Source organism: Lycium barbarum, chromosome 4, assembly GCF_019175385.1.
Source record: "Lycium barbarum isolate Lr01 chromosome 4, ASM1917538v2, whole genome shotgun sequence".
NCBI classification, from domain to species: Eukaryota; Viridiplantae; Streptophyta; class Magnoliopsida; order Solanales; family Solanaceae; genus Lycium; species Lycium barbarum.
Genome location: NC_083340.1, coordinates 22,925,200 through 23,069,378, shown reverse-complemented (window position 1 = coordinate 23,069,378; position 144,179 = coordinate 22,925,200). Strand labels below are relative to the sequence as shown.

Here is a 144,179-nt window from a genome sequence, read left to right as displayed (position 1 = left end):
TATTTATCAAGGCAAGTACCAAAAACCAACATTTTAAAGAACAACAAAATTGCAAGATCAAAACGACCCATTATTGTATACCCTATAATCAACCAATTCCAAGGGGAAGCATAACACAATTTAAACTGAAAAAATAATTCCTTGGCATCAATAAACTTGTTACACAAAACATACATTCCCAAGATTCTTGTACCAAGAAATCAAGAATACCCAAGTTGTCAATTCCATTTATCGTTACTTGGGCGTGAACCTATTTCCCTATTCGAAGAACAGAACTAAGATTATCTGTATGATTGCAAGATTGCAAAATTGGAGCTAATTTAGATGCTAAAACCTCTTCTGTATAGTGAAATGAGTGAAAAAATGAGATGGTCTTGTATATTGAATAGATATTCTTGCTTTTAAACAACATTTACGACTCCTTACGAGGTTTAATGCTTTTCTTTGTCCATTTTTCTATTAATACCCTCTCTAAATTCTAACTCTATGCACAGACTCCTAATTGTTTAACTCTAACATGGACACATTTTAACACTTGAAGTGAGGGGAGAAATGAAAAATGAAAATTCAGAGCGTTAATTTAGATCTGAGGCATCTTGCGATTACAAATCAAGAACGAGGGAATCTTTTGAGCTATCAGCCATATCTAAAAACAATTTAAAATGTGTTAATAATTAAACTAAGTAAAAAAAATATAAAAATAAAATACAAAAACTAAAAAACATACCAAATTCAAGTTTCATAAGATCATTAAAATCTTCTTCAACATTTATGGGATAAGGCTCATTTCGACGCCAATCTTGAAGACAAATAACAGCTTGCACCAATTTCGGAGTCAAAGAGCTCCTAAATGAATCAAGAATACAGCCCCCGGTGCTAAAGGCACATTCCGATGCCACACTAGAAATTGGAATTGCCAACAGATCACGAGACATCTCGGAAAGAATTTTATATCTAGGAGAATGAGCTTTCCACAATGACAAGATATCAAAACTGTCCTCATCATCATTCGGCTCTAGTTCTTCACTAAGATACTTTTCCAACTCCGACTTACCACCCAAACCTGTACCATCTTGTTTGTTCCTCTTCATTTGGATCCTATTTCTCACTTTTGTTGATTTTGTGCTAGTGTTAGAGCTAGATGAATCCGATGTCTGACCCGATAAATCAGAGAGAGAAGATGAGCGTCGAGATGCATTAGACAATTTTACTACATACTCTTCAAACATAGATTTCATGTAAGTCACCACTTCAGCTTTTATTTCACTCCCCTTTTCATCTCCAAACATATCCTCAAGTGCGTCGCCAACATACTCAAGTTTGTTACGAGGATCTAAGATAGAGGCAATAAAAAGCACTTTATTCATTTTTTTCAGGAGCACCCCAATACTTGACAAAATTTTCTTTCATTTTTTCTCCCATTTTTACCAAAGAAGGATCATCGTCTTCTCAGTTAGATCATAAAACCTTTTAAGAAATATTACCATATTTCTCACATTTTGCCAATCATCACTTTCAAGTACACCTGCAACACTTCCATCTTCACAAACATGAGTAGCAAGATAAGTTGACAATCCACCATCTTCAAGATCAAACCTATCAAATGCACTCTCAAAATGTTGTGCGGCATCCAACATCAAGTAGGTTGAATTCCACTGGGTTGAAACATCTAAACATAATGACTTTTTACTGTCTATGTTTTCTAGTTCACAACATTCCGCAAATTTTCTAATCCTTGCGGCAGATTGTCTAACATATTTCACCATTTGCCTAACACGTTTGATAGATGGACCAACTTCTTTCATGCCATCTTGCACAATAAGATTTAAAATGTGAGCCATACATCTCACGTGAAGATGGTTACCACATTTCATGTTAGATCCCCAATTAATCATTTGTTTGTGTAACTCTTTCACCATGACATCGTTAGAAGAAGCATTATCTACAGTTATAGTGATTATTTTCTCCAATTTCCAATCAAGCAAACACTTACTAATACAACGGGCCATTTCGTCACCCTTATGACTAGTAAAAACCTGAAAGTTTAAAATTCTTTTATGCAAGAGCCAATCACTATCAATAAAGTGTACTGTCAAACACATATAATTTGTTCTCTGTATAGAAGTGCATGTGTCTGTGGTTAGACAAACTCTCGGTGATGTTTCTTTCAAATACTTCATAAACTTTTGTCTCTCTTCACCAAAAACTACATAACGATCCCTAGTCACTGTTCTACGGGAGGGAACTCGGAATAAAGGTTGGGTTTTTTTCATAAACTTCTTAAAACCTTCCTTTTCAACAAAACGAAAAGCAAGCTCATCAAGGATTAACATCTCAACTAAAGCCCTGCGAGATACCTCTTGATCAAAAGTCCAAGTTGCCCCATCACCCATTTCACCTTCTAATGGAAAGTTTAAATTTGATTGCTTGTACTTAGAATTGGAAGTGTTAAACTTATTTGGATTTTTAGGACAAGTTTTCAAATGTTTATTCAATCCACTTGTTCCATTTTTAGTTGCATCAGCTAAGAGAACTTTACCACAATGCTTGCACTTTGCTTTATTAATTCCATCTTCTATGAGCTTATCATAATGCGGCCAAGCAGCAGATCTTGGTTCTATAGCTTTCCTCTTCACAATCACTGGATGTTGTTCAACTTCCGGTGTTGAATCAAGAGACTCAGTAAGAGGTGCGCTTCCACTGACAGGTGCGCTTCCACTGTCATTGGTTGTTCGACTTGTTTCATCTTCCATCTAAACATAGAAGAGATTACAAATGTTATAAGACATAAATTGCAAGGGATTAAGTATCATTTCTACTTAACATAACATGGTCACTTTATCATTTCTTCTTTCTCTCTCCCAAATGCTACTGCTATGGATACTATCCATTCATATCTTTCTCTCCCAAAAACAACAACAACGAAGCATTGGAAGTGTAAAACAAAATCAAAAAATACAATACGGAAGCTATTAAAGAAGCTTAAATTAGTGAATCTCACCATTGTTTTCTCACACAGATCTTCTTCTTCACTTCATCATCTCTCTCAAATCTCACTAAATACACCTTTGTATAATGTACGTTTAGCTCTTCGGATTGTACTTTTTTTTTTCTTCCGGTGATTCAAAATTCGATATTCACTATAGGTGATTGATTACCTATTTAAATGGCTCGATATGGACATCATCTACCTTCAGTATTTCTCTTGATCTTCACTTTATCCTTGATCAAATACGGCGTCGTTCACTGTAAAACTCTCAAGCGTGACGTTACTCTACTTTTTCCCTATTTTCTTAGATTTTTAGGTGACAAAATGAGTTCATTTGAGTGAAAATAGTTGGATTTGGTAGATTGTGTGAAGTAGAACTGATGGGTGAAGACGTGAAGTGTTAGGGATGAAGGTGAAGTGTTAGGGTCTTAGGGAATAGGGATTACAGTGAACTGAAGGTGAAGGTGAAGTATTGGGATTTTTACGAATTTGGGCTGGACTTAAATGTTTTTACAATGGACCTTTAGCCCTTTACAGCTTTACTCCTTCAGGTTTAGGGTGTACATTGTACAGTATGTATTGGTATTAATTTCGGTATTCGGTATTTCCCGAAGTACCGAACGGTATAAGTGTAAATACCGAATACCGAAATCGAAATTTTAAAATTTATATTTCAGTATCGAATACCGAACCGAATACCTAATTACCGAATACCGAAATACCGAAATAGCCGGTTCGGTTCGGTAATTCGGTTTTCGGTATTTTTTGCCCAGTCCTACTTTTGGGTGAGATTAGGAGAGCTCCACATGCTAAGAAAGTAATGACATAAATTATTTGAATTGTATAATGGTCTCTTGTTAAGTTTGGAAGTCAAACGAGTTGTAATGCGAAAGTCGACAAAGGGCGTCGTAAGTTAAGTTTGTAAATTTTACTGAAACTTGGGTCATATGTCTCAGAGCTTTTCTCTCAATATACTTGGAGTTACGGGGTGATCCACCTACCAAATCGAAGGTCTACGAGTCTAGTTTCCATATCATCTTACTGTTCGTCGATACGGCATCGGAGTAGAGAGAAATTCGCATTTCCGTCCAGGGACATAAACTGTCGCGGGAACAGTGCTCTAGGTCGGTGGCAGCTTATTCCTTTTTAAATAAAAGACCCACAAATCAGATTGGAACCTCATTTCTCTTCAAAGAACAAACCCTCAACACTCCCTATACTCTCTCAAACATTTCTCCATCAATCATAAGCAAATCCAAAGGCTAATCAAGTAACTTTAAAGTAAGGAATCATGTGGTAATCGTAGAATCGTCGTTTCTTCGTTGTATCGCTTTTCAGAAGAAATCTTCAACTTGAAGAAATCTCTGTTTTGGATTGATTCTGGGAATCTAAGGTATGTTTTATCCTCTTAATCATCTCCTTATGATTCTCCAAGTATTTAATCTAAGAAATTTGGAGGAAATCCCATGTATATGAACCATATGAACTAGTATGGATGAAACTGATTGGTTGAGCTGATTTATGTGGTTTAAATGTATTTTCTTGGAGCTGTGAAGGTATGGATGGATTGATAAGTAAGAGTGAGTAAAGGAGAATAAAAATGGTAGTCTTAAAACAAGAAATTGATCTACAAATGACCCTACGAACTTACGCCCGCAAGTTGTTCGACGAAATGTCTCATTGAGTATTTCCATAAGCTATGAACTTGGAATTGATCCCATATTGGTCGTATGATGTAGCTGATCGTTCGTAAGGCATTCTAGGGCTCGGGAAACATATATAACTCCATCGGCGAGGTATGTAGGGACTTCTCTTCTCTTTTGTGGCATGACTAGAACTCGACGAACATTTCATTGATACATTCATTTCGTGAAGACATAAGTCGATCATATTCTTTTACTTGAGCAGCCCTCTACTTCATACATGACTTATATTAAAGTGCTGTCCATATTTCCATGTTTCTTTGGTTATCGATTGAAACGTTTTCGTAAAACTTGAGTCGGGCGTATCCCGAATTGGTTAAGCTTACCTCTTCTCCGAAATAGCTTGTATTAAAGTGTATTCCCGCATCCTTATCTTTCTTGTCCATCACTTAAAGATGACAGACCTTCCATAGATATAAGTTGCCACTAAACATGAGATGAATACGCTTCCTTGTGATGGACTAATCTTTATTTCATATATGATTGCATCAAATGCCTTTCATGCTTACATATCTCTTTTGGCCACCGAATTGGAATGTTCCGCTAAACTTGGATTGATCATATACCATCCGAATGAGTTGAACTCTATTTCATATGTAACTCATACCAAGTATCTTACATGTTCTCCATGTGGTTGTCTCTTGAATTAAAAGGTAAAGAACGTAGCGACAATAACGATAGTTGGAGGCTAATGACGATAGGTCACTCTGACTCTTTTTATTATACTCTTCTAAGGTCAGTCTTACATTGCAATTATATATATATGTATTTATTTTCATTACTGAGCCGCGCTATAGTCGGCCGGGTAGGCACTTATATGTGAACCTAGACATGTTTCTTTCTTTACCGAGTCGTGTTGTAGGCGGCCAGGTAGGCACGTAGCTGTGCACTTAGATGTATTTCTTTCTTTACCGAGCCGTGTTGTAGGCGGCCGGATAGGCACGTAGCTGTGCATTGCCACTGATCAGTTGGGCAGAGACGATGTCATGATGATGAGCTCACCCCACAGAGGGATTTATTATTGTTATATGATATGATATATGCCTCCACAGTGAGGAATGATTTTACGGGCATGCATTTTCATTTATGTCATGATTATGGTCGCCCTCAGTGCCTTGTTTAGAGTTTCAGGTTGTCTCTACATCTTTTCCCAATTTATATGTATCTCTTATGCTTATGTTATGTTTATGCTTACTGCCTTACATACTCGGTACATCTTTCGTACTGACGCATTTGTGCGCTGTGATCATGCCCACAGGTACGGTAGACAGATTGTTATACCTTTCTCAGTAAGATACCAAAGTTCAGCAGGGATGTTCGCACTCCATTCTCCGGAGTTGCTGGTCAGAGTCATTAAATAGGATGCATATATATATATACAGTGTATGGCTATGGGTATGTCGGGGCCACTGTCCCGACCAGTTGATGCATATTAGTGCTCTTAGAGGCTTACAGACTATCAGTCAGTGTACAGGTATTGTGTTTGGCCTTGCCGGCCTTTTGACTAGTTGTCTTTCTTGGTTGTGGCCTTGTCGGCCCTAGTTATGCACATATGTGTTGTTGGGCCTTTTCTGCTTGCAGGTTGTCATGATATACTTCTTAAAATTGTTATTCAGCGGCCTTGTCGGCCTATGATTCACGTTACAGAGTTTAGATATCACGATTGGTTCGCTCGGCCCTTTAGGTGCCAGGTGCCGACCACACCCCCCTAAGATTGGGGTGTGACAATCATCATCATCGTAATCCTCATAGAAACATTCTCATTTTTAGCATCGTCATTCATATTGTAAAAACATGTCCGTTGTTATTGTCATAAAAGCTTATAGAATCATAAATCTTTGACTCGGAAAATAGGGACATTTTGGAAAACATTTATGGATTATCAAGAAAGAAGTCATGCCTTTGAGTCATGATATGCCTTTGAGTCATGAACTCTAACTTTTGGAAGTAAGGAGGTTATGAAACATATGTAGGGAATTATAACATAGGAGTTTCTAGAAATAGGATCATCGTCATCATAAAACATGTTTATCTTTAGCATCATAACAACTCTATGAATCATGAATCTCTAGTTTTTGAGAATAAGAATATTCTTAGAAAACATTTATGGATTCACATAGAGGGATCATGGGACATTCGGAAAACACCTATTGGATTCATAAGAAAGGAATCATGCCGTTAGAAGAAAGGGACTAGCCTTAACATACTTGGAAGATAATGTCTCGACTTCCATCTTACTTCTTGTCTTGCAATTCACTTAAGATCATTCGTAGCCTCATAATCTACATATACGACCATTCATACTATTGTTAGGCTCATCTTACCTCCTGTCTTGCAATTCACTTAAGATCATTCTTAGTCTCATAATCTACATATACGACCATTCATACTATTGTTAGGCTCATCATCATACGCTCTTCTTAAACTCTTAATTTAAATCCATTTAGAATCTGCCGAAATTCGGGCAGCATCTCCCCTGTTTATATGCCTAGCCCCAAATCACAATCCAATAACCAACAACAACAACAATACCAATATCACAACAACATTATCAACACCAATAAGCTCCATAAAATATCTCACATGATGTTTTCCAAGTTTCTCAACTATCCAACTTATTATGCGACTTTGTAATAACTTTATCTCCATAAATAAACTGAAATTAATATTAATAAGGAGCGGTTCATACCTTATTCTTTATAGAGCAGCAATATCTTCAATATTTACTTTGAATCCAAGCCAATTCCAACGCAAGACAAAACTATAATCGTGACTACACGTTGTTCGAACCTCAATTAATATTCTGTAACTTGAAATCTCTCAAAATCATCACTTTTATGTTATATGTATGCTCTCATATGTGGCTAAATTTTCTAGAGCATTTGGGAAATTTTTGTGAAGAAAAAATGGGGTTTTCCCCTTATATAGGGTGCCAAAGTCGGCATCACTGTAGCAGTACTGTAGCACTATAGAAGTACTATTGCAGCGCGCCCTGCTCTGCCCGCCTAACTTGTAACGTCCATAATTCTCTATTCCGACGTCGTATTGATGAGCGATTTGTTGCGTTGGAAACTAGACTCGACGAACTTCATTTTAAGCTTTTAAAACACCTTAAAACTCCCCATATACCTGGAGATATACCCCTCCAAAATTGACCCAAATTTTGTCCTTAATTCTGCCAACTTATTCCAAATTTTTGACAAACTTATTTTCGTTTCTTTGCTTGGTCCCAAAATCTTCCGAAACTCTGATTACATGATATTTATCACTAATTATACTTGATAATGGTCATGTCCTTTGGTTCCAAGGCTGTCCTTCTCAGTTACGACTTATAAGATGATAATTCATCCTTTACTTAAACCATATACTTAATAATGTTTCGTTCCTTACACTCCAAAGTTGTTTTACCTAGTGATGAGTCGTGAAATTACGCGATATTCGATGCTAATTCCTTAAGTTTTTGTGACTCTTTAAGCACTTTTGTTGTTACTTTTTGTGTTTTTATGTTGTTTTGTAGGAAAAGATGCCCGGAGAGCATAAAAGAGCAAAATGGATCAAAATGTACCAAAATGGAACAAAATAGAGCAAAACAAGCCAAGATAGCTGAAATGAACCAGAGCACCACCTGCGAATCACAGGTACTGCATGCGAGTCGCAGGTGGTGCAGCATCTGTTGACAAAGAATGGCCAAACAAAATAAGACAATGATGCAACACATGCGACACCACATGCGACTCGCATGTGGAACCCGCGAGTCGCATCCTGTGTCGCAGATGCTGCACCTCGGCTGATTTATGAGATATTGGTGCTCTATCCAGTTTTATGTGATTTAGAAGTGATCGGAAGAAACCAAGTGAAAAGAAAGTCAAAAAGAGGCCAAACTGGACATTTTTGCAAAACTGTCAAAAGTGGACAGTTTTGCAAAAATGGGACAGAACTGCAAACAAACGGGCAAAACTGCAAAAACTGAAAGTTGGGGCATATTTTGTCATTCTTTTGAACTTGGAAGAATTAGAGGAGCTACAAAAAGAGAGCTTGGGGCAAAACATTATCATCTTTGGCAGTTTTTTACAAGTTTTGGAGACTAGGTTTCTATACCACACTTTGGGGTTGAAGATTTGGTTGAGTATTTCTTAAACCTTTAATTCATTCCTTCAATTCCTTGCTTTGTATTGTATATCTAAGTGTGTAGCTTTCTATTCCATTACTTGAATCTTGTTTATGAAAATATTCTTGATTAAAGTTTGGTGTGAAACTCTTGTTATGCTTATGTATTGAATGATTCTTATTGCTATTGAAGTGGGTCTTTGTTGATTTAATTAATCTCGTTCTTGAATGTTTCCAAAGGGATTAGCTAACCCTAGGACTCACCCATTTACTTAGATTGAGCTTGGAAGAAGAAATCTAGGTTGGGAAAGATTAATTAACAAGAATTTGGGTCATTAAACCCATCTAATAACTTGAGCTCGGAAGAGGATAGTTACTTGAGGTTAAATTGATTGTGCCTAATATCACACTCTAAGGCTTGGAAAAGCTTAGAGTGAAATTCATTGATTTGGTTGGAAGACTTTCAATGAGATTTTAGAAATCATTATCTATTAACATAAACCCGCTCTTAGTTGTAAAATCATGAAATATATTGGATCGTTACTTGAGTGTAGTCTCCTATTATCTATGCTTGTGGCCATTGATCATTTTACTCGCTTTCTAGGTTAGTTTACATTTTTGCATTAGTTATAATTTTCTCCAAAAACCAAAATATTATCCATCGTTTGGCTTTAGCTTAGTTGGTGAAAGTTCGTTACTTTCTTAATCGCCTAGCATATTGTTCCCTGTGGGATCGACCCCGACTCATAGTTGGGTAAAATATATTGCATACGACCGTGTACACTTTCTCTTTGAGGAGTGGATTTGGACATTATCACCTCGTCATAGCTCGACATGCTTACATTCAAATTTAACCAGTGTCTCTCCGAGGTACGGGGTGCAACACTGAAAGTGCAGGGTGTAACAGGACAAAACATGGCAATTCTTTATTCAAGGCCAAAAGTTAGATTCACAATGTCAAATTTTGGGTTTCACATGAAAATGAAAGTTTTGGCCTATGGAAGATTGGATTAGTAAGAGGCCAAAGAAATAGTAGTACTCTAAATAATGTGGTTGGATTCTCAATATCAAAAGATGGACTATTTGTGCATGCTCTAATCATCAAGAGGAAAAAGTAAATTTTTTTTACATAGAGATAATTTGATAAACTTTACACTTCGTTATTGATTTCTTAATACGCGTATTTTTGCTAAGATAACACTTATTATGAAACGGGAGGAGTAGGATTTAAGTGGGAAAAGAAGTGGGGCAAGCCCACTCCCTTTTTCTTCTGCCACGTTGAAGTGACCAAGGGAGTATAACTTTGGGCTCTTTCTTGGTTTTGGTACAGAGAAAACAAAGCAACTCGTACAGGGGTATAGCCGTATAGGTTTGGCGGAGGCACGAGAGGCTAACCACAAAGCTATTTCTTGGAATCAAATTTAGGGGCTTGGATTTATACAAGACAAAAGAGGAAACTTCCTAGAATTCCAAGTATTTTATATCAAGGTATATACTCAATCTCTTAGGGGTAGCTATGTTCTTGAAAGGGGTGAAAAGGAATAGCAATTTTTTTTATTATTATATTAAAAGTAGAATCTTTTTATTATGAAATCACGGGGTTAATTAATTAAGTAATGATTGGTGCCATTATTATTGATTGGTGTCATTATTATTGATTGTCTTGGCAATCAGAAGTTTTAAGTTTGGATCAATAGTTATGCAGATTACAATGTTACTATTTCAACCGAAACCACTGTTTCGGTCCGTTTCCATATTATTATGGATTCTTGGAAACTTAGTACTACCAAGTTAATGGTTATGTATATTGAATGGGTGTAGATCATGATATTGAGATAAAATTGTACCTTTAAATTGAGGTATAAAATATTGAGATTTAACCCTTAGCTTATAGATTAGGAATATGAGATTTAACCCATTAATTGACATCAAGATTGAAACTTGATTATAGATTTAGACTCCAGGCATTATGGGTAACGTGTTATGTAAACAATTTTGAATTTCAGACAGTTGATCACAAGGGCTGGTTGGAATTGACCAAGAGTTTACTTTGACCCTAATGTCCAAAAACAAATTATGGGATTAGTTTCCGTAGAAATTTGGACCCATTATTTATGTTATTAAATAGATTGAGACGTTGGAGATCGTTTGAAGAGAATTTGGCATTTCAATAAAGGTTTGCATTCCGGTTATAAGGCAAGTGAGGTTTAAACTCTTAGTTTACTTGTTTTTCATAAAAAGCATATGGTTTGTGTTATATGTATGCATTTAAACTATTTAGTTCATGTGAGCGGGCAAGCATGATCTAAATTATATAAGTTTCAAGTGTCTAAAGTAAAAACCGTATGATTCCTTTAGCGTAATATTGCTTAAATGGATACTTGCTATATATGTAAAGTTTTGAATTAGTATTGATTGGATGTTTGTTACACTTTATCATATCTTCAGAGGGGCATACTCTGACAGGCCCCATTGGGTTCGGTTGGAGGTAAATGCCAGAATTATAAGTGACCCGGGTTAGATGTGGTAAATAATGCTCACTCCGGAAGACGGGGTAAGACATGGACAAATAAGTACTGTGTCCCGTGAGCATAGATTCAGAATCAGTGTATTTCATGCATTGCTTGTATGCTTCATGATTTCAGTTTCAGCTCCAGTGTTTGTATATATTTAATATACTTTTACTGTTTAATTGCTTTTATGCATTATCAGGGATTTCTAAGACTTGTCCCAGGGGTAAGCTGAGAGTGTGTCAATGATCTTGCTGGGTCTTTTAGGCTCACGCTTGTTGATGTTTGTATGTGTGCAGGTGTGGTTAACGGCGACCAGGTTGCCGATATTTGATCATTCTAGCTTTTTTCAGTTCAGTTCAGTCGAGGTGAGCCACCATTAGATCATGGCGGGCTCTTCTTCTTTAGTTAACTTAGTAGTATTCCGACCTACTTCTCGTACTAAAAGTATTCAGACTAGTAGTTCCATGACTTAGAAATTTTATGGGGTTTATAGGTAGACTCAGTATTTGTATTTCGCCTCCGCACTTTTCTTTATATTATGAGACATTGAGTATTATTCATTTTATTCGTTAATTTTCGCATGATTAGCTTAGGGGGTTCACGTTATGGGTAGAAGCTCGTCAGGTGCCCTGTCACGTCCTGAGTGTCAGATTTGGATCGTGACATTAAGGCATAACTTTTCCCCGAATAGGCATAGTTTGCTATGAAATCTTGCCTTGCGATTTTTTTTTCCGACTCTGCTGGGTTCGAATCCAGAATGTTCGGGTATTTTCGGCCACTATTTTAGCCAAATGACAAAAATTAAAGACCAGCAATTTGAGGGGCAAAAATTAAAGACCACCCCGAAATAAGGGCATTCCTGCGAATTGCCCGAAACAACCATTTTAAAAGGTCCAATAGTCTACTATCGAGTATTTGGAAGGGTCATTCCCACAAATGCCCCTATTTCGGGGTGGTCTTTTTTTTTTGCCCCTCAAAATTTGTGGTCTTTAATTTTTTTTCCCTTCAGCACTTTTCGCGCGGCATAAGTTTAGATTTTGCTCGACATATGTATCATAATATCCATAAGTTATGCCGGACACGACAAAATTTTCAATAGTCAACAAAATCTGAAAAATACTACGAAACTTATGCCTCATAACTTGATTCCTACATAACTCATGTCAAGCAAAGCAGGTCTGAATATTTTCATTAAATGAACACCAGGAGCAAACATTAAAGATCACAAATATGAGCAGCAAAAATTAAAGACAAGTTCGTTTAAAGGGAAACATGTGCAAAATAGGAGTGGCAAAACTAGCCCAAATCCATTTGACTCACCCAAGCTTTAATGGGTTTGGGCTAGAGTGATTTTGAAGATGGGCTGATTTGGGCTAGCCCAAGTTAAATCATCACAAATCATTAGCCCTCCATCAAATGAGCCAAAACTAACCCATCAACTACCCTCCGTTCAAAAGTATAAAAGCTACAAAACATAATTAACTTTTTTTTAAATCATTATTTATTTTTTAAAATAATTTTTTATTTTTAATTATTTAAAGAAAAATTTAATTTTTTTAAATTATTATTTTTAATAATTTTTATCCTTTTTAAAAAAAAATCTGTATTTCCAACTTAACCCACTTTTAAAACATTTTAAGAAACTAAAAAATATTGTTATTCTTTGATAAAATATTCTCTCGCTCATGCTTTTCCAAATAAATGGTGTTTTAAAAATCAAATCTACGGTGGTATATTCCTAAGAAGAGAGATAGTGATCTTCACTGAATACTGAAACTATCTTCTCTAACAGGTACGATTTAGACTGTGAATTTTACGGTATAGTTCGTGTTTTATACATGTGATTATATCATCGACTAGTGAAACAAATATTGGAGAATCTTAGGGGAATTATGTGTTCTTGTAGACTGTATACTTTCCTTCATTGGTATCAGAGCCTAAGGTTTTTTATTTGTTTCTTAGTTTGACTTCTCCTGCAAAAATAATCTCTTTTACTGTTACTTTGCGGATTTTTTGTTTGGCGTCAAAGTGCAGCATTTTTTCTTGAATTGTGAGTTACACCGCATCAATTGTTTGGTGTAATAATTAAGAAGGGTTATCATAACTTAAAAAAAAATAAAAAAATAAAAATATATATATATATATATATATATCTAATTGAAGGATTTAGAATAAGTTCTTTGATTGAGACATGTTTACTTCCTCATTGTTAATGACATTAAGAGTGATTTTCTTTTAGTTTAATGGTGAAAGAAGTAATGGAATTCTTGGAAGTTTTTTTTCCTTCGTTGTTTTCCGGAAGAAATAGTGCAGAAAGTTTCTTCTTTGATCAAAGTGTGTCTTTGATTCTATTTTAGAGTACTTTATTAATATGCAGAGTAGTTTTTCCACATTGTTGAAATATGGATCAAATTATTAAAGTTGTAGAAAAAGGCCATTAAGTTTCTTTGTTTTAACTTTTTATAACTCGTATGGCTGCAACCTATGGCAGTCCGTATGTTTTGGTTTAACGTTGTTGTTTCTGGGTTGTGTGCCACAAACATTTTTTTCTGGTGTAAGCACTGAAAGCCACTGATGCTTCCTGTTTTGTTTTCTTCATTAGAAAAGATTTTTTTAAAACAAAACAGTTTTTTGAGAAAGATTATTAAATAGAAGATGTGATTACTTAAACCAAAAGTCGCATTTTTCTTTTGGTTTCACATCAACGTTTTTTTCTTTCTAAATAAAAGGAGAAATATTAAAGTGTCCATATTAATGGCAGCTTACAGTGCATTGACACTTAGTGTGGATTATCAAGCATGTCTCTGGAAGATGGAAGATGCTAAACCCACATACATTTTTTTGTTTCTCTTTGGATTTTTTTATTTTTTTTAAATATCAACAACAGACAAGATCAAACGCCTTTAATTTTTCACTGTTGATTATGAAATCAATTGAGAACTGCTCCTAGTTTTTTTTTTTTTTTTTTGGGCTGCTAATTGTAAGTTCCACTGGTTTATCATTTTTAATAATGGCATGGGTGTGGTCTCTCTGAGGCACAGAACCAAGACCGAATTGTTTATAAATGTTATTTTTTAACTTTTGGCTTTAAACCAGTGGATAGGAATTGATCTTGTAGGCACCATTTTTTCTATAAGTGCATGTGTGCATATAAATATAAGGAATACATATACATGTGTATGTGTGTACATCATTGTGGTGAGTTCCTATTTTTTTTATATGTGTTATAGAAAAATCATGGTAAATTCATTCGTGCGATTGTGGTATATGTGACATTTTTGTATTGAAATATGTCTACTGTATGCATGTCACTATCGTTATTGTGAATCTCTATATTTGTTATAGAATTCTTATTTAGTATTGACTTAAGTAATTTAAGACAAGAACAGCCCGGTGCACTAAGCTCCCGCTATATGCGGGATCCGAGAAAAGATCGGACCACATGGTTCCTTAAATAACTAATTATGTTAGGTTTATTGAATATTAGAATTTGGATGATGCTTGGGAACATAGTGAACTTTCGATTCTGAATCTAATGTGAAATAAATTTTAATATAGTCACTTATTGTAAGTATTAGTATGTATATGACTTTTAGGCTCTAAAGAAAATGTACATAGATGTCTCAATTATACGTTGTTATAAATATGTCAACTGCTATGAGAATATTAGTCTCCAAGCTTAACATAAGTGAAAAGCTAAACGGTGACGTAATATTCAGTATGTCCTAAAAGAGCAAAAGGTTCTTAAGGGTTTAGATGTGTCTATGATGCCTCATTGTATCTTGTTTGTATTTTGGCACATACGAGATATGGTGTTGGTTATTACTATGATGGTTTTAGTATACTGGATATTATTTATAATTCTGGTAAGAATATTTATTTGTGCTTATTTGCGTCAAGTGTTGATGCAAATATACGGCATGCTAGACTTGACCTTAGTGGTTAACAACGAAAGAATTGTTTAGCCAAACAAGATTTACTTGGTGCTATAGATAAATTAAGTAGATTTGTCTACTTATTAATATTGTCTAGTTAAAAAAATAAAATAGAAAACCATTTGGAAAAGTTAACGCGCCAATGCTCCATTGCAATTTATTCCATCTGACATCAAAGATTCAAACAAATGCAATTCTGTTTAAGCATACCATCTTGATAAGTCTCAGATTCCCAGTATGAGAATTAGATATGATAAGGCCAATTTCTTCGTTAGTTAGACCTATTTTGTATCTTTGCTAGTTCTTATACTAGTAACTTTTGTAGAGTGCCATTGATTTCAATGGTGCTTCATGTAAGTTTTTGCTGAATGAAATAAAATACACATCCAATGATGGATGTAATTAATTAAAAAAAAAGTTATGTAATGGTATTCCATATGAGTTGTGGAAAGCAAAAACCTGATTTGAGTTTATACAACTTTTATTCATAATCCATTTTTCTTACATGGAATTAGTTCCAAGGGGAAGGAAGTTTATCTTTCTACGATACTCTAAATAGTCCAAGGGTTATGTTGTTCATATGTGAACAAAAGTTGTATTATAACTGAATTTGAATCACTTGATGTTTTATTCTAAGCGAATATTTAAGTGGGGTGAGATGGGTAAAGACTTGTCTCCTTATAAAACTACGGACCGAATTGCTTCTGCTGTATATACTCGAATGGATTTAGATGGATTCAGTTGGTGATAATGGATATGCTCTTGTAGCACCGATATACCATCAAAAGAGAATCGATTTGATATTGTTGGTCCCGGTGGGAGTAACTAACTAATTGATAATCAGTTTGTCAATCTCAATCTCGACACATGAGTCGTCCTTGCGTTCCCCGTCATCGATTTGAGATTGAAGGAGAAGCATATATAGTTACTCCACTTGATGAAAAGAGTTACATAGTGTAATGTAGGCTCTTACATACCCTACTAAGGATAAATAATTACAACAATGGAAACTGAAATGGAGTACGTGAAATCAAACCAAGTGGGAGTTGATTGAGATTTTGGATCTTAAAGCTATTGGAACAAAAGGGTTCTCAAACTCAAGCATAAGGCTTGAAGCGTCATGTATTATTGATCCATAAATACTTGTATTTCTAGAGGCGAAATTTCGAGTGGAAGGATGTGTCCTCATACTCCACTAGACAATAATACTGGAAAGCAGTTAAGATGATACAGAGGTATCTTAAAGGCATAGTAAAATATTCTTTGTCTTGTCAAGGAATTGAGAAGGAGATTTAGATGAGAGAAAATTTAAATCTGAGTATGCTATTTAGAATATATACTGATATTAAGTGCAATGTTGTGTCAGAGACATAGTTGTACATAGAAAAGTGAACACGAAATACATCTATACGCATCACTTGGTAGAAGACCTATTAACAAAACCCATAGCATTTGTTGCTTATGAAAGATATGATATCGTTGGGTTTGCGTAGTGATGATGTATTTATAAATCCTAATTTATGTGGATCATGTTCACGTAAAAACTGCATTTTGAGGTAAATGTTAGTTAATGCTTAAATTATTCATTATTGTTATTTCATATACATAAGATGGGTTTTTTATGTTTAGAACATAAATTCCAAGTGTAAGTATGTCGGACAGACAAAAAGATTGGCTTATTCACACGGGCAATCGCCTCTATTGTCTAGGTGACAGATAGAGATGAGACAATTATAAACTAATTATTGTCAGAAGTGATGATAAAAGAGATCTTGAAGTCTATAATAAGAATGTCGTTTGTTTTTTAGTTTAATCATATGTGATTAAAATGTGATAGCCTATCTTAATGCCAGATATGAGTTCTGATGGATAAAATGTATGAGTAGTTATATGAACTCGAAGTTAGACATGAGTTGGTTGAACTATCATCTGCACAGTATTTTAATTTTCCGAAAGACATACGCTCCACAAGGAAGGAGTAAATACTGTGGTACGTGATTCATACCATGTATGCATTAGTGACCTATAAGGGCGATACAAGTTTAATCTCTACTTGTTATTGTGTGAAACCCTGAAAATTATGAGTAATTTTCTGTTTGTAACCTCATGACTTTGACTACTTTCTTGAGATTCAATTTGGTGTTTGCTATCTTAGTGTGTTGCCAAGAGATCATGAATGATTCGGTCTGGCGGAACATTTCTAGAAAAGCATATCAGATTGAGATTAAGAGAATTATGAGATGAGGAAGATCATTCAGTAATGTCACATTAATTGTGTTCATTGACACGTCCTTTATGTTTGTCTTTGAGACAAGAACATAATGATGAACTCAAATTTTAAGACAGAGATTGTGAGAGATATGAATGTGATAAATGATCTAGGGTACTCATACTATAATCTACTCTAAGTTCCATTAATAGAGATGTTATATATTCCTAACAAATATATAGCAACGAAGCTCTTGAGTATGCACTGGTCACACGGTCTAGTCGTCAAGTATGAAGTTACAAAATGGGAATGAGATTTGACCCACCATGTGTGAGTGGGAGATGAAGGAATTAGATTTGGGTCACCTATGTGGGTCAACCCGGATCAATTTAATAAATATTTTTGTTATATATTTAATTTAAGTTAAAAGGAAAGGACACAATTGTTGGAAAAAGTTCCTGAACAGTTGTACATATTCAGTAAACTTAAAAGAAGTTCTGCAGGAAAGAACTTCCCACTTCTGAAAAAGAACTTTCCTTCCTTCGTTCCAAAATAAAAATAAAAAAACCTCTCTTCTTCTCCGGGAAGAACTACGGTGGTAGATTCCTAAGAAGAAAGGTAGCGATCTTCACTGAATACTGAAACTGTTTTCTGTAACAGGTACGAATTAGACTGTGAATTTTAAGGTATAGTTCGTGCTTTATGCATGTGATTATACCGTCGACTAGTGATACAAATATTGAAGAATCATGGGGGAACTATGTGTTCTTGTAGATTGTATATTTTCCTTCCTTGCATAATGTATAACACTGAATCATAAGAGGTTTCTCAAAATGTGTTTACAATTAAATTTTCAACGAATAGGTTGAACAACAAGCTAGCACATTTTTTAATTACTTTTTGAACCCGAAAGAAATTAAGAAGAATTCTCACATGTGTTATTTTGGTTTTTGATGAAATTTTGTTAAAACGTAGCAGTAGTATTTAAATTAAACACTTAATTGAAGATTTAAAGATTTCTTATTCTTGTCGAGATGAAGTTTTATTTCTACCTCTATTATTCATGCAGAGCTATTTGCATTATTAAATGGATTGGAACTGGATCAGGAATTGAATATCACATCCTTGCAGATTGAATAAGACTCCCAGATTGTATGTTCTATGCTTAATGGAGTAAATGATAAATATTCTCATATCCTTACTAAATGCAGGGTTTTACTAGAAGATCTTGGAGGGCCGCCTGTGTAACATATCTTCAAAGAAGTCAATTCTGTGGTCGATTTTTTTAAATATGGTTGTAATAGCATTAGCTCTACTAGTCCACTCCGCTTTATTTCCCCACCTCGATCTGTTTATGTGCGGGGGGGGGGGGGGGGGGGGGAAGTATAATATATGAAAATATGTCTTCTGAAGCAAAAGAACAAAAAAAAAAAAAAAAAAAAGAAGAGGGAGAGAGAAGAAGGTTTATGAAAGAGAAAGCCTTTTGGATCGTGCCAAGAAGGGGAAATCGCAGTCTCCATGGTATTAGATTTAATCTTTTTTATTAATGTGCTAGGCATAGGATATTACTTGCACCTCTTCCATTTGTGTTTGAGATCCTTCAAAAACAATGAATGCAAATGCAAACATTGAGAAGTCAACACAAACGCCTCCTTAATTAGTCTTTCATATTGCTTTCAGCGTGTGTCTGGAAAATATGTTAATAGGATTCATTGAACAACTTTATTCTATGACCATGACACTGTCTCCGCTGTATGTACCAAAAAAAAAAAAAACAATATTATTCTATCTCTCCTAACAATAATAATTACAATTATTAAAATAATAAAACCAATCAGCTGCAAAATGGTGTCCGTTTCTAATAAAGAATTTAGTAACACGTACATCTTAATCACAAATGATTTGGTTAAACGTGTCTTATGATCCCTGTTTGATGCGACTTCTTTTCTAAAACTTTTTAGTTTTTTATTTTGTTGGAAAAAATAAAAATCAACAGTAAACTACGGAATGAGGACAAGATGCGCTCTCCCTCGTCCCCAATTTATGTAGCATCGTTCAATTTGTGAGAGTCAAATGAATTTTTCTTTGATCGCGATTTTTTTATATGCTTTTTAAATATTTTGATTCTTAATTTACTCTTTGCATAGTTTCCAAACTTTATTTCAAAAACATAAATTGGATTGAAGGAGTAATATTTTTGTTATTGAATAGAACCAGGAAAGTTAAGGCCAGATTTTACCCGCTACTTTCGACTATGCTATTATACTTTTCGGTTATGGATATTCTTACCCTTAGCAACTCATCTTGGGATTTAGCAAGGTAAAAATTTTCACTCCTTAAAATTAAAACATAAAAATGAAATATTTATCATGTCTATTTTCAGTAATATATAACTAGCTGCCAATATGAAATATTATGTCCTATAGCTCCAAAAATAACGAAGCAGTCAACCCGTAAAAATAGAAAACATAAACAAAATAGAAAAGGATTAATAGTACGTTTGACTCATTAGTTACCGGTAAATTCTAATTTTAGTTCCTATAATATCTAATTCTAGTCTCTATAGTGTCTGACTAAGCACATTAAAACTTCAATTAATTGAATTATGTAATTTGATCCCTTTGCTTGTGAATATTCACAAATTCACCATAATTATTAACTGTTCCACTGCTCATGGGCTCATGATTTGTTATGATAAGTTTGTAGTCACTCCATATTTGATGGCAATATGGTTCTACAAATAGCCAAGTACAACATATCTTTTACATTTTGGTACCAAGAAATCACATTTTTACTTAAAAGCAGGTTAAATCTACTGAGTTATAGTATATTATAAGGACCAAAGAAAAATCTAATCTATAACTTATGAGTAATATTAGAGGATTGCTAATGCATATAGCAAGACAACGAGACCAAAGGATTTCATGTGCTGCTAAGCTTCCTTAACGCACTCGAAAAAGACTTCAAAGTAATTTATGTAAATAAATACAAGAAGCAACATTCCAGATATTTTTTTTTATATAAAAATCACCAAACATATCTCATGGAATTGCAGAACCATTTATTGTTAATGTTGCCTATGAAAAGTCTTCCCTCGTTTCTTTATTGCGTTTCGAATAACTTCTTGTCGTTAATGCTGTCATTAACTTAATTAATTATACAACTAATCAAACGAAATTGAAAACGAAAGGAAGTATACAGTAAGTTGAAAAGCCTTTTCAGTTTAAGGATAATCAGATAGAAAATGAAGAAAGGTACCGGCCAGACTCTTGCAATCCAAGTATTAATATTCCTTTCTTTAAAAAAAAAAGAAAAAAAATTGGAGACTTTTGGTTAGTCGATTTAGATATCTCTTGTGATACAATTTGTACTATTGCCTTTTAAATTAATCATTTTCTTATGCACTTGCCTAACTGGTTGAAATGGTCAAATTTAAACCCCCTCCCCCCAAAAAAAATTAGTAATGAACTTGGGAAAAAATTAAAAGAAAAGCAAAATATAAGTTGTATTCAAGGGTGTTTCTTGATTGTTATGATTAATGAAGTTGAAGATGCTTCAAGACGAAAGTACAAATTCGAAAAAAATATTATTAAGTTTCTATAGGTAGACCTATTTAGACAAAGCCAAAATGACCTTATATAATTTAAAAAAGATAAAAGGAATTAAAGCTAAGCTTTATAATTACTTTGAAAGGGGAATAAGTGAGAGTTGACTAGGACATGTTAGCAAGTAAGGAAGATACATATTTAAAGAGAGAAGGGGGATACATACATACTCATTTGTACTTTCAAGAATTTAACAGTCAAAAAAGAATGGCAAATTTAGAGGGAGGAGAAAGCAACATCAACAAATTAGGAGATGAAGAAAAATTGTTAGATGAAGCCATAGCCACCACCCCTTCCAATGGCTTCCACCACCAACCACAAATAATTTCTTCACGTAACATTGTGAAGATATTTCTGTTATTTTCAGCAGTTGCTCTTTCATCTCTCCTTCTTTATCACTCTTCTTCTTATCCTCTTCAATTCTTGCCTAATTACAACTACAAACCGGTTTCTTCGTTGGATTTCAACTCAAACTATGTAAACAAAACTTCATCATCAAATAGCTCCGTGGCTGAAAATTTGCTTCATGGCTACAATAGTACTGCAAATGTTTCTGCACAAGCTGGAACCCTACCCTCAAAAGTAAGTTTCTTTTTCATTTTATATTTTGACCGTAAAACTGAGTCATAAACAGGCCTTTAAGTTTGTTCACATCTTTTACTTTGACATTAGAACTCGAATTTGTTCCTATTGATGGACACTTCTACTGCTTAGAAAGTGTACCTGTTAGACACAAAATGTTGGCATGGTTGGAGTCATGTTCATTAATAGGATTCTTTTTTTTTTTTTTCAACCTTTGGAAAATTTTCATGAATAAAGCTTTTAGAAGAAGCAGTTTGTGGATTCAAAAGCTAATGTTTGGATAGTTGAAGTTTTTTTTTTTTTTTTTCTGGAGATTTTGAGCGTTTTGTGAGTGAATGAAGAACATCCTCAAACACTTTTTCATGATAAAACCTCTTTTCAAACAAAAAGAAAATGTTTTAAAACTTCTTGAAAAGATTAGACAGTATGAATTAACTTCCATTATCATCCTTAAATTCTTTATAGTACTGTTACTGATTACTCCATTAGTTACGCTAGATAAGTCTGGCTGGCTGTCTTATTGTTGATAACGTCCCTCTATTTTTAGAATTATCATGAATCTCCCTCTGTTTCAATTTATATGAACCCATTTGATTGAGCACGATATTTAAGAAAGAGGGAAGACTTTTGAAATTTATAGTTCAAAATAAGCCTTGAAAATTTGTGTGACTGTAAATCATTCATAAAGTGAATTTGTTTCCAAATCAGAAAATAGGTCATTCATTTTGACATGAATTAAAAAGGAAATAGATTCAAATAAATTAAAACTGATGAAATACTATTTTTTTAATGCAATCTGTCGAAATCAGACGTTTCAAAAAGTGAGACTTTTGAAGGCCAATAGTTTAAGTATAAATGTCAGATCTGTTAAATCAACCAATAACTATTTTTCTCTTCAATAAAAATGTGCTAAGAATGATAATCTTTCACGCATTCCCTAATTAAGAAGAATAATGTACATAGGAAAATGATCAGACTTTTCAATGTCGCCCAAGTTGCTACTAATATATTCTAGATGGATGATATATATATATATATATATATATATAATACAAGGCACAACAAATTAGAGGAAAGAAAAAAAACGTAGGTATAGTAGAATCCAAAATTTTTAGAATGATCGGAATTCGAATAATTTGAATTTGCACTAGAGAATTCCAAAGTGGGGTAAAGTGCTTCCTAATTAACAAAGACGATTCAATTTTCAGTAGCTCAAATCCGAGAGACCTGATTAAAAATAAAAATAAAAATATTTCTCACCCCACCCAGTGACGAAACCAAAGGTCTCGCTAAGAATATTCAAAATTTAAATAAATATATATGAAAAGTAATATTTAACATATATACACAATATAATTTTTCGGCAATGATACTAGTTAAACACCCTTCACCGATTATAGCTCCGCCACTGAGTCCCACCTTAATCGTTGGTGCTTTTCACTAATAGGACTATGGTTACTAATTCATTGACTAAATCTCTGTCTAACTGTTTCTTAATAACTCATGGAGTAGGTGAATACATTTCACACCTTTACTTTTAATTTAAGAAAAATAAAGTTCCTTTCTTTCTTTGTAATGGCTTAGAATTCAACTAGCTATGCAAACCCACCCACCCTCAAACCCCAACCAGAAAAAGAAAAAAACTACTACCTATATACCCAAATTCTTTATCCGTACAAGTCACCAAAATTAATTTCACGTATATAAAAGTAAATTAAAGGTCCCTACAACTAGGGGTGTTACGGTTTGGATCGGTTTTGGGTTAAAACCAAAACCAAACTAATCTAGTCAATTTTTAAAATTATTAAAACCAAATCAAACCAAATATAATACATATCCATCGGTTTGGTTGTAGTCGATTTGGTTCGGTTTGGCTCGGTTTTTAAGAAAACTAACTGTATTTCTCTCTTTCATGTTTTTTCCTACAATATGAGAGAATTTTCTATCATTTTCCAACCTATAATTCGTTATTATCCTTTTATTATGGTAGTTATAGTTTCTTGCATTATGGAGAAAATGTCTTAGGATTTATAATTTAATTAAGTGAAAAAAAGTTTATAAGAAATACAAAAAATAAATCTAGATAAATCTCATTGTTGTTTCTTTGAATATGAGTTTGAATTCATGGATTTCTTTTTGAAATGGGCTTAAGGTATAAAGTTCATTAGTATATTAGAGATAAATAAATTTTTACTAAAATGTATATAAATTATTAGAAGTATTTATAAAATTAATATCTCGTATATATATATAATTATAAAAAGTATTTATAAAATTTGTCGGTTCAGTTCGGTTTTTTCTTCGGTTTGCTTTGAGTAAAATTATAACCAAACCAAATACTATTGGTTTTTAAAAATTTAAAACCAAACTAAACCAAACCCAACGCAAGTAATTGTCGGTTTATTTGTTTGGTTTTAGGTTTGGATCTGTTTTTAACCAAACCGTGAATACCCCTATCTACAACTACAGAATTGTCTATTTCTACACAGAAAAAGTGACAGAAGAATTTTTCAAAATTGACTAATAACATAGATTTAGGCGGCCCTAAGATTTATTCAATTAATGTCATCTTCAAGTACAAAATGAATCTTGTCATACGTAGTTTGTAATAATTAGAGGAATATTTAGCCAATGTATGGTTGTGAATTCTTTAATTTAAATTGTTTTACAATTTTTTTCTCAGGTCATTTAATTCATTAATGAACTATTAAGTTAATTGATTGGTTAGGAAATACCACTTCTTTCATTAGGTTTTTTCATTCGATTATTAATTTGTTATCAATGCTTATGTATTTGTTTACTTAATAATCATACGATGATATACTACGTGTCTTAAGCTGAATTATGTCCGTTATTAATTATTTATTTTGGCTATCAAATAATTAATCAGCAGAATCTGTAGAATCATTCCCAAAATCCTAAAAGGTCCTGTTTCTAAAACAATTTCATTTCAAATAGAGTCAACTCTCTCACACTAAATAATTTCACGAATCAGACGAAGTATTAATTATAAAGATCATAAACTTTAAATTATTATCAACAGACAATAATTGCAGTTCCTCAGATCAATTATAAAGATCATAAACCCCTACAAAGTAAGCTTTTTCTTATAATGAAGGAAGCACTAACGATAATAATGTTATTATCAACAGACAATAATTGCAGTTCCTCAGATCAATTATAAAGATCATAAACCCCTACAAAATAAGCTTTTGAAATAGATGCGTAGCTTAATGACTAGGTGCAGAGCTTAAATACCACCAAAGACTCTTCCACCTTCGATTTTTCCATCTCTTATTTTTAAAGATATATATTATAATAGGAAAAGATTAGGATACACAAAGGGAAATAAAAAGAAACAGAAGTGACTGAGAAAATGGTAACATGAAGGACTTTTACACCTGCATGGACCATAAATAGTAGAAGAAAGACAATTTATTAAGTGCTAAATCATTATTATTGTTACTGTATATATTATGCTAAATTTGTCTTGTTACCTTATATTTAAGAAACATAGTTCTAAAATAGTCTAAATATCACATATTTTTTTTATAAAGGGATCAAAAAATGCACATTTTAGTTAATTGCAGGTTAAGTATATTTAACCAAATAATACAAGGACAAAAATCAAAATTCACCAATAACTGAGGGACCAAAAGTATAACTCTTCCAATACCAATTCACCAAATTTGGTGGTAAGTGTCCCTCCATACAAAGTCTCGAATTCTAAGAATGAAGTCATCTTTAACATAGAGCGCCCCCTCCCCCCTCCCCCCCCCACCCCCCACCCCCCCAAAAACCCCCCAAATGGACTTTTTTGCCGTGAATTCAAATTAATCGGACCCAAAGCAAGTACGCATGCGCAGTGGAAAACCGAAAAACAATTCTGTCACTTAAAGGATTTAACTCCAGTGTAAAAGAATACAATATTTTTAATTTGCTTTAGCAGTCAATTTTTCTTATTTTCAAGTTATTGATCTTATTTTATATGCACCATTAACCTTAATTATCTTTTAGCTGATCTAAATTAGTACAAATATTTTTTACAGTACTATCAGTATATAGAGGTTAAATAAAACTCTTCTTTAAATCGTCTATAAAATCATTACCAAATTTGTCTAAATTTTCAGGAAAAGAATAAGCAACAGCAAAAAAGCAAGTTAGAGAAAGTGTTAGAAAAAGCAGCAATGGGAGACAAAACAGTGATAATAACAGCTCTAAATGCAGCATGGACAGAACCAAACTCCATATTTGATGTTTTCTTGAAAAGCTTTAGAGTTGGAAACCAAACAAAACCACTTTTGAAACATGTTGTAGTTGCAGCTTTGGACCAAACTGCATATACTCGCTGCTTGGAGAAACAGCTTCACTGTTATGCTCTCACTACAAAAGGTGTTGATTTCTCTGGTGAAGCTCATTTTATGAGTGAGGATTATTTGAAGATGATGTGGAGAAGGATTGATTTTCTGAGAAATGTTCTTGAAATGGGATATAACTTCATTTTCACGGTACTCTTCTTTCACTTTATCATTAACATTTTATTAAAAGTTTTAAAAATTAGCTTCTACATATATACTAACTATGTAAGCAAATCATTACACTATGAGAACACCTTAAAATAACAGTAAATATCCATAATTGGTGAAACTAGTTAACTAAAAAATTATGTTTTAACGTATGTACACTTGCAGCGTAAAGAATGTTTACATATTAGTTTATTTTAATATAAAATGTCTTATTTTCTAAGCCACCCATTCATTTTGTTGTCAACTACTTGTATATATTTATCTTTTTAATGATCTAATAGTGTAAAAAATTATTTACACCATCGTTGAGCATAGAAGTTAAAGCTAACGACCTACATACTAGAATGCATGTCTTATCAAGCTTTACTTGGAAAATATGGCTGCTTGAACAATCGCATAATTTTGCATATAAGCAAATAACAACTCATCTTGTCTTTATTTCTATTGATCTTGTATTAGTCAAAAAAACAAAGAAAAAATTTAAAAAAAAAACGTTATAAGAATATCTAGAATGGTCTAGTGTAGCATCTTAGATAATTATCTTATAAAAATATCTACATGTTCTAGAGTATTACTAGAAGATAAAGGTTGCTAAAATTTTCTTGTAGATGTATCTAGAAGAGTATCTAGAATCATCCATAGATAACTATAAATAGGGATGATCTTGTACATTTCTAATCAACCCAATTGAAAGTCATTCAAGCCAATTCAAGAGTCTTCTTCCATTGCAAAATTCTCCTTTCCAAAGCTTCCTCTTCTTTAGTTGAATCTTCCAATCTTAGTAACGATCTTGGGCTAGCAGAAGGTTTCTCCAATTTACTTTTCATCTGCTATATTTCTCTACATGGTATCAGAGTCATAGCCGTAGTTGGCTTCTGGATTTTATTTCAAGATCGGGTTAGAGGTAGATTCAACTGGTTTCTCTAAGTGGCCGTGTTAATGGACTGGGGATGGAGTTGTTGCATCAGTTCAATTACAAGGTATGGAAGACATGTATGGAGTCATATCTTGTAGTAGAGGATTTGTGGGATGTTGTTAATGGTAGTTACACAAGTCCTCCTACTGACGGACCGGAAAATAGCAGTGCATACAAGAAGTGGAAGCAGATTAATGCGAAGGCGGAGTTCATCCTAAAGAGGTCCATCTCACACAACTTGTTTGATCATATTATAAGGTGCAAACCAGCTCATGAAATTTGGAGGACCCTTGATCGTTTGTTCAAAAAGAAAGATAAAGCCCAGCTACAAATATTGGAGAATGAATTGGCGAACACCACTTAAGGTAATCTTTCTATTGCCGAGTACTTTTTAAGAATTAAGAACTTATGTTCAGAGATCTCTTTATTAAATTCGGATGAGGCTATCTCTGAAGCACGAATGAGAAGAACTATCATTCGTGGTTTGAAGTCATAATATATTCCTTTTGTTACATCAATTCAAGGATGGGCTCAACAACCATCCATAGAGGAGTTTGAGAATTTATTGTCATCACAGGAGCTACTAGCCAAACAGATGGCTAGTGTATGTTTTAAAGAATGGGAAAGGAATGCTCTTGTAGCCGACAAGAGGAACTTCAAAGGAAAAACATTCAGAGATACGCCACACTCTCGATCTCAAAGTGTTTCCAGCTCGCTAGAAAAGGAGAGAGAGTCTACTAATAACTATAAGAAGACTCTCAAATGTTACAGGTGTGGTAAAATAGGACACATAATAAGATATTGTCAAACAAAAGAGAGCAACATGGCTCAAGTTGAGAAAGCTGCTGAAGAAGAAGGGGACTGGGGAAGGTGTTTCATAGCTGAGGCTCGAGTAGTAGATGCCCTGGCTTCCTTCAATTTCGAAAGAGACTCGATCATGGATTCAAGAGATAATACGGTCCATTACGTGGAGAAGTAAGGCATTGGTGTCATCAACAAAAAGTAAGAAGATTCCAAAGATGTTCAGACTAGTGACGTGGTAGCTGCTAGATCCTAAAATTAGTAATAAAAGTCCGGACGTGGAGGATGTTGAAGTAGATCCTGAGCATGAAAGTTTCTGAAACTATATATGACAATGGTGGCCATTCTAGAGAAAGCATTGAGGGAGTTGTAGTGGAAATTGAAGTCTTTGATCAATCATCTGCCATATCAGAGTCAATCACTAGCTCATATCAAATACTGGAAGCAGATGGAGAAGCTGACGGTCAAATAAATGAAGAGGTTGACCTTGAAGGCCCAATTTCATATGGTAAGACAGATAATATGGTTCTCGGATGCTCTGAAGCTGGCAAACAGTTCATTGAGGAGCTGAAAAAAGGAATCTGGTGGTGGATCCTACGGTGGTTCTCGGTCTTCGCAGGAAATTAATGGTCAGATCGTCACCGACTCAGTTGCTTCTCCAAATAACACAATTGTCAAGGACCTAAGAGAAAGGGGGAGTCTGGAAACTCAAGAATGTGAAACTCAGCATGAAGATGGTTCACGTGGTTCGCAAAGGCCAAAAAGAAATATTGTCAAGTCTGACCGTAACAGAGATGAAAATTTTATCAAAATGTATTCATGTTTCTTTAGTGGCCCAATTATTAGCGGAAAATCATCATCATTTGAAGAAGGAAGAAGTGTTGAGAAAATATTGTTGAGATCTTCACCATGGCACGCTCACAAGCTTCGTCTGAGTTCTTCCACGACAAGTTCAGGATAGCTTCCAAAAAATTACTTTAAGGGGGAGTGTGAAAAAATAAAGTTAATTTTTTGGAAGAATAAATATCATAGATATTTAGAAGAATATCTAGAATGGTCTACAGTAGCATCTTAGATAATTATCTTATATAAATATCTAGATGTTCTAGAGTATTATTAGAAGATATATAAAGGTTGCTAGAATTTTCTTGTAGATGTATCTAGAAGAGTATCTAGAATCATCCATAGATAACTATAAATAGGGATGATCTTGTCCATTTCTAATCAACCCAATTGAAAGTCATTCAAGTCAATTCAAGAGTCTTCTTCCATTACAAAATTCCTTTCCAAAGTTTCCTCTTCTTTAGTTGAATTTTCCAATCTTAGCAACGATCTTGGGCTAGCAGAAGGTTTCTCCGATTTACTTTTCTTCTGCTATATTTCTCTACAATATACACTTGTAGCGTAAAGAATGTTTACATATTAGTGTATTTTAACATAAAATGTCGTATTTTCTAAGCCACCCATTCATTTTGTTGTCAACTACTTGTATATATTTATCTTTTTAATGACCTAATAGTGTAAAAAAAAAATTTACACCATCGTTGAGCATAGAAGTTAAAGCAAACGACCTACATACTAGACTGCATGTCTTATCAAGCTTTACTTGGAAAATATGGTTGCTTGAACAATCGCATAATTTTGCATATAAGCAAATAACAACTCATCGATAACAACTCATCTTGTCTTTATTTCTATTGATCTTGTATTAGTCAAAAAAACAAAGAAATAATTTTAAAAAACGTTATAAGACAACAATTGAAATATATTTCAATTATATATCGATGTCCAATATGATTTAACAAAGTGGTGACTAGCAATGGGAAAATTTCATGCCTTATATCTCTAGTTTGGAAATTTATATATATATATATATATTACTCTATAGTGCTAACCATAAATATTATTTTGTGTCGTCTCTATAGGATGCCGATATATTGTGGTTTCGACAACCATTTGCACATTTTTACCTGGACACCGATTTCCAAATTGCTTGTGACCATTACTGGTACGACTCTACAGATTTACACAACTCACCAAATGGAGGTTTCAATTTTGTCAAATCAAATCAACGTACCATCCAATTTTACAAATTCTGGTACAATGCAAGAGAGGCTCATCCAGGAAAACACGATCAAGACGTGCTCAACATGATCAAATTCAACCCATTCATCAAAGATATTGGACTGAAAATAAGATTTTTGGACACTGCTCTATTTGGGGGATTTTGTGAGCCAAGTAAAGATCTCAATCTTGTTTGCACAATGCATGCAAATTGTTGTATTGGAATTGATAATAAATTGCATGACTTAACAATGGCGCTTGATGATTGGGAAAAGTATATGGCTTTGCCTGGTGATGAAAGGGTGTCAAAGCCACAAACTTGGACTGTCCCAAGAATCTGTGGTTAAATTGAGTTATTAAAAGAACGATCTATCTTCTTCTATTTATTATGGTCCGTGTAAGTGTAAAATCCTTCATGTAACCTTTTTCTCAGTCTTTTTTATTTATATTGGTATTTTCTGAGTCTGTTCTTCTCCTTTTTATTCCCTTTTGAGCATTTTTTCTTATCATAATATATTTTACTATTAATTAATATTCATTCATGGTGTAAAAATAATTTAAGTTGCCTTATGTTATAGATAATTACAAATCTCACCTTTTTTATGGAGGGTATCTTCTAGATTATTTTGATTAATCCAATTCTCTCAAGCGCTTTAAAGAAGTCACTTTAGGTTCTTAACAAAGAATTTTTGTTTTGTCAAGCAGAATTCTCCTTTAATTAATTGAAGTATAGCATTACAAAAATTCTTTCAGAAATTCAGTGTGTTTATTTTGAGTATACGTTTCTCAAAATATCCAGTGGATCCTTCCCCCAACTAACAAACAGTGTTTATCATTGTACTAGTTTAAAAAATGATGAGTAACTCCATAATACTCCCTCCGTCCCAAAATAAGTATGGTTTTAACTCATTTCACGCCATTAAGAACAATAATAAATACAACGTTTATTTTACTAAGTTACCCCTATTTATTAGATGTTTCTTGAGAATTGAATACTATTAACAAGAAGTAGTTCTTTATATAAGGGTATAGTCGGAAACAATTATTACATTTTGTCTTGAATTTCTAAAGCGACACTTATTTGAGACAAATTTTATTTGCTAAAAGCGACACTTATTTTGGGACAGAAGGAGTACATCTTATATTTTGAATAATAGAACAGCTTACATTAGCATTTGTACATTGCATGTTTGTATACGTTGAGCATTAAAATCCCTCGAAACAAAAGACTAATTAAAGGGGCCATTTACGGGAAAAATTTATAAAAAAAAAAAAATACGCACTAAACTTTCCACCCTCAATTGCTACAAAATATTTACCTTTTGAAGTTTTCCAAAATTCTTTTTTCAATCGATTTTGGGTTGAATTTCTACAATCTAGGGATTTGGATGATATCTTGGAGCTAATCCTTGTTAATTTGATGTAATTTGACCATAGGATGATAAAGAACTCACCTTGGGTGTTTGGGTATGAGTCTAGACCGAAATAGCTCTCAAAAACTCATACAACGAAATAGGGTTTTAAATTTTAGAAATCCCGCATTTATAGAATTACTGTAAGGTCCGATATGAGGTTCGACATGTGGCTTTCGCATGTCGAGTTCCGAGACCTCAAATCTTCACCTTTTTAGGTTCAAATGCAGTTTGTATGTGGCTTTCGTATGTCAAACACCGAGACTTAAAATTTCCACTATCAATACTTTCTTCAGACTCCCATATGCTAATGCGGTTAGACATGTGGTTTGTATGTTGAATATGCGGCCCGCACTCCGGCTGCATCTCGACCCAGATTTTCAAACTTTATTTCTTTTTAGATTTGTTTTCAACTCCAATCTTTTTTACAGTTGAGACATGCTTAGATATTGACTTTCACACGTGTAAACATATAAATTTCCAAAGTTCATGTCTAATCACAAGCATTTAATGAGTTCAAACATATCCCGAATCTACTAGGTGTTACACGCTACTTCTCCATCTATCCCTTCCACTCGATCAAATCAGAAGTTGGTGAAAGCAAGAAGAACCACTCATAATGGAATGACATCTGTGATATACAATTATAAGACTATTGTGGCGTCATGACCAACCCTTGTAGAGAAGAACCATTGCTGGGCACTTTCTGTAATCCAGACCACAAATAAACATTAACAGATATCGATTTTTTGAGAAATTTCCTTTGAAAAGATATATTAAAATAGGGGTTTATGATAATTTTGACATACTTGTAACACTCACTAATAATGAGGATTTTCATTTTGTGTTGTGTAAAAGGGTTATTGAGCTTGAAGGTTATCAGATATAGCTTCGGAAATGGACTTTGGACTTCAAGTCGGAGACAAACATCCCAATTGTTCTAGTATGGGTACTTTTTATAGGTTTGTCTTTTCATATGCATAATCGGTATTATATGCTAAAGAGGCTTTTTTTTGTAAATAAAGAAATTTTATTACCAGTATCTACATTATAACACGAAATAAAAAAAAAGAACAACTCTTTCCAATCTCAATCATCCCAAACAACAAAAACTACTACCACCCTTACAGTCTATACTACTAACAAAGAAGGAAAGATAGACTGGAGAGAAGTTAAGGGACCTGATCTTCCTTTCAATAGAATCTCTGAAGCAGACTTCTTGTATAATAATTTTAACAATCATACTAGCATCTCTAGAGATATTCTGGAAAACTCTGAAGTATCTCCTGCCACATATGATATAAAATTCTATGTAAATGAGCAGTGGGAGACTTCCTTTTCTGGCTAGCTATCCATTCCAGTTCATCAGATCACTCCAAAGGTTGTCTACTTATGTCAATCCAATTTAACAGTTTCATCCAAACAAATTTAGTAGGGATAGACAAAGAAAACATTGTAGAGAGTTTCCTGGTTTTGTGAGCAGAGGGGACAATCACAACTATAAAGAATGCCCTAATTAACCGACCTATCCTTTGTGTAGATTCTTCCCGATGCTGCAACTCTGAAGATAAAAGACCATTTAGGTGCACCATAATTACATACTACTCTTCTCCATGAGACTTCTGGCAAATACGTAAGAGTTATTAATATCTTCTGAATGGAGAAATTCAGCAAGTTCAAGAACCGAGTGTAGTCATATCGTGCCTTCTCAAAAGGCTACCTACCTTTGAATATATTCGAAACCACCCAAGAAGCTTGTTGTGGTAGAACTCTCAGTTGACCCCCAATTTTTGCATTCCACATTTTAAATTAACTAGTCGAGCTTCTTGAACTTCAAACATAGTGAAATAACTATTCAGAAAATCGAATAATACTCTCTAAACTAGTTTTGATGCTATTTTTTCCATTTTCATTTGACAAAATATCCTAATATATATTATATGTTTAATTTAGTACTTATTTCAAAACTATCAAATTAAAGTCATCTATGGCTTAATTAATACAATTATTTTATTTTCGCAAACAAATATTTTACTTTGTTCAGTCAAGAAGCTTGATTATTTAATGTGAATTAATTCATCTCACTTTGCTTTAATTTTAAGGGAATGGTGATGATTGCAATGCAAAAGGTTGTATTTTAAACTCAATATGGCCAACTCGTTAAAACTCCGAAAGCAGCCTTCCTATCACCTTAGCCCAAACGAAATAAAACTCCAGCCCAATAACAAACCCATCCATCCCTCACCAAAATCCGAGAAAAGGACAAAAATGGTCCCTTAACTATGATAGTAGGTTCAAAATAGTCCCTTAACTATGCACTTAACAGTTTTAGTCCTTTAAGTTTGTTACAAGTTAACAAAAATGGTCTCTTAACTATGAGAGTAGGTTCAAAATAGTCCCTTAACTATGCACTTAACAGTTTTGGTCCTTTAAGTTTGCCATAAGTTGACAAAATGGTCCCTTAACTATGAGGGTTGATTAAAAATAGTCCCTTAAGTATGCACTTAACGGTTTGATAATGTCAGAAAATGATGTTTCGAAACACAAAGACCGACGAACTCTATCAATTAAAACTGAGGGAATCCATCAACTAAATAAAATACACTAGACTTTAGAAATAAATTAAAAATAGCAGAAACTAAAAAAGTTGTCACTACAAAAAATAAGCGAATAAAATAATGGACGAAAACCGATGGATAAATACTCCCAAGCTCCATAGTTCATTTCATTTCCCCCAAAAAATAAACAAAAGAAAAAGATGTAAAGCCCTTCCACGCGTATTCCCGTTTTGATCAAGATTCGTTTACTTTCACAAGTTCCAGAAATTGTTCGCCCATTTCGGGTAAAAACTTCAATGCATTTGGCATTTTCTTCCGGTGAATTCCATTTCAAACGGTAAAATTCTCATCTTTTCCCCTATTTTTTTTTTTTTTTTATCTTTGCTGTGTAAAGACAAAAATGATTAATGATCTCTGTCCTTGTTCTTTTTTCAAAATTGAAATTAATTTCTGAATTTCAAATCCGGATGGAGTCCCACATCGTTCAAGTTCAAATATCATACTTATTTTGACAACGGTTTTTTTGGACCCCCACAATTCCGAGTTTTGACTCAAAGTCAAGTATTTCATCTTGACGAGTCAGATTCTTGATTTGTCTGAAAGTTTAAGTTTTCTTTATTTCTATTTTTGCGAGCATTTGGTTCTATTGGCTCAAAGTAGAAATCGATCCTCGACGCTCGTAGTTTAATTAAAATGTTGTTCGAGATTACATAAAGTGATCTTTGGTTCTGTTGCCATACAAAATCCCTATCTTTATTGCTGTTCTTATTGTTCGTCACTGTTAAGATGAATTTCCATGTAGTATACAATACATTGTTTGCATTATGTTGCTTTCCTTTCTCTCAATATAATTCTGTGTATATGAGTGCACATGTTAAGTGCTATGCATATTTGTTGAAGTTTATTTCCTGTTCCCAATTTGAAGTGTTTGACTGAAACCTGATCTGTGTATAGCGGCTTTTCTAGTATTTTTTCTTTTCTTTTCTTGTTCAAAGTGAGTTTGGTACGAGTTGTTTAGTTCTGGGCTGTTAGATTATGCATAAGATCCATGTTTCATGTTTGACTAACTTTTGCTTTGTTTTACTCTCAAACCAGATGAATACCTAAAGCAGAGAATGTGAACAAATTGTAACAATTGATTAATTTGACGAATGGTTTAGCTTTCGAAAATTGGAACGAAGATAAATTTAGAATGTTAGTAGCTTCAGAAGTGATCAGACCCCTCTTTCTTCCTCAAGTATTGAAATCAAATGGGTATTTTATTTGAGGTCCGAAATGATTCTCAGTTTCATAAAAATAAACTTGTTTTAAATTAACTAAAGACCCAAATGTATTTTTTATTCAAAAGCAGATTTTCTCAAAATGGACTGGAGGACCAATACTTGTTAAATAATTTTGGGATGTATGTATATCTTCGAAAGTTGTTAAAACAAGGAAATTCCTAAAAGCGCTTGTTGCTAAATAACTTAAAGTCTTTCATATCTTTTGAGTTATAAACAAGTGAATTCATTAACAAATTAAGAAGTTGGATTATCTATATAACAAATCTCAATAAGCCGTGTATATTTTGAAGAGATTCATTCCTTGATAATTAGCCCAATTATATAATTAATTCATTAATTGAATTGAAGATATAATTGAAATGCTAAAAAATGATTTTCAAAAGTAAAACCCCCTAAAGCTCATTTTTCAAATAAAATATACTTTCTTTTCTAATTAATTAGCCATGAATAAGCTTCTTTCAAAACTTTATACATATGCCCTAAACATGTTTTTCAAAAACAAGTTATACAAATTTTTAGCCATAAAATGTTAGATCCATAGGTAAACCGCATTGAGCGGATCTTTAATACCGAGGTGCTTAAAACCTTTCTTGGGGATCACCAGAACCCTTACCCGTTCTCTGGATTTTATTTAAAGGTTTTCAAAAATTAATCTTTAAATTGGTTTCCTAACTCCCATTTAATAAATTAGGTGGCGACTCTATTTGTTCACGACAAAGAGCCAAAGTTATGAGAAACTTTTATGCGCGAGCGTAAAAGCGGACCGTACCACTGTCGAAGATTGATTTACCCTTGATATAGTAGCTATGATCCCATCTCACCCTGAGTTTGTCTTTCATGTGGATCAAACTCCACAACATCTTGGTTATAGCTTCCTTGTTCCACTCCGATAGGTTAGTAATGCTTACTTTGCCAACAGCTTTGGGCTTGCATAGTTGGTCCCAAGAAAATTGCGCTTTCCTGCTCAACTTCAGCTTGTCTGGTCCAATGAAATCTTCTGCAAATAGTGATGATCATCCTGGCGGCTTTTTTTTGCCAATATGAATACTTAGGAAAAAAAGGTTTGTATACAGAATAGGACACTCTTGATGAGATACACCCTGTCTGCATAGGATAGTAGCTTGGTTGCCCAACTTGTAACTCTGCCCGTGATTTTGTTTAATAATGGTTGACACTGGAGGATAGATAATCTTTTAGTGCTGATTGGAACTCCCAAAACCTAAAAGGAAAATCTTCATTTGTGAAGCCAACAAGTAGATGTAATAGTAGTGTTAGAAGAAGTTAATTTGTGGTTTCAAAAGCTAGTGTTTGGATAGTTGAAGTTTCTTTCTTTTTCTCTTTTCTTTTTGGAGATTTTTTGAGCTTTTTGTGAGCGAATGAAGAGCAAGCTCAAAACTTCATGATAAACCCACTTCTGAAAGAAGAAGAAAAAAACGATTTAAAATTTCTTGAAAATATTATACAATCATTGTGTTACAAAAAATAATCAGAAACATGATTTTTCTTTTCTGAAACAAATGTCTTTACTTAGATAAATTGAAGAGCGTGCTAAATTAGATCCCAGTTAATTACAAGCCAATACTTCCAATGATTATCCTTAAATTCTTTACTCCCTCCGTCTCAAAATATTTGTCGTCCTTACTAAAATACTTGTCTCAAAACATTTGTCGTTTTATTTAACCAAGACAAAATTAAGTAACTTTTTTCCATTTTACCCTTGTATTAATTTACAACATTTAAGAGGTTCTCACCATCAATGAAGTAGAAATTTATTGAGGAGAGATATGTTAAGAGGGTAAAATAGTCAAAATGTTATCCTTATAAATGCTTTCTTAAGGAGTGTGCAAATGAAAAATACGATAAATATTTTGAGACGGAGAGAGTACTATTTACTCCCTTTGTTTCAATTCATGTGGCTTGACGAGAGTCAAACAAATTCATTACTCCCCCTTCATTTTTACTTGTCAGTGTTTGACTTAGCACATCGCTTAAAAAGTAATTAATAAAATGATAAGTTTACTATATCACCCTTTAATTAAATATAATGAATTCAATATTTTGGAAAATGCATTGAAAATTGATTATAATTAATAATAAGGGTTGTTGACACCCAATTTTGTCCCTCCTTTATTTCAATTTATTTACTGGAGCTTCTAATTTATTAGCGAGTTGAACACTTTATTTTCACTACTATTAATTTTTACCATTTTACTATCAACATTACTAGTATTACTTTATCATAAATTTTAAATGGTTCGTCATTGTTTCATTTTTTGGGTTTGGACTCGTTAAATTTAATTACAAGACAACACTTTGTTAAATCCTTATTTTTCTACACATAGTATATATTGTACTAGTTATTAAATTAGAAGCCCAAGAATAATTAAAATAGAGGAGGAAGGATCAACAATTTTCAGCCAAATTATTATCCCATTACCCATTTCACTACTCAAACGGACCAGCCCACATTATTCCCGGTCCAGCCCACATCCTAAATTACCGACCCGGCCCAAATGTTTTTCCTAAAACCTAATCCCTAATCCCTTTTCTTTTTCTCTTCTTCACCACTCTCTCTATTCTCAGTCGCCTCCCTCTTCTCTCTCTTCCATCGTCATCACCTTCCCCTCACGCTCCTCTCCACTTCCCCTTGTCCCCCACGCCTATCTCTTCCACATTCCCTCTGTCCCCCGCTCCTTCATCTCTCTCATACGCTCCTCTCTCTCCTCACTCTATAAATGAAGATCCATTTTTCAGTATTAAAAGAAAAAATTGGATTCAGTGTTTTGAGGGACACAGACCATCTTAAAAAAAAAAACTTGATTTCTCCTTTCCGGTGAACTTTAGCCGGGAATTACTCAGCGTTTTCAGAGGGACGACACTCAACATTTCCCTATCTTTTGATTACTACTCTAAATCGGGAATTTGTTCGAATCCTGTTCTGTTTCAGTTCTTTGGCAGCCACTTTAACCATTCCTAATTATTTTACATTTTTTTCAATCACTATACTTGGGAACACCCATTTGAAAATTAAGTCTTTTTACTCTTTCGGCTTGTTACTTTAAGATCGAGTGTAGATCGGAGACCCGACGCACCCTGTTCACTACACTCGAAGAAGGTAAACAATCCTTCTTTAAGCAGTTTAATTTCAGTTTTTGTAGTTTAAGAGGTGATTATGTATTCATACATGTTTGTTTCGGTTGATTGAACCTCGGTTTAGTGATTTATAGTATAATGCATGATCAGGATTAGTTGGTTGGGTTCTTCTTTAATGATGTTGGTATGCACTTGTTTTAATTTAGTTCGGGTTTTGCAGTATAATGGTTGATAATATATATATGTTTTGTTCTCATTTTAGTTCAGTTTAATTTCAGTCCTGTTTTAAGTATTCCTACGAGTTCATGTGTGGATGATAACTTCGATAGTGTTTGGTTTCTAATTGGGCATGGTCACAATTATTAATCCTGTTTAGATTAGTTTAACCACCTGTTAGTTCTCAGTTAAGATGATCTTGCTTTCATTATTGTTTGCTTCTGTTTGCGTCTATTAAACTAAGAACTGACGTATAAATTTTATGGAGGTGAATCAGCCTGAATGTTTTCTGGTTTCAGTTCAGTAAAGAATTTCTTATAAGAGCATATGTGAAAAGAGATTTAGTCTCAGGCACCTGTTTCGTTTTGTTTTGGTTTTAAAATGGTTCAAATCTGTAAAGTCCATTATTTTGCATATATATAACATCTCAAGTGAATCATATGTGTGATTTAAAGTGCATTAGTGACTGTTTAATGCTGAAATGTTAATTGCGTGTTAAGAAACTCACTCTTTGCTGAATTTGTCCTGTTCTTACCTATTTCTGCATATACTGCTGGTCTGTTGAAAGTTCAGAAGCACTTAGCCTTAAAATGTTGGTATTTGCTACCCTTAGGAAGTCATGCCTGCTCAGTTTCCTATCATGACTAATTAGAGTAAATAACCTTGTCTAATTCATTACTAGCTACGCATTATATTTGATCAATACATGATTACATGTTTAGTTGCCCTTGTGAGATTAATTTAAAGATAACTATTTGGTTGTGTCTTGTGTCCAATATTGTTTAAATCCTAATGCTTAATGTGACCTGAAATGAGCATTTAAGGTCTGTGTAAGTTATGGCGACTGTAGTACAGTTCTATGTATAAGACATGACCTTGGATTCGATTTGTTTGGATTTTCAAGATTGAGTGATTTTCAGCCAAGACATTATAAAGAATGTATGCCTTATTGAGACTCTGTTACTTTTAGAGATCACATGTCTTAAGATGTTCGAAGTTTTTTTGATTTTTTTATCTGAGCACGAAGGATATATGTCCAACTTGATGGGGTTGAATTTGATACGGTCTGTTTTGAATAGTCTGAACTGTATGGAGCATATTTGAAATGATTAAGATAATGTTCTACTTTTTCATTTGAAAATATGAGTTGGTCTAGTTCTGGTAAGGTATTTCCCTGTTGAAAAAAATGAGGGTATATTAACTAGAATGAATACTAGTTCATTGGTCTGAAGTGAATCATGTGTTAGAGTGTTAGAGTACAACCTAGGATTTATGTTGAAATGCTGTGTTCAACTCCCATTTTGTAAAAAAAAATAAAAAAAATGGAGAAGACCTTGTATGTTTGAATGTTGGCTTTGCCAACCCAATCTTTCTGTGATTATATTGAGCCAAAATTTAGCTTGTGAAGATCCTGTACGATTTAAATATATGCCTATGATTGTTTAAGTATGATTCATATGTCTGCAGTGACTGAACATTTTATTTAAGGTTTATGACAAGCTTGCTTGCATTATATACCTACTAGCATTATTTGTATGTCGAACTTTGAGAATTTGAACCTATCATTGATCTTTGTCTCATCTCCATCAGTGTTAAATATGCATACATGTTCCATTAAAACATTTTCTTGGTTCTAAATTTACAAATGATCTTGTGGAAAATGCTATACGCTACATGTGTCTTACCTAGAATGAAGTTAAAAATCCTTGTATGGTTTCAGTCTTTCTTTCTTTTACAGTAAGTTCTGCCAGTTAAAGAATGAGCAAGCATGTTTCAGTTTTCCTTGAATCTGTAGTTATTAAATGTTGGTTTAGAAAGTAAGATTTACAAATGATTTATGCTCAGTGTAACATCCTGTAAATTCCCTCCACAGATCTTCCAAACAAGTGATAGTCCAAAGAGTCGCATATTGGTTTGTTGAGTTGGGTTCTATACTTGAATTTTGGAAACATTGTAGGAAGTTTAACCTATCTGCTGAATGAAACCAGTTTAGGCCGATATAATGAATGTGTATAGGTCCTTGAAATGTTAAGTATTGAAAATAATTTTACGTGTAATAACTTGAAGTAGCATGTTAAGTCCAAAATGGGATCTCAGGAACTTCATAATGTTTGCTTAAAGATAAGTGCTCTGCTTTCCTTCATGTTTGAGGGTGTCTCCTCTTTTATTCTCTCGAATGCGATGTGTTGATTATATGTATGTTCCTTCTGGAAGCATCATCTGAACCTTGCACGATTCCTCTTTTTCCAATCCCCCCTTTAACTGAATGAATAACCCTGCTTCTGTCCAATAGTTGTTCAGTTAGGCGTGGATAAATAAATGTACTTAATTTTGATACATATAGAATGTCACCATGTAAACTTTCTTCCTGTAAGCAAATTTAATACTCTAAATGGGCAAATGGTTGATTTCTTCCTCAGTTTCTCTGTTAATAGTTTGAGGTTTGTTTGACTTTATTCGTGTAATGTTGTCCTGGAAACTGAATTTGCTCTGCTCTTTTGGTTGCTTGAACACGATTTTAGGTCTGAACCTGTTTTCCTCTAACTGTTTGTTGGTATGGAGCCTTACTGCCCATTTTGTTTATCTCTATATGTCTCCAGTTCAGCAGTGAGCTTTGTTTTGGGATGCCATTATTTACGAGATTTTTTTCCTTGTTCTTTCTTTTCATCTAAGTACTGCCCTTATATAATTTGAACACATAATTAACATTCCCTCTTTCTGTATGCCATGCGATCCTCATTGTTATTCTTGGACCATGGATTCTCACCAACTTGAATAAGACTGTTTTCTCATTATAGTCACCATCTGTTTTCATATTCTACACTCTTATGCAACTTATGTTGTGCTTTGTTGGCTGCCTATAGCTTTATAAAGCATGTTATATATCTGCATTTATTCATCTTTATATGCTAAGTATACTTGTATCGATTATGTATATGTACGTGCATGACTGGTATACTTTAGCCTATACATCCTTAGGAATGTGTATGCATGAGATATATCTAAATATACACAGTATATACATAATCTACTGATTTGTTTTGAATGTATATTTTACGTGTTTAATCTTATTCATCGATTATATACTAATCATTTTCTTTTCATTTTTATGCATGACATCTCGCATACGAGTCCAAGCGACTCGTCATCTCCTTCCGCACTTGGCGTTGGGCTAAAAGCCCAACACAACTTCTCTCGAATCAGCCCCATATAGTAGCAGCCAATCCGCAGCCAAACAGGGAAATAAAATCTGGGTCGAAGCCCAATAAGCGTGACAACAGCAGCAACATATATACATTGTTACTGGGCTGAAGCCCAGTTGCAAACAGATCACAGCAGTCCAAATGGGCCAAGCCCATTTACATTATATCTACCCCTCTATTTTTATTTTCGTGTGCATTTAACGTATATTGTATGACTAACACTTTTGCTTGTTAATGCCTTAGTGGAATCAATGAGGTTTAGTTTTAGTAATAGGTAGATAATTCAAAGAGAAATTAACAGTTAACTCCACGAGTATCATTTCCCTTTTATGTTAAAATTATTTATAGTATCTCTAATATTTATTTTGGGGTAATTGATTTTCAAATAGCATGCCTACACATTCTTGGGTTAAAGGAATCATTTTTCATTCTTACCATCTTAGGATTTTCAAAACATCACAAATTATACACTAATGTTAGCTTATTTTGAGAAATAAAAAGGCAAGCTAGTTCTGTGGATAACTTTTTCACTTTAGCTCTTTTTCAATGCTTGAAACATGTATTTATTAAAATAATTCTTACAGAGTCTATATTGAACTAATAATCTTTTATAAGTCTTACTTTTAAATAGCACTTAAAATTTTCTTTTATACCAATTATTACCTTCTACAAATCCTATTTTAAACAACATTCTTACATGTCTATCTATAACTTTAGCCATATTTACAAAGCTACGTTCTTTTTATAACACTATATTTACACTTAGCTTAACTAATCGCAAGTCCGGTCGGTTAACCATTGTTAATGGGTCTTAAAGGGTGCCTAATACCTTCCCTTTAGACTAATTGAACCCTTACCTAGAATTTTAAGTTTCGCAGACCTTAAATAGAGTTAACTTTAAAATGACTTTAATGAATTTTAGGTGTCCTAATTCACCATAAATAATTAGGTGGCGACTCCTTTAAATAAACAAAAATAGGAATCACCAATATGTTGTACTTTGATTTAACCCGGTTAAAAAGGGGTATGACAAGGGTAACCTAGGAATTAAGAGCCTGTTTAGATTGACTATTTTAGGTGCTTTTAAGCCAAAATAGCTTTTAAGCACTTTTGTAGTGTTTTAGTAAAATAAAAAATATTTTTAAGCACTTTTTTTAAAGTCAAATGACAAAAATAAGCCAAAAGTCATAAGCAAGAATTCCTAACTTATGGCTTTGGCTTATAAATCAAAAGTCTTAAGCCAATCTAAACGAGCTCTTGTGATAAATATACTGTCTTGATTTACTAAACTGGACAAGTAAAAGCGTACATATATTTTTAGTATAGTTGCAAGGCTGGCCAGAGGGTAAGGACTCTTAGGCCATTGCTTTAGGCCACCAAAATTTGGGGGGCCCATTTTCTAATTATAGTATGTGTATATGTTATTTTAAATTTTGTTTTAATTAAAAAATAGTGTAGAAACTATGAAATATTTACTCCCTTCATTCCAAAATAATTGGTATCTTTCACTATTCGAGAGTCGGTTTGTAATATTCGAAGCTAAAAATAGGATTAATTTAATATATTTAAAGTTAAGGTATTTAAAAGCTACGAAAAGTACTGTAATTTGTAATTTTTCTCATATCAATGTGATGAAAAAATACATCTTTAAAATGTTGATCAAAATGTATACGATTTGACTCTTTAGAAAGGAAATATGACAAGTATGTCGGGATGGAACAAGTATAAAAAAAAAAAAAAACTGAAATTATGATTGATATTAGTGTTGAAAAGAAAAAATAACTCATTTGAATCTTTACATTACTTTTGGATATAGATCTTTTTGGGTCATCCACATTTGTCATTGAAATAAATAACACAAAATAAATTAAGTCCTCGTATTGCAGTTTGGCTATAGGCCACCATTTTTTGAGCCGCCCTGTATAGTGGACAAGTAAAAATAGATGGTGAGAGTAAATTGTATTAAAAAATTACTACCAGATTAATGTATATTTTCAGGAGAAGAAGAAGAAGAAGCAGCAAAAAAGCAAGTTAGATAAAGTGTTAGAGAAAGCAGCAATGGGAGACAAAACAGTGATAATAACAGCTCTAAATGCAGCATGGACAGAGCCAAACTCCATATTTGATATTTTCTTGAAAAGCTTTAGAGTTGGAAACCAAACAAAACCACTTTTGAAACATGTATTAGTTGCAGCTTTGGACCAAACTGCATGTACTCGTTGCTTGGAGAAACAACTTCATTGCTATGCACTCACTACAAAAGGTGTTGATTTCTCCGGTGAGGCTCTTTATATGAGTGAGGATTATTTCAAGATTACATGGAGGAAAATTTATTTTCAGTGTATTGTTCTTGAGATGGGATATAACTTCATTTTCACGGTACTCTTCCTTCACTTTATCATTAACATTAATTTTATTACCTATATATTAATCACATAAGAAAACTTTTACACTATCAGATCACCTAAAAATTAGAAATAATTATCCATAATTAGTGAAACTAGCTGATAAATGAGGGTTTAAATAAATCCATTCATTTACACCGTAAAGAATTTTTACACAATATCTGAATTTTCTAGATTACTCATCTCATCTTCACGAACGGACTTTGTAGTTATCTACCAAATAATATGATAGTGTAAAAATTTATTTAGACCGTCGTCAGAGTATACAAGTTAAACTTAAAAAATAAAGCAAGTGGTGTATAGATACTATAACAAGTTAAATTACATTGTTGGGTGTTATAAAATGAGAACCAACCATAACCTAGGATTAATTAATTGGCTGTGTAAGCTTTGTTATGAACTTGGAAGAGAAATGGAGAAACTTCTTCGATATGCATGGCCTCTTCTTTACTCTTCATCATTCATTAGTTAACAAAAGAAACGAAAGATTCATTTAAAACAATTACGTAGAATTTTCTAGATCATAGTCTGACTTTAATTTGAATGTCATTTTTCTAGGTGGTCCAGTAATCAGCTTTCAGATATTCATCCATTAATATGTTTACGCCTTGAAATTTGTATATATTGCTATTGTCCTATCTATAACAAGTATTGTTTTTGTCCTTTCAGGATGCTGATATATTGTGGTTTCGACAACCTTTTGTACATTTTTATCCGGATGCCGATTTCCAAATTTCATGCGACCATTACTCGTACGACTATATGAACTGGAACAATTCACCAAATTCCGGTTTTCACTATGTCAAATCAAATCAACGTACCGTCCAATTTTACAAATTCTGGTACAATGCAAGAGAGGCTCATCCAGGAAAACACGATCAAGACGTGCTCAACATGATCAAATTCAACCCATTCATCAAAGATATTGGACTGAAAATAAGATTTTTGGACACTGCTCTATTTGGGGGATTTTGTGAGCCAAGTAAAGATCTCAATCTTGTTTGCACAATGCATGTAAATTGTTGTATTGGAATTGATAATAAAATGCATGACTTAACAATGGCGCTAGATGATTGGGAAAAGTATATGGCTTTGCCTGGTGATGAAAGGGTGTCAAAGCCACAAACTTGGACTGTCCCAAGAATCTGTGGTTAAATTGAGTTATTAAAAGAACAATCTATCTTCTTCTATTTTTCTTGGTCCGTGTAAGTGTACAATCCTTCATGTAACTTTTTTTCTTAGTCTTTTTTATTTATATTGGTATTTTCTCAGTCTGTTCTTTTTCTTTTTATTTCCTTTTGAGTATTTTCTCTTATTATAATATATTATTAACTAATATTCATTTACCGTGTAAAAAAAGTTTACACTATCAGATCATTTATGTTTGTTACAGCAGGTAACTTGCCTTATGTTCAAGATTACCAATCTCACTTTTTATGAAGGGTATCTTCTAGATTTTGATTAATTCAATTCTTCCAAGCGCTTTAAAGCAAGTCGCCTAGGTTCTTAACAAAGATGTTTTGTAAAGCGGAATTCTCTTTTAACTCGATCTTTAATTAATTGAAGTAGAGCATAAAAACTCTTTAAGAGATTCAATAAGTTCATCAAGGATTTTGAGTATAAGTTTCACAAAAAATCCACGGATCCTTCCCCCAACTAACAAACAGTGCTTATCGTTTTACTAATTTAAAAAATAATGAGTAGCTCCATAATATCTTATATTTCGAATAATAGAACAGCTTACACTAGCATTTTGTGCATTACATGTTTGTAGACGTAGAGTATTAAAATTCCTCGAAACAAAAGACTGAACTCAATTAAAAGTTCTTTCTTACGCACTAAGCTTTCCACCTATATTTTCATCACTTTCATACTGTTGACATAGGCATAGCTAGTAGACCATTACTGGTGTGCTTTTCTGCCTCTTGCTTGTTTCCTTCTATCTTCTTGCTGTTGAAGTACTCTGAGTCTAATTAATTAACATAGAGAATATGCTTTTTGCTATATTAGCTAATTTTTCTTTTTCTTTTTTCCCATTAATATATAACTGGTGGCATATTACTTCTTCTGGCTTAAAAAAACAACAAAGCAATTGAACCTGAAAATGGAGAAACATAAATGAAATAAAAATGTAAAGTAGTCGAGAACCTCTAATGCATATATAGTAGAAAGGAAGCAAGACGAAAATGGGAAATTTACTTGGAAGGATTTCATCACTTTCATACTGTTGTGCTGTCGTTAACGCACTCGAAAACGGGCTCAAAATAACTAATTGATCTAAATAAATACAAGAAGCAATTTTCCAAAACTATAGTACTCTTTCGGTCACAAAATAATTATTACGTTACGCTTTTAGTGATTCAAATTATTTGAACGGAGCAAAATATTTCAGAAAACATTTTTCAATTCCATGTTTGAATATTGGTCAACAATGTTGGAGAACATTTTTTCTAGAAAAACAAGTCCTTTCAAAATAAGGAAATTGACTTCTCTTATGGTGTGGGAGTAAGGAAATATTTTTCACAAGTGACATTACACATTGATTGTGTCCTCCCCACTCTCCAACACACCTCATCTTTACCCCCACCCTCGTAGCCCTCATCCCCACCACCCGCCTACGCCCCACACCCTCACCACCTCCCAGAAAACTTTTCTAGATTATATACAAATGTTTTCAAGATACTATTTTTTGCGTACATACCCAAACACGAGAAAAATAAGAAACTCACTTATTTTGCTAGAAAACATTTTCCTTCATACCGAAAATATCTCTAAGATATTTTTTTTCACCATATTGATATGAGAATAAAACTGCAAATAATATTATTTTTTAATAGTTTTCAAATGTTTAAGGTTTTTTTTAAATACTAAATTAATTTAATCAACTTTAGCTTTAAGGATGAGTCAAATTGACTCTCGAAAAATGAAACGTGATACTTCCTCCGTCTCAAATTATTTGTCGCGTTTCTCTTTTACACGTCCCTTAATAAAATATTAATTAGGAGACATTTTTTACTATTTTACCCTCATTTTGACTATTTTACCCTCATTTATGTCTTAAAATATAATCTTTCTCCGCCAAAAACTTGCTCTATTGATCAGGTGTTTGTAGTCTTCAAGACAGTGAGGGATTACACTAGGTATATTGTTGTTTTTTGTTGAAGACAAATACCTTTAAGGATAAATGGAAAAATAATTAATTTTGTTTTAAAATTCTAAAAATGACAAATAATTTTAGACAACTTTTTTAGAAAACACGAGAGATAATTTGAGACAAAAAGAGTACTCCCTCCGTTCCATATTAATTGGCCACTTTCTCTTTTACACGCCCTTTAAGAAATCATAAATAAAAATATATTTTTACTATATTACCCTTATCTCTCTCTAATAAATTACACTCTAATCAATATTGGTTACTTTGAAAAACAATTAACGTTAAGGATAAAATAGGAAAAAAATAATTAATCGTATCCTGATTTGTTAAAAGGACAAGTATTTTGGGACAGATAATTTTAGTAATGTGGTCAACTAATATGGGACGGAGGGAGTATTATTTTGGGATAGCTTCCTGTCATCATTAATGCTCTGATTAACTTAATTAATTATAGATCTCATCAAATGATTATTATTAATTATTTCATAATAATTATTGTTCTCTTCGTTTCATAATAAGTGGTCCTTTTAGCTTGGACACGCCCATTAAGAAAAATTATTCACTCCTACAAAGTAGAATTGTTTCTACTAATTTACCCTTAATTAAATAATACCTATTTAATATAGTTTCTCAGTTACATAAAAATCTCACTTATTTAGATAGAGGTAAATTTGGAAGAAAATAATGAAGTAATACTTTCTAAATTATGTAAAGCGCCACTTATTTTGAACTAAAATGAAAAGGTAAAAACAACACTTAATTAATACTATAAAACGGAGGAGTACATAAGTAAACAAATAAGTGTATTCAATGTAAAGTAAAATTCAGAGATCTTATTTAAAACGAAACGAAGTATACATAAAGTTGAAAAGCCTTTTTCAGTTTAAGGATAATCACATAGAAATTAACCCCAGGGAATCAAGTATTAATATTCTTTATGTCTAAGGGGTGGGGCTCCACCAGGGGCGGATCTACCTTATGAGGTAGGGATGCCACGTAACCCACACGCTTCGGCAAAAATTTCGAGTCTGTATGTAAATATCTGTGGAGAAACCTATTTATATGTTAAATGGCACCTTGAGTAAATGAACCTGCCCTGGTGCCAGTGGTTTGAGCAGGCCACTTAAGCTCTTTGTTTCTCACGCCCGAGTTCGATTCCTACATTGATTCCTGCAGCAGGCATTTAAACGTCTGTTTTTTTTCCCTACCTCACCTCTCTTTCCTCCTTCCTTTTCTTTTCCTCTTTTTTCTTCTTTTTATTCTTCATTGTTACAAAAAAAAAAAAAATCTCATCATCATCTTTTTTCTTTTTCAATTTACTTACAACAACCATTATTTTGTTTCTTTCATTAAAATTTACTTCATAAGAAATTTCTTTTCAATTGATTTTATTTAATTAACATATAATTTTTATCTTTCTGATGACGTGATATTCATCTATATTGGAGGATAATTTGAGCACTATTTTATTAAATTTTGAAAGATCAAAAGGGTTTGTTTTGCTAGATATTTTGGGTTGAATATTTTGAAAATTTTTTTTTTTTTTTTTTTTGGGCAAACAATTGACATAAAGCTTGATAATTGAGATGGAAAAAATTAATTCAAAATATTGAATGTAAATTAATGTAGTCAAACAAAGAATATGTAATAATTAAGCTACATATTAGCAAATACTAATTGGATGCGCTCGTTCAAGAGTTATTTGTTTTGTCGTTTTCTTCTAGACTAGAATTTAATTTTTTAAATCAATTGTGAAAAAAGCTTAACCAAACTTATTTATTTATTTGCGAATAAAGAGATAAAGACCTAATCGAATTATCCCAAAATTAACTTAACCGGCTTATCCTTCCTATCCGGTCTTTGGGGTTAGTGATAGATATTGCCTATATAAAATAATGGTGCCCGCAATCTCTAAATCTTGAATCCGCCTCGGAGCTCCACCACTTCCAATAATGGCCTTCACCACCAACAAAAAAGTTTCTTCACTTAACATTGCAAAGATTTTCCTTTTATTATCAGTTGTTTCTCTTTCATGTCTCCTCTTTTATCACTCTTCTTCTTACCCTAATTTCCAGTTCTTTTCTAATTACAACTACAAATCTGCTTTTGTCTTTCGACTCGAACTATGTGAACAAAACCCCCTCATCAAATGGTTCCACGACTGGAAATTTGCTTCATCACTATAATAGTACTGCAAATGTTTCAAAAGTAAGTTCTTTTTTCTTGGTTGAAAAAACTTTGTTATGTGTCGAACAGTATAACTGACGGTAGTTGCGTGAGATTTTTTTTTTTTTTCTTAGACCCAAATCTTACACTTTTAGGTCCACAAATTTTGAGTCAACTTATTTGTGAAGCACAAAACAAAAGAAATTATGTTTTCTATTTTTTTTCTCAACAGAATGTTTTAAGTATATAATTCTTGTGACAACATTTGAGATCTCTTGAAGAGGTTAAATTGAACTCTTCTTTAAATAGTTTTTAAAATCATTACCAAATTTGTCTACAATTTCAGGAGAAGAAGCAAAGCAAGTTAGAGAAACTCTTAGAGAAAGCAGCAAGGAGAGACAAAACAGTGATAACAACAGCTCTAAATGCAGCATGGGCATAACCAAACTCCATATTATATGTTTTTCTTGAAAAGCTTTAGAGTTGGGAACCAAACAAAACCCCTTTTAAAGCATATTTTAGTTGCAGCTTTGGACCAAATTGCATATACTCGTTGCTTGGGTAAACAACTTCATTGCTATGCTCTCACTACAAGAGTTGTTGATTTCTCTGGTGAGGCTCTTTATTATGAGTGAGGATTATTTGAAGATTACGTGGAGGAAAATTTATTTTCAGCGTATTGTTCTTGAGATGGGATATAGCTTCATTTTCACGGTACTGTTTCTTCAATCCAAAAAGTTCTCATATGGAGGCTGCTATTAGAGTGATTAAGTATGTCAAACATTCACCTGGTTTAGGGATTCTTATGTCTTCAGTTGGCTCAGATCACTTGACAGGATACTGTGATGCTGATTGGGATTCTTGTGCTAATACTAGAAAATCCATTACTGGCTATTTTGTGACTTATGGAAATTCATTAATATCTTCGAAATCCAAGAAGCAAAACACTGTATCTCGTAGCTCAGCTGAAGCTGAATATCGTGGCTTCTACAGTAGCTGAGATGGTATGGTTGGTTTGGTTGTTCAAGGAGTTAGGAGTGTCATTGCAGTTGCCTATTCTTATCCATTGTGACAGCAAATCTGCACTTCAGATTGCTGCAAATCCTGTGTTTCACGAGCGAACAAAGCACATTGACATTGATTATCATTTTATTCTAGAGAAAATCCAACTTGGTCTCATCAAACCAATGCATTTACCTACTAAAGAGCAACCTACAAATTTGCTCACCAAAGGTCTCATTCACATTCAGCACTCTTACCTTGTTTCCAAGCTAGGAATGAAGAACATCTTCATTACTCCTAGCTTGAGAGGGGATGTAGCAGATCGAGAAGTGTACAAGAGTTCCATGATGATCAAATCCGTGATGCAATTCATGATGCACAGTTCATGATGATCAATCCATGATCCGCAGTTTCATTCCATGTCTATGTGTACAAAGTTAGTTGTCTACGTGTACAGAGTTAGTTACAAGCACACACACGCACTCAGTTAGCTCAGTTAGTTGCTGCACGATTCCAGCTGCATATAAGCTGTGAACAGTTGTCCACGGATGAGTCGGTTAGTTAGACTGGTGGCTAAGTTAAATCACATTGTAATCGTGTAGAAGTGAGTCTATATATAGGAGTAGTTAGTGTTAGGTGGATGGTGATCCTTCATAATTCATTTTGCACCATCCTTCATCAACCATAACTTTCAACCACAAGCTACCCATTCTATCCCATCAACACCCATTTGTTTTCTCAACTTTAAGCACCATCTTGTTTTCAATAAGCTAGTGGGAAACAATACTAGGAAAGCAAACGACTAACTAGAAAGTTTCTATTTTCTGTTTTTCAGTTCTTTTCTCTTTTTTTTTCCCGACTGTTAAGACTCAAAAACTACCAAAAAGAAACCTACGGTAACTTGATCACCATCCTAAACCTCAAAAATGTTGTTACAAGGGATGTATTTCCCACCCCATACTTAAATCATGCTTTGCCCTCGAAGCATATAGATGGAAAATTTTAAAAACAAAGGCAAGAAATACTCCCTGAGGCCCACTAGGGCCTAGTCATCATCCTCATGATACTCAGCCTCACTATCAGACGGCTCGACATCTTCTTCCTCATCATCATCAGCATCCTGTGCTTGGGATTCTTCTTCACTACCTTCCTCCATCTCGGCTGCTACAAGGTCCGCGGAGCACAAAACCTCATCAGCTGGCAGCTTGCCCTCCTCTCCAATAAGAACTTGTGAGTAAGTGGTGTGAGGGCATTCCGCAAACACACTCGAGACATCCAACTCGAAGTGATCACAGTCATCATCGTAATCTTATAAAGTTGCGCTAGCACAGTAGATTGGGCTGATCTTTCTTGAGCTGGAGTCAAGTTGAGTTTAGTGCACTTTTCGAGAGACTTGAAATTAGAGATGTCGATCATATTGTCCGGGCACTCGAGCACCCCGTCATGTGGACTCTCCAAGTGAGGTGCCAACTTCCTCAAGTAGGCAGTGAGGGTATTACCAAAACTCAGCCTGAGGGACTTGCCCTCCCCGATGTGCTGCATCTCCCGTAGCATCCAATACCCAATGTTAACAGGTTTCCCCGTCAAGAAGAAGTACACAATGGCTACTATATCCTTCAGCACGGTAGTGAAATGATCCAGTGGCATTATGCGAAAGTTCAACAGTCGAAACCACACTCGGGCCTCTTTCATTAAATCACCCATTAGCATTGTCTTGTTGTTCCTTGGGTCCTCTCTATATCTAGCCTATTTGGCCTTTGAATCTGGCCCAGACAAAGTCTCCCGAATGGACTTATAGTCAAGCCTTTTGATGAAATCAAGCAATGGTCCAATGGGACAATCAGGGACTCCTAAATGTGCACACAGGGTGGAGGTTGTTAGCAGCACATACTCACCCCTTATGTACACCGACGGCTGTACCTCACTGCCCACTGTTCTGGCCAACTCTAGATTTGCATACAACTCCAATACCATGTCAATGTTCACGGACCCCAAATTCTAAAAGACATCACTCCAGCCCATTTCCACTATTTGGTTGTAGATGCCCCGAAAATGCTTTTTCAAAGCCACTTTGTTGACGGGCCTTTCATGAATGTACCCCTCCTTCAAAGGGAAGTCTTTGTACCATTCTTCCGCACACCCAACCCTTACAAGTATGGGACGAGGACTTAGAGGAGAGGCCCGAGGAATGGGGACTACCGGTTGTTTGCTACTGCGGGTTGCTGACCCTTTCTTAGTGGGAGTAGCCTTACCCCCTCTACCCCTCTTGGAAGACTCATCAACTTTACCTTTTCCTTTGGTCACCATTGTACCTGTAGAGGTTCACAACACAAACATCCAACTTCGTTAGCAAATTAAACCATTGACGACCCCATACTTATTTCAAGTCTAGTGTTCATGAATTTGAGTTCCCCTCTTTCACTTTTTAGCACTACCAAGGGTGAACTACCCCACACTTAATTCACACTATGGTACAAAAATTGAAATGAAAAAAAAATTAACTAACTTAAAATAAAAAGAACGGAAACTAAAGAAAAATTATACTACAAAACAAGGGAAATCATGTTTAAGGACCTAGGTTGGTTCACCCTTTACTTCTAGTGTTTTTCGACTTATGGACGTTACTGGTGATGCCCCACAGTTTTGAATGTTGTTTCAAGTTTAATTGCTACTCAAGACTTCACAAAAATCACAAGAAACTTGGTTTAGGAATTTTGTCAAACTCTTTGTGGGCATAGAACTATCCCTTTGAGTTTTGCAACAATGGAGGGTTGAAGAACCCTTTCTTTGGTTTGGGAATCATTGTTCTAGCATCAAACAACCATTTCAAACATAACAACACCAAATCCCCACCCAAATTCGCCCAACCCCATAAACCCTAGTTCATCAATCTCAAAATCCAACACTGTCACGCCCTGAACCTGGGCCTGGACGTAACACAACACCCAGTGCCTGACTGCATGTGGCCGAGCGAACCAACTGGCTGGCTGAATCAACATGTGATATCAAAACATAACTGAATGCGGAAAGCAACGATACACATGCTGATATACTAAAGGTCTGACTGAGATCATAACGCGAAAATACTTAGACAATCTGAAATATCTGAACGTAGCCAACAGGACTAAACCAAAACAACTGAACAACTGCTAACAAGGCTAACATAATAAATATCTAACTTTCTGGACTGTGTCTATGAAGCCTCTAATGAATACAAAAAGGTAATTGTCTAAAAAGTTGTAAGAACTGCATGACTGATATTGCCCCGAAAGAAATTGGGGCTCACCAAAATAGCTGATACGAACACTCCTAGGTAGCTGGATCGTCAACCTGTATGTCGTTACCTGCATCGCGAGATGTAGGCCCCTAAGCAATAAAAAGGGACATCAGCACATTTGAATTGTACTAGTATGTAAAGCAACTGAAGTAATAAAATACTGAAACTGAACTAAACAGAAAAGCAAGAAGTTGAAGTACTCCCTGTTCTGGATGAAGAATCACCTGTAAAATTGTAAATATAACTACGGCCTAAGGCCCAAATAATGTGCACAAAAACTTTGGCCTCAGGCCCAAGCAATACGTATGCATAAACTGTGGCCTAGGGCCCAAAAATACAGATACAGGTGTTCAACATTAATAATTTACAAGACTGATACTGGCTATAGCTGATAGCATGATAATTGTTTCTGATTATGGGACTCATGCAAATAACTGGTTATACAGTGACTGAGACTCATGTGATAACAATACATAAGTCTATAAAGATTACGTGTTAAGTTCATAATGTTCAAAGTGACAACCATGAACGAATTCTGTAACTGCAACCCTAGAAGATAACAGTTCTATATCATATCATAAAACTAGGGCTAAACTATATTCTGAGTCAAATTACTGACAAGTATGAAGAATGAGGCGTAGGAAGAATCATGAATATTCCCTAATGTAGATAGTTAGCCTCACATACCTTAATTCCAGCCTTTGAGAGTAATACAACGTTTGTCAACCCTTTCAACTTTGATCTATATCAATACAAGTCAAAGGGATTCTATATTAGCAATAATATTCATGCTTTGGTCATCTAGGCATTTTATCAAACACTTTGTGGGCATAAAGCTCCACAACCTTCTTTAATGGTGTTTCCCTCACCTGATTCTCATTTTATTACTTCTAGGTGATTCTACAATCTCAATTAGGTGTAATCAACATCATTCTTTATCACCCATATGATTATAACAATCTCAAGTCAACAATCCAAAACCCTACAATAGTTCGTGTAATTCTCTTTACTAAACCCATTTACTATTCTCCCAAGAACTCATCAATTCACTATTATGAATGATTAGAGTGTAGAAGCATTACCTTTTTGACGTTCAATCCTCTTGAATTCGAGTTCTAGGATTTTCACGCCCAATAATAATGTTCCACTCACAACTCTATCGATTAGAAGGGTTTAATTAACCAAGTTAGAAAGGGATTAGGGACTTGAATTCAACCTAGAATCATGATAAAACTTACCTTGGAGGGTTCTTAAGGCTTGGAACTTGTTCCCTTTGACTTTAGGGTAATCTTTCGTGACTAGGGGTGTTAGGGAAATAAACTCCAAGCTTAAATATAACTTAAAACGCGAAATCCCGACTTTTGACCCGAAACCCGACCTTATACGCGATGGGCCTGCGACGCACATGCAGCACACGACCCCCTACAGAGAGGGTGTTTTTGTGAGATCGGCCTGTGACGTGAGGCCATCGTACACGCCCGCACGCGCCCTCACAAGCGACCTGTGTTTGTTCTGTACATTGTTTAGTAAAATAGGAATAACGTCTTTTACATAGCTTAGTTCGGGATCTATAATATATCGTTGGAAATATATTTCAAAGGGATACAACTTTCATGTTTTAAGTTTCCTTAAATTCTCAACAGATTGTCATGAAATTTGACTGGAAGGCAGATGTATCGAAAACTTAGCCGATTCTATAGAATTTTAAGCACCTTACTATTAGCCATATTGAGACAGTTATATATCATTGCTCCGATCTCTAATTGGCCTAGTCCTTATATATTTAGAAAGGTATTTCTACGTACTACAACTTTCATTAAGGGTACTTTCCCAAATTCCCAGCTAATCAAGGAATTATGACTGCCCGAATTAGGCCTATCAACCATTTTCGCAAAACGTTCAAACCTTCAGTGTTTCCACTAAAACTCTGATTATACGAGTCTAACCTTAGTTCTAAGATACGGGGTGTAACAAACACAAAGGAGGAAAAGGGAATGAGATTTCATGGATAAACTATGAAGATTAATTACCTTTGTTGAGATATGAGACAATGCACACGAATTTCTTGAGGGATGGAGATGATTTGAGGAAGGTTTTTAGTGCTTAGGTTCAATTTTGGGACGAGTTTAGAGAAAGAGAGAGGGAGTTTGTGAGAAGTGGGGGCAATTAAGGGGTCGTCCGTGTTTTAAATCTTAAAAAAAATCGAACCGGGTCGACCCGTTCATTGGCTATTCGTCGCATGCCCAGCGCACAATACCCCACTCTCTGAACTTGACACTTAGATAAATTTTGGCTCTGATTACACCTCGCGCGCTGGTCATGCGATGCATGCCCGGTGCACAAAACACCCATCTCTGAATTTTTTACTTAGCCAAATTTTTGGCCGGCTTACCTGTTATGCGCTGGTCATGCGACGTGCACACACAGCACAATACAAACCTGGAGCTCAATTCTTGATGTTTTGCACTCGTTTCGAGTTCTCGTTCCTTCCTTAGCCCTGCAACATGAACAAACACGACATATATTCTACAAAAGTTGGGTTGCCTCCCAACCAACGCCATAGTTAAGGTTGTGGCATGACAATTTTTGTATTTTTCTTTAATTTTGAATTGTTACATTACAAACTTGGGTTGCCTCCCGAGAAGCGCTTGATTTAACGTCGCGGCACGACGCAGATCCTTCTCCATTCATCATAAAGGAGCACTTGCTCCTTCTCCTTGTCAAAAGCACCTCCTTAATATAGCTTGAGACGCTGTCATTTACTAGGAACTTGCACACCCCATCTATAGTTTGTATTTCCACAGCACCATGGGGTGTGATTCTCGTCACTACAAACGGTCTAGACCATTAGGACTTAAGCTTTCCCGGAAACAACTGCAGCCTAGAGTTGAAGAGTAGTACCTGCTGCGCTTGCGTGAATTCACGATGTTGAATATGCTTGTCGTTCCATCTCTTCGTCTTCTCCTTGTATAGTTTTACATCCTCATACACCCCCAATCTGAATTCATCAAGCTCGTGCAATTGGAGCAACCTCTTCTCTCCCGCTTGGTTCATATCAAGATTGATCTTTTTGATTGCCCAATATGATTTATGCTCTAACTCAACGGCAGATGGCACGCCTTTCTATAAACTAACCTGTAAGGAGAAGCTCCGATAGAGGTTTTGTAGGTTGTGCGATACGCCCACAAGGCGTCATCCAACTTTATTGCCTAATCCTTCCTTTGGGCAATCATAGTTTTCTCAAATATCTGTTTTACTTCTCTATTGGAGACCTCTACCTGTCCGCATGTTTATAGGTGATAAGCTGTAGAAACCTTATGCTTCACCCGATATTTTGCCAAAAGGTTCTTCAACAAACTGTTGCAGAAAATGAGCACCTTCATCACTAATCATCACCCTTGGGGTTCCAAACCTTGCGAATCTATTCTTTCGCACAAAATTCACCACCACCTTTGCATTATTGGTTGGAAGAGGGATTGCCTCTACTCATTTCAAAACATAATCGACAGTAAGCAGAATGTACTTGTTACCAAAGGATGGTGGGAAAGGCCCCATAAAATTAATGCCCCAGACATCAAATATCTCTACCTCCAATATGTTTGTCAAAGGCATCTCGTGCCTCCTAGAGATGTTTCCCGTTCGTTGACATCTGTCACAACTTCTAACAAATGCACGAGCATCTTTGAAAAGAGTAGGCCAATAGAAACCCGATTGTAATACCTTAGCCGCAGTACGATCACCTTGAAAGTGCCCTCCGTATGAGGAAGAATAACAACTCTCCAGCACTTGACTTACTTCGATCTGTGGAATGCATCTCCGCACTAACTGATCAGTCTCTTCCTTGAACAAATACGGCTCATCCCATATGTAAAACCGTGAATCATGATACAACTTCTTTCTATGCTGTGAAGTGGCTTTAGGTGGGTACACCCCACTTACTATCAAGTTCACAATATCAGCATACCATGGGACTTTGGCAGCAGAATAGCAAATAGCTGCTCGTCAGGGAACGACTCTTGGATTTGAACATCCTCCACAAAATGATTATGGTTGTCCAATATAGACAAGTGGTCTGTGACTTGGTTCTCAGCTCCCTTATGATCTTTAATCTCAATATCAAATTCTTGCAAAAGAAGAATCCACCGAATTAACCTGGGTTTAGCATCCTTCTTGCTGAATAAGTATCGAATGGCCGCATGGTCTGTATATATAATAACATGTGTCCCAACAAGATAGGACTGAAACTTATCAAAAGCATAAACCACAGCTAGCAGGTCCTTCTCGGTTACTGTGTAATTCATTTGGGCAGCGTCTAACATCTTGCTAGCATAGTAGATAGAATGAAACACTTTCTCTCATCTCTGACCCAACACAGCTCCCACAGTATTATCGTTTACATCACACATCAATTCGAATGGAAAGTTCTGTTAGGTGCGATGATTATTGGTTCAGTTACCAATCTCTTCTTCAGACCTTCAAAGGCCTTGATAAACGCATCATCAAATAGGAATTTCACCTCCTTTTCAAGTAACCTGCACATCGGACTAGAGATCTTCAAGAAATCCTTTATGAAGTGTTACATTCCGTATTTTTGGACTAGGAAATTGAATTGTCCGATATGAGCAAAATTACCTGAGCCCGTAGAATTCGATCATATTCAAGGATAAAAATTGAGAGCTCGGTGTACAAAGAGTTTGAGGTCCCAAAATAATTTAGGCCTTAACAAGTGTGACCACGGGGATTGAGAATAATATTTTGTGTGTACCAAAAGGGACTATGGACTAGTGCTAGATGTTATATCTCGTATTTTTTGTACGTTGGATTATTCATAAATAAGTTTAAGGACAAGATTGGTTTTGAGATATGGGACAAGGACCTTTTAATCCCGATTTTTAATAAGTGCACGATTTGCTTTTAAATTTCAATTAGTATGGAAATATTAGTGGAGATTAGGGATTAACTAACCATGATTAGATTATTAAGTGGGTATTAATGATTAATTAGCCTAATTAGTGTACCAAGTGGGCCCCATGATCAGAATTAACCATGGTCAGAAATATTAGGTGGGCCCCATGAAAATGTGGACAATTGTGATTGGGCATGAATGATGACATGTCATAGTGGGACACATGTCTCATAAGTGGGACATGTGTCAAGTGGACAGCTTGCATATATATATATATATATACTTGATGACTAATGCATTCATATCATCTTCTCCATAAAAATTAAATTGAAAGAAAGAACCAACAGCCATGGCAGCAAGCTCACGGCCATGGCTGTCCATAATCCAACTTTAGATTTTGATAGCAAAAATTAAATCCCGAGGGTGTTTTACATGCAAGGAGGCAACAATATAAGACTATTGAATTGAGGAAGAAGAAGCGGTGCAATTGGCGCAAGTGATTATAGGATCCGTCCTAACTAATTCGAGGTAAGATCTCTTTTTCTTGTAATGTAATTGGAGTTAATGATGTTTTAATGGAGAGATTAAATTCTGTTAGACGAAATTGGAAGTAAGAAAATTACATGATTATTGTTGGCGTGTAAGTAGGCAGAATTGGAGTTGTGCTAATTGGATTAAGTTTGATTAGTGTTGTCATTATTATGGTATTGTATTTGAAGGTAATTTGTTTATGTTGAAGGGCTGGAAATATAGTTATAGATAAGTATAGGTGCTATTGTTCATGGCAACATTATGCTTTTTCCGTGTGTTTGTAATTTTATGAAGTAAAGATCGAAAATCGTATTTTTGATGTTTTTGTTTTGGTGGACTGTTTCGAACTTGTTGTTAAAATGATGTTGAAGTAGTTTTCTCGTACATGGATGGTGGTTGATGTTGTTGTCGTGTTGTTGTTGATATGGCTCGTAAATTTGGAAGAAAGCAAGCGAATAAGATATCGTATAAGAAGCATATGTTGGTCTGTTTGGTGTATAATCTTAGATGTTAATGATTTGAATTGGAAAAGGATTAGGAGAGGTTGTTGGGTTGCTATGTTGTTGTTGGTGTTGCTGTGCTAATTGGAGATTAATTGGAAGTTCGGGTTAAGTGAGTTATATAGAGGAAATGCTGCCCGATTTTCGTTAGGTTCTTAACTAATCAAAATGCTAATCAAGAGTATAAATTAAGGAGTGATTCCCATAAGTGATTGATTGTAGAGTTATAAGTTTGGAAAGTCATAGTTTATTAACGATGGTGTTACTCTCATATTAATAGGCTAAAGGGGCGACGAAGCAAGCTTGGTTACGGTTACTCTATAATAGGTATGTAAAGCTAACTCTTCCTTCTTTTTGGCATGATCTTTATGAAACAAACAGACGATGAGCATATAACTCCAAAGAAACTCTTATTCTTAGAGAAACTAGGATGGCTAATGTTCTTGATTTCCAGAAGTTGTTTCATTATGTCTTGATACGTGTCTATGATTCCACAAGTTCTATTTTGATATAATCCATAGTGACATTCGAAGGATACTTGATATGACTATTGTCTTGATTATCAAATGATGGTTCATTTTGATTATTCTATTGAGTCTCAGATATGACTTAGTTTGCATATGGTTGCTCACTACTCTGCTCGTGCATGCCTCAATATATCTTTCACCGAGTCCCGGGCCGAGGTACGTTCTCGTGCACAGTTTCACTGCATTGTTCACCGAGTCCCTCACTAAAGGGCCGGGATACGATATGATGATGTGATTATGGCGCCAAGGATGGTATATGATGACTTTATTCACCGAGTCCCATAATGGGTCAGGTATGATATATGATATTGATATGCATGATTTACATTTGATAAGGCAAGTGTATTGGTATTATGATTGTTATACTTGTCTCCTGTAATCTCTATTTCAGTCAGGATCCTCTTTATTGTATTTCATGCTTTATATACACAGTACATATCTCGTACTAACCCCCTTTCTTCGGGGGGCTGCGTTTCATGCCCGCAGATACGGATACTCGATTTGGTGATCCTCCAGCTTAGGATTTCTACTTAGCTGTTTGGAGAGCTCCATTGTTTCGGAGCCCAGATATTTTGGTGCAGATCTTCTATATAGACTTATATATATATATATTCAGGGGTACGGCGGGGCCCTGTCCCGTCATATTTCACTCTTGTACTCTTAGAGGTCTGTAGACATATGTATGGGTTGTGTATAAGTTTTGTTCAGCTGTGTCTATGTGATTTGCTATGGATATTCCCGTCTGTAGTGGCAGCCTTGTCGGCTTGCGTATCGTATTGGTATGTAGTGGCAGCCTTATCAGCTTGCGTATCGTATTACGTTTTGATTAGTTGTGACTCCTCAGGAGACAGGTTATCTTGATATATATGATGTTATTAATCTTTAGTTGCTTTTATAAGTCCCATACAATTCCTAGTTTCAGTTTGATTATATTTAACAGGTACGTATACGAGTGTCCAGCTCGAGCACTAGTCACGACCCATGGGGTTGGGTCGTGACATGAAGCATCTATTGAATCCTGCATGCCCGAGGAAACTGCGCACACCCTTGACTGACAGGGGGTGGCAGCTTCTCAATGAATTCCACTTTAGCATGATCAACCTCCAGCCCTCTCTTTGAAACCTTGTGTCCAAGGACGATACCTTTTCGGACCATAAAGTGACATTTTTCCTAATTCAAGACCAGGTTAGTCTCTTCATATCTTGCAAGTATTCGGTCTAGATTCTTCAAACACACCTCGAAAGCGTTCCGGAATACAGAAAAATCATCCATGAACACTTCTACGAAATCTTCTACCATTTCTGAAAAGATAGCCATCATACACCTTTGAAAAATCGCGGGTGCATTACACAACCCAAATGGCATGCGTTTGAAGGCATATGTGCCATATAGGCATGTAAACATGGTCGTCTCTTGATCCTCCAGAGCAATAGTTATTTGATTGTAGCCAGAATAGCCATCTAGAAAATAATAAAACCCTTGCCCGGCTAACCTGTCTAGCATTTGATCAATGAAGGGAATGGGATAGTTGTTACATCCCGTAATTTTGCACACTCGGAAAACTTCGAGATAATTGTGACTTGTAAAGAATAAGGCCATATTTTGATTTTATTTGAAATATATGTTGTTGCGTATGAAAAGTGTTGACTCGGAGACATCAGGGAAGGCCAAGGGCAAGATTGGAATTTCGAAAATTAGGTTCGGGAATTACAAATCGAGAATTCTAATGAATTGGGCTCAAAAGTGGAAGAGAAAAATTGAGGCCCAATCCATATAGGTGGTCGACCATGGTGCCCATGAATTAGTCAAGCCCGTGACTTAATTATCATGTGATGATCATGTGCTTCTTTAGTATAAGGAGGCTTAATCATCTAGAATTTTCAAGAAAACAAAATAAAACCAAGAAGAGAGAAGAGAGGAGTGGCCGTCGACCATAGAGAAAGAAAGAAAGAAAAAAAAATTCCAAGCCTTCAATCTTGGTTTAAAAATTGTAATTTTCCTATATTCCTATTAAGCTCAATATTCTCTACAAAGTAGTACAATTATTTTGGCAAGAAACTATCTTTGGTGGCAAGGAGAACTTGTTAGAAAAGGTAAGAATTTTTATGTTCTTTTTATGTTATGAAGGTTTGTTTGTGTTGTAGTATATGGAAATGAGTAGAAACTATGAAAATATAGAAGTTTGCAAGTGGATGTGTATGTATGTAGTTGGCCGTATGTGAGCATTTTGTGTAAGTAATATGAGTTGAATTTTTATGTTGAATTCTAGTTGTGGATATGGTGTAACTCATATTAGAAATGAAAGTGGAATGAAATTGATGGAAGTTGGAAAAATGGATGTTGGCCGCGTGGTATGGGAATTGAAATGAAAATGAATTAACTTTGTTTGATATGTTAATTGTGTTGTTATGGCCTTGTGAAGTGGATAGAAGAATAATGGTTTAAGCTAAAGAATTTGTTGTTAAGTTGTTGTGGGAAATTTTGTAACTTGATAGTAGTTTATGTAAATATGGAAATGGAAGTGGTAAGGTGCAAATTATGATTGTTATTAATGAAATTGGAAGGCAAGAAGGTATTATGAATGTTTATGTTGAAAAAAAAATGGGAAGTTTAGGTGAATTACGGCTTTGATGGAAAGTTCGCATGTTTTGTATATCTTGTGTATATCTTGTGTATATATTGTAGAAATGTTATGATATGCTTCTGAATGGCATTGTAATGATCTTGATTAGTAGTGAATATGAAAATATTGAGATTGGGTTGAAAATGTGAGATTGGAAATGAGAGTTATTACACTATGTTGGAAAGAGGACAAGTTATGCCTTATTGTGTTTCGTAGTTGTTGTTGGTATTGTTGTTGGGTTGGTTGTTGCTATTCTGAGCCGAGTTGTATTCTCGGGGTGTTGCATTTATAGGGGGAGTGCTGCCGAAATTTCGGTAGGCAAGTATTGGTTAAGAATAAAATTTTTAAGTCTCATGAATAGTAATTGGTAAATGTGACCATTTGCAGTTTTTGGACGAAACGGAAATTGAGATTGGACGAGCGTAAGGCGCAACCAAGGTATGTAAAGCCTTGCTCTTTATTCTTTGGCATGTTCTAAACGTAGTAGGCTCGAACGCGAGCCTTGGAAACGACCCTGCTCCTCAGAATACAAGATTGAAATTGGCTCCAAATCCTTTAGTGAGATTGAACCAATTTTTCCTAAATTGCCTCCAAACTGACCTATAAGTATGCAACTTTCACAAATGGAACCGGAATACCCTAAAACTCTCATGAATGACTCCACAGGGTCTATGATTCATAATTTGAGTTTACCACCTCGATTGACCCGAGGTGGGCCCACACATTCCGAGACCTCCTACTATTGCTTTATTTGTATTATTTCTATATAGTGTTTAAAAGAATTTTGTGATTATTGTTCCGTCTGTCAGATAGTAAATGTGGTGAGTCTATATTACATTTTGATATGTGCTATGACCTTAGAAACATGATTTGATATAATGAATCGTGCCATCCCCAAAAAGGGCGTCCATGCACACTATGACTAATATCCGACTCCTTTGAAATGATTTGTCATTTAAGCAGTCCCATTTGTTAAGGAACGACCATTCTGACTATTCAGTTAAACCCTATGGTATATTTATTATGTACGAACAATCTCGAAAGTCTGCTTTGATATAATCCGTCGCAAGTTACGAAAGGTACATCCTATGACTTATCATTTGGTTTGTCTATTAAGTCTGGACTTATATGCATATGTTTCTGCATTACTCTGTTCGTGCAAGTCACAGTATGTCTTTTCACTGAGCCCGGGCCAGGACATGATCTCGTGCGCATTTATCTGCATTACTCACCGAGTCCCTCATACTTGCGGGCCGGGACACGTTGCTTGTATATGTTTACGATATGATGATACGGGGATGGCGGCCAGGATGGCACATGATGATTATTCACCGAGACCCGCAGTAGAGGGCCGGGACACGTTATGTATACACAGTACATGATTCTGACATGCATGATTTCACCACCGAGTCCCTTAGCAAAGGGCCGGGACACGCTATTTGCATATATGATATATGATTTTGTTATACATGATTTCATCCACCGAGTCCCTTATCAGAGGGCCGGGACACGTTATATGTGTTTATATGATATTATACGACTTGGTATGCACCATCTATGCTTTGACATTACTTTTCTGAGGTCTCGGATAAGGTATTCACCTTTTGTACTTCGGACTCTGACTATAGCTCTGTCTATTTTATTCTGGATCTACGACTCCGAGTATGATTCTGCTATCTATACCTTTGTACCTCCAGCTCTGACTGTGGTCCTGACAGTTATCATTCTCTACTTCTGTTCTTGATTATGATTTATTTTGTTACATTTCCGCTTTACATACTCGGTACATTTTCCGTACTGACCCCCTGTTCTTCGGGGGCTGCGTTACATGCCCGCAGGTACAGACGCTCCTTTTGATACGCCACCAGCTTAGGACACCTGTTCTGCTACCTGGGAGTGCTCCTGTTGATCCGGAGCTTATATTTTGGTATATATCTTCTGTTGTTTTCATCTTCTGTATATGTGGTCATTTGGGGTACGGCGGGGCCCTGTCCCGTCATATGATTTTGTCAGTCAGTTTAGAGGTCTGTGGACATGTCTGTGGGTTATGGTCTCTCTGTATGCTTATGTGTATATGTTGTTTGGGCGGTCCCATACGCCGAGGCGGCCGGTCCGCATATGTTTATACGTTGCCTTGTTAGCCCTGTGTGGCCTTTGCTGGTGTTTGCTGTGTGCAGGATTATTTTGGATAGTCTGTAAAACAAAGGAAACCCTGCCGAAATTTTCTAGAAATTATCTAAATTTGGAATATAGCCTTGTCGGATTCTGCTATATATTTGAATGCATTTGATAGATGGGTTGGGTGCCCAGATCGGGCACTAGTCACGGCCTACGGGGTTGGGTCGTGAAAATAGTGATCCTTCCTGGTTGCTTCGTTCAACTTGCAATAATCCATGCAAATTCTCTATCCAGTGATTATTCTAGTAGGAATGAGCTCTTTTTTTTTATCATTTGTCACAACTGTCATCCCTCCTTTCTTTTGGACACACTACACCGGACTCACGCACTTGCTAGCCGAAATAGGAAAAATAATGTCGGAATCTAACCACTTGATTACCTCTTTCTTGACAACCTCCTTCATCATAGGATTCAGTCTCTATGTTAATGTTGTGCGCTAGGCTTATGATCATCCTACATGAGTATCTTGTGCATGCATAGCGCGGGGCTAATTCCCTGAATATCGGATATCTGTCACCCCAATGCCCTTTTGTGAGACTTCAACACTTCCAGACAAACACTAACCTCTTCGTCGGTCAACTCTGCTGCTAATATCACTGGCAAGGTATTACCCTCGCCTAAGAATGCATATTTAAGATGTGCAGGTAAGGGCTTCAACTCCAACTTCGGAGGCTCTTCCATTGATAACTTTAGAGTTACTCCCATTTTTCTATCTAAAGGCTCAAACTCGCTTCACGAATATAAATGCTCGCCATATCCAGAATCTGCACCTTCTTAAAAGCCGCTGAATCACCAAAAAATATCACCATCCACTAGGTCTCTCTCTAATGGATCATGAGAAGTGATGAGTGGTCTTCGTGCACCATCATTCAGAACAGTAATGGCTGACAGCTCCTCATAGATTGCAGGCATCCTCAGAGCCTTGTATACATTAAAGACTTCAACTTTGTCATGTACTCTCATGGTGAGCTACCCAACAGCTACATCAATAAGTGCTCTCCCTGTGGCCAAGAATGGACGCCCCAAAATAAATGGGACTTCCGGATCTGGCTCGAAGTCCAAAATCACGAAGTCTGCAGGAATTATCAACGACCCTACTTGTACCAATACATTTTCAATAATGCCTTCGGGTCTTGCTAACGAAATGTCTGCCAGCTGAAGAACTATAGTGGTTGGTCTGGGCACTCCCAAACCTAGCTTCCTGAAGATAAATGAAGGCATCAAATTTATACTTGCACCTAGATCACATAGTGCTCGAGCAATAACCTGTTTCCCAATAGAAATCTCGATCGTGAAACTTCCCGGATCCTTCAATTTAGTGGGCAACCTGTTTTGAATACGAGAAGTGCACTCCTCAGTAAGTGCAACAGTGGCATACTCTATGAATCGGCTGTTGTTTGAAACAATATCTTTGATGTACTTAGCATACTTTGGAATACCCTACAGCATATCAACCAACGGGACGTTCACGCGTACCTGCTTAAGCAAATCAAGAAACTTCTTGTAAGTAGCCTCTTCTTTTTGTCTTGCCAAACGTTGAGGGAATGGAGGTGGTGGCTCTGAAACCACGGGTTGTGGTTGCTTTTCCACTGGTGTCTCGACTACCCTCTCTTTTTCAATCATCTCCTCGACAATCTTCTCTTTTTCAGCTTCTACTCGACTGGTTTTCTTTGGAGCCACTTTCTCTAATTCTCTCCCATTTCGAAGAGTCATAGCATTACAAGGCTTGGGATTCACATGCGTATCACTTGGAAGTCCTCCAGGTAGTCTAGTATTTTGTGCACCCGCTATCTGTCCCATCTGCCTCTCTAAATTTCGCACAGCCAAATCGCGATTCTCATTATCTGTTATCAACTTCTGCTGGTTTGTCATCATCTTCTGTATATCACTCATCATCTTTTTCATCATCTCTTCTATACTATTCTTGGGGGCTTGAGGAACAGGTGCTGGCTGATAGTTCTATTTATGATTTCCTTGATTGTCACTCCACCTGAAATTCGAGTGATTCCTCTAATTCGGGTTGTAAGAATTCCCGTATTAATTGTTGTTTCCTTGCCCCTTACCTACATTACCTACAAAGTATATGGATGCGGGATTTGCAGGGCATTCATCACTGGTGTGACCTTATCCACAAACTTCACAAAAGAGGATGGCTTGTTGCACTGCATGCACCTATGGTTGGACTTACGCAGCAGTTAACTTCTTGATTTCAGTGCGCATGGCATCAATCTGTGCTGACAGTGTCGTAAAATTATCCACTTCAAAAACACCAGGTGCCTTCCTAACTGAACTGCTAATTATATCATCCTGCCAGTCTGGAGTGCTCTGAGTAAACCTGTTCAATAATGTGAATAATTCTTCATAGCTCAGATCAAGAGCCTGCCCTCCTGCAGCAGTGTCTAGTGATGACTTATGTTGGGCATCCAGACTCTCAATAAATGTGTGTTCCAGAACTTCATTCGTCTGATAGTGGTGAAGACAATGAGAAGACCTTTGAACCTCTCCCACGCTTGATACAAAATTTCCCCTTTTTTCGGCCTGAATGACATGATCTCTCTTTGGAGTCAAGCTGTCTTTGCTGGTGGAAAGAACCTTATCAAGAATTTTGTCGCCAGATCATCCCATGAAGTGATAGAATTTGCGAGCTCTGCTAATAACCAGTTACTTGCATTCCCCAACAGAGAAAAGGGGAACAGTGTCAGCCGCACACATTCTTTAGTAACCCTTTCAGTAGCAAAAGTATCAACAATCTGCAGAAAAGTATGGACGTGACATTGAGGATCCTCGTGTGACATTCCCGTGAATTTCCCACTAGAGTGAAGTAGCTGAATCATAGGATGCTTTAGCTCAAAATGCCCTTCGATGGTGGGCTTGACATTTCTTAAAGTTACATGCCACACGAGGCGCTGCAACCTCTCGCACTTTCGCTGGTGGATTATTAGCCATGACCACAGGTAATTCGGCTAGAGCCTGCAGATTCTGCAATAAGTTCAAGTCTCTCCTGCGCCGGTTGAAAGTATGTTCAGGCTCAGGATCGAATTCCTCAAGATTGTTTTGACTCGCAGTCCTTCACATTCGATTAAAGTACCTGCAATCAAGTAGCAGCTAAGATCAAGACGTTAATACTTGGATAAATAAAGCAATACAGTTTACTCTGGTAAAAATAATTGATTTTTAAGTCCCCGGCAACGGCCAAAAACTTGTTGCGTCCAAATGCACACGCAAGTGTACATGGTCGTAAAAGTAATATAGTGATTATATAAAATAAAATGTCAAACTCACAGAGACTTAAGTCCAATACTTTTATGAAAATAAACTATTGCTACTAATTATGCAAGTAATGAATTTTGTTTGTTTTGTAACTTAATGCTGAAAACTAAATAACTAACAATGTAAACTAGAATTGTGCAACGAACGTCTTTGAGAGTTGCTTATCAAGATTTTATAAATATTCCAGGGTCGTGGTTGGTTCACCAATCCTATTGAGTCATTCAAGCATCATAGCTTAGTAACTTTGTTCACAATTGCTAATTAACCGAATTATTAATCTCGTAGTATTCTTCCGAACCACTACTCGCCGATTCAAGATAATTCTCCTCCTATATTCCTATGGTCTTGACTTATCAAGAACGCAATAAGAGCACGGTATGTAATTGATTGTGGTAACTAAGTATATTCCTATCCTAGTCACAAATCCTAGCCCAACTATGGGGATAATCAGATCACAATCTCTTTACTCCTTCTCTAAACTAACAACGTCTTTCCCATGCACGTATATCAATTAGTAAATAGAACTCAACAGTTGCATAGACAATCAAGCAATTAAGCACAGAAGTAAAGAAACAATTGCATACGAATGAGCTACTAAGATTAAAATACTTGTCAAACGTCAATATTCATGGCTAAACCACAACCCCATAATTAAGGTGTTTAGTTACATATGATTCGAGAATGGAAGCTAGAATTCATAAATAACATAGGGTTTTAATGTAAAGAAAAATAATAGAAGAGGAATAAAACCTAGAAATAGTTTCACAAGTCTAAAAATTCGTCTAAGCCGCCTATGTAATGTTTAAAACGACTATTTATAAGCTAGGGCAAATATGAGATAAGTTGGCCCAATCTTGATCAAATTAGGATTACTGATGCCTCTTGTGCGCTGGCTATGCGACGTCTGGCCAGCGCATAGTCTTCCTTGTGTTTTGCTCATGCGACGCACGACCAGCGCATGGCCTGTCTGAGATTCAGGGATGGGGTTTTGTGCGCTGGCTGTGCGACGCATGGCCAGCGCATGAGACCCTTCAGTGGTCAGATTCTGCCTTCAAGTGCTAGAACTTTCTTCCCAACGTTCAACCAACGTGCACAGCCTCGGAATCAATCACAAATTGCTCGGAATACCCTTTATTGGTCCTTGTTGTACCTATTCGTACAAGTATACCAACATAAGCTCATATACCACAATTTATATTAAAAACTGCGATTAAAGTGCTAAGAAGTAAAATGCAAATGACGCTAAATCTAGATATTTGTGTCAAATATCAGTTAGCATTGTAAATTCTATTATGTTATCAGTTGAACATGGAATAAGAAATTTCCTCTTCTCTTCTCTCACAAATTTAAGTTTCCACATGAAGTTTACTTCTAAATTCGTCAAAGTTTACACCTTTGATAATTATCATTTTCTAATGCACTTGCCTAACTGGTTGATATGGTCAATTTTAACAAAGATAAGTACTATTGTACTTGGGAAAGTCAAAAGAAAGCGAAGCTAATTAACCATTATCTCATGACGTAACGTAGTGGTCAATCAGATGAAAAATATTTTAAGAGACAAAGTACAAATTTCCAGTATAAATAAATAAAAAATATTAGGTGATTTGTGCAAATTAACCTAAAACAACGGCAAAAAAAAAAACAAGAGAGAAGCTACTCAGCTAGGCTTTACTTAGAAAAGGTTCAAGTGAGAGTTGACTTGGACATATTTAAAGAGAGAAAGGGGATATATATATATATATATATATATATATATATATATAGTTCATTTGTACTTGCAAGAATTAACATTCAAAAAAAGAACGGCAAATAGAGGGAGGTGGAAGCAACAACAAATTAGATGATGAAGAAAATTGTTGGTTGAAGCCATATATAGCCACCACCACTACCAATGGCTTCCACCAACAACAATAACAGAATTTCTTCACGTAACATTGTGAAAATTTTCCTTTGTTTCTTAGCGGTTGCTCTTTTATATCACCTCCTTTATCACTCTTCTTACCCTCTCCAATTTTTTCCTAATTATAAACCTGTTTCCTCATTGGCTTTCGACTCAAACTATGTAAACACAAATCCGTCATCAAATGGCTCCACGGCTGGAAATTTGCCTCATCACTACAATGATAGTACTGCCAATGTTTCTGCACAAGGATCAAAAGTAAGTTTTCTTTTTCTTATTTGGCCAAAAAAAGTAAGTTGTTTGTTCAGTTAAAGTCATAAGCTGTCCTTAAATTTGTTTGTATCGTTTACTTTGATACTAGAACTCAAACTTGTTCGTATTGAACAGTTATACTACTCAGAAAGTGTACCTATTAAACACAGAATGTTGATATGGTTGGATCGGAGTCATGTTCATTAATAGGAACAAGTGTTTTTCTCTCTCCTTTTTTTTCAAAATTTGGAAATTTTTCTTGAATAAAGACTTTAGGAGAGGAAGTTAATTGGTGGATTCAAAAGATAGTGTTTGGATAGTTGAAGTTTCTTTCGTTTTGCTTTTGGAGATTTTTTGAGCTTTTTGCGAGCGAATGAAGAACAACATCTAAACTTCTTCATGATAAAGTCCCACGTCTGTAAAGAAAAAAAAAAGGTCTAAAACTTCTTGGAAATATTAGATAATTTAAGAGCGTGCTAGATTAGATCCCAGTTAATTAGTTCTCGAACGAGCAATCGAAAAGATTCTAGAGCATCTTCGGGATTAGATATTGTTCCCCCAATAATCATAGTACCAAGTACTTCCTGGCAAGCCCTAATATGATCCGATTTATAAGTAAGCATCTCTGGTAAAATATGAGCAACCCCAAACCCTTCTAGAGCCCAAACCTCCATTTCTCCTACCCGATGTCCCCCCCTATTTAGCTCTCCCTCTAATGATTATTCTTAAATTCTTTACTATTTACTCCCTTTGTTTCAATTCATGTGTCTTGACGAGAGTCAAACAAATTTACTACTCCCCCGTTCATTTTTTACTTGTCCGTGTTTGACTTAGCACATCTCTTAAAAAGTAATTAATAAAACGATAAGTTTACTATATCACCCTTTAATTAAATATAATAAATTTAATATTTAGGAAAATGCATTGAAAAATGATTATAATTAATAATAAGGGTAACTTAGGAATTAAGAGGCTTAATAATAAGGGTAACTTAGGAATTAAGAGCCTATTTGGATTGACTATTTTAGGTGTTTTTAGCCAAAATAGCTTTTAAGCACTTTTATAGTGTTTGGATAAAATAAAAAATGTTTTTAAGCACTTTTTTTAAGTCAAAATAACAAAAATAAGCCAAAAGCCATTGGCAAGAATTCTTAACTTATGGCTTTTGGCTTATAAGTCAAAAATCATAAGTCAATCCAAATGGACTCTTGTGATAAATATACTGTCTTGATTTGCTAAGCTGGACAAGTAAAAATGCACATGTATTTTTAGTATAGTGGACAAGCAAAAATGGATGAGAGTAAATTGTATTAAAAAATCACTACCAGATTTGTGTATATTTTCAGGAGAAGAAGAAGCAAAAAAGCAAGTTAAATAAAGTGTTAGAGAAAGCAGCAATGGGAGACAAAACAGTGATAATAACAGCTCTAAATGCAGCATGGACAGAGCCAAACTCCATATTTGATATTTTCTTGAAAAGCTTTAGAGTTGGAAACCAAACAAAACCACTTTTGAAACATGTATTAGTTGCAGCATTGGACCAAACTGCATATACTCGTTGTTTGGAGAAACAACTTCATTGCTATGCACTCACTACAAAAGGTGTTGATTTCTCTGGTGAGGCTCTTTATATGAGTGAGGATTATTTCAAGATTACGTGGAGGAAAATTTATTTTCAGCGTATTGTTCTTGAGATGGGATATAACTTCATTTTCACGGTACTCTTCCTTCACTTTATCATTAACATTAATTTTATTAAAAGTTTTAAACATTAACTTCTAGTATATATTAATCATGTAAGAAAAATTTTACACTATCAGATCACTTAAAAATTAGAAATAATTATTCATAATTAGTGAAACCAGCTAACTGATAAATGAGGGTTTAACTAATTCCATTCATTTACACCATAAAGAATTTTTACACAATATCTGTATTTTTTAGGTTACTCATCTCATCTTCACGAACGGACTTTGAAGTTATCTTCCAAATGATATGATAGTGTATAAGTTTCTTTAGACCGTCGTCAGAGTACACCGTATACAAGTTAAAACTTAAAAAATAAAGCAAGTGATCTATAGATACTATAACATGTTAATTTACATTGTTGGTGTTATAAACTTAGAACCAACCATAAATTAGGATCAATTGGTAGTGTAAGCTTTTGTTATGAACTTGGAAGACAAATGGAGAAACTTCTTCGATATGGCCTCTTCCTTACTCTTCATCATTCATTAATTAACAAAAGAAAAAACAAAAGATTCATTAAAAACAATAACTTAGAATTTGCTAGATCATAGTCTGACTTTAATTTGAATGTAATTTTTCTAAGTGGCCCAGTAATTTTTTTTAATCAATTTCCCAGTAGCTGGGTATTCCATTCAAACCAAAATAGACATCCATTTACAGAGAGGTGGATTAACATCCTTGCCTCCCACTTTGAACTGCTGCACATAATTATCCTACTAAAGGTTTAAAAAAGGAGCCTCTCGCAGCTAACTAATTATTAGGCTTCTACAGGGTGGAGTTACCAGAAGTTATGTTTTCTATGTTTTAGTCTAAAAGAGGGTATTTGAAGTTGATCCATTCTATACGGTCCCCTAGCACTCTGTGGCAACTCTTCCAAAGCAAAAAAATTGTGATCTTGATTGTTGATGCTCCATTTTGCCAAGGCATCCGCTATTTGATTAGCTTCCTGATAACAATGTTGAAATTGACAGTTAATCCGTTGAGCCATTCTTTGTGCTTCGGTGATGATACTCTTCAGGTGCCAAGGTGGATTAAAAATCCCTTTTAACATGTTAATGATTAGTAAGGAATCCCCATCTAAAATTAGATTGTTGATGCCATTTTGAGTACACCATTTTATTCCTTTGGAATCAGCTTTCAGATCATTCATTAATATATTTACTCTTTGGAATTTGTATATATTGCTATTGTCCTATCTATAAAAAGTGTTTTTTTTCCTTTCAGGATGCTGATATATTGTGGTTTCGACAACCATTTGCACATTTTTATCCGGACACCGATCTCCAAATTTCTTGTGATCATTACTCGCACGACTATATGGATTTGAACAATTCACCAAATTCCGGTTTTAATTATGTCAAATCAAATCAACGTACCATCAAATTTTATAAATTTTGGTACAATGCAAGAAAGGCTCATCCAGGAAAACACGATCAGGACGTGCTTAACATGATTAAATTCAACCCATTCATCAAAGATATTGGATTGAAAATAAGGTTTTTGGACACAGCTCTATTTGGGGGATTTTGTGAGCCTAGTAAAGATCTCAATCTTGTTTGCACAATGCATGCAAATTGTTGTATAGGAGTATGGCCTAAAGTGCATGACCTAACTATGGCGCTTGATGATTGGGAAAAGTATATGGCTTTACCAGGTGATGAAAGGATGTTAATGCCACAAACTTGGACTCCCAAGAATCTGTAGTCCAATAGTTTTTAATTAAAAGAACAATATTTTTTCTTCTATTCATGGTCCGTGGAGGTGTAAAATCCTCCATGTTACCTTTTCCCTAGGTTTTTTAAATTTTATTTCCTTTTGTGTATCTTAATCTTTTTTGTTATCAAAAATATATTTTCCTGTTAACTAATATCAAATCATGGTTTAAATACACTATCAAATCATCTTTACGCTTTATGTTCAAAACTAGTAGTACAAATTTTACTTTTTAGGAAATCTATGTTCTGAATTTTGAATAATTGATGTGTGATACTCCAAATCCTCGTTAATAGGAATCCAATGATCTCGACATTGATAAAAAAAAAAAAAATCCACCTAAATTGAAGGAAACTAGAGACGACGTATTTTATACCTTGCTAAAAAAGTGATTCTTGTTTACGTATCACACATTGTCTTATCAAAAAGATCTGCTTTGGGATAGCTAACAAATAGTGTCTACCGTTGTACTAATTTTAAAATCGACGAGCAGCTCCATAATACTGGCATCTTATTCTTCGATTATAATAATAGAGAATATGACCAAACAAAAAGATTATAATACTAGAACAATTAAACCTTAAATTGAGGTTTTGTATATTACATTGTTTGTACATGTTGAGTATTATAATTCCTCGAAACAAAAGTCTGAATTAAAAGCTGTTTACGTGAAAAGATTGAAGGTTTTTTTAAGCACTAAACTTTGCTACAAATCTACAACAATAATTCAATCATATATATTCATCACTTTCATACTGTTGACGTAAGGATAGTAGACCATTGCTAGTGTGCTTTTCTGGCTCTTGCTTTGGCTTCTTGACTACTGATAATTTAACTATACCACTTGATGATATTTATCTCTATTGTTACATCTGTCACTAATGCGGGCTTTTGCCAATAAATCTGTGGGGTTTTCCTCAAAAAACTTTCTCCTCTTAAGAGAGTTGTTTTCTGAAATATTAAAAACTAAATCATCATCATCATCATTATCTTCCTCCTCAAGTTCTTCGTCGCGAATTCTTTTGACAATCGGATTTCTTGATCCCTGGAAAAATATTGATTTTACGAGTGATTCATCAGCTAATTCCTCCAATTTTTTAATATCTAATAGGCGTTGCATATTAGCTTCGAGCATTGCATCTACGCTCACAGTTGCTTGTCTTGCTTTCAGCAATTTTAATTCATCTAAATTTACATCAATATCAATTTCTCTCTTCGAATCCAACGTTTTATTCTCTAATGACTTCATTGAATCACCGATCTCTTCAGTGTACCTTTTTTGTTTCTTCTCCTCATCTTCGGTGCGCCAAGGCTCAAAATTCCTAGTTGCACCTGACTCAACGGTGTAATCAGAATTTTTTGGATCTGTTTTGTAAGTGATTTCCGAAGAACACTGTGCATTTGAAGTAAAACCTGAATATTTTTATCCCTAAATCTGTTTCGACGATAACATCTTCTTTACGGGAATTGAACTTGCTGCCCTTATAGATGTAATTGCCGCAAGTAGCACAACGAAAACGAATACTCATAGGAAGCATCATGCGGACAGTCATCAGCTGTTTTCGCCTTGGGATTCTTTTGGGATCAAAATCTGGTGGAAAATACTTGTTCAGAACTTTTCTTTCTCGCATGGCGTATAAATAAGAGAAGCAAAGTTCCTTTTTAGACTAGGATTCGGATTGCCTTCATGTATTACCCTTTTAAAGAAGGATTAGAGTCGCTTTCCATTTTGAAAAACGTGTTTTTTCTTCTTTTTCAAAATTTAAAGAAGGTGTTTTATACAGTACATGTTCGTGTATATTTAGGAAAATTTAAGGACTGTTTGACCATTTCTATGTCTAATAAAACCAAGAGTACTTAGAAATAATATATTAGAAGTGTTTATGACAGAAAATTACTTATTAGTGATTCCAACGTAACCTAAAATGTTTTACGAATATTAAATGCATATGAATATGGCCAATCCTTGGGGTGGGAGGCGGAGCTAAACTATGGCCAATCATTAGGCCATCTCCAACCTTGCACCATTTTTTTGCACCAAATGCTATTTTGGTGCAAAAAATGATGTTTTAAAGCTCCAACCTTACACTATTTTTTGCACCATTTTGGTGCATGAATAACGTTGCACCAAATTTGGTGCAACACTATTCATTGCACCATTACTATTCATTAATAATTTATTATTATTTTATTATTATATAACACTTTTAATTTAACATATTATAAATTTTAATGTTTACATTTAAATTCCTAATATACCTATTCATCTACACCATTACTATTCATTAATATTTTATTATTATATAACACTTTTAATTTAACATATTATAAATTTTAATTTATAATTTTAGATTCCTAATATACCTAATTATTTTTTATGTAATATCTTGTAATATTAACTTTACATCTTAATTTTGGAGTGTAAGTTTTATAAATTAATTTTCGTATATATTATTTTATATAAAATTTTAAGTTAATTTTATTATAAGTTATAATTTTATTAAAAAATATAACCATCACAAAAATGAAAAGTGCAAATATAAAATATAATATGTTATTAATAAATAACACAATGTTCAATAACATAATAATTTCGAATATATAACACAATTGTAACACAAAAAAAAATAAGAACAAAGACGCTCATTTTGCACTTCGTAATGCATTAGTAGAGCATTTATGGGAGCAACGTACTAATCATGGAAGTTGAATATTTATGTAGAAATTAAAATAAATTCTACCTTAATGTAATAGTATTTATTTAATTATATTTTATCAATGATTTCACTTTTATTTGAATTATCCATTAATATGTATAACGTATAATATTTACTTACAATTTATATTATTTAAAATTTTATGGTATAAAATAATTTTATATTAAATGATTATATAACAAAGGATTATGAATTACATGGGATGGATATGTAAAAAAAAAAAGGATTTTTTTATGAAATTAAAAATAAAATTTAAGTAAAAGAAAATAATATAATATAAAAGAGAGAGAAGAATATAAACGGAATATTCTTTTTTGATGCAAAAAATGGTGCAATAGGTTGGAGTTAATTTGCATCATTTTGGTGTTTGCACCATTTTGGTGCAAAAAATAATGCAATGGGTTGGGGATGCCCTCAGTAGGCATATAATAACCATGAACCAATAATTGAAACCAACCATTCTTCGAAGGCCAAACACATCGACGACCCAAGTTGGCTCGTGATTTTATTTTGATCAAAGCTAAAACGAATTGCCACTGCCTAATTATAATATGCTAACAGACTCTTATGGTGTGTTCCGTATGGAGGAAAATTTTCAATTTTCTCATATTCGTTTCGTCAAAAAAGTTAGAAAATATTTTCTTTTGGAAAATATTTTCCTCAAAATTGGGGAAAATGACTTCCCTAATAAAAGTAAGGAAAACAAGTTCACAAGTTCATTTCATCAACCACCCTACCATCACCCAACCCCAACCACTCCCAACCCCCACCCACGCCATCACCCCACCTCCACTCACCACCCCATCCCCCCTACCTCCCCCGTCGAAAATAAATTTTTTTTGGAAAAACGTTTTGACACTATTTTTTTACTTTTTGCACCCCCCACCATAACCCCGCACCCTACAACCCCCCCTCCCCCAAAATAATTTTTTTTTTTTTTGAAAAAAAAGGCTTTGACTTTTTTTTTGCACCCCCACCCCACCCAGCACCCAACTCCACCCCCGCACACCCCCCCTCCCCGCACAAAAAAAATATTTTTTTTTGAAAAAAAAGGTTTTGACTTTTTTTTTGCACCCCCACCCCACCCAGCACCCTAATCCACCCTCGCCCCCCCCCCCCCCCAACCCCTGGGAAAAAATATTTTTTTTTGAAAAAAGGTTGACTTTTTTTTTGCACCCCGACCCCACCGAGCACCCTACCTCACCCCAGCACCCCTACCCCGCACCCCGCACCATCCCTCCCACAAAAAAAATTTTTTTTTTTTGAAAAAAAAGGTTTTGACTTTTTTTTTTTGCACCCCCACCCCGCACCCCCCACAAAAAAAAAATTGAGAAAAAGGTTCTGACTTTTGTTTTTGCACCCCCACCCCACCCAGCACCCTACCCCACCCCACACCCCCACCCCCCACAAAAAAATTATAGGTTTTGACTTTTCTTGCACCCCCACCCCACCCAGCACCCTACTCTCCCCCCACCCCCCCCCCCCCACCAAAAAAATATTTTTTTAGAAAAAAAGGTTGACTTTTTTTTGCACCCCAACCCCACCGAGCACCCTACCCCACCCCAGCACCCCCCACCCTCCCTCCCACAAAAAAATTAAAAAAAGGTTTTGACTTTTTTGCACCCCCACCCCACCCCACACCCAACACCCTACCCCACCCACAAAAAATTATTATTTTTGAAAAAAAGGTTCTGACTTTTGTTTTGCACCCCCACCCCGCACCCCCCGCCCCCCACAAAAAATTATTATTTTTGAAAAAAAGGTTCTGACTTTTTTTTTTGCACCCCCACCCCACCCAGCACTCTACCCCACCCCGTACCCCTACCCCCCCCCCCCCCCCCCCAAATTGAGAAAAGTTGACAATTAAAAAAAATTGAAACTTTGCGTGGTTAAAAATTAAAACTTTTGGAGGGGGTCATGGGGTATTTGGGGGGGGGGAGGGGGGCGTGGGTGGTGAAAAGATTTTTTTAATTGGGTAGGGGGTGTAGAAACCCGCAAAAGACAATAAAAAAACTTCAAAAAAAATGTTAGGGTTGGGGGAGGGGGGGTGATATGGGGTTGGGTTGGAGTTGGTGAGGGTTGGGGGTGCAAAAAACAAAAACAAAAAAATCAAAAGAAATTTTTTTTTGGAAGGGGGGTGGGGGCGTAGGTGGGTGGGTGGGAGTGAGGTGTGGGTAGGTGGGGTGGGGGTGGGGGGTATGGGGTTGGACTGGAGTTAGTGAGGCTTGGATGAGTATTTTCCGAAAAACATTTTCTATCGTATATGAAAAAATAAGTAAGAAATTCACTTATTTTCCACTACTCAAACGAACATGAGAAAATAAGTGATAATCTTGCTTTCCCTAGGGCAAGAAATTCACTTATTTTCTAGGAAAACATTTTCCTCTATACCGAACACACCCTTAGAAGCTGATAATCTTGCTTCCCCAGCTAATTATCTAGGGCAATTCCAATCTTTTTGTGGTTTTAATTCAGTTACATACAGTTTAAAGAGCAATCGAAAATGTTGTTGGAGGAGCAACTACAGGAAAATGAGAGTTCAAAAAAATTTGAAGGAAGCGCAGGTCATAAATTCATAATGAAACCAATATTCATTTCGATTTGCATTAACATAGAAAAGCTGAATGTATTTACATCATCCATGATTTACAATGTCAGCTTTCCTAACAGAGGCATCATCTGTGCCATCCCACAACTGGGCTCCGCTATAAACTATTCTATGTTAATGGAGTCCAAAAATGTAATTGCCTGTCTAGAATTATCACGAGAAAAAGAAGACGAAAACAAAATAAAAGAGGAAAAACGGAACTACCTCTAATCATCAAAATTGTGGGCTGACTCAAAGAATGTACACTTTGTACATGGAACGCGTAGCTAGATCTCATCCCTACCTTGATCAGCATACTCCAATGCAAGGTATGCAGAAGGCACACAGACAAGCTTAGATAATTAACCATTAAGCTTTGCTAAGAACTGGCCCAGGTTATACTCCTCCGTGTATTGTGACTGATCCCAAAGCTCCTCCAATCCTCCGAGAATGGCTTTCAATCCCTTCCCATTACGTGGCAAGATTGAGTCCACATCAGAATTTTCATCAGTTCTTTTGGATCTACCGGCTCCCTGAGAATAATCAGCATTTGTAAGTTAAATAGCATGCATGCATCTCAAACTCTAAAGAAATCAAGAGAGAGACTATAGATTCAAAGCTGAGAGTTAAATCACCTTTTTGCTTTCTGCCGAAGTAAATAGATCAAGTAACTGATCTGTATTCATCGTTTTCAAACTTGCATTGTCTGCATTGATCACTGCATTGGCAACTGACACTTTGAACCTTTGGAGACTCATTACTTTTTCTTCCAAGGTTCCTCGCATAATGAGACGGTGAACATTTACAACTTTTCGCTGGCCCAACCTGTGAGCTCGATCCATAGCCTACAAAAGGATATAAAGAAGTTATGCACCTTTCCATATCATCTTGAGCAAGCAGGACATGAGAAGATTCAACAAAATGCTGGACTAAAATAAACACAGCAGAAGAACATCAATTACTTGCAATATATCAACTCCACATCTAACAACCCAACACAGATATGTATTATCTGCAAGAAGTAAATCAAAATACCCAAGATAACCATAAATTTGGCAAATATATCCACATTGTCTTAATATTTAGGTACTAAATTCTCAAAAGTAACACCAAAACTTATCAGCATCAATTAAGACCAATTATACAGAAACTACAAATGAAACATCTTATAGTGCTCGGTTGTTCGTAAATTTTAACAGGTGTTCTTTTTGGTTTTTATGTTATTTATAACCGTAGTGTCTGGGCCAGCTTGTGTGCACCTCGACTAATTCCACGGCGTATCTGCTATCTCTCACCAGTACATGCACTGGCTAACTGTTTTTGCCTTGGTCGGAATTTGAACCCGATACCTCATGGTTCTCAACCCACTTCAATGACCTCTAGGCCACACCCTTGGGTTCTTTTAAGTTTATTACTTATTCTATTAATCTTGTTCTCAATGTTGTGATTGAATTGGGTGGTACATTTACCAAATTATTGTGTATGCTCCATAAGTCGTTCTTCTTTTCTTTTTGTTGAGATAACCGTGGTGTCCGGGGCGGCTTGCGCGCACCTCAACTAATTCCACGGGATTGCCACCTCCCACCAGCATCAGGTACCAAGTGGGGATATGGATGGATAGCAAATAACCTCCCATACTTTATTGCAGACTTAGTCTTGCCTACTAAGAAGCAGAACAGCTAAAATAAGAACCTGAACAAACTCTCTCCCTACTTTCAATCATCCAGGGTTTATGACCACTGAAGCGGCAAAACAAAGTCAAGGAAGAGGCAAGAAACGCATAACCCCAACAAAAGATTCAAAATTAGTTGGAGAGAGAGAATTCTCCAACCCCCACCCACCATGCAAAGTTCCCCCCACCCCCCAAACCGAAAAAGGAAACTAAAACCTAAACATTATCAGTACAGTTTATCTTTAAAAAGCCTAAAATGAGCCAAAGAATTATGCAGCCTATGGTTTGGGACCATATTCAGAAAAGGGGGAAAAAACTGCAAAGAAAGGGCTAATTCTCTATACCTGGTGATCTCGCATTGGATTCCAGTCATGCTCCATGAACACAAGGGTATCAGCTGATGTCAGGTTCAAACCAAGCCCACCAACTGCAAGAAGTAATCGTAAATGAGCACAAAGTCTTCCACTCTACAGAAACCATGTCAAAATGTAAAATCATACCATGTGTAGTAAGCAGTAAAGCGTCTATAGTAGGATCCGAATTGAAGGCTTTCACAATGTCAAAGCGCTTTTCTGGTTCAACTGATCCATCCAGCCTCAAGTAAGTAACACTGCTCAATAAAGGGGTAAAATCTCTTTAGCTACTGAATGTCAAACCAAAAGGAACCGACTCAAATACTTCAAGACAGCCTTTAGTTAAAATAGGTGCATCCCTGATCCTCTACCATCTGTTTTCGTGGTTCCAAGGCTTTCGCAGGAGCGGTAGCAAAACTAATAATTGTGAAAGTCGAGATTTGGCATACAAGGTCCATTTATATCCTAAGACGATCTCACATTGTCAAAAAAAAATATCCTGAGATGATCTCGAATACCCGAAATGACTGGAAGTTAACAAAATAATTCCAGGTGCATACATAGAAGTGAGAAACCCACAAAGAATAGAAAAGGCTTACATGAAGGCTTACAGAGTCACGACTTTGACTTCAGCTGGGTTACAAGTCATGATGTAAACATACAACAATTTGATTAAACAAGAAATTCATAGCAATTCCACCCATACTCAACAAGACAGCAAAAGCACCAACAAAATCCTAAAAGCTCAAATACATATAGAAAAATAAGATATTACTCTCTAATTTATTTATTTTTTGATCAGGTAAATAACTTCTTTCATAAACATGGCCAAGTTGAGCCGAGGGTCTCTCGGAAACAGCCATCCTACCTTGGTAGGAGTAAGGTCTGCGTACATTCTACCCTCCCCAGACCCCAAGATGTGGGATTTCACTGGGTTGTTGTTGTTGTTGTTGTTGTTGTTGTTGTAGTAGTATAAACATGGCCAAGTTGGCTGTATACAAGGGACTTTCCAAGTGGAACCACGTTCCAACCCCTCCGTCTTCTTCTCCTTGTCCCGCACTTCCAACTGAACATCAGATCTTTCACTGTCTTTGGCATTGTCCATGGAGTGCCAAACCACATAAACATATCCCACCATAACCTCATGGTTAGCCCGCAATGTAGAAGAAGCTGATCAACGTCCTCGCCTGCCTCCTTATACATGTAACACCAACTAACGTAGACAACCTTCCGCTTTCTAAGATTTTCCGCTGTTAAAATCACCCCTCTAGTGGCTAGCCAAGTGAAAAAACACCCCTCCTACGGCAAACTTGGAATCCATATTGCATTGCATGGAAAAACAAGCTCCTCCCTAACCAAAAGTTTCTCGTAGAAAGAGTTTACAGAGAACACTCCATTATTTCTCAGGCCCACCACCAATCATCAAGATTATCCACCGATTGACTTGCCTATGTAATAAGGTTAACAATCTGTGAAACTCAGTCACTTCCCAATCTTGAAATTCCCTTCTAAATCTCAAGTCCCAAAAAGTCTCTCCACCTTGTGTCCACCTAATTTGCTGAATTGTCAAGTCTCTTTGGCAGTACAAACTCTGAAATTCATCTTTCAATAAAAAGTTCCCACACCAACTCTATATTACTCTCTAATGTAAAGATAAAGGGCAAGATTCCCAAATGCCATTTTATTTTAATAAGTTTCAACATAATGGACACTCAATCTAACTCAAAAGCTAGCTCGAGAAGTGGGGATTATCCAAAACCATATAGGGAGACAACAACTCATTCCCTACTGGATGTAGGATATTCTAACACCTTTCTCGCCTACAATATAACACGGGGCCCAACATTGGGTAACCAAGAATAAAGATTGAATTGTCATTTCAAAAATACATTTTACTACTATATAGAAGCATGGGCTAAACCCATGCTTCGTAGTCAGCCACGGACCCAAAAAAAAAAATTAGGTGGCCCCACACTAAAAATACCCAGCAATATTTTAAAAAAAAAAAAAAAGTGGACCCCAAATTAAAAAAACAAGCAATGTCAACAAAAAAAAAAAAACATGCACCCCATATTAAAAATCAAACAATATTCATGTAATTCCCAAAGTATCCCCATTAAGTCAATAATGGTGGATTCATTGCCACATGCGTATCAACCCATTAGTGGGAGCAAATGAAATTATTGTACAGCAAAAAACATGGACTCCATATTATTGCTTTTCTTCAAAAGGTTAAGTAACCAAATCATACAATTTCCTTTCTTTTCTTATATTAGCCTGAGATCTAATCTAGATATTTAACTGTAGTATTTGCTATTCCGCCATGTCATTTATTTGTTACGTTTACTAAAATAAATATACTTAAAATATTTATATTTTAAAATAAGATAGAATTTAATTACTTTTTCATTTTTATTCTTACTCTAATAAATGTGAAAAGATATTAATGTCATAAAAGAAAAAATAATATTAAATGGAGATCAAATAATTAATAAGGTAAATTAGTCAAATTATAATTCTAATTGACGTTTCCTTACAAAACCGTGCAAAAGACAACATGACAAGTAAAATGAGTTAAACCAAGAATATTTATCAAAAATTAAAAAATAGTAGTTCTTCGTTTAAATAGAAAATCAAATTTCTACTTTGTTTTGTTTTAAACATATAAGATTAATTTAATAATTTGAATTAGAATTATCCAAATCAAAATTTGATAAAAAATAATAAGTATTGTTTAGGTCCAATCTACATACATTAACAATAGAATATTTTACACCTTTAAATTAATCGAATTAAAATTCAAAGTATCAACTAATGCTTAAATATTGCTATTGTTTTATCTCAAAGAGAGGAAAATAGTTTCCTTTTAAACAAGTCTTCTCTTTTAAAAAGTATTAATAAATTTTTGCCAACTCTGTATTCGTAGCAAACACTAATATAATAAAGTTTTGGATACGGAGCACAAACTATAATATTATATTAATCGTGTTTTGAACATAGTGTGTGTGTGTGTGTATATATATATATAAAACAGTGCCAACTTATGTATGTTTATTAGCAATATAAAATACTCCCTCCGTTTCAATTTATGTGAACTCATTTGACTGGGCACGCAGTTTAAGAAAGTAGAGAAGACATTTAAACTTATGGTGTTAAATAAGTCACATATTTTGTGTGGCTATAAATCATTGCATAAAAGTAAATTGTTTCCAAATTTAGAAAGAAGTCATTCTTTTTGGCACGGACTAATAAGGAAATAGGTTCACATAAATTGAAATAGAGGGAGTATATATTATCACTACCCAAACACAACTACATACACATAGATACACTGCATACGCCGTCTAGTAAATTTTTTAAAAGCTCGGGTTATGTTCAGGCTCTTTTGTTCCTAAACTAGGAGAATCGTGGGACATCAAAAGCGGTAAGTTGATTATTTTGCTTGTGGACAAGACTTATGAAAGTACTACTCTTTTCTGACCATTCAAAATTCTCGTCATCGGCTTCACCTATCACCTATCTCAGGAAACACATTAACTACCTTCAAAAAGAGAAATATTTGGAGTGGTGAAATCCTTGCAACAAAAACATCGAAATCCCACAAGTGGGGTCTGGGGGTAGAGTGTATGCAGACCTTGCCCCGACCTTGGGAGGTAGAGAGGTTGTTTCCGATAGACCCTCGGCTTAGGATAAAGCAATATCAAAGCAGGTAGTGGTAAAATCTTTCAAAAGAGAAATATGCAGACTGGAAGTACATGAAATGCTACCACATGCTAGTCCTCCCATCCAAAATTGTTTATCCTAAAATTCTGGGGCTAGAAAACAGTTGAGAACATATACAACTTGTTGACTCAAAATACTGCAAAATATTATGTGGCTTCTAATTTCATATTCTGTGTTCTAAAATTTAGAGAACAACTAGAGGTATAAATTCCAAAATTTATGTAAGAATAGATTAATGTCCTAATATCCAACTGAATACCAGTTCTACAAGGTGAAATGCGAAAAAAACTAAGTTACTCGGACTCTTCACTTTCGGTGCTGCACCCGTGTCGACACGACATGTGTATGGGTGTGGGTGTGGGATCCGTACCCGATCTGGTCAACCGCTTTTGGGTACTTTGACCAAAATCAACGGAGAAATTCCGGACAGATTCAATGATTTTTATAATCCAAACAAAAGCTGAGATGGACTTGAAGAAAATGGAATACCTTGTATATTGAAATTTCTTTCACTCCTTTTCCTTTTATCTCCTTCTGAGATTCTCCTTTTGATCAATATTTTCTCCTCATGTTTTCCACATAATATCTCATAATTTAGGTTTTATAATTCTATTTTTAGCCGAATCCCCGTACCTGTATCCATACCTGGATCCGTATCCCCGAATCTTAGAATTTAGATCATGAAGGATCCGACCTCTAGATCCGCACCCGAATCGGACACCCGCACCCGAGTCCGAGTAACTCGGAAAACTACAGAATGAACTAATCTTGCTTTCTCAAAAGAAAAAGGTTTAGTCAATATATAACCAATCTGTTTATGTAAACATAATTGCAACATAGATGGTTCACAACATACAAGCCCCTAATATCCGAAAACCTAATCATGACAACCAAGAGGCCGTCCACATGATAACCCAAGAAATACATTACAAGATGCCTCAACCTCTGAAAATAAAGGTCACAGATATTCATTGGAAATGGAAATATAGGCAGGTTCAATTTACTTCAAAAGGAAGTTACGAAAATTAAAAAAAAAACAAGAAAGAACAATTCTTACTTTCTCATATGATTTTGAAACAAGTCTCTCTCAATGATATCCAACAAGGCCTGCAAGGTTCGGGTTAAATTCCAGGCCAATACAGGAACAGAATCAATCACAAAGTAACTTGAGAAGTTCAAGGCATTACCTTATGCTGTGCAAATATCAGGACTCTGTGCTGTCCTACACCAATAGGGCCTTCAGAACCTGAATCAACACCAATTCCACACTCCGAAAGGATCTCCTGCAAGGCGACTAATTTGGGAGAGTGGTGGAGTTGATGGAGTTCTGAAACAATGTCAGCACCAGGAGAGAAGAGATCTGACACAATAGATGAGAGGGATTCTGAAACTCTCTCCCCAAACACGAGCAAAGGGTGACTACAAAGTTTAAGCAAGTATTGAAGTGCCTGAAACAACAGAGATATTAGACCACAACCACAAAAGAGATAATCACAACTATTCTCAACTTACCTGGAATACATGAGAAGATGCTTTTGGCAAATCATTTTTTTGACTTGCATCTGATTCATTGTGCTTCACCATGCTGGAAATTTCTTGTCTTACATGTGAACCAGAAAATTGTTCGTAGAGTTTTAGCTGAACAGGACTCAGGTCACAGTATCTATCCTGAATAATTTTCTCTGGCAAATCAGATAAGACTTCATCTTTAGTCCGGCGAAGGAGAAAAGGCATCACCTGTCAAGGAAAACCTTTCAGTTTGAGTCTAGATGAGAAGTAAAAAGAACTGAGAAGGCCATATGCAAGTAGAAAGAACCCACCTGCTTGTGCAATGCTTCCATAGCAAGCACACCTGCTTCAGCATCCTTGGCTGAACATTTGGGATCTCTGGCAGCTAGTAGTGGTTTCCCGTAGGAGGCATGAAACTGTTAAAGTTAACAAATAAATGAAGTGTCGTAACAACTTTGGATCGATAAGAAATGTGTAACTGAACAATAAAGTTTCACTAAAGCATCCACAATAAATGCTGAAAGAAACGTATGATGCCCATAATCAAAATGATAGGAAAATCCCACTTACAGTACCAAATGGGAAAGATTACAATGCTTCATATGACAACCATGAATAACATTTTCCAGGGAATACCCTACTTGCAATCTCCTTTTTATTGGTTCTGTTATGGCCTTTTAACTTTTAAAGAAAAAAAAAATTGTAAAGAAACTCGTTTTACTAAGAATAATTGGATTCATTCGCAAAGAGCCAACTGCTACCCCAAATTAAACCCGTGTCCTAGTTAGAAACATAGCATATTATAATAATTGTTGTTTGCTTCCATGTCTACCATTTGCAAATTTTTACTTTTAAAAAAATAATTGTAAAGAAACTCGTTTTAATAAGAATAATTGGATTCATTCGCAAAGAGCCAACTGCTACCCCAAATTAAACCCGTGTCCTAGTTAGAAACATCGCATATTATAATAATTGTTGTTTGCTTCCATGTCTACCATTTGCACTCCTAGGATTTTATGTTGCTATCTACTAATGAATTTTTCAAACAGACATAATCAAGCTTCTAGAAGTGTCTAAAGAGCTTGACGAGACACATGCAGTCAGAATGAACGGAGCTCTCACCCTGCATAACGCAGACCCTTATAAGTAAAGGATCCTAAAGGACTAAAGAATTCGATGCCAGTTAATCTCAATTCAATTTGTTATGTAAGTAAAATCGAGATAGTTGAAGGGAAGAAGAGGGCAGGTTAATTCATGACTAGAAGGGATGGAAAGTAGTATGACAGCTTCCCTGTGCATACCTCTCACCCAAATCCAACTTTTAGGAGGCACAAATCGAACAAGAGCATTTAATTATTAGACACATTGAACAACATATGAACTACACAAAAAGTGCAATTTACCAACTGACTAAACTGGCAAGAAAACTTAAATGGTGTAACTCACTTGTCTTTCAGTTCCAAGAAACCCTGGCATAAGAAAGTCAAAGAGTGACCACAGATCCAACACGTTATTCTGCAATGTAAGTCAGATTCATTGTTAAGCACCCAATGAGCTGTTGTAAATATTCAGTTGTGGTTGAACTACTAACACACCTGTATTGGTGTTCCACTCAGAATGAGGCGGTGTTGTGCCTTCAATTGTTTAACAGCAACTGTTATTTTCGACTTAGAATTCTTTATGATATGTCCCTCATCTAGAATGCAATAGTTCCAAAACAGCTGTCTAAGATAATCAACATCTTTGCGGATGACATCATATGATGTCACAATAACATTATGCTGCTTAAACTGAGACCGTAGAGAAATGCGTTCTTGTGCAGAACCAACATACTGGAGGGTGGTAAGCAAAGAACCGTCAATAAACTTCTCTATTTCATAAACCCAGTGGCCAACAAGGGTTGAGGGGCATATTATCAAGGATGGAGGTAGTTCCTGGGAACTATTTAGAGCAATGTGCTCTGCTACATCAGATGCCACAATTGCTGATGCTTGAAGGGTTTTACCAAGGCCCATGTCATCACATAATATCCCGTGAAGACTAAAGCGCTTCAAAAATGCCAACCAGTTTATACCTTCTTGTTGGTACCTGAAAGCATAAGAGAGAATTTTAGACAAAAAAACAACTACTAAAACGTTCTCAAGCGCAAATTGAAGTTCCATTCTTTCCCTCTTTCTTTGGGGCTTGGCTTAAGGAATACTCTATGCGTTTCAAATAAGGCACCAAGGTTAAATGGATGTCCCACAAGGAGACTAATGCAAATAAAGAGAAATTGAGCTTAATAGAAATTCTCCTTCGCTTGGATTTGAGAGAAAAGGAGGAAGTCGTCATTTTTATTTCTACATTCACCAACATGGCCCAAGAAAAGCAATTTTCTTCCTCTTTATTTATTAGGCAAACCAAACAAGACAGATTAGCAATGTTAAACTTTGTGTTTTTTGCATCTCTTCCCTAGTTTCCACGCAGATATAGAAGCAGCAGTGACTAGAAATGACCTATCATGTTCCTCAAAAGAACACATCTTGCAGGACATATTTATGTTTTTCTGCAACTATGTGATTAAGTTGTGTGGCAGTTTAGAAACAGATGGACTATGAACAATATGAATAAAAGTACTTGTAGTATGTAATGTTTAAGCGCAATATGCTGTCCATTATATCTTTTCAATTTTCTTCGTTATTGTTAAGCATGGAGTTTATGCTTCGGGCTACAAACGTGCAGCTGGTCACTTAGAATAGTATCTCTTCAGCCATTGGTGTACAAAAAAATTCGAGTATGGTAAGCTCGCAACACAATCTCCAATAAGCTCTATCCAGAGGGTAATTCACGTAGCATGAATTACCTTGTATGGTAAGCTCGTGACACAATCTCCAATAAGCTCTATCCAGAGGGTAATTCACGTAGCATGAATTATCTTGTCTTGGCTTCAACGGTGTAGTGAATATAAAAGCAGGCACAGAGACCATATAAAGCAAGGTAGGTGCTTGTGTTGTTCATGGCATACTGTTCATGTAATTGCAGCATCTAAAATACAGAAAGCATACCTTATTGATAGATATCCTAAGACAGACTCTTGCCACCCTCCCCCCTTCCCCATAGTGCATGTTGCCCACATTCATGCACATGATATACTTTCAACTATTTCTTCTGGCACATTCCAATGCTAATCATCTCACAACAAGAAAATGAATCTTAAAGCCTGATGATAGATGGCGATTTTGGTTCCACCAACCCTTGTTATATGGATAGAGAGAAACCAAAACAAGGAAAAAGAAGGTAGGAGAAAGAGGAACATATCGATCTCGGAAGTGGGAGACCGATATATTAGTTTTTAAGAAAATCAGCTCATCACAATATCACATTGCAGACACTTGAGAGAAAATCAGTGGCTAAGTAGTACCTTCTCAATGTCACCTTTAGTTCAGTTGAGAGCTTGTAATCGTCAATATGAGAGTTGTCAATTAGCTGCTCCAAAAATTTAACATCTTCTTGACTTCTTGATAGGTGTTCACTAAGACCAACAGGAGGAGAAACACCACGTGCTAATGGAAGTAGAGGCACAAGGGTGGCAAAACTATGTGTCACACTCTGTCTGACAGAATGATCTGAATCACTCATACACCTCAGAAGGGGAACTACCAAAAGGGGAGCATATGGAACCAGCTCGATACCAAGTCCCTGGACAAGCAAACTGACAAGCATGCCAGCTCCTTGTTTAGAATGTACAGATGTAACGTCACCTAACATAGGCACAACATTCTCAATAACTGAACCCATCACATCCAATGCCATTGACTTGGCCAAGGTTGTAATACATCTAGATGCAGCTAATCTCACAGCTATATGTGAATGACGAACACATCTGAAAATGCATGGAAGGAGAGTGAGGAGTTTCGGTCTTAATGTCTCATCCAGCAGTGGTGCAATAGAACGGACTACCTGTCACTCGAAGGAAAAAGAGTAAGAAGACAGAGACAATGCTTAAGTCAAGGAAAGAAAGAAAGCATCCAACTGAAATAGAATACTGAAACTAATCATGTCTTCATGAATAATATATGAAACAATAACAAGCTAAGTGATGACAAATGCTAATTATCATATACTCCTCCCTCTGTCCCATTTTATGTTGGCACACTTTCCTTTTTAGTTTGTCCCAGAAAGAATGTCATTTTTCCATATCTAGAAACAATTTAACTCTAAACTTCCCATTTTACCTAAATGAGATGTGATAATAGCCATGCAAATATTTATGGCTTGTTTTAAACCACAAGTTCAGAAGTCTTTCTTTCTTTCTTAAACTCTGAGCCCAATCAAACAGTACCATATAAATTGGGTCAGAGAGAGTACATTTCTGATGAATTGACTCTTGCTAAAACTTGCAGTTGTTGCTTCCCAAAGGTAACAAATATATAATGTCTTAGGTGCATTATTCATTTGCCTTTTGTTTTCTTTCCAGCAAAAAACCCCAAGCCAATGTCAGTTAAGCAACACTTGTAAATTGGCTTCTGTAAGCATGTGATCAAACTGCTCGACCTTAATGGCAGACTAGTTACACCTCTGCTACTGTTATCTGTACGAGCAACTTGCACTCACTCCATCGCAAAAGAGATGACATGATTCAATCTTCACAAATGAAATAAGCAATGTTTCTCTAGATTCAAACAACTATCAACTTTAAGTTTTAAAAAACGGATAAATTCATAAGCTACATGACAAGTACTAGAAAACATATATAGGATTTTCGGACGGAGAAGAATTTTGGTTCTTCTTTAGATAGTAAGCAGGACAAACATAATGAGGAAGTGTTGGGCCTTCAAGGATCAGCGGGTATATAAGAGCATTTTTAAGATAAGAGAACTCCATCTCCTCCTTCACTTCCAACATTTGAGCTTGATTGTTGGTTCTCCTCCTTTCTATTCCTCCGACATGAGGTTTTTCTGCTTACTAAAATAAATATCCTTCAGGAGTTAATAAAGTGGAAATGATAATGCAGCTAAGAATCACCACAAAGAAACTAAAAAGCTCCTATAAATCCCAACCAAACAACATTTTCTTACTTTCGTTATTGAAGCCCGATATTTGTAACAAAGTCCTACCGCCCAAGAAATAATTGTGAGTTATACCCATAATAATCTCTAGGAAAGAGAAAATCCCAGAAAAAATTAGAGATTTTGATGATAACCTATAAAAAAAATCTGCTTTCTACAGGTAATTAACATCAACAAAGAGTTGTTGATATTTTTTTTACAAAAAGAAGAGGACTCAGCATGGCATAGTTACCTAACAGAAGGTACAGAGGACTGAGATCAGAATAAAGGGTAGCTTCACAAAGAGAATCATTTCCTACTACAATTGCATTCTCTGGTCCAATCGCTGTTTAGCAATAAAAGTATAAAACAGTACAAGTATCCCCTCTTGCTTGTAAATGATCTTCAATGATAGCAAATAAAAGAAGGAAATAGAGCATGGGAGGTAGCTCCATTGGCACTTGAGCACCATTGGAGAATAGGGACAAAACTTCTGCATCTTTTGCATAGCCCCCAGAACATCAGATCATCCATCCATCCATTCACCCAAATGGATGACAAAAAGTTTCATGGGAAGCCATTTTAGCCTACTTTTGTGCATACTTCTTACATACCATATTTATTCCCTTTTTGGTTGCATTTGCAATAAACATGTAATTATCAAAAAGTGCAAGAATCGAAGAATTATGACCATTGGGACTGACCTGGATATTGTTAATCAAGTTCTGAGGATCCTTAACCAACTCAATAGCTTGAGTAATAAGCCTTTCATCTTCTGCAGTCATGCCTTCAAGATTACAAGGCTTAAGAACTTCCACTAGGCAGTCCCACAGCTTAGGTAGCTTTTCAAACAAGGATCCACCCAATTTTTCACATAAGAACTTCAAGGCAAGTTCAGATCCACGTCTACTGATGAAGCCCTCAACCTTTGAACGATCTTCACCAGGGGAGAGCATATGAACTTTTGATTTATGTCTATTACTGCTACTTCCTGAGGATAGAAGATCATGCTCTTCAATTATTTCTATAGAATTCAAAATTCCGGCTTGAGGTGTCTCACAAGGATCCATGCATGTCAAACTACAGAGGTTCTTAATTAACTTATCATTTGGTCCAGGCTTCCGTCCCATACAACGATAGATAAGCTCTGCAAGAGCCTCAGCCGCCTTACTTTGTAATATCTCCTCCTTCAAAAATGAACAATTATGAACATACAAATAGCAAGTGCTCTCTGTTCAGGAAATTTCAAACATTATCCACTTACCTGTTCTCTCTTAATAGAAGCCATCAAAGGCAAAATAATTGGATTCAGTTTCACGGGAAGCTCATTCATCCAGACAACAGCAGCAGCCAGTAAAGAAGAGACAGTAACATGCAAATTATTCTGCAAGTTGTCAAAGGAAAAGACTTGGAAGTTAGAAAAAATGATGTGATAAATCAGCAGAAGACTAAAGCTAATACACTTAACCGGTTAATCAGATACCATGTTTAAAGAATCACCCCAAAAACATACCTGGACGCATTTCAAATACCCAGAAGTGGTCAAAAGCCTCTGTTTGAATGTTTCTAGTTCGTCCAGACTGTTCTGCTCAGCAGATTCCTCCCCCCCAGTATTAATACTTGAAAATTGAAGTTTAGATGCAAAATTCATTGCATCATCCGCACTGAGATTATCCAGGTCAACCGGGGTGGATGATAACAAATCTTTAAACATGTCAGATGACTCGGTCACAAGGTACAGTTGACGAGCTTCATTGCGCATTTTATCATATGTTCTTGAGAGTTCAATGTAAGGAAGAAGAGAATCTTTTGTAGGAAAAGCAGGATTAGTGCAGCCTAACAAATCCAACAACCAGCTCCTAAAATTACTAGAGATGCCAGCAACGACCCCATCCATATCCAAAATGTTCCTGGTTTTCAGTTCTTTAAACCAAGAAATAAGCACCATTGAAGCTACCTGATTCACCATCAAAACTCCAGTTTAAATTTGGCATATAGAAGGGGAGATATAAAGGCAAAATATGAAGACCAATGCTGAACACTTGTTTAAGATTATGTACCTCGCGTTGAACTCCAGATAGAGAGGTAAGCGCCTTCCATAAGGGGTCAATAAAAAATTTCAAAGAACCTTCACGCAGCCTAGAAGCTAAAGCGCCCAAGACTGTAGCAGTAACAACGCGTGTATACGTGACCGACATGTCGACATCAGCACCAACCACAATCTTTCCACTGCTGGTGGAAGCCTCTCCACTTTTCTCCACCACAGTAGTGCCTTCACCTGAATCTGAGCATATGCTTTTAAGGGAATCGTTTTCCGATTTCACAGCTCGCATCTTTGCAGCTGCTTTGAAGTGGCTTTTGCGAGGAAGAGCTACAGGCCAAAACATTTTTGCAGTATCCAATGATGAACCATATGGAGTAGTTGCTAACTCCAACCAGGAAGAAAAATATGCCTTTGAAGCATCTTCCAAGTCTTCCACCGGGCACTAACAGCAATTGAAATAGATATCTCAAATATAAGAAGATTAATAACTAAGACCAATTTTCTCAGCTAACAATAAAATGACTTGCTCAAGGTTAATGATTCAGAAGCAGCAATCCTGTCTTCTGATGCCTTTTTTTTTTTTTTTGAACAGTTAACATATCTATTATCAACAAAGAAAATACACCAAAGGTGTACTTCTGATCCCTATTTAGCCTACATTAAATAATAACATTGTAGCCCTACTTAATCTTTTAGCCAATTATATGAAGCTAGCATATTCTTTCCCTGGATAAGTTGATGCTTCCTTAATAACATGGGGAAAAAGTGAAAGAGAGATGTGAAATTTCACTGAAAGGAGTAACAATTAACTAGAGGGACGATTCCAAACTACTGTTTTTCCTCTTAAGTACATCAAAGCCTAACGGATGAGCGCTTTGAATCTGAATACAGAATTCACATCAAATTATACCTCAAATGACACAAAAGGAAACAAATAAGCAGGCTCTACAGAGAAAATTCATACTTAATAGATAGAGAAGAGGGTCAGAAATTTTTTTTAATTGTCATTCATAAACATGGCCAAATTGACCATATACAGGGGATATACCAAAAAGGTAAAGAATCTACAAAAAGATATGATTCTCTACAAGCTCCACCCAATCATCTATACAACTAGGGATTTTCTGTTTACACCAAGAGAATATAAGGGAAGAGGGTCAGAAACTTTGTAGAGACAGGAATTCATTTTCAGATGAAATCGGATTAAAACCATCAAATGAATGACTCCATTTTCTAGATAAGGAAATTAAATATCCAGCCACCTCAATTTTTCCATCCAACTAAATACAACCTACCAGAATCTCTAGCAACTAACTAAATAGCTGAATACCAGACTTATAATCACCTCCAGATATGTCATCTTAGAAAAATCTCTTCTACCAACATAGGATAGTATCCCTCTGTATCCCAAATCCCAATCACCTCCAGATATGTCATCTTAGAGAATGCTCCTATTATTTTCATGATATAATAAGAAAAATTATAAGGATTCTTTTCATGGTACAATCTGCTAGAACATCTCTGATTCAAATATCAGCTATCAATTAAGACAATAATGCACTATCATAGTCATTTACAGAATTTTTGTGTTGCCGCAATACAATATAGCACTGTGAAAAGTGAAATGCTGATCTTGGGTTTACTTGGGACGAACAGGTATACATAACAAACCTGGAGAAGGATCCTCCAAACCCTGCCTGAGCACTGCACGATCTCCTCATTTGATTCAAGCAGCAAATTCTGGAAAACAATCCTGAGAGTATCACCCAAAATAAATGAAGGCCAGAAAGAGCTAGATGACTCAGCAATGCTCCTCTTATATTCGGCTTCAAGCAATCGCTCCTGTACAAGAAAATTTAAATATCAGCTATATATCTTCTATACTCGGGCGCACTTGCACTGTATAAAACCAATTTATGCAATGACAAATCTATCAAAATACAAACAGATAAGACCTTCCTACGGCGATGTATACAACTAATAACAGTCCAATATTTTAATAGCAAATAAAAAAAGGATCAAACAGGGAAGATTACCAAAGTCCGGATAGCTGAATAACGGACTGAAGTGATACTATGTCTCATGAAAGGCCATAATCTTGGCGCCAATGTTGATAGCATATAAGGATTTTCTGAAGACCATATCCCTTCCCCAAGGTCATCTTGTCGATCAATTTCATTGAGATCAAATTTCTTTTTCTCCCCAAAAGCTTTGGGAATCATTTGCTCCTGAGAGTAGATCTCTGCCAACAGATTCATCACACTGCATTATCAAAGGCACAGAGAAGATCAAGATAAACTTTTGGGGGTGATCTGGAAATTCAAATTTATGAACAAATGAGATAGCGGGAAAGGCAGAGAAACTCTACTGCCTAAAGATCCTGCCACACAAGGCAGCTCATCATTAACCACAATCATTAAGGAAGGGGGAGGAGAAATAAGGAAGCGGACAGCGGGGATATGAGACAGAGGTCGGGGCAAATGGGAGGGGAAAAAGAAATGTGTTGAAGGATTCTAAAATCACCAGTTGGAATTTGAGGGGAATGAATGACCCAAACAAAAAGGCCATCATCAAACTAGGTGTTAGGAGCACTCCTGTTATTGCCTACGACCAATTAAATACAAGTTATCTTCTTCTTCCTTTTTTACATAGTTGGAATAATATCTTGACCAAACAATAAAGTGAACGACTGATATGAGATATTGAAGGCTAAAAGCTTGCAGAGAAGAAACAATCGCACGTGAGGAATGAAATTCACCAAGTTGAGCAAGTTTGTAACTCAAAGTTGAAGGGACCTTGTGAAAAAATAAAAATTACCTGCTCGTAGATGGACTTAGATCATCCAAGTCAAGCAAAATATCCCAAAGCAACATGATTATAGAATGCAACAGCTGACCGTTTAAAGCAACAACAGACGCTGCAGTGGGTAATAAAGCATCTGCTGCAACAGCTCTCACATCATCATCAGGATCTTCGAGCCCAGCTTTACATGCCGGGAGAACACAGCCAAGCAACTCAGTAAGCATCTCCTGTTCTCATGGGAGAATCAAATTAGCAACAAAAACAGCATAGTCGGTAGAATGTACATGCAACAAGAATACTAAAAGGAGTTGAACTGGAAACTTCTGTGGATAACATATGAGACCACACTGCCAACTCTGCAGGACTAAAACCAGCTATCAAGTTAACACTTCTTCAACCCCTGATTGTATTCTAAAGAAAACAACAACAACATACCCAGTGTAATCCCACAAGTGGGGTCTGGGGAGGGTAGAGTGTACGCAGACCTTACCCCTACCTTGGGAGGTGGAGAGGTTGTTTCTGAAAAACCCTGTATTATCAATCCAGGGAAAATACCATACAACCCACATCACCAAAGCAACTTAAGATCCAATAAATAGAAGACAAAAGTAACGTGCTGGAGATTGAGTTTCATTTTCTGATTCTCTTAAAGGACGTAAAAAACAGCATTATACATCTTCTTTAGACAAATCATAATTCCTGTTAAAAAAGATCAGAAGAAAATTAATAGGAAGAAATAATTTCATAATCATCCTATTCCTAGTTATTTCATCGACCAAAATAAGATTAACTACAGCTACAAGTAGCAACCAACAACCCAACTTCAACCTTTTGTTCGTCTACTCACTCAAACACAAAATTTTCCCACTAGCCTTGTTTTTCTGTTCGTAAGCTAACAATGTTACTAGGTGACAGTTCAAGAAAAGAAATTCCAATGACTCAAAAACTCGAGCACGAACAACTTCACTACACAAATAGTTTAAAATCAAATTGCATATAACAATCAGATTAGATTATTTAAGGCAAGAATCCAGCAGAAAAATCCAGCTAAGCAAACCATCCAATAAAATAAGGTTTACCTGCCGCACGGCAACTAGATATTTGATCCCCAAAAGACTCCCATGACGAATCTCCCATTCCGGTCTACGCTGAAAATCCCAGAACAGCTAATTAAAACAGTTGTCAAAACCTATTCTGAAAGGGACACAAATCAACAATCTGCCTGTCCCAAATTGAATACCATTGTTGAACTTAAAATATGAAACTTCGGATGATATTAAACTTTTAAAGTCTTAAACTGGTTGATGTTCAGTTGGAAGAGCGGGAGAAGAAGGAGAAGCCGAAGGGCTTGGAACATTGTCCCTCTTGCGCTAATGTGGGTTGTTTGGGAAGATAGAAATAGGAGAACGTTTGAAAGGGGTAGAGTCGAGCTTTTCTCAGTTGAGTATTCTCCGTTCCATTATTTTCTTTTGGTGCACTCAGAAAGTCCCTTGTTGTATAGATGACTGGGTGGAGTTTGTAGAGAATCATGTCTTTTTGTAGATCCTTTACCTTTTTGGTATACCCCTTGTATATGGCCATTTTTATGAATGAAAATACACTTTCTTGATCAAAAAAGGTCTTAAACTGGTTAATAGAGAAGAGACTTATATTAACTGAGGTCTTTTAGCACACCCTCAAGCAAGCCAGATTTCTTTCCAGAACCAGGTACATCAAAAAAAAATACTTGTGTGGGTGGCAAGTGGCAGCAAAGACTCAAAATTCCTCTCTATGCCGTTGAACTATTGACTCCACAACACCTTCAATTAGGCAAACCTCAAGGAAGGTACATACGATTAACCTCTAAAAGTTAGGTCTATAGCAAACTTAGCATGATCAACGAAGATCAAATTGTGTGTTGTCTAATACTAGATGGGCCCACATGTTGGGCTGAAGCTTTTTGGTTGAGGAATAGAAAAGAGAGAGGTCGTCACTGTGCAAAAGAAGACCGAAATTTTTATATTAGCCCACTCTCTTCACGCAGTTCTATCTTTACACTATTTGACAGAAGAGACCAAGAAGAGACCATGACGTTAAGTTTTGCAGATGCTATTGCTTTACTTGCACTATCAGACATGGCAGAAGGAATAATTGAGATTTCCAGTTAGAAGTTAATACAATTGGTGAAACTATCTTTTTACCTAAATCAAACACTTACTAGCATTCCAAGACACAGTGAATTGGATAAACGGAGCAAAGGGAGTAATGCAAGATATGGTAAGGATTTACAATGCTCATTAATTCGTTCAAATGAAAGTGAATTGTAAGAAGTACAACAACCATACTAATCCATCTCAACTGGGGACTACTAGCTAGAGGGAAAGGAGAGTATCAACTTGTGATGGAAGTTAAAAATCTTAAAAGCCATACCACAAAAGGCTGCGCTCGGGTCATATTTACCTGCATCTGTAACAAGATATTCAGTGTCTCGTGAACTAGAGTAGGATGCATGTACTTAAGCACAGCGCCTAAAGCTTGTGCGCAAGTCTCACGAACAGGAGCCACAACTTGATCCGATACATAGTCTCCAAAACTGTCAATGACAGAAAAAGCAAAAAAGTGGAGGATGGGTGGGGTATATCAGTAACCTACAGAAAAATAACCATTCATATCGAGAACTATGGAATCAACAGATGAAAGGCAAGCAGTAATACAACAAAGTTCCATTCCTTAACAGTCAACGGCAAAAGAAGCGAAATGGGGGGTCAGTAACCTAAAGAGAAAAAAAACCTTCACATCAGGAATTATGGAATCAGGCAGGGCAACCAGTAATAAAATAAAGTTGAGATACAGACAGCTAAAGAAATATCTTGGAAAAGGCAGAAAAGGGGAGAATGCAAAAAATTGAAAAGGGAAAGCACATTGCTATAAGCCTCAGAAAATTGAACCAAGAGCAGTCTACCAGAAAGAGTACAATAGTGTAATCTTTAGGCAGCTTTTGTTCCTGTTTGGTATTCCAAAACATTTCTCAATGTCTATAGATTAATTAAATGCTGTCTTCCTTTTCTTTTTCTTCTGGATTATTTTTCTCTCTTTCATTTTAATTTCTTTTGGATGGGGGATTGAGAACAAAGCTAAACTCAAAGATATCAAACCAAGGAGAGGAGACCATACCGATCCAATGATAAGACACACAAGAAACGAATAGCACAATCCTGAAGAAATTCACAATTCTTGAGCCAAGAGTGCCTAGCCAGTTTAACCAAGTTCATCAGCTCACAATTCTCAGGAAGATTTTCTAGATTACCCGTCTTTTCCATAGAAGTCTTATCCACGCCACCTCCCTTCTCCTCTGACATATCACTACCCAGGCTTCCACCACTGAGATGAGATTGAGTCTCCGGCTTAACAGAACCAACGCTAAATTCACCATTTGCCTGTACAACCGCCAAACTCAATCCAGCATCTTCCACTTTTACACTAACACTGCCAGGATCACCATCCATGCTGGTACAGACCATTGTATCCATTGCCAAATACGATGCAACTTCAGGTTCAACCTTCAGTTTCTTGGAAACTGACTCTAACTCATCAGGTGGAACCTGCATATTCAGATCAATTGGCCTCTCCCTTTTAACAGTATTGTCGTCTACCCTCAGATCAATTGGCCTCTCCCTTTTGACAGTATTCTTGTCTACCCTCTCTTTTATTTTAATATTTAATGCACTATCACATCTCAAGTCTGGAATAATAACTCCTGCATTAGCACCTTGATGAGTTAAGATCTCTCTCATAGCCATGACACTGCCATGACGAACCTCCCATACTGAAGAAGAATAAGAAACAAATATCTTAGAAGAAACCCATGAAATGAATTAAGAGCAACAGGATAATAGAAGTTGCTTACAAGGATCAAACATATCAAGGATGAGTTGCTCAACAAAACTCTGAAATGGCCAAATCTTATCTCCGTCATACTCTAGACCATCTTCATCAGAGATGTTTTCACCAAGTAGCTGCAAAAAATATATTTCAAGACTCGGAATCTTTGAGGTTGATAATATAGATAAAAATTGATAATTACTAAAGCACATGCTTTTAAATGCAGAAGTATGTGAAATGATATACGCAGATTTATCAAGAATACTAAACCAAAAAAATTTCCTACAAGAAAAACAATAACATAGTGGACGATTTCCATCACCATGAATAAAAGTTTTAGAAAAATAAAGAAGTTTGTTTGAAATTGAGGCATAGTTGATTAATCTATTGAAGAAACACCTTATCAGATCAAGAGGATGAATCGAATTGATCTTTAAGGGTATAATAAAGCCGTATCTATAGTAATCATTAATATTGATTTTTTTTTTACATTAAACGACCCAATAAACCAGCAAGAAGGGGAATTTTAGACAACTGTGCCACAGCTTGCATACATGATCTTGACTGTAAATTAACCAATAACCAACGAATTTACCCCTCAAGCTTTAATGGCAAATTTACAGAGCAGTTATCAAGTTTAATGTCAACTGACCATATCTACAATTCTATACAAACAGTTCAAATTAACCCACTTCTACAGTTTCAAAACTCTCCTAAAAATTCCTAGAATATTTTGCATACATGATCTCAAGTTCTCAATAATTATTAGCTAACAAACTACTCAGCCCATAACCTTCAATTACATATTTACAGGAAAATATAACTCCCAGATTCACTGCACCATACTAGCTTAGGTGGCACTCAAATTTATGGGCTCCACATCAACATCCTCTAGATACGATGCCAGTCCAACTCTAAACAAGTTTATGTCCAGTTTGTCACTTGGGTTTACTTTGCAGGCAGGACTCATAAAGCCTAAAACAGACATCCAGATATCAAGTCCTTTTACAACAGCATTGCAAAGCCTGCAAAAGACATAGGGGTAAAGGAAACAGCAGCCTAGGTACCTACAAAGGCAACAACTGAACTGCCACACTCACAGAGACAATTATCTAACAACAGCCCGAATTCCTATACTTGGTCCCGAAGCAACCGCTCACAGCAAAAGATTGCAAGTTGCACTTCCAGACTAAGTCAGTAGCAATGACTATCAATTTGTAAAAGAATCGTGGCACCTATCGGAAACAGCCTCTCTACCCCTGCGTACATCCTACCCTCCCCAGACCCTACTTGCGGGATTGTACTGGGTATGCTGCTGCTGCTGTTGTTGTTGTTGTAAAAGAAACGCGGCACCAAACAGATGAACTTACTAGAATCAAGGCAAAGCAACTCTGGATAACTGATAGATGGAGAGGTCCAAAAGTAGATATAATAATAGTGCCAAGACGAGATTCAAGTATAATCCTCGACAGAGACCTGGAGACCTAGACTTCTCCCAGATTAATGAGTGGACTTAGGTTTGATAGCAATTGCACAAAGAAGACCCGGGGATTTAGAAGCTCCAAACTAACAATCGTACTTAGAATCTGAAAGCACCACGACATAGCATTCATCGACAGTGAAGAAGCTAAGACAAATCCCCATGTACAATGCCCATACAATTTTCACCCTTCAAGACTGTACTAATATCTATCCAGAAACAAAATAAGAAGAAAAACTAAAATGCATCCATAAAAGATTATACAATCATCTACTATAGTTAGGATATCCGATATCCTGTGAACTCTAAAAGTTCATGAACAAACAAAAACAGGACTCTTTGAATGTAAAGAAATTTTTCACTCCATTACACGCACAGATATCTTTCTCTATCACACTCGGTATGATAGGAGAGCGGGCAACTACGAATTCAGAATCTCAAAAGACAAAGAAAACGAAGAAAAAGAGATCATAACAAAATCCAAAAACATGAAGATGCTAGAAGAGAGTAACTTTCAGCACGTGAGTGAAAATAAATATGCATATCGATATTAGTAGCACCTAGTATCTGAATTATGTAAGTGTACAGCACAGTTAGAATATCTTGTAACCTTATTAGAGCTTGACATGTCAGGACCCATGCCCCTAGGAGATATTATATCTTGTGATTGTGGAGCTTCTGTATCTCCATCCTTATTCCATCCTTTTGTTTGGTCCTTTGAGCTTATTTTTGCTTTCCGCTTCAACAGATTCAATTCCCGTGCACTTGGCCTCCGAGATCTGACACTTGGTACCATATTTGCGACAAAATGCCGGATATTGCTAACTGGCCTCGATGAATAATATTGAGCAGCAACACCATTTCCTGGAGAATTAGCTCTCTGCATGATCAGGTCCTCATCCCTTATCATTTCATTGACATCCATGAACTGTTCGCACACATCTAATCCTGATTACGAGAATGACTACCTGTTAGTTTGCAAATAATTTATTTGTTTAGCCACATGAGAGAGAGAATAAGAAAGCACCCCGCTACACTAACTAGCAGAGATGAGGGAACCAACCTCAGGATTTTTCATGTGAGGAAAAAATAGTTACCATCTAAAAACTGGTTACAATTATCTCAATCAGGAAAAAGGGGAAAAAGCGAGTGAATTATAAAATTGAAGGAGCAAACATGTTCCCTAAGAAAACTTAATTCCACTTGAGACTTCTAATTAGTTGGACTAAGTACAACAGTGGAGCATTCTTCTAACTACAGCATCTACAATTTACTATGCTGAAATGCACTTAGACAGAGCAGGTCCCGCAGCCCAGCAATACCAACAACTGAACTAGTAAATGTCGAGACTTCTACACACTGCCATATCTACCATATACTGATGTATAGAAACAAGAGTTAGGATTGGTGTGAATAATTTAACTAATGCAAAAATGTAAACTAGCCTAGAAAGCAAGTAAAATGATCAATGGCCACAAGCATGGATACAAGGGAGACTACGCTCAAGTAACGATCCAATGTATTTCATGATTTACAAGACTTAAATGATCTAAGAACTATCCTCACCAAGGCATGCTAGCACATGCACTTATGGGTGGTTAGGTATGTAACTTAAAATAAGGAAACTAGTTATTAAACTCACTGAGCTATGCTACTTTCTCCCACATGCAGGTGGTCAGGTGTGTAACTGAAATTCAATCTATGAAGTACTTCGTAATAACCTCACATACCTAGCACAGTTTCCTCCCATAGCTGCACATCTAATCTGTTACGCGGCGCCTTCTTGAGATGTTTAGAAGGGCGACGTAAGGCTAAGTAATCCGACTTCCGTGTGATCACTATCCGCCAACCTGAGGTCCCCTCTACACGCTAGACTAGACTGTCAGTGCCGTGTAGGAAAACCGTGTCGTCAACAATTGCAATGAGAGAATTGAAAACGAAAATGCTTGCTTGTATTAACAGAGAATTGATTACAAGAGAGCTGGGGTGTTCGAGGGGGAGAGAACACCTTTGCAGAAGATTTGAATGCTTTTTGATTTCACCGACTATATCCCCCCTAATAATGCTTTAAAAAAAATAACCCAAGTTACAGGAGTAGACATAAAAAAGCTAGAGAATCATAATACAAGAACAGGAAGTAAACTACTCTATATTTACATCAAAAGTGACCTAAACTAGAGCAGGTCCATTACAGCATCTTCGGATCGTGGCACTGCCGTGCGCACCGGGGTGCGGGCACGGTCGGGCGCGCATGGGCGCAGGCTGTCGTGCGCGGGCGCTGGGGCGCTGGCACTGTCGTGCGCGCGCAGGCGCTGGCATCGGGCGCGCTGGGACGCAGAAGGTCGGGCACTGCGCGCGGGCTGCCTGGCATGGGCACATGGGCGCTGACTGCAGGCAAGCGTTGAGGGCGCTGCTTGCTGATGGGCGCTTTGGGCACTGCCGGCTGGTGGGCTCAATCATGAGCAAACGATGGGGCGACATTGGCATAGGCGTTCTTGTCGCTTGGTGCGACCGAGACCACGGGGTCGTCCATGACACTGGGGCCATGGGGTGCGACCAAGGGGTCATTGGGCATGGCGGTAAAGCCACCCATGACATTCTCCCCCACCTGATTTGGCGACGTCCTCGGAGCCTTCTGTGCAAGATAATCATCAATCAAATCCTGGAAGGCCTTCAAGTCTTTCACCCTTTCCCATGTGTTCTCCTCAGCATCGCATCCCATCCATTTCACCAAGAACTCCTGGTGGTCTTTCCGTGATGCATGAATCACCCGATCATCAAGTATGGCTTCTACTGCTCTTTTGCCAGATGATTTGTTTGCTCAAATACCGGGTATTGTGAGCTGGCTCCTTGAGGGATCATCCTTGTCTTCCTGAAAAGGTTTCAATAGGCTAACATGGAAAACTGGATGGATCTTCCACCAAGCTGGGACATCAATACGGTAAGCCACTTCCCCAATGCGTTTCACAATGGACAAAGGTCCAATATATTTTTGCAACAGGCGAGGGTCGCTAGTCCCCGCAAATAGGTACCGCTTTGGGATTTTCACCATGACTTTGTCACCAACTTGATACTCCACGAAACGGCGATTTTGATCAGCATGTTTCTTCATCCGCTTCTGGGCCTTCTCAAGGTAGCTCCGCACTATCTCTAAGTTCTGCTTCCATTCCTTAGAGAAGCTGGCAGCTCTAGCAGATTTAGACACATTTGGGGCATCAACAGTATGGGGAAGAGTGGTTGCTGCCCGGTAACAATTTCAAAAGCGCTTTTGTTGGTACTCGAGTTCTTTTGGGCGTTGAAACACAACTGAGCAGCATCCAAGAGCTTCACCCAATTCCTCTGAGAACCAGTCACAAAGTGCCGAAGATAGTCCTCCAGCATGCCATTGAACCGTTCCGTCTGGCCGTCAGATTGGGGATGAAAACTCGAACTGTGGCTCAACTTGGAACCCATGCACTTGAAGAGTTGGGTCCAAAAGTTGCTAGTGAAGCGAGAATCGCGATCACTAACAATATCCCAGGGCAGACCCCAATATTTAACAATGTGGGCAAAGAAGAGTCGAGCCGTCTCTTCTGCTGAAACATATTTAGGGGCCGCAATGAAAGTAGCATATTCGGAAAACCGATCCACCACAACCAGAATGGTGGTCAGATCTCCGACCTTGGGCAAGCCAGTGATGAAATCTAGCGAGACACTTTCCCAAGGCCTCGTTGGGACAGCTAGAGGCTGCAGCAGACCCGCCTGGGTCAAGCGATCGGACTTATCTTTCTGACACACTAAGCAAGTCCTCACATACTGAGCGACATCATCTGCCATCTGGGGCCAATAATATGCACGGCGCAACAGCGCCATGGTCCTTTCCTCTCCCGGATGGCCTGCCCAAAGAGTATCGTGGCATTCCTTCAGAAGGGTCCTCCGCAAGTCACCTCCCTTAGGCACATAAAGACGGTTCCCTTTGACTCTGAGAAACCCATCTTCCATATAAAACTGGCGAGTGTTTCCCTGCTCTGCGAGGCTAATCAAATGTTGAGCAGCAGGGTCCTTAGGGAGCCACTCCCTTATCAGATCTTTTATGGGTGTGGAAACTTCGCTTCCCCTAAGGGCGGCGAGTAAACACACCGACGCTAAGTCAGCCCTTCGACTCAGCGCATCAGCAACCTGGTTAGTCTTCCCGCTTTTGTATTCCAAGTTAAAGTTGAACTCTGCGAGAAGTTCCTGCCATCTGGCCTGTCGCCCGTTCAGCTTTGGCTGGGTCATGAAATGACTGACAGCCGTGTTGTCCGTCTTCACAACGAACGGGGTCCCCAACAAGTAGTGCCTCCAAAGGCGTAGGCAATGGACGACAGCCAATAGCTCTTTCTCATGGGAAGTATGGCGACGCTCTGCATCCTTTAGTTTCCGGCTCTCATAAGCAACCGGGTGCCCATCTTGCAACAACACCCCACCCAAGGCGAAGTCTGAGGCATCAGTTTGTACTTCAAAAGGCCTGGCCATATCAGGAAGGGCCAGGACTGGGCTACTAGACATAGCCCTCTTCAGCAAATCAAAGGCCTCCTGGCGCCTGGGAGACCAATCCCACGGCGTGACCTTCTTCAAAAGTTCTGTCAACGGCACAACAATGAGCGAGTAACCTTTCACGAACCGGCGGTAGAAATTAAACAAACCAAGGAATGACCTCAAGCCATGAATATCCTTGGGCGGCGGCCTGTCCGCAATCGCCTGAATTTTCTGTTGGTCCATCTTGATCCGCCCCTCTTCAATGACGTGACCAAGAAAGTCAATCTGTTTCTGGGCAAAGGAGCACTTAGACAGCTTCACATATAATTCGTGCTCCCTTAGCCGAATCAACACCTTCCGCAGGTGCCCAAGATGTTCCGCCAATGTCTTGCTATAGATTACAATGTCATCCAGGTAGACCACCACAAATTCGTCGATATATTCGCGGAATACCTGGTTCATCAAAGTGCAAAACGTGGCAGGAGCATTCGTCAAGCCAAATGGCATGACCAAGAAGTCAAACGACCCATATCGTGTCATGCAGGTCGTTTTCTGTTCATCACCCTCGGCAATCCTCACTTGCCAATACCCTGTCTTAAGATCAATTTTTGTAAACACTGTTGCACCACCCAACCTGTCAAATAGATCCGCCATCAGCGGGATAGGGTACTTGTTCTTCACCGTGATCTTGTTTAGGGCTCGATAATCAACACAGAGCCTTAAGGTACCATCATGCTTCTTTTGGAACAATACTGGTGAACCATATGGAGATTTTGATGGCACTATAATCCCTGCGTCCAACATTTCCGTCAATTGCCTCCGAAGCTCGGTGAGCTCGGGTTGTGACATTCTGTAAGGTGCACGAGCAGGTGGCTTCGCACCCGGCACCAGCTCGATCTCATGATCCGCATTCCTCCTTGGCGGCAAGCGCTTTGGCAGCTCCTGTGGCATCACGTCTTCGAACTCCTTCAGGAGCTTCTTCACGGCCATAGGCATAGGGCCAGAAGAACGCTCCATATCCTCAATACACAAGGTAGCCAAGAACGTGTGTTCTTGTCTCTTGACCCCCTTGTTCAGTTGAAATGCTGAGATGTTCCCGTCCTTCATCTTTCCTCATCTTTCCTGGTAGCGCAGGGATGAGGCAAGTCTTGGCCCCATTTATTCCAAACACCAACAGTGCATCCGCAAATGGAAATGGGATGACATAATTTTCCCTCATGAATTCCAATCCCAGTATCAGCTTGAAGTCGTCCATGATGACAATGGACATATTCATCTTTCCCTCTAGAGAACTCAACTTGTTCGGCACTCCCTTTGACGCTCCCCGAACTGGTATGGCTGGAGAGTTGATTGCTTTGACGCGACCCCGGCCTTTCTCCACAACAAGACCAAAATACTCCATCTCAGTGGAAGCTAGATAGTTGTGGGTAGCACCTGTGTCCACCATGGCCCTAACGGGCTTACCATTCACTCGCATATCAACGAACATCAAAGTTTTGCTTTTGCTAACGTAGCGTTGGAGTTTCTCCTTTGGGGCCTTCTTTGTGGCAGCTGGAGTAGGATCTTTCTTCTTGCGAAGGCTGGCACTAGACTCGCCCTCTTCCTGACATATGGCATTGAGAAATTGAGTGAAGGCACCCATGGGTTCCTCCATTTCCTCTATTTCTTCGATTTCCTCCTCTGCCTGGCTCTGCTGGGCAGCATTCAACTTTATAACCTGAGGACAATCAGCCCTCATGTGCGGTCCACCGCACTCGAAACATCCGCCCTTTGGAACATAGGGCGTTTTCCCACAATTTTTATTTGGAGACGCAACACTCACACTGCCAGACGAGGAGGTCCTAGATTGGTTGGACCCTCGGTCTCCCCCACTTCTACTAGGGCCACCCCTGCTGTTGTTGTTATAGTTGTTGTGTTGGCCTCCTCTTATATTCCCTCCCCTAGGAGGTTGTTGTGGCTTGTCCTTTCGAAGCTCGACCTGATAGTCGACAAGGCACTCAGCAGCTTGCATGGCCCTTGTCACTGTGTCCACCCGTTGCCTTTGCAGCTCTGCGCGGGCATAAAGCTTCAGTCCTTCCATGAACGTGAAAAGCTTGTCTTTCTCACTCATGTCCCGAATACTCAGCATGAGTGCGGAATACTCACGCACATAATCCCTAACTGACTTGGTCTGGCGCAGCTCCCTGAGCTTCCTGCGCGCATTGTACTCGACATTTTCTGGAAAGAATTGCAAGCGGATAGCCGCCTTTAGTTCCTCCCATGTCGTTAGATTCTCTTCCCCGGCCCTGATGGCTTCAAACTTTACCCGCCACCAAAGCTTAGCATCGCCTTGCAAATACATGGTAGCAGTTGCTACCTTCTTTGGTTCCTCCAACTCCCCCACGGCCTCAAAGTATCGTTCAACGTCAAAAATGAAATTTTCAACTTCCTTGGCATTTCGAGCACCGTGGTAGGCCTTTGGCTCCGGTATCTTGATTTTCTGGGGCGCAGGCGCATGATTCCCAGCGCCCCCACCCTGATTTCCTCCTCCTCGGAGTACTCCATTTAGGGCCGCTTGAAAGATATTAAGCTGGCCCATCAACTGATCAATAGTTTGTTGCATTGCAGCTATGTTAGCTGCCTCCTCAGTCCTTCCTTGTCGCAACTCCTCCACAATCAGTCGTGTTCCCTCAAAATCACGACTCATGTGCACGATGTCGTTGCTAGCCGTCGTTGTCTTACGGTCCAGGTCATCCATCCTTTCAACCATACTAGCCCTCAGAGCGGGCACAGTATCATTTAGCTGTCTCAGTCCCTCGACAGCTGCTTCGAGGTCCGTAATATGTTCCCCTTGAGTCCTCACCATGGCTGGTGACAAACCCCGTCAAAACTTTTTCCTTCGTTTGCTAGCCAATCCAAAACTTGGCTCTGATACCAACTGTTACGCGGCGCCTTCTTGAGACGTTTAGAAGGGCGACGTAAGGCTAAGTAATCCGACTTTCGTGTGATCACTATCCGCCTACCTGAGGTCCCCTCTACACGCTAGACTAGACTGTCAGTGCCGTGTAGGAAAACCATGTCGTCAACAATTGCAATGAGAGAATTGAAAACGAAAATGCTTGCTTGTATTAACAGAGAATTGATTACAAGAGAGCTGGGGTGTTCGAGGGGGAGAGAACACCTTTGCAGAAGATTTGAATGCTTTTTGATTTCACCGACTATATCCCCCCTAATAATGCTTTAAAAAAAATAACCCAAGTTACAGGAGTAGACATAAAAAAGCTAGAGAATCATAATACAAGAACAGGAAGTAAACTACTCTATATTTACATCAAAAGTGACCTAAACTAGAGCAGGTCCATTACAGCATCTTCGGATCGTGGCACTGCCGTGCGCACCGGGGTGCGGGCACGGTCGGGTGCGCGTGGGCGCAGGCTGTCGTGCGCGGGCGCTAGGGCGCTGGCACTGTCGTGCGCGCGCAGGTGCTGGCATCGGGCGCGCTGGGGCGCAGAAGGTCGGGCACTGCGCGCGGGCTGCCTGGCATGGGCACATGGGCGCTGACTGCAGGCAAGCGTTGAGGGCGCTGCTTGCTGATGGGCGCTTTGGGCACTGCCGGCTGGTGGGCTCGGTCATGAGCAAACGATGGGGCGACATTGGCATTGGTGTTCTTGTCGCTTGGTGCGACCGAGACCACGGGGTCGTCCATGACACTGGGGCCATGGGGTGCGACCAAAGGGTCATTGGGCATGGCGGTAAAGCCACCCATGACACTTATGGGTGGTTAGGTATGTAACTTAAAATAAGGAAACTAGTTATTAAACTCACTGAGCTATGCTACTTTCTCCCACATGCAGGTGGTCAGGTGTGTAACTGAAATTCAATCTATGAAGTACTTCGTAATAACCTCACATACCTAGCACAGTTTCCTCCCATAGCTGCACATCTAATCACATGCCATATACTGAAATTTGCTTTCTACAGATCATAACTACCATCGACCACCCAATAGGAAATACTTCTTTTGAGGTTTCTACGAAATTCACATGGTATTCACATTAACAAATACAAAAAACTGCAATGAGTTCTAAATATTGGAATTCGATTGGTTGGATGAAATAAATGACACCATAAATTCCATATGTTTCTTCTCCAACTTGCATGGAAGTTCAAGGATAAAGGTAAGGAATACCTGCCTAAGAGATTTCAAATTTACTCCTTCCCACCCCCACCCCCAAAGAAAAGAACGTAATACAGCACGAGGTGATTCTAGATACGCAACAGTTGAAGCGGAAACCAGCATTAGGGTTAAGATACTAAGTGAAACAAGAGAGTTTTGAAGACAAAAGTTGAAGCAATAGAAAGGAGGCAAACAATGAAAATGATTACTTTCTAGCATCGCTGCCATCTTGAAGAATGTCAATAACATAAGCCTTGGGTAGTGTCTAAGAACATGCTCAGGTTTATTAACTGCCCAACGCTCATTTTGGGTTTATCCCAAAATTGTGTCTTATTTTCTAAGAGGGAAACCAATTCTCCACAAAATTCAGTATTCTTTTATTTTTATTTGTCAACCAGTTACTTTTACAATCTACTTTTGCCCACTTTGACTCAAACACAGTTAAACTCGAACTCTTATCTTAGAAACACTATGCCAACAATGGGACCCCCTAACATAGGGAGGAAAGTGGCCGAACACATTGCACAAATGAGATCCAAAACATAACATAGGAAACTATACAATCGATCTTGATTAGAAATAAAGAAATATTTAGTGTACATTGCAATTCTCTCTATCTTCTTAATGGTACCATGTCACCTCTTTCATTCATCTAGCTTCCTTTTTCTTTGATAACGGAAAAAATCCTGAGGGCCAATGGCGCACGTTTCGAACTCGGTAGATATGGGTACACCTCTCTAACCTTCTCCAATTAAATACTAAGCTTTTGTCAGCAACAGGGTTCGGACCCATGATGAGCGAGCATCGCTCTTACCACTACACAAAAGCCCTGAAGGCCTTTCATTCATCTAGCTTTCAAGCTTCATCCTCCTTATTCATCTTTTGGAATACATCTAGGCTCATCCTCTTACAAACACCCCCTACCCCACCCCCCACCCCACCCAAAAAAAAAAAAAAACATATCCCATACATAATGAGGAAACAAGAAAAAAGTTTGTTCTTTGAAGAACCTTTATCATTGCTATCCATGGAAGATGTTCACCTACTATGAGTGGCAGGAGAGAAAAGGAGCTTGACTAAGAGAAGCTCAATTACTCTTTAATATATATTAACCTCTTCAAGCCCTTCAAGAAGATAATAGTCTCCGCTAGTTTTAGAATGTTACGGGGCATAAAACTACTAAAAAAAAAAAAAAAGAAGGTTGCAATAACAGATATATACACCATCAAAAGTCACAAGACTACATATATTATCAAAGAGATTGGATTTTTTGTTGATTTGCACAATACTTCAACATTGTAACAGAGCTGAACCTATTATTAGAGCAGAATACCCTCTCTTGAAATATCTTACAAGAAACTCCTCTTTTATTGGCCTCAATTTCAAATACAAAATCCCAGTCCATGATCGTTGTGGAACAGCCTTCCCCTTCTTCATTTACCAATCACCACTTCACTTGAATGGAGAACTAGATATTAGTTGTACTCTTTCAGATACAAGATATTTACGACAAGCTAATCTGTTTCTGATCCACTGTGAGAAAGCACCCAGATCAGTCTGCCAAAGTTCCAGACCTACTTATCCACGGAAAATTGCTAAAATCTACTCATTAAATTTGTCATACTCCCTGACTGACTATAGCACTCAACGTTACCTTCATATCACAAATCCTAGAAATGTCTCTTCTGAATCTTCTCCAATCAAACCATGGCATGCATTCACCTTCTCCTAAGTAGGCTAACCTCAACAAAAGCAGGACAATGATAAGGTAAAACAAGCCAAGAAAAGTTAGTTTAATCGCAGATCTAATTAAAGCCTGTCTATGAACACAGCTTTGTATCATTTGACAACACTCCCCTACCCACCCTGCAAAGTTTTCTGGCCTGTTTATACAGTCAACCAATTTTAGTAGTTTCAATACCACTAACACACAAGCAGCACTTCAATCAGAAATCTTACTGATTTAGTTATAAAATGGATTAGAAGGCATAAAAATCATTAGCTATTTCAACAAAATAGGTCAGCTAGCCAGCAATTGATATGAACTCACCCAAACGACGTCGCAGGTTTTGTTTCTGGCGGGCCAACCGCTCCCTTGGATTCTTGCTATTGTCAGTAGGAATATCATACTCCTGAATCAAGACAATATAAAGCATTGAGTAATGCGCTTGCATATTAATTCCAAAATCAGACAAAAGAACAAAATTCAAAAAAAGAAAGAAAAGGAAAAAAGAAATCACTAAATCAAGGAAAACAGGGCACACATTCTGGAATTCAGGACATTGGCTGTAAATTTGTGCATTTGTCTTCAGCGAAATACAAATATTATGTTGGATCATTCTACCTCCAAGATAAATGGAGGATCAACTGTCTCCTTATCCTCCCGTAATTTAACGCTACAGGTAATTCAATCAATTACTGCTCCAAAGACAAGACAGAACGGGCAGCACCACCTTTTACCTAACACTTCTCCCATCTACAAACCTAGTCCTTAACGGATCGATGCAATGAAGAGAATATATAAGGATACCAACTAAGAATCACTCTTTGATAAGATTTTCCTAAGCAGAATTGGGCCTCAATGATTGTTATAGTGAAGAGAAGATAACAGGATACCAACTAAGATTCTACAATTTGATGAGATTTTTCCAGAGCTGAAACACCATTTTCAGAGACAACGCTACTGCAAAAGATTAACTTATAAAGCTTGCAGTTCTTCCTCATCTTTTAAGTCAGCTAAATTCCTCCCACTGGATTATCAAGTTCAAGTAATAATTCTGGTTCAGGAACAAAACTACCATGAAATTCAAATTAGAAGGATACCTTCTTTTTTTTTTTTTTTGAAGTAAGAATATTATTAACAAAAGGGGAATTAACTAGCCAGTTTACAAGGATACTTAAAAAAGGAAAGAAAATATGAGCAAAGAAACAACAATTAGGCTCACTCTCAATGATTTCTCAGTAAAGGAGACATTTCCTGTCATGTCAAAGTAGAAACCCTGTCATTAAGTAGGCTCCTGAACTCAATTCCAAGATATAAGAAACCTGTACCTCTTCTGCACCCCTTTGATTTTAGTGAATTGAAACGTTCTATGCAATAAGGAAATGGATTAGCTACCCCCTACGCTCTAAAAATTTTAGTGATTTACCCCAACACTGACACTCCTAAGTTGTGCTTAACCCCGTTAGCTTAGGAATAGGCTAACCATCCCTTAGCTGCCTAAAAACTCCACCAACTTAATCTTCAATGTTAACTTGTGCTTAACACCATTCTAGTCTTTCTTCTTTCTCAATTAAAACACCACTCGTCATTCCCTAAGTTGTGTGGACTCTTCACTTTCAATGCCGCACCGTGTCGGATTCTCCAAAAATACACTACTTTTGGAGAATCCGACACGCACCCGTTGACACTTTTGAAGAGTCCGAGCAACATAGGTCATTCCTCAACATTGACTTGTGCTGCTTAACACCATTCTAGTCTTCTTCTTTCTCAAAAAACACCATTAGTCTTTCTTCCAAAATATCGGAAGACTTTCATATTTGCATGTCAAGATATACTCCCTTTGTTTTAAAGGAAAAAAAAAAGCATTTAAGTACAAAGATCAACACACATCATTCACAATGTGACTTTGGATATCGAACTTAAAGAAAATTTAAACAAAATTCGCATATTTAGGACGGAAAAGAGTCAAAATTCAAAAATGCCCCTAAAGTATTGGAAATGGTTTAAAATCATCCTCCTTCCACCTATTGGGCCATATTTGCCTTTAATTTTAATTTAAGCTTAAAATTGATATCGAAATTCTCTGAAATATTTATAAAATCATTGTGTAGGTTATAGAATTTTTTTAAACTAGATAAGAACACTATATATTTCCATATTTTTGTTTCTCGGAGTATTACGGAGCAATCAAACTTGAGCAAACATGTAAAAGTTTGAACTAATTTATTTTTTGGTAAGTCAAGAAATATGCATAAGGTTAAGGTTGAATGTTAAGTGAAGATTTTCAATGCTGACCAATATAGAAGGTTAATTATTTTCCATTTCTAGTATAGTAAAATGTGCAATTTTCCATTTTTTCAAATAACATAAAGGAACTAGTGAGATTAAGCGTGACAAAATGGTGAAAGGGCATTTTATAAATATGAGATGATTAACCTATTTCCTTATCAAGTCACTAAAACTGAAAGGAGGTAATATGCACTAACCATTTTATTTATAAGTACAAATTTGTGCCACCTCATGTAGAATGAAAGAACTTTATTTTATTTTTATTTTATTTTATTTAATTTTTGAATAATGAATGAAAGAACTTTATTACTTCTTAGCACAATTTAGTCCTCCTCCATTCAAGCAAATAAGGTCACCCACACATTTGGAGAACTAAAATTCCACACAAAGTTTCATGTTTTGTGTGGCTCTTAGCCAAAGAAGCAATTTTGACACAGGATAATCTGATGAAAAGGGGGATACCATTGTGTTCTAGATGCTTCCTTTGTGGAGAAACAGTATCTGTTCCTTCACTGCAAGTTTACACAACAGCTCTCGAGAATATTCTTAAGTCTTAAAGGTATATCTTGCACCATGCCTGGAAAGGTCTCGGAGGCTTTAAAGAGTTGGGAGGAAACAGACTTGCAGGCCGAGAACAGAATCAGATGGAGAATTGTCCCAGCCAGCATATGGTGGACAATCTGGAAGGAGAGAAACTCTAGGTATTTTGATAGCATAGAGAATGGTGTGCAGCAGGTCAAGCTGAATTGTATTTTACTGCTTTGTTTTTGGTGTAATCAGGTCTACTTAGATGATACTGCTACTATCATTGATGTTTTAGATTCAATATAGGCATAAAACAGTAGTCTTGGAGTACTTCTGTAAATATGGTATCAGTACAACCTACGTACTGTTTTGCTCATATGACATAGAATACAGTTACCACTTTCAAAAGGAAATAAGGTCGCCCATGGTAATTAAAGATCTCCGAAAAGAAACCGCTCAAAGTTCAATAAGCATTTCATAGGAGAACTTTATGTGCCCAAAATGCTCAAATATCTTGCCACTCTTATCACTTTATTATTCTTTTTTTTTTTCCTTTTATTGTTTTAGAAAGACATTGCATTTCACTCTGACATAAAAAATCAATTTTGACAGCAGAAATTTATTAAAAAATAAAGGACATAGAGGAGGAAAAGATGTCAACAAAAGCAACACCAAAAGTTATAAGGAAAATAAGGTCCTAAACATGAATTTTATTGCCAACCACCTTCTGTCGGTCAACAATAGTATTGCTTCCATACACACTAGGATTGCCCATTAAACTACTCTCTCCAAAACCAAAAGTTTGGACAAAGTTTTATTCAGAGATACTCTAGCATTTTGCTCAAACTCTTGGGGTCGGCTTACCTTTTCACCATGTATAGAACAATTCTATAAGTCAAAACCTCTTAGGTTGCTTGGAAATAGAAGGCTGCCAGAAAAACACGGAACTTTCTAGCAAAGTGAAATGCTAATGGAATATACCAATCTGACTTATCAAACATATAGTAATCTACCAATTTGACTTTCCTGAAGTCACAAAAACCCTCGATGAACTGTGAGATACTCCCATCCATACATAGATGCCAATTGTTTGGAAAGGACTTCCCCGTTGCATTACTTTGCGTTTGTCAGACTTTTGCTTGACGAATACTCTTGTGAATTTGGCGTCTTAAAAGGATCCTCATGGTAGCTATGAGAAGCATCTAGGAAGAAAGGATAACTGGTTACACCAGCATTGATATGGCTAAAGGAGCGGGTATGACAAAATGGATTCTGCCCAAATATCCACTCCACAAAAGGTTTTGAGTGGTAAAGCGAGTCTTAGCACAACCTTATATCCTCAGACTAATGGCTAATCTAGGCAGATTAACATTCCTATGATGCATGTGTGGGCTTGCAAGTGACAACAAAGCTCGTCATTCAATAAGCAATTAGCATTTTATAGACACAAACGAATCAATTGTACGAATACAGCAAACATGTCCCTTTTTTCCCGCATATATTTGCATCAAAATTATTAAAAGCAATCGCTTTGCGAAACAAGGTGTTAATGCTTCATGTGTGAATCCATGCGCTTCACATAATTGTGTTGCAAACAATCACGCACAAAGGCTCCCAGGGCCTTGGTCTCCGAGTTGGAACCCCTGAAATCCGGTATCTAAGACGAGAAAGGTAGAGGAACAGGTTCATTATCCACCGGATTTCGAAACATACGCCAAAGACCTCAGAGAGATCTCGGCTATTTAAAAAAAGTGACGCACAAAGTGATGCCAACGAGAAATGATTTGATTCTTTGAATCTCGCTTCGAGAAGTTGGATTAATATCTGCATTATTATTTTTTTGAGCTGGAATATATCTGCATTATCGCGTATTAGATGTCAAAATTAGTTATCTTCATTGAAATTTGATCATAATAGTACTAATTTTATACATGTATAGTACTTTTAATTTTTCGTAAATTGTGCACTTCACTTTAAAGAAGCATGCGCTTTACTTCTACTTTTTCATTTCAAGCCCGTGGACCTTGTCACTTTATTGTGTTTTGAACTTTGTAAACACACTGCTTTACTAAAATGCAAGCATAAAGAACTCACTAGAACCTTATATTTAGATAAGGTATGCATCCCAGGACCAGTCAATAAGATACAAGATTTGCGCTGAACTTGAAAGAACTTTTATAAATTCATTAAGATGCACCCCTAAGATGAGGTGGTACAATATCATCTGCAATCTAGTAATTGCATAAATAAGCTTTCAATCGAATCAAGGTTAAACTTTAAACCTAACTTTTGTATCTTCATTTTGTCCTCGTTACCGAGTTTAATAATATGTAGCACGGATGCAATTTTTCATAGAATTAGGTAGGGTGCTACAAGCTTCAAGCATTCATCATAAGACAACCAAAATAAATCGAGAAAACACCTGCTTTTTTAATGTTGCATCGACAAACTCCAAGAATACAGCCATAGAATCCAAAAAAATCTCAAAGAACTATAAACAACACTTTATCAAAACAGCTTTTTCTAATGCATTCACACTGAGGAAGCATGAGAGGTTTACAAGGTCAAAAGGAAAAATAAAGTACCTGTCCTGCAGATGCCAATAGAGCCCCAAACTCTAGCACTTTGTTCAATTCAAAACTGCAGGCATAATATACAAAACTCAGTGATCTAGCAATGCAAGAATACCATACCTTTCTCAGCCAATTGGCTAAGATCAAGTGTACTAACAATACAAGAATACCACTAAACTACACAAAAAGAGCAATTGAATATGACGTCTAAGCAGCAAAATAGCTTCTAAAGAAAGAAATACACAGTATATGATATTGTATTAAGAAAGATGAATACAGAATGTGCAACCTTCTAAATGAGGTCCCTCCTATTTTAGGATAACATTTAGGCCAAGCTACCAATTCTTCAACATTGCCTGAGATTCCTGCTTCAGACATTTTCCCCTCTACAGATGAACAGTGTTCAGCCAGAGTTGTATGTTTAACATTCTCAGCAATTGATCCAACGGCATGAGCAGCAGCAACTCTGGTGTCCCACTTTTTACTCCTAAGATATTGTGAAACCTACAATCAGAAGGGAATTACGGTGGCCACTCAATGTTATAGAAGAACAATCTTCCATCCAATATCAAGAGCAATTTTTTACTTAACAAATAGATTAATCTAAGAAGACAAGAGAAAGAACATGACCAATCTGAACCAATAAACAACAGTTCACCATCCAGACAAATGGAAAGTTTTGCAATGGATAGCTAGTAATTACAGGCCAAACATCGGGCAGAAGACACTTGACAAACAAATAAGATGCACTAAAGTCGTCTTTTATCAAAATCCCTAATTGATGAGTGGCTCTAGTTACAAAGTAGAAGCCAGTTTTGGCCCCAAGATGCGATTTTTTGTCTCCAAGTCTTTTTTCCTTGGCCTTGAAGTATTGTGTGGCACAAACGTCAGTGGACCTAGCCGTATAAGGTCGTTTATAAAGGAATTAAAATGTTGTGAGTTGATCGTGTAGTGGATCGGTTGCCAATGCGGTGATTCCTCCTCTCTTACAATCTTTTTTTCCCTCTCTCCCTCTCCTCTTAATATTCTATTTTTCGTTTTGTCTACTCTTCTCTTCTCCACTACACTCTTCTCTCTCATTCTTCTTCCTCCTATTCTATTGTTGCAAAATTTTTGTTTTTACTGCTGTTCTACTTAGGAATAGCAACCTAACGACCCACACCCACTGTTAAGCAATAACCATCTCGCCCTCCACTATTTTCTTGGAAAATTTCTTCTTAGATATTTCTAAATTTTATTCCACTAGAAGCTGATCAGTTGTTCCTACTGTGCTGTCACCCTTTTGAAAAAACTGAGCAGTAAGCTAAAGCCAAACAGCATTTGATGAGGGAGGCAAGAGGAAAAAAGAAGAGAAAATCATTTTGTATTACATGACCCCGCCATTAAAGCATCTACTAATGGTTTTAGGTTTAGTCTTGTGTTTTATTTTCAGTTTGATTATTGCTTTCAAGTCATGTTCAATTCGCTATAATTTACCATTTTCAGCATTGTATACAAATACAACAACAACAACATACCCAGTTGAATCCCACAATGTGAGGTCTGGAGAGGGTAACGTGTACGCAGACCTTACCCCCACCTTGGAAGGTAGGGAGGCTGTTTCCGAAAGGCCCTCGGCTCAAAAGAAAATTAGGGAAAACAAGCGAAAAGAGTCAGATACGGACAAGCAAATCAAAGCAATGAGAAAATGAGAAATAACAAGAGCAAGGAAGTCATGATAAAACAGCAAAGATAGACAAGACCGACCACATAGAAGCAGGATAATAATACTCCTAATACGGGAAAGAAAACCTCGCGGCCCCCCACTAGCCCTCTACCCTGATACTCGACTTCCACCCCCTCCTATCACCGGTCATGTCCTCGGTAAGCTGAAGTAGCACCATATCCTGCCGAATCACCTCTCCCCAGGCCTTCTTTGGCCTTACCCTCCCTCTCTTCAGGCCCACCACTGCAATCCTCTCACACCTCCTCACTGGCGCATCAACGCAGCGAAGCACATGGCCGAACCATCTCAACCTCCCTTTCCGCATCTTATCCACCACAGAGGCCATTCCCACCTTGTCCTGAATCACTTCATTCCGAATCCGATCTCTCCTGGTATGCCCGCACATCCATCTCAGCATCCGCATCTCTGCTACCTTCATCTTCTGGACATGAGCTTTCTTAACTGGCCAGCATTCCGTTCCATACAACATAATCGGTCTAACCACCGGTTTGTAGAACTTTCCCTTTAGTATAGGGGGCACCTTCTTATCGCACAACACCCCAGATGCGGGCTTCCATTTGTATGCGAGCTTACAAATCAAAAACAAAATACGTTTTCAACATTAATTACGAGGACAATTTTATCTAGGTACTTTCTTAATGTTCCCTAATTTATTTTTAGGTTATAACTGTTGTGGGTAAGAAAAAAAGGGCAATTTATGTGTTCTAAAACAATTTCCCTAACAGGTGTAGCAAAGCTCTTTAAGTCCAAAGTCACTCTTGCAATTTTCTAGATTGATACAGTTACGACACTAGAATCATCTATTCTATTTGGGTTGCTTCTGTAGAACTTGTGCAACCTCACAATGAAGGTAATACCTAGAGCATTCTAGATGAAATTCTAATATCGTCTCTTCTCTCTTAGCTACTAACTCACTAGGCCGCAGTACACAGCTCAATATTTCTTCTATGCTTTTTAGTTATATGAATCGTCACCTATTTCTCTGGCTACCCTAAAGGCCTTAACGACCAAGCGTTTTTTATTTTTTTAAAAGGTAATAATTTTATTAACAAATGGAGGTGATGCACATTTTGACGCGGCATATTCAAGGTGAGGTGCCTTGGTGTATGTTATTTGCAGATGACATTGTTTTGATTGATGAGACTCGCGGTGGAGTTAACGCTAAGTTGGAGGTTTGGAGATACACCCTGGAATCTAAAGGGTTCAGGTTGAGCAGGACCAAGACAAAATACTTAGAGTGCGGGTTCAGTGGAGTAGCGCATGAGGATGGCGTGGACGTGAGACTTGATACCCAGGTCATTCAGAAGAGAGAAAATTTCAAGTATCTCAGGTCTATTATTTAAGAAAACGGGGAGATTGATGAAGATGTCACACATCGTATTGGTGCAGGGTGGATGAAAGGGAGGCTTGCATCCGAAGTCTTGTGTGATAAGAAGGTGGCACCAAAACTTAAAGGCAATTTCTACAGAGTGGCAGTTAGACCTACTATGTTGTATGGGGCGGAGTGTTGGTCGGTAAAGAACTCCCACGTTCAGAAGAAAAAGGTGGCGGAAATGAGAATGTTACGGTGGATGTGTGTGCACACGAGGAGAGATAGGATTAGAGCGAAGATATTCGGGACAAAATGAGGTGGGCCTCGGTGGAGAACAAGATGAAGGAAGCGAGGTTGAAATGATTCGAGCATGTCCAAAGGAGACGCTGGGATGCCCTAGTTTAGAGGTGTGAGAGGTTGGCTATGAATGGTTTCAGGAGGGGTAGAAGTAGGCTGAAGAAGTATTGGGGAGAAGTAATTAGACGGGATACGGCGCAGTTTCAACTCACCGAGGACATGACCTCAGATAGGAAGTTGTGGAGGACGCAGATCAGGGTACTACGCTAGTACGTAGTTGTGCGTGTCACGCTTCTTATTACTCTTGTAGTTTTGTAAAGTCTATTCCTTCTATAAGGAAGTCTCGAGGCTCCCTTGTCCTCTGATTCTTGCTATTATCTGTTGTGTTTTGTACCTCGATTGAAATATGATTTTGTGTTAGTTAGGTTATTTTCTTTTCCAGACTGTTTGTCATGCTTTATTTAGTATTTTTCCACGATTCGTTATTACTGTTGCTTTTTTTACAGGACTGATGTGGTTGCTTTTTCTTTGAGCCGAGAGTCTTTCGAAAACAGCCTCTCTACCTCCATGGTAGAGGTAAGGTCTGCGTACACTCTACCATCCCCAGACCCTCAATTTGTGGGATTACACTGAGTATGTTGTTTTTGTTGTTTAACAAACGGCCCCGTGTACAAGCCGTATAGCAAAAGAAGAGAACCTACATCAAAATATGATTCTCAACAAAAGAGATTCAATCCTCTATACAAACAGGGACCTCATAAGTACACCAAAAAGTAACTAGAGACAACACACTACTATGCAATTTACAAAATCTTGCTCTACCCCAACAAATGCCCTCCTATTTCTCTCTTCCAAATGACCCACATGATTGCCGGAGGGTTTTGTGGGGGTGGAGGGGTGGGGGGGCGGGGGGGACGATACATGCTCTTAGTCTTCTCTTTCCCTTCCTATGAGTCTAACTTTGCAACGCCTCCTTCACTGTGCCCGGCATCACCCATTGCATCCATAACAAATTGATGGCCGCCCTCTATTATCGATTGGCCACCTTACAGTGCAAAAGAAAATGATCAACACTCCCGCCTGCACTCTTACACATAAAGCACCAACTGACATAGTTGATCCTCCTCTTTCCCAAATTTTCCACTGTTAAGATCACACCCCTAGCTGCCAACCATACAAAGAAACTCACCTTCCTCGGTGCTCTAAGGATCCATATAAAATCATCGGGGAAAGTACAGTCCTCTCTCACTAACTTCTTATAAAAGCAGCTAACCCTGAATAACCCATCTCCACTCCCTTGCCAGCTCCATACATTCGCCAAATTGTTAGGTAGGTGTGTCTAGCCGATACAGAACTCAATCAAATTGTGAAACTCTTTCATCTCCTAGTCCTGAAGGTTCCTTCTGAATCTTAAGTGTGTCTAGCCGTTACAAGAACTCAATCAAATGTGAAACCTTCTATCTAACATCACCTAATGGCTATGCAACATGAACTACTACAAAGGCACTTTTCTGTCTTTTAAGTGGGGGTTTATGCCCATCTGTCCATTAAAAAGGTAACTTTTGGAAAAGCAAGCTAAAATTTGACCTGCAAAGTACACATTTATTAACCACACCTATCACTATGTAATGTCCTGTAGAGTTGCTTCCTTCAGAAATAAATATATTGTTGATATAAGTGCCCTCACTATCTAAAACTATGGAATACTGCTAAACTGTAGAAAATAATTAGAACGTAAAAACTTCATAGATTTACTGCACATGAACTCGGGAAAATAAGGATTTTTAACCAAAAGACTTCTATCTTCGAATAGATAAATTATTGCTTCTGACTCCAATACACATAACCAGTGTATTGCCGCAACACAGAGATAGGAAACGCAAATTTTGATATAATTAGAGGAAAACTGCACATAAAGACATACCTTACTCAACAAAGAGTTCAGGTCCTGAGGATGTGATTTGGCTATTTCACCAATCTGCCTAGCTGCCGACAATCTTGTTGCCTGAGTCGAGCCAGCTTAATTTTGGTTAAAGTTAACATCAACTCACCAACAAGACTAAAAGAATACAAAACTACAAGCAGAAAGGATGTGTTGCAACGGCTCGTTCAGTAGCAAGTTTTTACTGTATTGGAAGAGAAGATTCCTTAGAGGCACAAAATATGCATACAAGTAAAAGTATAGTCGTATAAGCCAGCAAACAAAAAGCCTAATTCGCCCTTTTTCCTATTAAGAGGTCAAAGCCTGTGTACTCCCTCCGTCTCAATTTATTTGTCTTATTTACTATTTGAACAGTCAAAAGATATTTTCTTTTAACCATAATTTTTCACATACTTTTTAAATATTTTGAATTGTTAACTAAGTGACCTACAGTATTTTTTTATGTAGTTCCTAAATACGTAAAATTTATGTCAAAAAAAAAATTGAAGATTCTATGTCTGAATTCACACCAAACATTAGTTAGTTTTACCCTCGTACTCCCAATCAAGCCACATAAATCGAAACAGATGTAATATATAGTAAAGCATGGCAACAAAATGCAAAGGATACTGTCTAATAAAGTAAGCAGGCGATTAAGCCGCGACGATTGCTGCTGAGCCATTTTGCCCTTCGTATACCCTACTCGTCCACGTCAGTTCACAATTCCGATAAGACAACAAAAATCAGCCACCATCATCACATATCATTCCCAGTCAATTATCAGGTTCACTTGCATGTGTCACTCATGCAACAATCATACTTACCTACAATCAGTTTAATCATCATTAATTCACGTTTCAACAACAATAAAATAACTCAATTTTCCACAAACATCCGTAAGATTAACATGCAAAATTAAATTACGAGATTTAATTAACAGAAGTAAAGCCGACAAATTATAATGAATTGAAGAATACTACTGATACATATAGAAATGTAGATACATATGAGGAGCGTACCTGGGAAAAGATCTTCTACAATGAGGTCTACCTTAACTTATTGTGGGTTAGGTTTGTGGTGGTGAAGTGAGAAGAAACGAGGGTTTCGATTTATGATAACAAGAGGAAAGGAAGGCAAAGGCAAAGGCATCCTTTTATATACAAAGAAGAAAAAAAAAATTAAGAAATTTTCTGCGATTCTGATGTTTTGACCCGACCCGTATTGATGAATCTACCAACATTTCCGAATTTCAAGATCCGCTTATGGCGTGGTTGCCTGCTTAGGTGTATTTGGTTTCGGCCCAGTGGGCTTGAGTGGCTAAGCCCGAATAATGATATGCTTCAACTTTTTGGTATCTTGTGCGTTTTCCGGCCCATTACTTATGGTAGATTCTGAAGACATTCGCACGAATCCTGTCCTGGGGTGGTCTTTAATTTTTGTCCCTCAGATCGTTAGTCTTTAATTTTTGTCTTTCGTCACTTTCTGTAATAAAAAGGTACTCGAAAATACCTCTGACACTTACCCTTATCTATGAACTAATTTTGCAAGGCATAAGTTTATAGAAACTTTGTCTTATCCGGCATAATTTCTGCAGGAATTAAATTTACCGGCATAAGTTGTGTTGTGCCGAGCGAATTAGTTACTGCACAAATTATGTTGGACAATTTAATTCCTACAGAACTTATGCCGGACAAGGCAAAGTGTTATACCCCGCATTTTCAGAGCATGAGTATGACATTTACCTCACCGTAGTAATGGAGTGTCGGAGGCGTCCCATGATGCTTTGAAAAGCACAAGCCACGGAGAGTACGTAAAAACGAAGAAAAAGGGTGAATTACGATCTCGTAAGTCGTAATCGGGAAATAGTATTTTGAAACACGAGAACATGGCCATTATTAGTATAATAAGTGATAAATATCATGTATGGAGAGTTTCAGAATATTTCGAGGTCGAGCAAATTGAAGAAAATAAATTCGACAAAAATTTGAGAAATGCTGGAAAGATTTTTAGTCAACTTTGGAGGGGCATATCTCCATGTATATTTTGAGTTTTAAGGCGTTTCAAAAGCCTAAAATGAATTTCGTCGAGTCTAGTTTGTAATGCAACAAACCACTCGTTGATAGGACCTCGGAGTAGAGAATTATAGACGTTACAAACTGAACTGTCGCGCAGAAACAGCACTGCTACAGTACCGACCCAACTTATCATAAAAAGGGTTAAAAACCCTTTTTTTTCATCCAAAATCATCCAAAACTTTCCAGAAAATTCAGCCAAAAAAGGGGCTTAAATCCCACATAAAAGTGAGGATTTTGAGTGAAATTCAAGCTATGGAATATCAATCGAGGTCCGGGCAACGCGTACACGCGAATATAAATTTGTTTTGTGTTGAAGAGAGTTTGGAAACAAGTGGGTATTGAAGATCTTGTTACTTGAGTAAATACAAGGTATGAATTGTTGAATCTTTTTCTCAATCAATATGAATTAAGAAATAATTGCAAGAATAAGGTGATAGTTTGTTGTGTTGATGTGTTAATTTGTGGATTGAGGTTTGAAGAGAATCTTGGATAAAAATACATATATGTATTTTGTAGAATGTTGAAGATGTTGTTATTGATGTGTTGGTATTAATTTGAACTTCTTTACGAAAGCAAAGATTATTAAATAGTCGTATCACAAGTGGGTTAGTTGAGAAATTTAGGGAAACATCGTGTGGGATATTTTAGGAAGTATATTGATATGGAAATGATTGTATTGATGCTGGTATTGTCATTGTTTTGTTGGTTGTTGAATTGAGAATTTCGGGCTAGGCACATAAACAGGGGAGATGCTGCCCGAATTTCGACAGAATCTAAAAGGATTTTAATTAAAGTTTCGAGACGAGCGTATGATGATGATTCTAATAATAGTATGAATGGTTGTATATGTAGATTACGAGGCTACGAATAATCTTCAGTGGATTGCAAGACAAGAAGTAAGTTGGAAGTCAAGAAATTATCCTTCAGGTATGTTAAGGCTAGTCCCCTTCTTTCTAAAGGCATGATCCTTTCGCTATAAATCTTTGTGTCGTACTCATAATATGATTGGATCCACAAATGCTAGAAGTCCGTGAATTTCATGATCCTTATAATGTTATTGAGTTTCTAAAGGCATGATTTCTATGATTATATTTTCATAGTATCTCAATTTCCAAAAATCTAGATATTCATGATTTCGTGGCATAACCCTGTTCCTAATGATTCACGAATATTTTCCAAAATGTTCGTATTTCCTAAAACCCGACGTTTATGACTCTGTAAGCTGTTATGACAACAACGAAGGATATGTTTTACAATGATAACGATGATGTCAAAATTGAGAATATTATTATGATGGCTATGATGAGAATGAATCCATGCTTAAAGGTTCTAAGTTTATGATTCCAACGACGATATAAGAATGTTGAGTTAATTACTGATTTCTCAATTCATTCATAGATGATGACTAATTTCTTTTAAGATCCCAAAAATACATGACTTGATGTCTTATGAGATTTACGATCCTATTCTATGTTTTCTCTTAATTCTATTCTTCATCGATAGTCTCACCTTAAAATAATCGTTCCTTCAAGGTGAGACAAAGCGACGATGATTATTCCATAATTTAATCGGAGGCTACCGACCTTACGTCACTCCGATGTATTTATAGCTTTTACTTGGCTCTTATGCATGTTTTATATATATATATGTATGTATTTTCTCACACTGCGTCGCGCTATAGTCGGCCGGGCAGGCACGTAGATGTGCACACCACTGCAATGGGCATGTTATGATATTGCCCCGGACGCGGGAGGCCTGGACGCAGGCTAATGATGATAACACCGAGCCTTGATGGCCGGGCATGTTACTATTTATATATCACACCGCGCCTTAATGGCCGGGCATGTTACTATGTATATGTATAAAAATGTTTTTTTTTTAAAGTCTAAGCATGCATGACATCCGCCCTACGAGGCATTTAGATGTACATGTTATCTCTTATTCCTTGTTACTTTTCATATCTATGTTTTATTGTTACTCATGCCTTACATACTCAGTACACTATTCGTACTGACGCCCCTTCTTGTGGGCGCTGCGTTTCATGCCACGCAGGTGCATACAGATGAGTAGAAGACATTGCTAGAAGATGTTCCAGCGGGATTGGCGAGCTCCATATCTTTCTGGAGTGTTGCCGAGTCAGAGTATCCATGTCCTGGTATAATGATTTATGTTAGAGACTTTGCAGACAGAGTCACGTATTTAGCCTGCCAGTCTTGTATGCGGCTATATAAGCCGATGTATTCATTATGCATCACTTTACAGATTTATATGATTACAAATTTTATTTGATTCGAGAAAGATAAAAATAATGTTTTTGTTAAAAGCTTTCCCTATGCATTTCAGTTCATGACTTAAGGATTATGAGTACAATGAGATCCAACGGGTTCGCTTGGCTCTAAGTAAGGGTCGGGTGCCCGTCACGCCCTATCGGGATTGGGGTGTGACACAAAGGTTCTCTCAACTTATACCTTGTTAATTAGTTACTACACAACTTATGTCGAATAATCCAGTTCCTACGTAATTTATATCGGACAAGGCAAAGGTTCTCTTAGCTTATTCCCTGCGAATTATTATTTTTCTAGTAAGAAAACATCGAATATATTGCCTCTGCCAGGGGTCGAACCTAGAATCTCTAATTTCGTAGACCAGATTGTAAGGACACTTCTGCCCACAAATTTTCATTAAATTAGAAGCAAGGGCTAAAATTAAAGACCAGCAATTTGAGGGGCAAAATTAAAGACCAGTCGGGCTCTTAGGACGTAAGCTTCACATAACTAAGCCCCAAACGTAAGCCTCGAGGCATTTTGTCAGTGCCCTGCCCCGAGGCGAGTCTCAAAACTTCCTTTTAAAACACTGTTACAAACAATCCTAAGCTTGGCTAAGTGAATTAAAAAACAACCTTCGAGTTCATACACTTTAGTAACACGTTAGTCACTCGAGGTCTAGAAGGAAATTTTTAGCTGATGAGTGCTCCACGCAGATAAATTAAAAGCCAAAAAATAAAGAAAAACATATTAACATATTAAAACACCCGACCCAATAACCTACCCGATCAAATAAATCACTCAAATGATTAAAACCCTCTAGAAGTTTATTTCTCTCGGAACTCTCTCAAATTGCAAAACCCCTCTCTTTGATTTCCATGGAAATCTTAGGTTGTTAGCCAACAAATCTCAATAAACAGTAGTTGTAAGGGTCATATTATGTTGGTTCTTGGGTTTATTAAGTGTGGGTGGGTTCAATTAACCATTATACTGTCTTCTTCAAATACCTAATTCGAATTTTTTCTTCTCAACTGTATCACTTGCGGAAATTTTGAAGCTTTCTGTAGTCTCTTTCAATGGCTAGAGTTTTATCAACTCTTAGATGCATTTACCTCATTCTTTACAACTAAAGTGTCTTTTTTGGATGGTAACTTCATTACCTACCTCTTTTTCCTTATATCTTAAACTTTAGTTATGAAGACAATTGAGATAGAAACCTACAAAATATGACTAAGAACTTTAGCAGTTAAAGAAGAAGGTCAAGAAAAAAAAAATTGAGCTCAACTTGGAGTGTGTTTTAATAGAGGAACATTTAAATAAACAAGAAAAGACATTTTTAGGTGTTGGGATTAAAAATAAAGGAAATGTAAAAAATGAATTTTTACCGTTTGACAGCTTATGTGACATGTTTTTTATGTTCTCAAGGTCGTAGAAGAGTCTGAAACCACTTGTTATGTCATGTGATAGTTCGGGAGTATTTTTAAATTCACTTAGCAAGCTTAGGAATGTTTTTAATACTAAATATAGTTAAGGGACTAAAACGATAATCCACATCACATTTAAAGGTGTTCTAACATTTCAGCAGTAGCAAGTAAACGAAGACAGAAAGGTATAAAACAGAAAGGAAGATCATAGTAGTAATTTCTATACATAATAAGTGCCAAGGAGGGACGAATACAACAGTCCCTCCTTGTACCCACTGCTTCACGAATTGTACCCGCATTAAATTCTTGTACCATGAGCTATATAATTTGTACAGTTTATCCAATTATTTTTATATCCCATGTAGACATGTGTCATAGTACTTAATGTTTATTCCCTTCTCATGTATAGACGTATGCACTTTAAATTTAATTCTCCGACACATTTATTTCCTCTGTGCACTTTTACTTGTTCACTTTTGACTTTTCGTGTTCTAGCTGAATAATTATTCTCTTCTCATGTATAAACATATGCAGTCCAATTTTAATTCTCCTACACAAATTTATTTCCTCCATGCACTTTAATTTGTTCACTTTTGACTTTTCACATTCTTTGACAATTAATAAATCTCACGTGAATATATGTCATAGTACTGAATAATTATTCTCTTCTCATGTATACACGTATGCACTTCTATTTTAATTCTCTGACACATATTTATTTCCTCCGTGCACTTTTACTTGTTCATTTTGACTTTTCACGTTATTTAAGAATTAATAAATGAAGTACTCCTTTTGTCCCATATTACTTGGCCACATTACTATACTGGACTTTTCACGTTCTTTAAGAATTAATAAAAATGAAGTACTCCCTTCGTCCATATTAACGTAGACATGTGTCATAGTACTTAATATTTAATTCCCTTCTCATGTATAGACGTATGCACTTTAAATTTAATTCTCCGGCACATTTATTTCCTCCGTGCACTTTTACTTGTTCACTTCTGATTTTCGTGTTCTAGCTAAATATTTATTTTATTCTCATGTATAGACATATGCAATTCAATTTTCATTTTCCTACACAAATTTATTTCCTCCGTGCACTTTAATTTGTTCATTTTTGACTTTTCACATTTTTTGAGAATTAATAAATCTCACGTGGGTATATGTCATGGTACTGAATATTTATTCTCTTCTTATGTATACACATGTGCACTTCTATTTTAATTCTCCGACACATATTTATTTCCTCCTTGCACTTTTACTTGTTCATTTTTTACTTTTCACGTTATTTAAGAATTAATAGATAAAGTAATCCTTCCGTCTCATATTACTTGGCCACATCACTATACTTGACTTTTTACGTTTTTTAAGAATTAATAAAAATGAAGTACTCCCTTCATCGATATTACTTGGTCACATCACTATACTTGACTTTTTACGTTCTTTAAGAATTAATAAAAATGAAGTACTCCCTTCGTCCATATTACTTGACCACATTATTAAAAATATATGTCTATTTTTCTATTCTACTATCCCCGTTTTCCTTCTTTGTCAGTACTTTAAACGTGAAGAGAGGACAAACAATAACAATGCAAATTTGCACCAAAAGTTATTTTAATGCTCCTACACATAACTTGTTCACTTTTGACTTTTCACGTTATTTGAAAATTAATAAATCAAGTATATATTTTATCATAATATCCATATTTATTGGTATATAATCTCAATAGCCTCAGAAAATAATTTGAAAATGAATAATTAATGTGAAGGGTAAAATAAGAAGAAGATTTTTTTTCCCTTGATATGCTAACATTGACAAGTAAAAGTAAAGGGAGGGAGTAACATTTATCCCCGTTTTCCTTCATTGTCAATACTTTACTTATTTACTCTCCTTTGTAGTCTTTGATTATTGTTTCTTTACATTTATAAAATGTATTACTTTATACTTTCATTTCAGAATTAAAATTCGGTGATTAATGATATAACATATATCTTTCTAATTTTGATTTTTTTGTAACAATTAATATAAAAAATTATAATATATTTTAAATTAATTTAATAAAAATATTTTAATCCAATATATACAACAAAATGATTTTTATGTCTGGATCTGAATAGTTACTTAATTGAAATGGATATCAACCTGTCGGTATACATATAAAATATTAAAGAATTTAAAAGAAAAAATTTAGAATCAAAATATTAATTTTCCCTCATATTCTTACTAATTTTCTTTTACATCAATGAACAACTTTCATTGTCATGATAATGATAAAAAAGTCCGACTCTTTCCATCTCAAAGACTTTTAATTACAACTAAAGTTATGGTGCATAAAATACATTTTGTATATATAATAACAATTAGAATATTTTTAAAAGTTATTTTCAAAATACAAACCTTAAAGACTGACTAATTAAAGTGAATATACATGTTCAGCCCATGCATCGCACGGGCATGTATTGCTTTGTCGTCAGTCTCCATTAAAAAAAAAATTAACTATATAAGGGCGGGCCCCTATCTTCTTTAATGGTAGAAAAATTGTAAAAAAAAATAATAATTAAGGTGGGGCCCAATCTTCTATAATAGTAGGAATGAAAAAAAAAATAAGGTGGGCCCACTCTTCCATAATAGTAGAGATTAAGGCCCCGTTTGGACATGATTTGAAATCATGTTTCAAACCATGTTTGGACATACAATTTGAACATTTTAAGTTGTATTTTTTCTTATAGACATAAAAACCCCACAAATTGTAAAAACTATCAAAACATTCTCAATTTTTATATAATCTTACCAAGTGAGCAAATCATAATTTATAACAAAATTAGTACATTACTAGAAGGCCTTTTAAAAAAATGCAACATCAATTAATCAAACTTTAGTTCAATAAAAACGAAAATTTAACATGAATAGTAATGTAATTGCTCTTTAATATAATCTTCCCGCATAAATTAAAGGTTGATAGACATAAATAAAGGTTGGTGGAAGTTAATGAGATTGGTAAATGATTGATGGGGGTAATTGTTAAAATATCTACCAACTTATAGGTTTTTTTTTTTAAAAATATAAACTTATGGGTTAAATTTTATATTTTAAAAAGTTGAAATCATGGTTCCAAACGTATGTCCAAACGCTGGTTTGAAATCATGGGTTGGCCAAACGCCTACAAAAAAAAATTAAGGTGGGGTCCGCGTGGAGAATTAGGAGACAATTGCAAAAAAAAAAAATAATATGGGGTCCACGTGAAGAAGTAGGAGACAATTGCTAGGAAAAAATATTTAAGGTGGGGCCCACTCTTCGTAGAGATTAAAAAAATTAAGTCGGGGTCCGCGTGGAGAATTAAGAGACAAATTGCAAAAAAATAATAATAATAAGGTGGGGTCCACGTGAAGAAGTAGGAGACAATTGCAACAGAAAAAATAGGATATTTAAATAATGATAATAAGTTTAGAAAATGGTAAAGGTACGCTTAGAGAAAATGTAAAGAAGAGAAGTCGGGAAAAAATAAATAACGATTTAAATTGAACACAAAAACTGCTAAAGAAGTCATAAAACCAAAAGATTTAAAACTTATACCATACGTCTAACACCAATAATGAGGAATAACATCAAGAAGACGAAATATAAACGATCTTCTATAATAGTAATTTTTTTTAAAAAAAAATTAAGACGGGGCTCACTCTTCTATAATAGTAGAAATTTAAAAAAAAATTAAGTTAGGGCTCACTTTTCTATAATAGTATAAATAAAAAAAACAAATTTAAGGTAGGACCCATTCTTCCATAATAGTTGAGATAAAAAAAAATTAAGGTGCGATCCATGTGAAGAATTAGGAAATAATTGCAAAAAAATTTTAAGGTGGGATCCACGCGAAGAAGAAAAAAAATAGGACATTTAACTAATGATAATAAGTTCAGAAAATGGTAAAGGTACGCTTACAAAAAATTTACAGAAGAGAAATTTAGGAAAAGAGAAATAACGATTTAAATTGAAATAAAAATCTGTTAAAAAAGTCATAAAACCAAAAGATTTAAAACTTATACCTTTGGGTATAAGTTTAGACACATACGTCTCACACAAATAATGAGTAATAACATCGAGAAGATGAAATATAAACGATCAAGAAACGCATATAGATATTTTCTTAAAATGATGAACTTGGTCTATACTTAAAAATTTAAGACTACAGCAGATGCTGACACATGAAAGCGTTTTTCAGTATTGTTGATTAGAAAAAGATGATGGCATGAAACTCGATAGGAGAAAGTATATTTCAAATCTTTTAATTGGATAACCAAATCAGGAAAGTCAGTATTCGTAACAAACGATAATATAATAAAATTTTGAATAAAAAACATAAACTATAATATTATATTAATCGTATTTTGAACATAATATATATATATATATATATATATTACCACTATATAAACAGAACTATATACACATACATATATTATAATGTATAGTGTTGGATAAGCACGGGCATACGCGTCGAGTTCTACTATTATAGAAGCGGGAGTTGGGTGGACGAACAAGGCCTAACAGGGGCAAAAAAGTAAATTTCCATCCCTAAATTTGGGCAAATTTGAAACCTCACTCTGTATATACATTCTTCACGCAAATTCTAGAAGAAGAAAAAGAACGACCTGATAAATCTTCTCTAGCTTCTCCTCCTCTCCTTCTACCCTCATACGTCTCCTCAATTGCTCTTCAATTCAGATTATCATGCTTTGGTTCGACTTCTCCTCCGGTGTTTGTGTATTTTAGAGGTACAATAAGCTGATTTCCACTGCCCATATATTCAGTCTCTGTAAAATTAACAAACACTCAAGTTTTACTGCTTCCACCTCATTGTATAAGTGCTTTTCTGGTAAGTTTAAGTTTCTTGGTCTGCTCTTTGAATTTCTCCGGTGTTTCTACTGATTGCGATGATAAAAAATCCTATTTTTTTTTTCTTCTTTTTGGGTATTTTATTCCACTACTTTTGATGAGTATATGATAGGTTTTCTGGTGGTTTGGTAGTTCATTATAGAGTTTTGTATGGCTATTATGCTGATTTTCACCAATTTGGGGTTCATGGCAATCTTAGGTTTCTTCCAATTTTTCAATTTTATGAAGAAAAAAGGAAGAGCAACACCAGTTTAAGAAATTAGGTTTTTTTCCTTTGTTCAAGATTTAGATCGTGCAAGATTGGAATGGAGGCCTTTTGCAGAAAAATAAATTCGATTGGTTTGATAGGTTTTACAGTGCTCAATGGTGATGATGAAAGTAATAAGGTGCATTTAGGGGAAATTGTTGAAAAAGATTGTAGAATTTGTCACTTGAGTTTGGTGGATATTGGAGTTGAGTCTGGTGTTGCTATTGAATTGGGATGTTCTTGTAAAGATGATTTGGCTGCTGCACATAAGCATTGTGCTGAAACTTGGTTTAAAATCAAGGGAAATAAGTAAGTAGAGTAAAACTTGAATTTTGCTTTTTTAGTTTAGTTTTATGGTTGGTGGATTTTGAACTTTCTGATGCTTATATGATCAATGTGGAAGGGTAAATTGATAATAAACAAAGGGTTGTTTGATTTACTAGCCTTTTTTGGCTTATGTTGTCTCCAAGGTTTTTTCAAATTTCACCTAAGTAGGCCAAAACTTGAATTCTGCTTTTTTTTTATTTTAGTTTTATGGTTGGTGAATTTTGAAGTTATGATGATGTCTATATGATCAATGTGGATGGACAAGTTTACCTAAACAAAGGGTTGTTTGATTTACTGGCCTTTGAAGTTAATTGTTCTGCTTATTAATGTGATGATTGACATCTTAACATGATGGCCTTTTTGGCTTCAAGATTCTTTCACATTTCACCTAGGTAAGTAGACCAAAACTTGAATTTCGCTTTTTTACTTTAGTTTTATGGTAGGTTAATTTTGAACTTTTAATGATGCCTATATGACAAGAAGACAAACTAAGAAAAGTGGTCCAATTCAATGGTAGTTATGTACCTGGCAATCCAAATCCCATTGCACCTAATCCACCCGACGTCAACCATTGCATTGGGTTTTTGTACTTATAGTACTGGGCAGACCACATTTGGTGAGCAAAATATTCAAAGGAATGGTCTTTAAGACAAAAATATATAACTAATTTGTTTTATCTGTCTTAGTTTAGATTGCAAGATGCATTTAACTTTCTTAATCAATTAACCTTAGGCAGCATGTTGACATCGCTAGCTTACTTACATATCTTAGTTTTGTTTATCTTAGTTTTTCATCATATGAGTAAGTATTTGAAAGCAGATGATGGAGCCCTTAAACATTGCAGGTACTGGTTATAAATAGACCTGCAGTTAAAGTATTTAGGCTTCAGCTAGACTTTGCACTTTCACTTTCATTTCTTCTATTTTTTCTTTTTTCTGGTATCTGGTCTTTGCTGTTTGAGCTTCTGCGAATTTGATCTCGAAAGAAATAGGGTAGAAATACTATCAGTCATGGCTTAGTAACAATTACACAAACTTGAGTTTTAGGAAACTAATCAATCACATCTTCTAACACTGATGCAAGTCTGTTTTTAATCTATCCAAGATTATCTCCCGTCTGTAATCTCAACTATATGTGATGAAATATTTTGAAGGTGAAAATACTTCCAACTTTCTTAATGGTTTCTAATATGGACAAGAAAAATAATAGCATCTCAAAAAGCCTTACTTGCAGTTGCCAGCCATATTTGTTTTTGCACATTGTATGATCCTACAATTGCAAATGGTGAAAACTTTGCTATTTAATCAAAAGATTTTCAATTAGATTATGATTTATAATACCGAAAGATCAAATTTACCTTACCTTCAGGTGGTTTGCTCAAAGTTGTGTTCTCAATTAGATCCTCTGATTTACAATGCCGTAAAGCTCTTTGGTCATGTAAAGGGTATAAACACTCACTTGAAGTCATTAGATAAAGCAGAGGCAAAGGGCTATGAGAAATATGAAGCATCAGCAACATAACAAAAAAACATGTATGTGTTTTATTAATTATTTTTATTGGTTGACCATGAACTTGATGATTGTAGAATTTGTCACTTGAGTTTGGTGGATATTGGAATTGAGTCTGGACTGGTATAGACAATAGTTTTAATTTATGCATCGAACCCTTGCGTGATAGCTTCAGATTGGGTTAGTGTATCCATTTCCCAAGTCTTTGGCTGCATATTGGTATAGTATGTCCATCTTGATAAATTTAATGTCCACTACACAAGGGAAATAATTGATGCACTGCAGCAGTGTTCGTAATATTCTCTATCTGCTGTAACAATAATTCCATTGGACATGAGAATTTCTGGTTCTCTTTATTGTGGCATTAGTTAATAGTTACTAATTAAACCTTTGCCATAAATATCTACTCAATTAAGGAAAAAAAGATGTGAGATATATGAACCATATTGTATTTTAATTAAGTTAGGAGGAAACCACTATTGCCATCTCTTGAAATGAACTTCTCTAGTCAAAATTTTATGTGAGACACTTATATGTGGTAAGCCAGTGGAAAACCTACATAATTTCCGCGAGTCCTTGTAGTTCAGTTAGAGGCATCCAAAGCCCCATAAGGTGAAGGATGCCTATTGCTTGCTGAACTTTTGTGATGGTTAAACTACATAACAAATTTCACCTAAGCATTCACAAATATAGTCCTGATAAGTACCTTATTGGGCAGAATGTTGATAGCTATGACTTCACATCATATTATAGTCATTGTGGCAATGATGACAATTATGGATGTGCTTTTGCCATCATCTGCCCTCTAAACAAGCTGTTAAAAGGGGAAGTTGGCCTAAGAATAATTTATGAATTTCCACTGGAGGAACTTTATGTTTGTGGTACTTTCCTCCTTTAGGTTGCTAATCTTTCTATTGTGTCTTTCCTTTTAAGATCTTTCACATTAAGAAAGAGTTTGGATGAATATACATTTTAAAAGTTCTTTTATATATTTTAAAATCTGAAACATCATAGTACTAGATGCTTCAAGGCTTATTTCTTGATAACATTTCTTAAATACATGATACTTCCAGGAATACAAGTTTTCTGTGCAAGACACTATGATCTTGGAGTCAAGTATAGGAGTGGAAGCTCGCAAGATTTGGGCTACAGGGCCCCCTATCCTGGTGGGTTTTTGAACATTGCTGCTGAAAATTTTAAGAAACTCTTGTGGGAAGATTCACTGTACATAAGGCAGAATGAGATTTGCGCCTCTATGTTTCACGGTTAGTGAGGAAGCAAAAACCATGAGAATTATTGAAGTTGGATTCTTCCTTTAATAATCTAACGCGTCATCCCTTTTTTCAGTGTACTGTTATGATAGACGAGATTTCTAATTCTTGAGTCTAGCAGTAAGGGAAGCCGAACATTTTAATTGGGAGATAAAAATGAGGGAGCAACGGGCATGTCATACTGCCTTCAACCATGAAGTAGTGGGAGTTTTCAGCTTTCTTATTCAGCCTTATGCACAGCTATCCAATTATCTTAACTACATTCTGTTGTATTTCATCTTCACACTTCCTGTACAAACTTCTCATGACACTTAAAATGTAGCTATATCTTCCTTTGGGTTGAACATAGTTTATTAATTGCAGCTCTATGCTTAGTAGCATCCTTCTGTAAATTTCTTCCTTTACAAAAATCATAAGCTATATTATATATATCGAGAGACACGGTAGTTCACATGGACAAAAAACCATATGTATTAATTTACTGGTACTTCAATCTTTGAGTCGGTGACAAAAGATTTGAAATGGTATCTTATATCAAACTGAGATTGCAGCGTTAGCCTAAAAAGACGTGGAATTACCAACCAAGTAACATGTTGCATCTTCTTTCTCCATTTTTGAGAAAACTAAAATAGATAGGGGCATGTCTTGAAAGATACTTGTGAGCTGATTGTACCTTTTGGTCTTTGCACAGGTATTGATCTTTCTTCAACTAAAGCAAAAGCAACAAGTAGAAAGACATTCTTACCTAATTTCACCGTTTTTTTGTGTTTTGTGCTTGCTGCCATCCTATTCTTATAGGATCATATTATTGATTTATTGTAGTTTTCATAATTATCTCTTTCCAAATTATCGGATTGTGAAGTGATATTGTTCACATAAAAGTACATTTAAGTCGGAATATCGGGCTCGCGCTCAGCGCGGGCATCACTATCTAGTAGAAATATAGAAACCACAGTTGGGTGGGACGAACAAGGGTACTTTGGGAATAACATATTTATTAATGGGTGTTTTTGTCCTTTTGACATGTTAGTTTTGGGATAACTGATCTCTAATCCACTCATTTCCATCAGCTTCCATACCATTCTACAATTTCTCCCTTTCTTCTCATGCTTACAGTGGAAGAGACGTGCTCAGCAGAGTTTCGGATCCACTGACTCTGTCAAAAGCGAAGAAGAAGTCCATATCTTCCTTTCTCCATTCAAATTTTATTTCAACTGATCTACATTCAAGAGGAGTATTCTAGAAAAGAACAATTTGCAGCAGTGGTTAGTTCCCTTTTATTTCTTCTTAATTTATTTCTATTCAATTTCATTATATGAATATGTAAGAATATATTATTTACCTCTTCTTTTTGGTCACCGTTTGATTTTTGGTTCTCTGCTTATATTTGTCTCCTTCTTTCTATGGAACTTCGCTTATGGTGATTGCCTTCCCTCCACTTCTCCTTCCGGTCAGATTCAACTCTAATTTTTGGCATCTTGCTTGGTCTATTTAGTATTTCTGCATATGATGCTCTTCTTGCCGACTTTTTCTGTCGCACACCAGATATTTGAAGAAATGTGACTGTCAGACAGTCAGACTTTATTTGCACTGTTGAGTAGTAGAATCTCGATTTGTATACCTTTTAGATGTTCAGCCTTCAAAGACAAAAGAAAAGTGAAGTGACCAGTGAGCACCTATTAATAGAATAGTGCACATGTTTGGTAGGCATTTCTGTTGAATGAGGTGTCTTAAAATTGTCAAGAAAGCTGTTTTGGATGCACTGCTTCCATGCTTTCTTTTCTTGACAGGAATTTAAGTCATTTTTGACCCTCACTTTCTACACATAGACAGGTGTTTATTAATCTCACAGAAGAGGATATGTAGGACCAAGAAATGCATTATGAAGAAATGTACAACAATTGTTTTGTGTCATTTATCATAATCTCTTGACAAGCAGATCGTAAGAATAGAAACTTTGGATAGTTATTCTCTACTTCCTCCTCCTCTATGATTGAGGCTATTGAGAGTGCAAACTGCCTTCACCATAGAAATAACAGCAGATGCAAACCTAAGGAGCAAATGCAATACCGTGGATCATATAGTGGGAGTTAAAGTCTCAGGTTTCAAGAAGTTAAAGGTGTGATGACGGAAATCATTGAGAAGACAGACTATACTAACCTCCTTTTGGATTATACCCTTTCAAAAGCCTTTATTTCCTAATTTGAAACTGGAAGAATCCAAAAAACTATATGTGGCTGATTGATGTGAGTTATAGCCTTACAAGTTCTTGATCATTTGGTATGTAATGGCTTGCCCATATTGGATCACCCCCTTTTCTTTTGGATTGTTTCTTACTTATTTTTCCACATGCGTGTTTGAATTTATATACCCAGGTACATACTTATGAGAAGTACTGACGGAAATTTAGCTATAAATTATGTCAAGTAAAAGGTAGGCACCCAATAAGGGGCATTGACTGCTACTTTAAAGTCAAGGTGCAGCCGCCACAAGAAAAGGTAAGTCAAAGGAAAAGGAGATGGAGGAGAAAATACAAAGAAGAAGTTATTGTAAATGGATATCACTTTCAACTTTCATGGTAAATGTAATGTGTCGTTTGTTCTTTTCAATTTCTCATTGTGCCTTGCCCTTAACATAAAATGCATGCTTAATTATAAATATTGTGTGAAATGGGAGTTGGGGATGTACGAACAGCGACAGTTTTGAAATTCCAATTGTTTGTCATGTATTTCGCTCTTCAATTACGGCCCTTTCATGTTCTCTGTGGTGACACGTGTTAAGCTTACACTTTCACTTCTAGCTACTTCCTCTCTGTTCATTTGTCTTCTCCATGGTGTTACAAGGTAAGGTACCATCTTCTCTCTGCCCTATGTTATTCCATTTGTTCTGTTTCTCTTTTGTTTCTTCTCCATTACTTGGTGTAAAAAATTTCTTTTGTTGGTGTTGTTTCTTTTATTATCTTTAATTAGAGCTTCCGATTTTTGCTTTACTTGGAACTTGGAAGGCTTTTGCAAGTTTCTGGACATGTATTATGGAGCTTTTTCCTCATTTGCTCATGAATAAAACATTTTCTCTGATTGTCTTTGTGGCTATATAGGAATGCACTTGAGAAAAACTGAAACTTCTCTTGAATTGAGAAAATATCAGTTGTCACTTCTTTTTAGAGATTTGATTGGATTAATTTCAGTTTCAGGTCTTTCTCTAATCCCAACACGTTCTTCCTCTACTTCTATTTTGTTTATAGGTTAGTTCCCTATTCTTTTTTAATAAAATGTCTTGCTAGAGTTTTTATACGCATTAGTGATTCTGTCTGATTTGCACGCACATTGTGTCTATTTGATGAATTATGTAATTGTTAACAACAATTAGTGCAGAATAAATGAAAAACCCGAGCCGTCAAAAATGTCTAGAATTTTGAAATGGACTATGCACCAAGGGTGTTTTATGATATGTCTGCAAGGTAATATGAACTTTTTACCATGGTCAGTGCCTGTTTCTGCACTTGAGAAAAGAAGTTTGCTTCTTACTTTGTTTTTGAAGTTTTTGATATATGTTTTCTCCTCTTCCTTTTTAATAGATAGAAATGTATTCACTAATGTAATTTACAGAAATGCATGTATACATCAGCCGTCTTAAAAGTCTAACCAACTACGCGAGCAAGTTGAGAATTCTTTTAAACACCTAAACTATATTACTGACAGTAGGGATATTTTCTCTGAATATTGGATGTTCAACCGTCAATGATAAAAGAGACTCACAGGAAGTGACCAACCATTAATAGAATAGTGCATACGTTTGATAGGCATTTCTTTTGAATAAGGTGTTATAAAAACTACCCAATGAAGTTATCTTTGATGCAGTGTTTGACAGGAGTTGGGTCATTTTTTACCCTCACTTTCTAGATATAGACGGATTTCCTTTTGATCTCATAGAATAGTAGTAACCATGAAATGCATTTTAGAGAAATGAACAACGGTTGTCCTTTGTAATTTGTCGTAATCTCTTGGCAACCAAATCCTAATTACATCTCTCGAGAGAACTAAGGAGGAGTATCCCATTAAATATGGAAGATGCAAAGCTGGGGTTCAGGTTTTGCTAGCTGCTTGAATAGGGAATTTGTATAATTTACGTTTTCTTTATCATTTCCTACTTACTCCACCTCTTTGATTGAGGGTATTGAGATGCTAACTGTCTTCACCATAACAATAACATACAGGCACAAACTTAAGGAGCAAATACAACACTTTGTGGATCATCTAGAGGAAGTTAATAACCACAGACTCAGGTTTCAGAAGTTAAAGTTGTGATGATGGAAAACGTTGAGGAGATAGACTAAACTTACTTCCTCTTTGGATTATACTCTTTCAAAAGACTTGATTTCCTAATTGGAAATTGGAAAAATCCAAGAAACTTTAATGTATGGTCAAACATATATTCTAATTTGCATTTCCACTTTCCTTGCCCAAAAACCAGTCTAATAAAAAGGAGAGAAAATGATCAAAATAGTCCCTTATTTTTATAGTAGGTTCGAAATAGTCTTTAAGTATCACTTGATTAATTTTGGTCTTTTAAGTTCGCCAAAACAGAGCACAAATTGCAGGTTCTTGATCAAGGGAAGAAGATTGAACTTTTGTCACATGAATCTAACAGTAATTCTATGTTGCTCTGACTTTTACCCAACTAGGAAGATACTTCTTACATCAAAAGGGTATATTAGGTACCCCGCATTCTAACTTAACAACTCACAAGTGCTCCACTATTACAAGGTATTCACTTCTGTTTGTTTAAGCTGAAAATTTGTTTATTCATTTATAACAATGATTGTCACATTTCCTGTCTCGCTACTTATATATATTAATTCTTTTGTAAGTACTACTTATATGATCATAATTGTTATGTTATATTTCGAAGTCAAAAGAGACATGAAACAGAAAGAAGCTTTTAGAAGAGATAACTTTCTGTAATTTAGAAAGAATTTGGTTCTTTCAAGAATGATCATAGAGAACGTTGGTCCTTTTGAGCAGTAGTGATGGGCTTAGTGATTGAACAAAAATATTTAAAAAGTTTATGATTGATTTTGGATCACTTAGTGCCTTTTTTGTGGAAGAAGGAAAAAATGTTGTCCCAAAACTTGATTTGTTACTTGACATCGATAGAGAAGTGATAAACACAAGAAGAGTAAAAAATCAACTCTTTGACAAGCCTTGAATCCTTAAGCGTAGAATTCCTTTGTAACTATTTTAATTGATCATGTTACTTTACTCTTGAAAATGTTTCAATTGTTGAAAACATAAATGAAGAAAGTAATGTAAAAAGTTATTGTTTGAGGTCACCTGAATATGTTTGGTGTTTTGTAGTAATACGAAGTGCTACCTTCAAGTTTGCAGGTTAGCTTTCTGTTACCTTACCTATGAATAGAAAGACTCATACGGATAAGAAAGGTGGTTTCCATGTTCTATGGTAATATGAACATTATATTTAATCTGTCTTGCATTTATCTTGATTTCGGTGTCTCTACATCGTCAATTACTGTAGTATGTTCCACCTTCAATCCTACTAAAGCATGTATAATAGTATAGAGGAAAGAGCATATAGGTGAAAACAAGATATTTCACCTCTGGAATGTGAGCTTAGTTTGTTTAATCATCTCACCTATAGTTTTCCCTTATCTGGTGACAAAGAAATTGTTACCAAGACATCCCACAATACTTGGGTTCAAACTATCTTTGCCAAGACCAAGATAAGTCACCTTGGGTTTCTGCTTCTCGCTACCTCGGTTTCCAATTTGGGTACCTTCTATGCAAGATGTATTTATAACAATATATTAGTTACATCTTTTTTGAATAGGCAGTTATCTTAATCTTACTTAACTGATGATCTAACAATCCAACTTGAGAACATCGCCTTTGCTCATGGATTTGTGTTTCTTCTACATGTTTTTGAAAGAAGATGCCATAGTACAAGGCTAAGTTACTTTGGATTGTGATGGTTATGTTATGCATGTTTTACAAGTTGTGACCACAATTACTTCAACTACAAGGAGAATGATGAATGTTCAAGTTCTGCCACTAATTTTGGCTCTTTCTTATATAATTAATTAACATTGAGAAATATCAGCTAATCGGATATTGGCATCCTTTGTCAAAACTTAGTTTGAAAGGTTATGAAGTGATTTAACTATTACATGTGTTTGTATTTCTTTTTAGTCTAACCTATATGTTTCAAACCAGAATCTCTTTGTGCTTCCTATCTTTCACATTTTCCTCTGCAATTTAACTTCATAAACTTTGGTACTTGAAAATGGCTTTGAAACAAATATTGCGCCAGGTTACGGCTCCAACTCTTTTTATCTTCCAAAGGTTTTCATATCACTCACTTTAGGCTTCAAATGGCTGGCTGCAAATGGACAAACAAGGGATTTGCATCAACTTTAGAATGTATATTTTTAGTTTTTCAAGCTCTCAAGTTTATGTAATTATAACTAAGGTGATGGTACATGGAATACCTTTTGTATATATGCCTACAATATAGGGACTATCATGACTTTTTTGGAAGTTGTACATGACATTGTTCTCAACTTTGTTTTGAAAGTCTTCTTCTCATCTGTTGTATACATTCCTTAATTAAAATATCACTGTAAACCATGTCGGGCCCGTGTATCGCACGGACTTCCCTGGCTAGTTTAATAGGAAAGGTGAAAGAATGGAACAACAAAAAAAAAAGGAAAGAGCCGTGAGACTCGAGTCAAGTGATGCAATTGGAGCTGTGTTTTTCTGCTGATAATGAAGTAATAAACAGTGGTCAAAGCAAGAAACATTTAATTTGTTAAAACAAGAAAAAGGAAAAAAAAAAAGGAGTCAAGGCAGTGGAACACTAGACCAAAAGCAGATTGAGTTCTGTGAGACTATACGCTTATTGATGAGATCAGTAATGTATGATGTAGTGGTCCCTATGAAACACCACGAAATTGACTCTGAAAAAAGGCCAAACCCATCGATAAACAACTGTGATCGTTCACTTCTTTCACTTTGAGCACTTAAAGTGGTCCTCGTTTCATTTAGACACTTCAGGTGGGCCATTTCTATTCCACTTACACTTTTTGCACCGTTATGGAAGTAAAATCAATACCAGTCGTCTCCTACGTGGATTAAGTGGCCAATTAAATTGTCCCAGCTCATTTAAATTGTGTCAATTCAATTAAATTGTGCCAACTCATTTTAATTGTAAATTCACTAATTTGTAAATTCGTGAAGTTTTGACCATTAAAAATTGGGGCTTTTGGGCTGGTTGGATGTGCAATGAGGTGGCGTCTCTTTTGGTGTTGGTTTTACTCCGATAACGGTGCAAAAAGTGTCTAAGTGAAATAGGAATGACCCACCTGAAGTGTCTAAATGGAATGAGGGTCACTTTAAGTGTTCAAGTGAAAAAAGTGGACGATCACAGGCGTCTGTCAATGAGTTTGACCCTGAAAAAATAATACAAAAGTGAGTGTTCAAACAAGACGGG

General features: G+C 36.3%; 5 protein-coding genes and 1 pseudogene across 7 annotated transcripts; 3 read left to right on the top strand and 3 right to left on the bottom strand.

Annotated features, from left to right (window-relative positions):
- Positions 1-21,170: 21,170 nt before the first annotated feature.
- LOC132635559 (uncharacterized protein At4g15970-like) lies at positions 21,171-30,490 on the top strand. Its single transcript, XM_060351992.1, has 3 exons — positions 21,171-21,643; positions 25,774-26,151; positions 29,812-30,490. The coding sequence occupies exons 1-3, from the start codon at positions 21,176-21,178 to the stop codon at positions 30,295-30,297; spliced, it is 1,332 nt and encodes a 443-aa protein (XP_060207975.1). The 5' UTR covers positions 21,171-21,175; the 3' UTR covers positions 30,298-30,490.
- Positions 30,491-43,671: 13,181 nt separating this feature from the next.
- Positions 43,672-45,574, top strand: LOC132637283 (uncharacterized protein At4g15970-like; the record flags this gene model as incomplete). The annotated part of the gene is made up of 2 exons (XM_060354398.1): positions 43,672-44,094; positions 44,790-45,574. Coding segments are annotated over 2 exons (909 nt in total), but the record flags the coding sequence as incomplete, so codon positions are not given.
- Positions 45,575-65,953: 20,379 nt separating this feature from the next.
- On the bottom strand, positions 65,954-66,892 carry LOC132637282 (uncharacterized). Its single transcript, XM_060354397.1, has 2 exons — positions 66,461-66,892; positions 65,954-66,424 (listed from the first exon to the last, which is right to left on the bottom strand). The coding sequence occupies exons 1-2, from the start codon at positions 66,890-66,892 to the stop codon at positions 65,954-65,956; spliced, it is 903 nt and encodes a 300-aa protein (XP_060210380.1).
- Positions 66,893-70,148: 3,256 nt separating this feature from the next.
- Positions 70,149-73,862, top strand: LOC132637281 (uncharacterized protein At4g15970-like). The gene is made up of 3 exons (XM_060354396.1): positions 70,149-70,415; positions 71,720-72,127; positions 73,383-73,862. Exons 1-3 carry the CDS (start codon positions 70,149-70,151, stop codon positions 73,860-73,862), a joined length of 1,155 nt encoding a protein of 384 aa, XP_060210379.1.
- Positions 73,863-74,367: 505 nt separating this feature from the next.
- LOC132638283 (uncharacterized) lies at positions 74,368-75,502 on the bottom strand (annotated as a pseudogene).
- A 3,665-nt stretch (positions 75,503-79,167) lies between these two features.
- Positions 79,168-123,876, bottom strand: LOC132635558 (TATA-binding protein-associated factor BTAF1). Of its 3 annotated transcripts, XM_060351989.1 has the most exons (29): positions 123,685-123,876; positions 123,296-123,489; positions 122,669-122,763; positions 117,699-117,913; positions 117,422-117,476; positions 112,350-112,431; positions 102,257-102,594; positions 100,192-100,300; positions 99,459-100,110; positions 98,745-98,877; positions 97,385-97,453; positions 96,321-96,532; positions 95,540-95,765; positions 95,175-95,345; positions 93,520-93,945; positions 92,973-93,416; positions 92,724-92,843; positions 92,164-92,646; positions 89,833-90,371; positions 88,028-88,520; positions 87,879-87,947; positions 86,744-86,848; positions 86,436-86,660; positions 86,111-86,371; positions 85,981-86,030; positions 81,348-81,457; positions 81,192-81,274; positions 79,811-80,020; positions 79,168-79,708 (listed from the first exon to the last, which is right to left on the bottom strand). In XM_060351989.1, the coding sequence occupies exons 2-29, from the start codon at positions 123,345-123,347 to the stop codon at positions 79,538-79,540; spliced, it is 6,198 nt and encodes a 2,065-aa protein (XP_060207972.1). In that variant the 5' UTR covers positions 123,348-123,489; positions 123,685-123,876; the 3' UTR covers positions 79,168-79,537. The 3 variants fall into 3 exon arrangements, with proteins under 3 accessions (XP_060207972.1, XP_060207973.1, XP_060207974.1); XM_060351990.1 differs by lacking the exons at positions 123,296-123,489; positions 123,685-123,876 and having other exon boundaries at positions 117,699-117,896; XM_060351991.1 differs by lacking the exons at positions 117,699-117,913; positions 122,669-122,763; positions 123,296-123,489; positions 123,685-123,876 and having other exon boundaries at positions 102,257-102,614.
- Between the last annotated feature and the right edge of the window lie 20,303 nt (positions 123,877-144,179).

Excerpts from the sequence above, each read along its gene's own strand:
- LOC132637281 (XM_060354396.1), top strand. The coding sequence starts at position 70,149 with ATGGCTTCCACCAACAACAATAACAGAATTTCTTCACGTAACATTGTG. Across the intron at positions 70,416-71,719 it reads TTTCTGCACAAGGATCAAAA|TTAAAAAATCACTACCAGAT; the intron begins GTAAGTTTTCTT and ends GAGTAAATTGTA. Across the intron at positions 72,128-73,382 it reads GATATAACTTCATTTTCACG|GATGCTGATATATTGTGGTT; the intron begins GTACTCTTCCTT and ends TTTTCCTTTCAG.
- LOC132635559 (XM_060351992.1), top strand. The coding sequence starts at position 21,176 with ATGTTAGCAAGTAAGGAAGATACATATTTAAAGAGAGAAGGGGGATAC. Across the intron at positions 21,644-25,773 it reads CTGGAACCCTACCCTCAAAA|GAAAAGAATAAGCAACAGCA; the intron begins GTAAGTTTCTTT and ends CTAAATTTTCAG. Across the intron at positions 26,152-29,811 it reads GATATAACTTCATTTTCACG|GATGCCGATATATTGTGGTT; the intron begins GTACTCTTCTTT and ends TCGTCTCTATAG.
- LOC132637282 (XM_060354397.1), bottom strand. The coding sequence starts at position 66,892 with ATGATGAAAAAGATGATGAGTGATATACAGAAGATGATGACAAACCAG. Across the intron at positions 66,425-66,460 it reads TTCTTGATTTGCTTAAGCAG|GGTATTCCAAAGTATGCTAA; the intron begins GTACGCGTGAAC and ends GATATGCTGTAG.
- LOC132635558 (XM_060351989.1), bottom strand. The coding sequence starts at position 123,347 with ATGGCTCAGCAGCAATCGTCGCGGCTTAATCGCCTGCTTACTTTATTA. Across the intron at positions 88,521-89,832 it reads CTAAAGGTGACATTGAGAAG|GTACCAACAAGAAGGTATAA; the intron begins GTACTACTTAGC and ends TTATGCTTTCAG. Across the intron at positions 79,709-79,810 it reads CTTCGGCAGAAAGCAAAAAG|GGAGCCGGTAGATCCAAAAG; the intron begins GTGATTTAACTC and ends GATTATTCTCAG.